This window comes from Polyodon spathula, chromosome 1, assembly GCF_017654505.1.
Source record: "Polyodon spathula isolate WHYD16114869_AA chromosome 1, ASM1765450v1, whole genome shotgun sequence".
Taxonomy (NCBI): Eukaryota; Metazoa; Chordata; class Actinopteri; order Acipenseriformes; family Polyodontidae; genus Polyodon; species Polyodon spathula.
Genome location: NC_054534.1, coordinates 63,341,687 through 63,485,865, shown reverse-complemented (window position 1 = coordinate 63,485,865; position 144,179 = coordinate 63,341,687). Strand labels below are relative to the sequence as shown.

At 36.9% G+C, this 144,179-nt stretch overlaps 1 protein-coding gene across 2 annotated transcripts; it reads right to left on the bottom strand.

Moving 5' to 3' along the window:
* Positions 1–50,484: 50,484 nt before the first annotated feature.
* On the bottom strand, positions 50,485–130,525 carry LOC121320749 (neuronal membrane glycoprotein M6-a). 2 transcript variants are annotated; one of them, XM_041259356.1, is made up of 7 exons: positions 130,371–130,525; positions 68,293–68,485; positions 65,893–66,049; positions 64,053–64,206; positions 60,242–60,318; positions 59,642–59,707; positions 50,485–52,713 (listed from the first exon to the last, which is right to left on the bottom strand). In XM_041259356.1, the coding sequence occupies exons 1-7, from the start codon at positions 130,372–130,374 to the stop codon at positions 52,561–52,563; spliced, it is 804 nt and encodes a 267-aa protein (XP_041115290.1). In that variant the 5' UTR covers positions 130,375–130,525; the 3' UTR covers positions 50,485–52,560. The 2 variants fall into 2 exon arrangements, with proteins under 2 accessions (XP_041115290.1, XP_041115280.1); XM_041259346.1 differs by lacking the exon at positions 130,371–130,525 and adding an exon at positions 91,770–92,263.
* Positions 130,526–144,179: the final 13,654 nt, after the last annotated feature.

Sequence of the window (144,179 nt, the reverse complement as noted above, 5' to 3'; positions counted from 1 at the left end):
ATTAGCAATTGAGTCTCGGTACAGGTGCATAAAAGCAGCATGTTTTCACTCACTCGGGGTTGTGTGTCCGGTGAGTGGAGAACGGGATTGGAGACGGAGATTATAATAATCAAAGTAAATAATAGTAGCTCACCGTGTTTGTCTGTGTAGTTTGTTTTTGTTTGTCTCTTTGTTTTGGCTGCCAGTGCCGTGTCCTGGGTTTTGTTTGTCTTTACAACCTTTTATTTTCTGTCTGTTCAATTATTAAATGCTGAGCAAAAGCAATCGCTCAGCTTCACCAAACTGCACCTCTTTGTTGTTTATATGTTTGTTCCTGGTTCTGCCTGACGTCACCCACTACAGCCGTTTTTGTGACAGGGTATAATAAGTGCAATTGTCAATAAAGGATAAATAAGATAGCAGAGATGGGATGAGCATGTTTAATCATGAAGTTCAAAAGGTATTGATTTTGTGCTTGAAAAGTCTTGATTCATACAGTAATTGGTTATTATTTATTTTTGTTGTTATGTTACTGTCCCCTTACCTGTTTTTGAAATGGTTCGTACTGCAATTAGTACATTTTGTGTGTGTGTGTGTGTGTGTGTGTGTGTGTGATTGTAGCTAACAAAATAAATACATACATTTTCCACAATTACAAATCCATTCACTATATAGGTCTCAAATCTGTAGTTTTGAAAGAAATCTATGTTTTGGCAAACATATATTTTCACTTAACCAGCAGAAGATGAGATTCAAGATTCTAGACAGTTCTAGAGAGACACGATACAGGCCTCCTGACAACAAGAGGGAGCACAGTGAACAACTTCACTGCCATTTTGGGAAAAACAAAAGTTCATATCTCAGTTGCTTAAAAACTGTTTACCTAGAATTATGAAATACTTTTGTGTCAGACCCGATGATTATTTGATAAAAATTCACAATCTAGTCAGCCCCAAACCAGCTTGGCCAAAATCAGCTTGTTCCCGAGATTCACAAGTCGGCCCTACTAAAATTAAACAGAGCAGCAACTTTTTTATTTCATTTTCTTGTGCCACATGGACGTGATGCTTTCTAATGGGCCTTTTTACAGTGTCTATAGACACTCTTTTGAAATGTATGTTTACATTAGAAGTGTTTTCAGTTTTATTAAAGTAAGTTTTTTCCCCCCAAAAATGGTTGCATTTATTTAGATTTTGATTTAGGATCCTATAGTAAATTATTAAATACTAAAGGGATACAATCTGCCTGAAGGCCTGTGTGTACTTAAATGCAATTATAGTCAATAATCTGTGAATTTAAACAATACCTCAAGGGTATAAAAATCAAATTTCTGTAGTTTCATTTTGGCTCAGGCAATATCAGATGTTAAAGCATTAATGGTTATTCTGCAAATCTAATCCAAAGAGAAAATGTGATATATTTGCTTTTTTTCAGTGTTATTGATGGGAATTTTTTATGTTTTATTTTATGTTGAAAAGATACTCGGGGGGATTTCTGGGGAGGGAATGCTTAGCGTGTGTTCACATTAACTTTTATTTTTTACAGAAGGTAGTCTGTGCCATTATGGTTCTCTAAAAAGTGTACATGAGCATTTCAAACAGATTTATAAAAGGTACTAAATATTTAGGGGTAGATGTAAGGATACATGCAAAGTGTTTTGCGAGTGCAAAACACCCATAATACGGCCATAAATCGTGTTTAGCAGCCACAAAGTCTGGTCTTAGTGACCGCTAAAAATGTGGCATATATAAAGAATGGTGTTCACTTTGCATTCTGCACCAACTATCAAATTTGCACTTTGCCATCATTTATCCATTAAAACTGTATTGAAATGCATTGAAATGAAGAAACGAGCATGGCATTTGGTGGGATCAGAATACTAAGAGGGCACAAGCATTATAATGTGATGTGAGGAGTTTGCTTTCCACTTAAACAATTGCTGACCCTCCAAAAACTTGACCCCTCTTCTTACAAGGTGCAAACCATTGTAGAAGCGAGCAATTAAGCTGTATAAAAGCACACAACAGCAGAGACCTGTCATGATGAGTGTCCTGGGTGTTGTGGGTAATAAAGTTGAACAGAGAATGGGAGAGAGATACAGAGAAGCAAACGGTAGATACAAAGTAAATCTGCAGGTAGGCACAGAGAGATATGGAGGAAGGTTTTGATGTTGGAGAGGAAATGGTGAGTACAGGGATTGATGAAAGTAAGGGGAAAAGGAAGAGTGGTGTTGATGGAACAAGTGAGGAAAGAACAGAAAGAATGGATAAAAATTAATTCAGCATAAACAGATAGGGCTGGAGGAAACAGAGAAGGGAGAAAAGAGGAAATATGAATACTTGTCAGATCAATATTAACAGACAGGGATTTTAGTATTTTAGTAACATTTAGTACACTGAAATTGCTGAATGGATAATGGAGGGAATAGGAAGTGTGAAAAAATAAACAGAGGAGGGTTGTACATAGGATGTAAGAGTAAAACACAGAATAAAAAAATCATGAAGTTGGAGAAATTAGGCACAATACTGATTGAAGGTTATCATCCATAGAACAGAGTAATAAGTAAAGGAGTAATATACCAGGTAATATTGGGCATAGAAATAAATTAAAGTGTACAGGAATTAAAAGAAACAAAGTAATTGAAGGTAAAAGAATAGGGAGGAGGAATGAAAAGGGGGAGATACAATCTACAACAGTAATATTAACATTTGAAAGAAAAGAGCTGCCAGAAAAAGTAATTCTTGGATTCCAGGCTTTCAGAATAAATCAATACATTCCACCTCCGCTAAGATGTTAGAAATGTCAAAAGTTTGGTCATAACGCTGCATATTGCAATGGGAAAAGAATGTGTTCAAAGTGTAGTGAAGATCACGATTATAAATCAATGTGGCGCAAATGTAACTAATGCAATAACTGTGGGGGGAGATCATAGTGCAGCATATAAAGGATGTGACGAAAATAGAGCAAAGGATATACAACAACTGAAAATTGATGGTAAATTGACTTACATGAAAACAGCGAGGCAATTTAAGGAAATTTAGAGAAAAGAAAGTGGGAGACAAGATGCAGAGGATTGAACAAACAGAAAAGTAAAAGGCAACAAAAGGAAATACAAAAAATGAGGAAATACTAGTGGTAACACTGTGCTGTGCAGTTTATCATGGTGGTGATAACCTGCACAGCACAAACAAAAAGCTGAACAGAAAAATATAAAATAATTCTGAAAGCAGGAGAAAAATATCCATAGAGGACAGGAATGAACATAAAACAGGTAAATGCAAATATTGTTAGTGGGAGTTGGTGGAGGGGGTTATATAATGGTGTGGCAGGAAGGCTGAGTGGTGATGTCTCCAGACCAGGAAGTTGACTCTCACACAAGTACTTAGGGTTAAGCACGCATTTATTCAAATTAAATAAACAGAAACACTTTTACAAAACAGAACAACTCAGACAGCCAAAATAAAAGGATATATTTTTTTTTAACCAAAACAAGTCGCAATTGTATTTTATGTTGTTTTTTCTCTCTCTCTCTCTCTCTCTCTCTCTCTCTCTCTCTCTCTCTCTCTCTCTCTCTCTCTCTCTCTCTCTCTCACTCTTAATCAATTCGGACATGTCTCAGGAGTGGGAAAGGAGAGGGGAATTTAACATTTATGGAAGTTAAGGTAGAAACAGAATTATAAGTTAATATAGTCGTAGTAAAGGTTGAAAAAGGAGAGGTGAAAATAAAACATTTCTATAATCCATGTAAAAAAAAAATCCTGAAGGAAATATATTAAAATTAATGAAAAGAGAGGCAAAAAATGTTGGTTTGTGGAGACTTTAATTGTCATAATACAAGATGGGGTAGTTTTACAGGTGGAAACAGAAAGATTAAAGAAGATGTAATTGAAGATAAGAACCTGTGTAAATTAAATAATACAAATAATATGTTGGATTTAACTTTGTATTGGCACAGTTAACTTATAAATGTAAATGAAACATATTGGATGGTAATGATGTGGGTAGTGATCATTATCCAGTTACCATTAGGATTAAGGTGTGGAAAGATTTAATTTTAGGAAAGTTAATTGGGTAAAATTTGATTCCATGGGCGTAATCAACATATCAAACTCATTTGAATAGTCTATGTGGTCCTCCATGAGTCACACATTAGATCAGTAGGTGATCATAAACAGCTACATAACATCTAGACAGGCTGCACCCTGTACAATTAAATTATACTTTAGTGGAAAGATAATTCTAGAAATGTGTTATACTCAATCCAGAGACAATTATTATTAAACTTCTCTTATATATTTTAGAGACTTTGAATTATATGCTTGATGTCAGGTTAAATGCAAGCCTTAGACCTTAATCTAAAATTAGGCTGCAATGTAAATAACCATGGGTAATTTTTTAGATGAGACTTAGCTATCCAACCATACCACGGTTGATGTGAATGCCCCAGAGGTTATTTAATTACAATGTTAAATACGAGCCTCCCCTCCTGTCCTATGGAATATGCTTTTTTGTTAAACCTGCTAAAAAACACAAGCGATTCAGTGTGGGGGTTGAATTAACACTCAAGAGTGGGCTTGTTTTTTAGATCAGACTCTTATCTATCCAACATACCTATGAATGCCCCAGATGTTATTTAATTCAAGGTTAAATACAAGCCTTGTCCACAAAATTGGACAGCTTTTCAATGTTTTTTTTTTTTTTTTTTCATAGAGTTTCACAATCAGGGGAATGGCTCACATTTTATCCCGTAGCATAAGAACCTGTGATCTCGTTAGATGTCCAAGACGAGTGCCTACGCCCCTCCATCTCCAAGTGGCAGGTGTTTTCCAAAAGTAGTTTGTGAAAAAGTTTATAATCCGATTTGCCATAGACATTTCTGGGTACTATAACTCGGGATCCATTGGCATGAGGGGTCCCCCTCGGCCCCCGGTTGATCCCTCAAAGTGACGTGTCCCCAGCTGGGAAGGACCCCAATTTTTTGCCAGCTTTGAACTGAAAAGCTATTGGAAAGCTACGATCACTGATACACTGATGGGGTGAAATTGTGTTCCCTGTAAAAGGTCCTCAGACATGACCCTGAGAAGTTGAATGGGGTTTCCAGGCCCCTGGGTCCTGGAGATATGACCCCGAGAAGGGTTGTTTTTTGGCATTTTTGACGGGGCTTATCTCAGGGCCTGTGGGGGTTAGGAACTTGAATTTATTTTGGATGGTGCCTCACCGGGTGTCCGTTTGTAAGCTTCTAGATGCTAGGATGGCTCGAGTTTTTGGGGTACCAAAGACTTTGAATGGAGCGTCTATGTCCCACAGTTCAACAGATATGTGCACGCAAAATGTTGATGGAAAAATATGTTTCAACACACCCAGGCTGCTACTCTGATCACAAAACACTTTGAATGGAGTGTCTAGGTGCTACGCTTCTAGAAATCTGGTCTAAAACTCTTCTGGCGCGTCTTTAGATAGCTGATGCATATGTGAATTTTCAACCATTTTGGATTAATCTGAAACTCGGTACACACTTCCAGACTGTTATCACAATCCTATAAAACTGAATGTCATCTCTATCCCTTACAGCTTCAGATAAATAAAAGCATTCATTTTTTTTACTGTGGATATTCTGTTATTTTTGGTGACCTGAGCAAAGAAAAAAAACAAAACAGCAAAGTACGTCAGCTTCAGGGTTTGCTATCTGCATGGCCCCCTGATGCTCTGCGGCAAGTGTCAACCTCCTGGGCCTTTCAGAGCCTGTTTGATAGCCTGCTACAGATGTTTTGATCTGCACAGTACAGTAAACACTTTTAGCATGTCTTTTTTAATTACATTATGAAACACACATCAGAACACCTTGAATGGAGTTTCTAGGTGCTTCTGTTCTAGAGATACACCACAAAAAGAGCTATTTTTATAACAGTTAACACTGTTTTCATCACTTTCAATAAACAAAAATGCCTGCAGTTCTTCATTGCACTGGCGTAGAGGCTGGAGCATAGCTCTCTGGATAGCCAAGATCCTTGGGCATCTAAAGAGACCCCCTTGCCCCAGGAGTTGCAGAGTTACGGGGTCAAATAACAGCCTACCACCCATCCCATTCATCTCTATGTCGCAAAAAAACACGTTTTCAGGTGAATCTCTGGAACTGTGGCATGTAGACTCTCTATTCAGAGTGTTCTGGGATTGGAATAACATCATCAGTGTACAAACCAAATGTCAGAGCAATCCTTTCAAAAACTGTTTTTGGGATGTAAATAAATACTTCTTTATGCCATCTAAATTCCCATTATTTTGACGTCAGCTACATTTATGCTAATAAGTTGAACAGCATTAAACAATAGATCATTTCATGTTAAGGGCATATATATATATATATATAGATATAGATATATAGCGGCAATATATATATATATATATATACATTATATATATATATCTCATTGAGAAAGCATATAAGAGTGAGGAAATAAAAAGAATGGAAAATACAGATGAAAAATTGATTCCAAAATAAATGTTTAAGAAACCAAAAAAAGGAATATGTTGAACATAAGGAAGAAATGTTACATATCTACAAAGATGGTTCACAATGCAATTAGAATGTTGCATCTACAATTATTTGGACAGCGCCTATACTTACATCTACCCCTTAATGAGAATTAATACATTTGAGATTTAATGGTTTTGACAAGATTTGTAAATGGTAGAAGCAATGCAAGTATGGTATTTTTGTGCATTCATTAAGAGTTTGACATGAAAAGACTGCTTACTGCTTTTCTGCTTACCTCTTCAGAAATTGATTACAAAAATGTATGGTTAACCAGGATGAACAGTAATTCAAAACTATAGAAACATGTATTTTAGGATACAGAGAAAGATAACCTTTGGACCTTTCTTCCTTGCACCCAATGGAGGTCAGTATGTAAGATTATGTTCCATTATGTTTGGCTAGAATGGTTCATGAAGTTTGGAGGCGTGCAGAACCAAACCATTATTAAGCTTTAGTTTAATTCTGTTCAATCAAACCTTGCCATGCATTTTAAACAGGGCAAGAATTCATGGGTTCTTAAGAATACCTTTATATGTCTATATATATATATGATAATATATATATATCTATATATATATATATATATATATATATATATATATATATATATATATATATTGGTAAGTTTTTTTCTTTGTGGTATCCATATAAAAAAGAATAGCATCCATATATTTTTTCTTCAGTTGCTTGAAAATTGCAACAAAACTTGATGAAAAGAATTGTGTTTTAACACGTTTAAATAAAACAAAGTCACATGTGTGGAATTATTTCCTAATATAAAAATCTAAAAAGGATGCCTGTATAGCATCAAACATTGCGGTATGTTGTTTATGCAAGGCTGAAGTAAAATATGCTGCTGGTACCACCAACCTTACATACAGCAGAGTAGTGTAGTCCTACACCTTAAAGTACCATAATTGAAATTACTGATTTTTCTAAAACCAGTATTGTTGTTCAAATATCAGTTATTGTATTGCCTGATGAATATCGCAATATATCGGTATTATCACGCACCCCTACTAAAATCCCTTTGTGTTCAGCTTCGGGCTGTCTTCCTATTGTCCACATTGTGATGAAGAAATTCCAGTTTTCCCAGAAGCAGCACATGGGTTCTGAAATACTATGTATACTTTAGGATTTAGTCATGCTGAAATTAAACATACACTGAAGTCCAAACAATAAATACAAGCACTGTAGTTAATTGTGTCATAAGTTGGTATAGATCTTGCTGTTAAAGTCGAACGCAGATGTAGTTGAAGAAGTTAAACTTTTCTGGACAATTTAAGACTGCGGTCAAGGCACTCAGCTGAGGTGGCACAAATTGCTGGCAGCTCAAATTGCTGGGTATATATAAAATTAATATATAAAATTAACAGGAGACTGATTTAAAGACCCTGCAGCACAGAAGAGGTTAATACAGCACTGTGGCAGGGCAGGGCCCTGTATGTAAATATTGTGCTGTGGTGATTTGGTGGTGGTTGGCAAGGATGGGGTTAATTTCCTATCCCTGCCAAAATACATGTGAGAATGTGGCTGGAGGTAATTGAATAATTGATAATTAGGCTCCAGCCACATGCTATAAAAAAGAGGGAAATTACTTTGTTTGGTGGAGGTGTTTTGGGGTGAGTGTTACTGTGTATGTTTGGTACGAAGTTCAGTGAAGGCTCTGCCCAGCCTGAACAGTTTTTTGCTTAATCCTTTTATTTTTGACTCTGCGAGCCGTGTTTGTTTGACTTTTTGATTTACTTTTTGTTGATTAAACAGTGCAGCAGTTCTTCACTGCAGTTTATTGTCTCCGAGTCTCTGTCCTCCCGGCTATCCTGTCACATCGTGGTGTCAGCAGTGGGATAGTGCCCCCTAGAGACTCGGAGTGGGACTGTAGTTTAAATAAATAAATAAATAAATAAATAAAATTTTTAATATGGAGCTGGCCCAGGAGGTTGAGGATGACAGCTTTGAATTTTTTTTGAAGAGCCTTGCGGCAGAGGTGTGCCCCGGCTGTGGGGCGTATGGGCACACGGTGGCTATCTGCCCCACACAGTATGAGAAGGAGGAGCTGCCGTCCCGAGAGCCAGAGAGGGAGGAGCTGCCGTCCCGAGAGCCAGAGAGGGAGGAGCTGCCGTCCGGAGAGCCGGAGAGGGAGGAGCTGCCGTCCCGAGAGCCAGAGAGGGAGGAGCTGCCGTCCGGAGAGCCGGAGAGGGAGGAGCTGCCGTCCCGAGAGCCAGAGAGGGAGGAGCTGCCGTCCCGAGAGCCAGAGAGGGAGGAGCTGCCGTCCCGAGAGCCAGAGAGGGAGGAGCTGCCGTCCCGAGAGCCAGAGAGGGAGGAGCTGCCGTCCCGAGAGCCAGAGAGGGAGGAGCCGCCGTCCCGAGAGCCAGAGAGGGAGGAGCCACGGCAGCTCGGTCCTTCAGCCTCTATGAATCTCGGGAGAGGGAAGGAGCTGCCTCTCCCAGAGTCCAGAGGGGAGGAGCCATGGACCAAGGAGCCAGAAGGGGAGAAGGCTTATGCTCTACAGCAGCCTCTACATATGCTGCTGAGAGGAGCCCAGCGGAGGCGCACCCGATCATTACGGCAGGTACCAGCCCTGCCTCAGAGGCCACTAGAATAGCCACAGCCCCCACCGCCAGTGATGTGGGGGCTGCAACCATTGCTTCCGGAGGAGCTGGAACTGCCTTCAAGGCCGACACTGAGGAGGAAGTATGGCCTCTGCCACCCTGGCCAGAGGTTCCTGCACTGTTGCCCACGCCTGCACCGCCCAAGGATGCCTGCCTTGCACCGTCCAGGGATGCCACGCCCGCTCCGCTCAGGGATGCCACATTTGGATCACCTGGGGTTGCCTGCTGCTCCGCATCTCCTGGGGCTGCTGGTGTCTCCTTTTTGTCTCATAGGGTTGATGAAGGTCCTGCTTTGCCTAGGGCTGCCAGCTGCTCTTGGGGTCTTGCTGCTCTTGCTTGGGGTCGCTGCCAACCCTTCATGGCAGCAGGGAATACTGTGGCCAGAGCTGCACAAAGGGGAGCTACCAGCTACCCCCCCCCCCCCCCCCCCCCCCCCTCCCCCCCCCCCCCCCCCCCCCCCCCCCCCCCCCCCCCCCCCCCCCGGGGGGGTGAGTAGACCACCTCCACCACAGCCCCGACCACCACCCCTGGAAACCAGTCCAGCGTCAGGTAGTGTGCTCCCATGCCCCAACGTCGCGGTTCCCCTGTCAGAATGCCCAGACCTCCCTTCGCTGGTCCTAACTCCCAGGTCGCAGCATTGTCAGGCACAGTTCATGACTGCTCCCCTACTCCGCGCCACCTGGAATTGCAGATGTCACAACGTGAGGATCGGACATCGCGTATGCTCCCCCTGTTCCTCACTTTGTTCCCGCTGAAGCTCCAGATGTTACTGAGCGGTTCCGCAGTCGCACACCTCTGCCTGCCACTGCTTGCTCCCAGTCTCCAGCCTGCACTCCAGTCACCCTTATCAAGCCGTCTGGGTCCCCCCTTATTGGTTCGCAGTCCCTTCCAGAGGACTTTAGAGGGACCGACCCATCTCCTAGCCCGCCCGCAGGAAGGGAAAAAGATTAAAGTTTGTGGACTTGAGGGAGGGTGGTTGGCTGTCAATAGGGGGGGGGGGGGGGGGGGGGGGGGGGGGGGGGCCCCGCCCCGCCCCCCCCCCTGCCTACCACCGGCACCTCCCATGTGGGGGGGGGGGGGGTGGGGGGGGGGGGGGGTGGGGGGGGTGGGCAGGGCAGGGCCCTGTCTGTAAATATTGTACTGTGGTGATTTGGTGGTGGTTGGCAGGGATGGGGTTAATTTCCTATACCTGCCAAAATACATGTGAGAATGTGGCTGGAGCTAATTGAATAATTGATAATTAGGCTCCAGCCACATGCTATAAAAAATGGGGAAATTACTTTGTTTGGTGGAGTGTTACTGTGTATGTTTGGTACAAAGTTCAGTGAAGGCTCTGCCCAGCCTGAACAGTTTTTTGTTTAATCCTTTTATTTTTGGCTCTGCGAGAAAATTACACCCAGAAAATTACAAAAGGAATATACAAGTGGACTAAAACCATTATATTAAAGAAATAAGATATTTAGACCAAGTTTTTTTTACAATTGGTACTGTATTTTGGTTTATGGTTTACTGTGACAGATATTAATTCATATTATTTAGTATGACATATAGCATAACAAAATATGTACCCATCTGTGACTAGTGTCCCATATATGAGAGGCACAACTTTTTTTTTTTTTTTTTTTAAGAGTAAAGACTAACTTAAAAAAGAAATGAAATGTTTGTAAGTCAGATCTGCACAGAAGTACAGCAAAGTAAACTGGTTAGTTGATGTGTGCATAAGGTATATACACTATATAGATATATGATATGGTACACCTAATCAAAATCAAGATTAACTTTTGTCATTTTAAATAAGCAAATAGTGCATAAGAAACGTTTGTATAAGATAAAATAGCTCTCATGAAGCATCTGGAAAAAGTTTTGCAGTATTTGTAGGCTTGATTCATTTTTTCACTGAAAATACAATGGAAGTAGGGTAAACTAATTAATACAGCACCTAGAAAATTACAAAAGGTCTTAAATTGCCCCTGATATATTACTCTATATAAAAGCGTACTACTAACATCTTATAAAAAGGAGTTGAGATATGTAGATTAATTGAATTATGTTTGCTACACTGGCAAGTGCAGGTGTTTGACTATCTTAGCTGTTAATTTCAATGCCCTAACTTAACCGATAAAGATTTTATGGGAGATTGCTATAAAGACCCTCCTTTACAATTGTAGAAATCTAGCTACTGGCAAATTTGGAGTATTGTGTACTCAGGACTGGATTAGGCAAACACTGATCAGGACTGCGACTTTCTTTGATATAGTACCCGCCCATTGTGCTCCCTGAGTGGCAGCCTTGTCCTGTCATTGTTTGTATAATGCTCCTTATTTTTAAGATATATTTTAGATAATGTTTTATAGTATTTTAGAATAATAGATTATAAAGAGCTTGAAGTTATTATTGCCACTGAGGGCGCTGTTTTTTAGTTTATTAAGTATTATTACGGATACCTGCTTGCGTCAGAAAGTGTTACTATTGTTTACATCTAACAGTTAAATACTGACTTTGAATTAGTGTGTTTGCCTGATAGGCTTATAGCAATGCATTAGTATTACATGTAGCAGGCTGTTCAGCATGCCAAAATATACAACTGTGGCCAAATGTTTTGCATCACCTTATAGAATTAACACATTTTTCTTTATAAAGTGGATGAATCCTGCTGAATAATGTTCCATTAACATATTAAATTGCATACGGCTTTGTAGTTTTCCATATACTTAACGAAAACTGACAAATTGAAAAGTATGACAATTCGAAATCTAATATGAAATACTGTTCAACTATTAGATGGCTTTCGGTAGACTTTTACAATATATATTTTTTTAGTTTCTCAGATTACATGATGTTAAAAGATTTAAATTATGTTCCTATAGTTTTGTTTTTGTTTTGTTTTGTTTTTTAATTGTGTCTCAATCCTAAAAATTTTTACAGACTTGCAGAACACAGCTGTACTTCTTGGCTATATACTCATGGATGATCACATTAATAAAGATATAAACATCATCCACGTATTCCAGATGTTACCTCCATGATTCTCACATCTGTTGTTCAGCAATAAAGGGAGCATTGACAGATCTGGTCATAATTTGAATTACCTGTATTAAAGAATCTTTAAATCTGTTTTTATAAATAAAGTCAAATATGAGATTTGTAAAACTGTTGGGGACTATTGGTGGTTTCACTAACAACAGTAAACTTCAGTTTCATAAATTACAAACTTTATTGTATTCTTAAAACAGGAGTCAAAGCTTTGTGAAGCCATATGCAACATAATATAATTTTAACCTATTACAGAAAGATTCATATGACACTGCAAAACATGTCCTCAGGGATGGTTCTTGTGAGAAACACAAAAGTAGTAAATGAGCCGAGGATGAAATAACCATCGGGATGAAGCTCCAAGTTCATTATACATCACATTACATCGTGCAATTTACCATAACTTTTTTTTTCTTCACATTTACTACAGTGGCTCACTGAAGACATGGGGGGGTGGTAAATAAATAAAACATTCGTTATTTCAAGATTGATTTGACACAACAAATTGTTACTGTCTGTTTAATATCAGTTTCTTTCTTGTTTTTTAAAAGTAGCTTTCTCCTAATGCTTACACTGCTGACACTAGGTTTTGCATGACAATATTGAAACAGGTGAAACTGACCATGACTGATATTTGTAAATATATTTAAACATTACTAAAAAGCAAACAACCACCATAACAAATCTGTTTTGCTCCTCAATTCAACAGCATCAGTCTACAAATAGAAACTTTCTGTTTCATTGAAGTCCAAAGGCAACATGCAAAAACACAAGCAACTCAAATTAGTCATGATTACCGTATTCCATCGAATTTAAGATGCCCTCAAATTTACAACCCTCAATTTGAGCAAAAAATAAAACATCAAATATATATATATATATATATATATATATATATATATATATATATATATATATATATATATATATATATATCCGTAAATGTTAGAAAGTTATACAACCTCAATTACGCTGTAGTATCGTACAAAACTCACCCAAAACAGTGTGTTGTAGATTACCCACGGAGCTAGTTTATTGTGCTGCGTACTATAGTACTTAAGATGGTGTGTAAGATGGTACACACACACCGCTCACTCACTAATGGCACCACTCATCCCAGCAACAGCAAGCACGACACAACACTCCACTACATCAGGCAACATGTAACCCAGCAACCACAACAGCATTGATTGCATTGCAAACACAACAGTTAGAACGGTATGAACAATACCAACAGAAAATAACATATTCATATGGAGATTAGACACCTGATTTTCTCTAAATTTGCGAACTGTGGTATTGCTTGGCATGTCGAAAAATACAGGGGTTTGATCAGCATTTCCGATCCATCCAAGCTGGTACTGTTTTTTAGAAACACTGAAAATGTAAAAAGCTTCTTTGAATTCCTCAGGAAGCTAATGACTCTTCTTTGAAAATGGCTGCCTGTATGTCATCTTTTCTCAGCAGTCAGTCATGTTGCTTTGTGTACTCAGGCAGTCATGACTTTTGTTGTTGATTTTAATACACGCGTCACTATACTGTACTCGAATTTAAGACACAGGCTATTTTTAAGAAGCAAAAGATGGTTCAAAAAGTGCGTCTTAAATTAGAAGGAATACTGTAATTGAGTGTGTAAAGTTTTTCCTAATACAAAATGCCAGCTGGGAGCCAGTAGTTTTTGCATAAGTAAATAAAGTACAATCAATGCATACCAGCTCTTTTTTATTATTATTACTCTCTCAGTAATTTGACACACCAAGGGGAATTCACATTGTGACTAATTGTCCATAGGTGGCTGTGACTGGGTAGCCGGGTGGTGACGTCAGGCCAGATGCAGGAAAAAAAAGAAAGGCAAGGTAACTGTGGTGCAAAAGGACACGGCGTTCTTGGTTTATTTAAACAACTAAAATAAATCAAATATTTAAGCAAAAACACTTTGCTCACAGAGCGAAATAAAAGATTTATACAAAAACAAAAGAATACAATCCTAGGTCAGGCTGGGCAGTTGCCGTCACTTTTTCCTAGAATTTTTGCTTTATTTGTTATTTCCTTTCTTTTCTCACTCGCCCGTACTCTCCTCTGTACTCCCAACCTGGACTTAACATTAATTGTAAATTGTAAACATGAACTGTAAGCATACCCTTTAATTACAGTAACCTTCACATTGGAAGAAATCTGTTACCTGTTACTGTTTGGAAGAAATCTGTTATCTGTTACTGTTTTTTCTCAATACAAACTATATTGCTAAAAATAGAAAACCAAGTGCTGAAAAGATCAGCCAGCTTGACTGGTGTGGGTGGAGGGGGCATCTCCATCTCTTCTTTGCCAAATTCATCACTGCCTATGACTGAATAGATCAATTTTAAACTAATGTCTAAGGGTTTATATTGCTATGCTAATACAGTACGCCCACAGTGACAGACAGGGTTTGTTATCTCTTGTCGGTGATGTCACACATACTACATGAGGCGTAAATCAACTTGTCCAATGGGAGACCCTTATTTTATGATGTGACACTGTAGCGTATAGCCACGCTGTATGCTCTTTTATTATTCTGTAGTGCTTATTTGTCTAGACGCCGCTGTCATGGGAGTTTTTCTTTAAATAATTAGAGTAGCTTAGAGTTACAATACAGTAGAATTAGGGCTTCTGATTTTCAGTTTTAACCGATAAAACACCCCCGATACAAAAAAAATGAAATCTGTGGATAGCCAACAAAAAACTGTGGAAATGGTTAATCAATTTACACTGACTTTACCCTTTTCCCATTAAAAAATAAAACCTTCTATAAAAATAATAATAATTACATTTCCAAGTGCTGCTGGGCAATGTCCCACCTTCCTATCACTGATTCGTTCTGAATACTTTAAACCCACCCCAACTACTGATTGACAGCACATTCCTACATTTCTATTGGAGACTCCACTTGCAAGATTTAAAACGAGATTACAATCAGGAATGGAGGCTTGTCAGTGGGATTTGAAGCTGTACTACAGTTAAGATACAGAGGATTTAAAACAGAATTGTGGCGAAATATACAAAAATGCCAACACACAAAAACCCCAGAAGAATGTGTCCGTGACCATAGGGATTTCATTGTGGAAGACAGCAAAGGAAAGAAGGTACAATGGAAGTGTGCAAGTACTGTCAAGTTACTACTATACATATTTTGACAGGAAAAAAAAACACTCAAGCATTTTGGAAAGTAACTGAAAACACTACTTTCATACAGTATATCAAAAATGAAAGCCCTGAAAAAAACTGATTGACATAAAACTCGAAAATAGCTCAAAATAAGCACCGAAAAATATCATTAATAAAAAACAAAAAACAGAAGCCCTAAGTGTAATGTACAGTAATACAAGGAGTCGAGATTATGAAAACACATACAGGATATGGGGAGGAAATGTTTTTGATTGACAAGTAGCTTGTCTTGGACATACCTGCCATCTTGTGGAAAACCTTGCTTCAGCGTTTGATTTTAACAGACAGAGAAATGTACTGTATAGCACCTGAAGAACCTACATATCATTTGGACTGAATTGGGATGAGTCTAGTGGCTATTTTAAGAGTCAACGACAACACTGTTCAGATTCCATGGACTGACTTAATGCCATTTTCCTTCAGACTGCTGATTGCCATACTATTACATGGACTGCATTAAAACCTTGAGCTCAGATATTGCATTCCCCTTTCTATTAAGTGTAATCAGGCTTGCAGGTAAAATACATTTGTAAGAGTTGTTGTGATCAGTAAAAAAATACAAGATAGATGTTTAAACTGTGTATGTCTAGTTCTTTTGTAACATTCCTTTAAGGTGACCCACATAGCTACAGGGTAATGGTAGAAATGTAAGAATGTATACCACTGGGCTGTGGCCCCCTTGACGAATTATTCAGTGGAAAATATATTGGAATTCATGGTAAATACTCACTAAATGTGTCAAATTACCAGGGTTTTTTGTTAAGATATTTTATAAAAAGTTCAAGGGGAATAAGGCGATAGTGAGATATTGTTGACAAGAAACCCATTCTTCTCAGTCTTATTTTAAACATGTACACAGCTGCATGGTGAACATAACTATAATATCACAATAACTATTGCTACCATCTCGAAAGCCAAAGCACTGCTTAACTTCATGATATACTGTAGGCTTCGGCATATGCAAGCTGTTACTGCAATCATACAGTACAGTATAAAAATTACTCAATGCAAGCTTTGCACTTCTGATATTCACATGCATATCATATATCAGACATATATATATCAGATATTCACATTCAGATGCAGGGCAAGGTAATCTCATAAGAAACGAAGGGGTTCAAATCCCACCGCTGCCACTGACCGACTCATTGTGTGATCCTAAACAAGTCACTTAACCTCCTTTTAGGCCAAAAAGTTCCATTTTATTTTCGTCAGATCACAAAACTTTTTGCAACATGGCTACAGAATCTCCTGCGTGTTTTTTTGCATACTTCAAACAGGATTCAAGGTGGGCTTCCTTCTTGCCACCCTACCATACAGGCCAGATTTGTGGAGTGCTTGGGATATTGTTGTCACATGCATACATTGACCAGTCTTGGCCATAAAAGCCTGTAGCCCTCTTGCAAAGTTGCCACTGGCCTCTTGGTAGCCTCTCTGATTAGTCTCCTTCTTGCTCAGTCATCCAGTTTGGAGTTACGGCCTGATCTAGGCAGAGCCTTGGCGGTTCGATACACTTCCACTTCTTAATAATTGTCTTGACTGTGCTCTAAGGGATATTCAAGGCCTTTGATATTTTTTATACCCATCCCCTGGTCTGTGCCTTTCAACAACTTTGTCCCAGAGTTCTTTTGAAACCGCCTTGGTGCTCATGGTTGAGTCTTTGCTTTGAAATGCACTACTCTGCAGAGGGAACCTGCAGGAACTGCTGAATTTATCCTGAAATCATGTAAATCATTACAATTTAACACAGGTGGAGGCCACTTAACTTGGTGTGTGATTTTGAAGGAGATTAGTTACAGCTAATTTAGGACTATTATTACAAGGGGGGTGGACACTTATCCAACCAAGCTATTTTAGTTTTTATTTTTAATAAATTTTCTAGCTGTTGCAACCTGTTGTAATGCATTTTAATGCCAGGCTATATGGCAACAAAAGGTGAAAGTGGGTGTAGACTTTTTATAGGCACTGGTGTGTGTGTGTGTGTGTGTGTGTGTGTGTGTGTGTGTGTGTGTGTGTGTGTGTGTGTGTGTGTATATATGTATATATATGTATATATATATATATATATATATATATATATATATATATATATATATATATATATATATATATATATGCGCCACTGACAGATTTTCCAAAAACAATACAAAAAATGCGCCCCCATTGGATGGCGCCCTAGGAAGCCGTATATGTTGCCTACCCCTAGTGCCGTCCCTGAATGAAACACACACAGAGGTCACGCCCCCCACTTGCTGCTACTGCAACTGGACAAGGTACACCACCTCTCCCACATGCTCTAGCACCTGGCAGGGCCCTGTCTGGTCACCCTAATCATAATTTTAATTATTTTAAATGTAGGTGATGGAGGTAAAAGAAGAGGCTTGTCCTTTAAGTCAAGCTTGAATATACACTATGTGTCTTACCTCCCATCTTTAATACTACATTATGCCAAAGGCTGAAAAACAATTGTGACTGACAGATTCCAGAATGCAGTCAAATGCTGGAAGAAACCAGGATTTTACAATGTAGTTAAGGATGAGATTAAATACATGAAAAAAGAAAATTGCAGTAAGTTCAGGAAAATAGTAATGTGTTTTTTTGTTTTTTTTTTCTGGTTACAGCTTGGGTAAGACACACCTATTGTAATCCTTTTATAGCCTTATTGTGATTGTAAATACATTGCATATTATTAATATGAGGGGAAATGCACTGTATGGTATAATTGTGAATATAGTGCAATGATGTTCCTTTAATTTCACTGTCCACAACCAACAGATTTTGTCATGATGCAACATAATTTGAAGAGTATTTGAATTTTGGAGTTGTTCTCTGAAGTGCAGTGTGCAAGTACAACATTTTGACATAAATTTAATCAACAATAAAATAGATTATAGCCCTGGGATATGCCCTGGAAATGAGACAATATATAGTAGTCTCATGATTCACTTGGATGTAAAAACAGCAGGCTTGCAGCAACCATTTACCATTAAATCACTATGTTGTTCTTGCACTGAACAACAGAAAAACAATTCATTATTTTCAGTGAATGCAAGGGGGGCGAGGCACATTGTTTTCTTCCAGCCACAGCCTCTCTGGTTCCAATCTGCAGTACTTATTCAATATTCAAGTAAAAGTATACATTGTTTTCAATATTTCATACAAGATAAACTTTTCTTTGACTTAAAAACACTTTAAAAAGGCTGAAAATCAAAGAAATAGTAATTGACCTTGGATTGGATATGAAGCAATTCATCCTCTCTACATTTATCTCTATGCCCCCGTTGAATTCTAATGTTACTGTATATCTCTAGCACTTCCTGGAACAAATGATTTCTGTTAAAGTAATTGGACCTTCTGCCTACTTAGTATTCCAGTTGCAGGCTCTCTTCTCACACAAGCAAGCTCTGTACGGAATGACATATTCTGTTTTAATATGCACCAGAGGAGAACTCTATTGAGGACAATAACATGCATTGTATTATTTATTACTTCACTCTACCCTCATATCGACTTGGTAAAGCAGATTAATACAGGAATCCTAAGTGAAGCTGAATGACATTGTGGATGTCACTGAATGCGATATATGACTCACATGCAGCTCATCTTCCAAAGAAATATGTTGCCTTTTTTCAGAAATGAAGACCTGTTATGCATTCCTGAAGGAGTTTAAAATGTATTTTGTTTTCATGAATCTTTTCTTTAGAAAATAAACAAACTCATACTCTGTGAAAAAAAAAGATAGACACAGTATAAAATAAATACATGGATTATTAAAGGGTACATCAGCACTACATGAAAACTAAAACAAAATATCCCACCTTGCTGTTCCAAATGAATTTGGACATTGTATCATATTCCATCTGCGTCCATACATTTACATAATGGTGCTCTGCCAATGTACAAAATCCTTCTTCTGGAGCATCTCTGCTGAGCCAAAAAACTTGACTTCCACGTGCACTGTCATATATACATGTATGGGACAAACATGGTCTAATTTTCCATAAGGAAGGAATGAACTTGGTTTTGTTTTGTGTAGTAGACATCTTTCACATTGTACATATTTCCTGCGTATGTTGTATTTTGATGCATTACTGTGATTAATGTTGCATTCAATTTAAAAAAACAAAACAAAACACATCTGTGCTGTGTAAGTGGTTGCGGGGAAAAGAAAACCCAAGACAGAGTTGTTCTCATTTCCAACTGATGAAGGGACCTACCCACAGCAGCACTGTGTTATTTCAATATACGTCCCCAAAGTCTTAGATATAGCTCCAGCTGATTCAGAATGTTTGCAGAATGGACATGTATCAAATAAAGTAGCAAGATTCGGAAACAAAGAGGTCTTTAAGGATGATGGTTTTCATTTGCATTTCCTGACACAACACATGCACAATTACCTATACACCATTGAGCGGGAAAGTCGAATTCGACCACAAATTCCATCTCGCTATCAGTTTCTGAACAAACTGATGTTGAAATATTGTCTGGCATTATTTTGGATGTTCCCTGTGTACAGCAACACTGTGTTACTGAGGAAAATTAGAACTGAAACTGTTAATGACAAAACTTCGATATTTAAATACGAACACGCACATAAGGGCACATAATTTATTATACGGCATACGGTTCCATTTTGGTATATGGGATATAAACGGGTCTGTGTAACACAAGTGTTTAAAATGTATATTTGTATTTAGGCACGTGGATTGCACAGCACTTCATGTGTAAGTAAAAAGTAATAATATATGAGCACGGGGAATTGCACTTTATTCATTCACATGCAGTTGTACCGCGACTCCAGTTGAATGATTGATTAGCAATCAAGTCTCGGTACAGCTGCATAAAAGCTGCATGTTTTCACTCACTCAGGGTAGTGTGTTTTGTGACTGGAGATCGGGATTGGAGACGGAGGTAATAATAAAATAATAACGTAAAGTAAATCATAAATTCAGCTCACCATGTTTGTCTGTGTAGTTCGTTTTTGTTTGTCTATTTGTTTTGGCTGCCAGTGCCATGTCCTGTGTGTTTGTCTTACAACCGTTTATTTTCTGTCTATCTGTGCACTATTAAATGCTGAGCAAGACCATTCGCTCAGCTTCACCAAACTCCACCTCTCTGTCGTTTATTTCCTGGTTCCTGTTTCTGGTCTGATTTCACTGTTGATAGTGCCTCACCGTTAATGTAGAACCTCTTATCCACTACTTTACCTTTAATTATAGAGATGCTCCTTGACTCAGTGGGCTTGAATTACATTCATGCCTTTTCAAAGTTATTGATTAGTTTTCCCAATAACTGATTATTACAGGCTACTGTTGTAGTCATGATTGTCACGTCATCCTGTGACAAAGTGGTTTGCAGAAGTGATGCGGTGATCAATAACAGACAGACAACGATAATCCAGAGACTGCCATTAATTTCTTTAATTCTTTAAATTTTGGCCAGTCTCGGCCTAGAATAACCAGGTGTAGTAACTTTTCTGACCCCTACTACTAGGTGACGTTGTATCAGTCCTACCGATAAGTATACTTTTAAAGTGGGGTATGCTGTTGTGTCTCCACGGATACAAAAGATAGCCACCTGACCTTGTGGCTGTCATGATACAACGTCCAGAAGAACTGTCCAAATTAAGGTCTGCTCACACCCTGTGTCCACTAATGCATGAGTTTTCACATTCCCTAAAACCACACCAACAATACAAGGCCCGTCCCGACCATTTTCCCCTCACTTACCCTCTTTTGATGCTCAAGATGGGCATGACCGGGCCTGGTGTCTTGGCTGGTGGTGTCTAAAACAGGTAGGGTGAAAGGAGGGGGCAAAGGTTAAATATATGTCCCATTGCTGGTATGGCAATGGGGCAGGGGTAGCAACTTTATCCCAGCTGGGGATCAACCTTGGCCTCCATGCAGGGGAGGCAAGGTTGCCCATTGGGGTTGGCGGTCTAGGAGTCTCTGACCCGGTCCCGGTGATGGTGGAACAGAGAGAGGAGGTGGTGCTCGGCTGCTCCACTGTGCTGGAGCGGTGAGTAGGCCGGCATTGGTGGAAAGCAGGGAGTTCTCAAAATCCTCGGCTAGTTGCACTACCTTTTCCAGTGTGTCAGGATTGTGGCGCCGTATCCATGCCTGGGTTTCGGTGCCGACCACGTGGTATAACTGCTCGTCCAAGATAGCCTCACCCATTTCCATGCTCGTTTTCTGGATGGGGTTGAGCCAATGTACCATGTGGTCACACAACTTCTGTGCGACAACCCTGGGGTATGTAACTGGGGATCTCTTGTATTCCCAGAGCCATACTGTGTGTTTCCCCCGTGATGTTGAGAAGAATGGCTTACTTTACCAGGTTGTAATGGACAGCTTCGGCGTCTGTCATGGCCTGGTAGGCTACCTGAGACTGGGAATTAATTGTCTGGCCATCCAGTCCAGGGTACTCTGTTCCCTTTACACAGCGCCCTCACAGGTCGCAAGAGAGATTTATCACCAATTCATCTGCATCTCCATCCATTTGCATTGTTTTCCATCTGATGATGTAGATATCTTTCTGTCTGGTGGTGATTGCTCAAGTGTAATGCTGGCTCAATGGATCAGCTCATTTTGCCTCTCCAGGTCATCAGCACACACGACGGCTGCGATGCTGGCTCTGGGGATCAACCCAGTGCGGTCTCCCCAGTGCATCAGCATGACAACCGCCTGGATTGAGCTAAGTAGGGTACATCTCTGGGGTCTTCAAGTGGGCACCTTCCATCCTCTGTGTTTCGTTGACTAACCCACGACACCTCAAGAGGGCTCAACATTGATTCTGGTGTCCCAGCATCACCCCCCTCCATCCCCCACTCAGCTCAGCCCAGCTTACTTACCTGTGCATCAGCGTTGCTTCCTTTCTATTGTGCTTGAGATCCCCATTCAGAATCTTTCTGTCTCAACCACAGCCAGTTGCTGCTCCTTTCTGCTGCTTCAGATAAGTTCTTCACTGTGCGACGCAACTCTTGGCCACTGAACCCGATATCTCTGAGAAACCGGGTTGTAGAGTGTGCCTCAAATCCTCGACAACCCACCTCCACTGGGTAAACTCAGACTCCCCATCCTCGCTGTTCCGCTTCAGCAGCTAGTTGAGCTAGTTTCTTCCTCTCATACGCCTCATCCACAGCATCTTCCCATGGCACTGTTAAGGCCTGCTGATCCAGACACAAGACAATGTCTGGTCAAAGGTTAGTGGTGGTAATCTCAGGTGGAAAAATAAGCCGTTGACCAACATCTGCCAGCACCTTCCAGTCTCTAGCAGCTTCCAGTTGTCCTGAGCGAGGCTTGGTTTTAACACCTTAATATGTAAAATATGTTTTATTTTGAGAGGAACTGTTTTCTAAAACAAAAGTTAATGTTTTCAATTGTCATATTTTATGGATGATAGACCTTAGGCATTGGTAGAAAATTATTATTGCAATGTATGATGCAAAATGATGTATGATGTAAGAATGCTCAGAGCATATAAGTCAACAAACCTAAATAATTATATTTACAGCAAATATTTAAAATAAACATGAGCAATCACATTTTAAAACAAGTATCAGATGCTAATAAGTCTAACCAATGATCTGCTGCAGACAATGCCTGCCTATTTAGATTAAACAAGAACAAAAAAATTTTCATTTAGCAACTTGAAAAGGAGTGCACTATGACAATTGCTTCAGAATGTACCTTCTTTTGTACTCTTCCTCTTGGTTAATATATGTATTGGATTTTAATATTGCTGTTACTCATATGGTATAAAACTTTGCCTAATCCAGTGATATTATGACATCATCTGACTTTGTTGTTGCAGCAGTGACTTAAACATATTGTACTCTCAACCCCACTTATATAGTAAGTTTCAAAAGTGTATACTCTGTGTGTTATGCATTCTTATATTTTGCCAGTGTCTGGTTTAATAACATTCCAGTAGTCATACAAGAACAAGATAGAACATAATAGGGCTGGATGTTTGTCAGCTTCATTGAAGCAAATGATAGCTTTAGGAAATACACACCTGGAATACATCAGGGAAAGAACAAAATAACCTAAAGGGTGGTACAATGCTGTAGGGATAAATAAATTATACATGTATTAATATATTTGTTAAAGGAAAAGCAGCTTAGCTGTTAAGAACAGCTTAGTATTCCACTCCACATTGCATATGTTATTTTATGACAGGGAGTTCTTTACGATTAGTACTGTTGCATGGTATGTCTTATTAATCCACAATTTAAATGTGTTATTTGCATGTTCAGCATTCACATAGATATATAACAATTGGGAATCCAGCTACCTGTAAAGGGGTAAGATAGAGGCAGTAGATCCCTTTTCAAGGTTGCCTGTGGTAAAATGGCACAGTAAATGCATTGAAAAAGCAGAGGAAAAATGTTAAATTGTGATAAACTGACATTAAAATAAACAAATAACACATGGTCAATGATGGTAAATAGCAGATGCATGGTAAACTTAAAAATCGCCATGATGATATACTGGTGTACATTTGCTAGGGGTTCATAATCTTTAGGGAGCCACATCAGCATTTAATCCCATAAAAATGTAATCCTACAAGAACACCTGAGCCATCACAGTAATGTACTGTTATTGTGCATGGTGGCATGCCAGAGAAAACAATAAATGATGATATTAAAGCCTGGTTCTATAAAAAAAAAAACAGTGCAACTTCACTATTTGCTGTACAAAGGAGGCATCGTGTCGCAAGCCTTTTGACTGCGCAAAACTGTCGTTCTTGCTTTAAATACAGACTGCATTCGCGACATTGGAAAAAAATTGACATTTTACGTGGGTTTGCGCCTCTATGTTTTATATGCCCCCCACGAAAATTAATCAGCTTGAAATGTTTTTTGGAGCTTTCCACCCTTCACTCCTATGTTTACTTCAAGGGTTTTCTTGCTCTTCACAAATTAATCACACAGTTTTTGCCAGTCCTTTTCTAGTTTCTTTCCAAAACACACTTACATTGTTTGAATTCTTTGGGCATCAATATATTCTTTATGTGTGGGGTTATATAAATGTAGGTGGTACAAATTTATTCTATTAAATGTTTCTATTAGTCTTACTTCATTTCCAGCATACCATGCAGACATATGAGAAAAGGCTTTACGGTTTTCCAAAAAAGAGGCACATCGCAAGAGTGTGGATGATGTTATTCTGACCTGTCGCACAGGGTCAGAGACTCCTGACTGACCACGAATTATGTCGGAGTCTGAAATATTAACCAGCCTGTGGAAGGGGTGTGGGTAATTCACTGACCAGGAGACAGACAGGTGTAATTGAAAACACCACACAGGTGCCCAGTTTTATTTCAGGGGCACGTTGGGTTTCTTTAGCCTGCAGAGGGCGCTGTTGGTCCGTGGTCTGCTTGCCAACTATGATAAACAGAACCACGGGAATACCAAGCAAGGGTAAACAGTTCAGGCGCACTCGCAGGTGCTTCAAAACAATACTACAAAAATCGAAGGCACAAAGAAACAGGGAAAATAAAACAGTAACAAAACTACAAAGAAAAGGTGCTGCACTCTACAGCAATATCCCGGTCGCCGCTGCCCATGCGACCAGGATCACCGTCCTACTCTGCCGGCTACCTAGCCTGCTCAGCTATCCTTATTCAGGGATCTGCCCAAGGGTTCCCCTCCCTCACTGTCTCGCTCTGAACCTCCGTTCCGTTCGGTCATGAACCAGCGTTTCCGCGCACTCTACGCGTTTAAAAGGGCAGATCTGAGGAAACAACAGAGCGTTAATTTATAGGGCTAACAATCTCCCAAGACGCGCCTCTCAGCCATTCAGAGAGGGGGAAAGTCCACACACCCACTTTCCCACCTCCCTGTGTCACTGCCATGACTCACAGGCGGTTGTTGGACGACTGCCGCCCTCTTCCTGCAGCCTGTGAACACGCCAGCAGAGTCAGCACAGATCTCTTCCTGTTACACAGCCCTAAGGCAGTTCTAGCAGATGTGGTTAGTTGACCATCTTAAAAACTGAGATTATGATGGTGTCTACTGAACCTTCTTATATGAACTGCAGTGACATAAAACACAGTACAGTATATAGTATATGTACAAATTAGAATTGGGTGCTGTAGATAATGTGAGACTATCAATGTAGTTTAACCACAACCAGATTGATATTAGGAAGCCCTAAAAAAAAAAAAAAACATTCTCATTAGGGCAGCACAACAAAGCCTAATTTAATGGGGCAGCAAGTTTACCTGCACTAGAACTAAAGTCGTCGTGGATCGTATAACACAAGTTTTGTAAAGTTGGACTGTGACAGGCTGGCGAGTGGATAGAGGCCCAGAGACAGACTGCAGTCCAAAAAAGTACTACTTTTATTTCTGCCAATTTCTCTGTGCTCTGCCACATGGACCTATTGTATTGAAATACCAGTAATAATATGCAATTAAAACTACATTTGCAGCATCTTCACTTTATAGTATTTATTATTTCTGTCTGGGAGGTGTCTCATGGAGCAGCATGCAAAGTTACATCTATGTGGTCCACACTAACATTGAGAGAAGCCTTAAGGTGAGTTTTGCTAATGACTGAGAAGTCCTAGAGGCAAATGGCTTTTACCACATTTCACTCTTTACTCTATGGATACTGACATTTGTGTAGGTATTTTAATAAATTCCAAAAGAGCAGAGCTGGTTTAAATTAATTGTGTGGTGTGCCATATAGGCTTTGCTTAGCTCAACACAAACCCAGCAGCCAACAGTCAAAATCCCTATTGTCAAGTGTGGTTGAAACACACTTGCTTTTGTAACTTTGTTATTGTTTAGTGTGATGGTTCACGTCCCATTCCTTATAAAATAACAATAACTTTTAAAAAGCTGACGTGTTTTAAAGGAATCGTGGAATAAAGCGGGACTGTTTTTTATTAACAACTGCAATGAAAACAATAATATTGTATACTGTGTTTATTTAAATGTACATGAATTGTTTTATATTTAACAGTTGCACAAAGAAGATACATAATGGAGTATTACACTTTACCTGTGGGGTTGAAGGAGGCCACGGGTGGATGCCAGAACAGGAAAAAAGGAAGACAAACAGAAAATCAGTATTAGATTGGTGCTGAATGCTCAGTGCGTGTTCCCCTGGCAAGGTGCACATTCGCAGGGAAGTATGTAGTTTGTTATTCAGTAACCTTAATTGTCCATACAAGTAAAACTAAATTAAAAAGAAGATTAGAAGCAAATAATTACTGGTTTGTTTGTAAATGGCGTTTGTTAGCATCAGTGTGGTGCATGGCTGGCACCATGTTTGTGCATGCCAAGCAGTACAATGAGGCACCATGTTTGTGAGGGGCAGACATCGTAAAGCCTGTTTGCAATGCGCAAGCCAAATTAATTGTTACCGGTGTGTAACTGAAGGGCAGACCATGCCGTTATTAAAGTAAAGGGGTGTTGTGATTTGTAAAAAAAAAAAAATGAAATTGCACATTTATTGAAAATGATTCTAGGTAGAACTGTAATATAAAACCTAGTGATTTATGTAACTTTGATATTTATATAATGGTTGCCAACTGTATGTAAATAGATTTTAAATAGATTTCTCCCAAGGGGAGGAGTGATTTCAGCCTGGGTATAAAAGGGAGGCTGTGACAGGAAAAAAGGGAGGAGAGTTGAGATGGGTGCTGCATGAGTGTCCTGGCTAGACATAGCAAAGTATAGATATACTTTTTACTGTTTCCATGCCAAAAAAAAAACAGTTTAATCATCCTGCACTTAGGATTTTTTGTGTTTTGTTTTGTTTTGTAAAAAGTTTTAGTTTTTCTTAAAATTGTTTTGTTATGATTTTGTTCTGTTCAGTTCCTGGAACTTAGAAAAATAAAAAGGGGAAAAAAAAGAGAATTTGCAAACGAAACTTCTGTTGTCCGTGTGCTTCCCTGCAATACCATCTTTGGCCACTTGGCACATCCTAACATTTAGAATCATTATATTTAAATTACATTCTGGTATTACCAGTGATATAAATGCAATGTATGATTAAAATATGCAGTCTTTAAAAAAGGAAAATTCCATGAGAGCATTATGCACATCTGTAAGCTCTAGCCATTTTACATTTAAATCATTTTTTGATTCAATCTTCTCACATATATATATTCCATGATTTTTTATTCCAAAATTCCATGATTTCTACAAGAGAAGCACATCAAAAATTGTGACAGTCTCACACCAGTCTGTCATGTCCAAAGATTATGGATGCCAAAATAGTATTCCCAGGAGACCAGACAATCTCATTTATGCAGGGAACCCAGTGGAGGATGGATGTGGATTTTACACTGACTGTTTCTTGACAGTCTGAGTGAGCACATTTTACTGCAAAAGGCTGACAAATTAAAAATTCTAAATTGAAATCCATAGGTAAGAGCTGCTTGAGTGGTAGAACTAGTAGTGGCCTCCACCAGAATTCAGAATCCAGGCCCTCCAGCTCCATCTGTGTCACCCAGACACTTTCACTTGTGTGGCACAATTAATCATTTTAAGTTGAAAGGCAGCTTTGAGTAGTATGTTGTTTTGGATAATGACTGGATAACAACTGTGATGAAGCCCCTCTTATCAGGATGGCCCAGGGCTCTATCAACTCTTTTGTATAGGTGCGCCAAGAAAGTCTCAGAATCAGGGTATATATTTTCGCATGTGTGAACAGGATGGCTGCAGAGGTGACGTCAGACCAGAAATAGAAACCACAACAACCAATGGCGGGGCAAACTGAGACGCTATGGTGCTCAGCTTTTTATAAAATAATAAAACAAAAGATTTAAACAAATCACAACACAACTACACAAATAAAAGGGCCCGATGGCCAAATAAACAAACAATAAATAGTCACAAGTAGATGCAGGTTGCAAAAGCAGCATACGTACCAATTGTTACTGTATTTCTTTCTACCTCTCTCTCCACCCGTTCTCCACTCATTAACACACTCTTCACTGCGAAGCCAAACTGCAGGTCTTTTTATATTTGTGACTGAAGGACTAAATAGTTATCAGTTATGATATTATCCCTCGGTCACATTCTGCACAGATTTACTACAGATAAGAACATAAGAACATAAGAACATAAGAAAGTTTACAAACGAGAGGAGGCCATTCGGCCCATCTTGCTCGTTTGGTTGTTAGTAGCTTATTGATCCCAAAATCTCATCAAGCAGCTTCTTGAAGGATCCCAGGGTGTCAGCTTCAACAACATTACTGGGGAGTTGATTCCAGACCCTCACAATTCTCTGTGTAAAAAAGTGTCTCCTATTTTCTGTTCTGAATGCCCCTTTTTCTAAACTCCATTTGTGACCCCTGGTCCTTGTTTCTTTTTTCAGGCTGAAAAAGTCCCTTGGGTCGACACTGTCAATACCTTTTAGAATTTTGAATGCTTGAATTAGGTCGCCACGTAGTCTTCTTTGTTCAAGACTGAACAGATTCAATTCTTTTAGCCTGTCTGCATATGACATGCCTTTTAAGCCCGGAATAATTCTGGTCGCTCTTCTTTGCACTCTTTCTAGAGCAGCAATATCTTTTTTATAGCGAGGTGACCAGAACTGAACACAATATTCAAGATGAGGTCTTACTAGTGCATTGTACAGTTTTAACATTACTTCCCTTGATTTAAATTCAACACTTTTCACAATGTATCCGAGCATCTTGTTAGCCTTTTTTATAGCTTCCCCACATTGTCTAGATGAAGACATTTCTGAGTCAACAAAAACTCCTAGGTCTTTTTCATAGATTCCTTCTCCAATTTCAATATCTCCCATATGATATTTATAATGTACATTTTTATTTCCTGCGTGCAGTACCTTACACTTTTCTCTATTAAATGTCATTTGCCATGTGTCTGCCCAGTTCTGAATCTTGTCTAGATCATTTTGAATGACCTTTGCTGCTGCAACAGTGTTTGCCACTCCTCCTATTTTTGTGTCGTCTGCAAATTTAACAAGTTTGCTTACTATACCAGAATCTAAATCATTAATGTAGATTAGGAATAGCAGAGGACCTAATACTGATCCCTGTGGTACACCGCTGGTTACCACACTCCATTCTGAGGTTTTTCCTCTAATCAGTACTTTCTGTTTTCTACATGTTAACCACTCCCTAATCCATGTACATGTGTTTCCTTGAATCCCAACTGCGTTCAGTTTGAGAATTAATCTTTTATGCGGGACTTTGTCAAAAGCTTTCTGGAAATCTAAATAAACCATGTCATATGCTTTGCAATTATCCATTATCGATGTTGCATCCTCAAAAAAATCAAGCAAGTTAGTTAGGCACGATCTCCCTTTCCTAAAACCATGTTGACTGTCTCCCAGTACCCTGTTACCATATAGGTAATTTTCCATTTTGGATCTTATTATAGTTTCCATAAGTTTGCATATAATAGAAGTCAGGCTTACTGGTCTGTAGTTACCTGGTTCAGTTTTGTTTCCCTTTTTGTGGATCGGTATTATGTTTGCAATTTTCCAGTCTGTCGGTACCACCCCTGTGTCAAGAGACTGCTGCGTGATCTTGGTTAGCGGTTTGTAAATTACTTCTTTCATTTCTTTGAGTACTACTGGGAGGATCTCATCCGGCCCAGGGGATTTGTTTATTTTAAGAGCTCCTAGTCCCTTTAACACTTCTGCCTCAGTTATGCTAAAGTTATTTAAAACTGGATAGGAACTGGATGACATGTGGGGCATGTTGTCAGTATCTTCCTTTGTAAAAACTTGTGAAAAGTAATCATTTAACATATTTGCTATTTTTTTTTTCTTCCTCTACGATTTTGCCATTTGTATCTCTTAAACATTTAATCTCCTCTTTGAATGTTCTCTTGCTGTTGTAATATTGGAAAAACATTTTGGAATTGGTTTTAGCTCCCTTAGCAATGTTCATTTCTATTTCTCTCTTGGCCTTTCTAACTTCCTTTTTGACTTGCGTTTGCAGTTCCGTGTACTCTTTCTGCGTACTTTCTTTTTGGTCCTTTTTTAATGCTCTGTAAAGTGTCTTTTTTCGCTGAATATTTTTTTTAATTGATCTATTAAACCATTTTGGCAATTTAGTTTTACATTTAGATTAGTCTACTTTAAGGATATAAATGTTTTGCACCTCTAGTACTACATTTTTGAAGAACAACCATCCTTCTTCTGTGGGTGTTTTCTCTATTTTACTCCAATCTACTTCTGTTAGTCTCTGTTTCATACCTTCATAGTTTGCTTTTCTAAAATTGTAAACCTTAGCTTTAGTCTTTACTTTTGGGGATTTAAAAAACACTTCAAATGAGACCATGTTGTGGTCTGAGTTTGCCAGTGGTTCTCTGACCTCTGTTTTAGTTATTCTATCTTCGTTATTTGAAAAGACTAAATCAAGGCATGCCTCCCCTCTAGTGGGTGCCTTCACAAATTGTGTTAGGAAGCAGTCATTTGTCATTTCCACCATTTCTATTTCATCCTTCCCGCTACCCATCGGGTTTTCCCATTTTATTTGGGGGAAGTTGAAATCCCCCATTAGTATAGCTTCTCCTTTGCTACACACATTTCTAATGTCATTGTATAACAGATTATTGTGCTCACCGTCTGAATCTGGCGGTCTATAGCATGCTCCTATTATTATGCCTTTTGAATTTTTGTCCGTTATTCTGACCCATATTGATTCGGTTTTATTTTCTTTGTCCAGGTTTAACACCTGGGCTTCAAGACTGTTTCTTATGTATAGCGCTACCCCTCCTCCTCTTCTGTCCTGCCTGTCTTTCCTATACAGTGTATACCCACAAATATTATATTCGTCCCCATCACTCTCAGATAACCAAGTTTCTGTAACACCTATCACATCATAGTTACCTGTTAGTGCAGTAGCTTCAAGTTCTAGAATTTTGTTTCTGATACTTCTAGCATTTAGATAAATACATTTAATGGTTGTCTTACCTGAGTTGTTGTTCTTGTTTTGATGCGGTCTCCCTTCTGTTTTTTTTGTTGATTTCTCCCCCCTTCCTTTCTAGTTTAAATGCTTCCGAACCTGCTCGAGGATCTTTTCTCCAAGTAGACTGGTTCCCTTGTTATTTAAATGCAGTCCATCCCGTCTATACAGATAGTCCTCGTTGTAGAATGTGGTCCAATGATCAAGATAGGTGAAGCCTTCCCGTGTGCATCACGTCTTCAGCCATTCGTTTTGATTAATTATTTCCAGCTGTCCATATGGTCCTTTGCAAGGTGCGGGTAGTATACCAGAAAATACCACAGTTTTGTTTTTCTCTTTTAATTTCCTTCCTAGCTCTCTGAATTTGTTTTGCAGGGATTTTGGTCTGTCTCTTCCAATGTTGTTTGTACCGATGTGGACGACTACTACCGGGTCGTCTCCTGTTCGTTCTAGGAGCCTGTCCACGTTCTCAGTGATGTGCTTGACCGAGGCTCCCGGAAGGCAGCACACTGTTGTAGTAAGGGGGTCCAAACTGCGAATTGAACTTGCTGTGTTTCTCAATATGGAGTCCCCAACAATCATGACCTCCCTTCTTTTTGCTGTCTGGTCACCACTGTCAATAGGGTCCTGGATGTTGTTCCTTTCATTCTTTTGTTGTTGGTTCTGCTCATCAAAATTCTGAAGTGACTCAAATCTGTTGGTTGTTTTGATTTCTGGTGGTTGTGTTTGACGAAGTTTCTTTTTTTCCCTGCTTCTGCCTACCTGAACCCAGCTGTTCTGACCTTCTATCTTCCTGGTGGCTTTCAGTCTGTTAGGGGTGATGCAGACTTCCATGAATTGTGGGTGACTGTCAGCTAATTATACATTATGCTATGTACATACATTCCCACAAGGTACGCATTCCCACGAGGTACGCTCAAACAAATAAGGTCAGCGGTATCTCGCTCGTCCGGCCAAACAGTACATAAATCATAATAATTCAATAATAAAGCATAAAAATAGTGCATAAATAGACACAGACATGGGGTTCCCCGTCACAGCGTGGTTTACACACTTTAATTATTTACACCAATAAATAAATAAATAAATAAATTCTAGCTCCCTTGGAGCACAACCTAACACTGTTTATCTTTTGACTCTAAACCACAAGCCAGGGAATGCTAACTCTTTTTAGCCTGTAAAAAATCTAACAGTAGATCTTTTAAAGAGTACCTTTCTTTGTTTTAAGTTTCTTTTCCTCAAACCACCCCATACATCCTTTTCCTGGTAGTGTCTACTCCCTTACACAACCTCTCCTATATGCTCTCCCATTGACCCTGGGCCTACTACCTTCACTGAAGCACCTTTCTAAACAAACATTCCATTTGTTTCCACACTATTCTATTTAACTAATAAAGCAATTTATGAATTAAATATTTCAACATGTGGCTGTGAAAAAGCGGTCATCTTGACCCCAGGCTGTTCCTCTACGCCTGAACCCAAGATGACTGCAAGCCTGTGGCAGAGTGGTTTGCAGTGCATAGGTGTAGAGGTGATACAGTGCTCAAGAGAATGACAACAACAATGTTACTGGTGAAATGATGGTTTATTTGTAATCCAAAGTCACTTGACAACAGTAAATAACAATGTTAACAGGCAATACACATTGCTCAGTAAAACCATAGGGCTCAGTCCCAAAACATATAAACACAGTATTTAATACACACACAATATACAAACACGGTCATAAATCCAAAGTGAGTGCTATAGTGCTCGTGGTGCAAATACAATTAATCGTGAAACAAGTGCAGTGTTGTTCGGGTTTTGTGCTCTGAATCATGTTAGCCATCTAATAACAACAAACAAGTATAATTTAGACATAACAAAACAAAAAATACGATTTACAGTACTGTTCTCCTTCTGGTTTAGCATTAACTATAACAAGAGAACAAATCACCTCGCTACGTCCCCTTAAGTACCATCAATCACATCCTGTTGGCTGCTCCTCCAATCCACGGCTGCCACATCACTTCCGTTGACTTGGTGTACCGTAGCTCCGCACCTTTTCTAGATGGTCTACTTCCACCTAACCTGGGAATGAATTGTCTGGCTATCCAGTCCAGGGCACTGTGTTCCTTTTACACAGCATCCTCACAGGTCAGGAGGGAGGTTTATCACCAAGAATCATTCTCTCTGTCATACAGCCACGAAACACACATTTTACTTGTGCAGGACCTCCACTCTGTCACACAATCTATTGACTGATGCATACCCATCTAATTTAATTTGATATTCCAAAGAAAGCAGCTGACATAGTAGTTAGTATTTTTCTGCTGACTAATAGTAAATGTTTTTTATAGAAGACAGATAAAAAAAAACCAAAAAAACATGATTAATATGAAATTCTTCTATTGCTATGAATGCAGACAAGCAGTGGGTTACATGACCTACAGATGAAGATACCAATGACATGCTGAAAGCAGTGTTATAAAATCAGAAATGAAGGTTTACTAAGCCAGACATGTTATTAGAGTGTGTGTTTGACTGACAGGCACAGTCACATCTGAATAGTCAGACCTGATTTATATGCTGTAGTGAACATAGGCCTACATGTTTCATTCCTGTAATCTAATAACTAATCTGGTGCTGCTGCAAATAGGACGCCAACATATCCTGTCCTATATATTAGAGGCATACAGCAAAATCCCCCATTTATTAAATATTTCGGTTATTGGCTAAATCTTCTGTACAGGGACAAGGCACTTTTTTAGATAAAAGATATTTGACCTTTCAGTAAATTGTTGGAATCAAGATTTTGAAAATTGTATTAATTATCATGATAATCATGATGCAAGAAGCTTTCTCTATCTACTTTCTACTGTAGCTACTTGTGAATGAGTCTGCTATTTATAGACTCAGAACAGATAAAGGTTTTACACGTATGTATTTTATTTATTTACTCCCAAGCTGTATTATTAGAAGAATTAAAAAATGAATACTTCAGAAACAGCAACACGGAAACTCAAATTTAGGAGATTCTGAAGACACAAGGAGCTGATATTGAGTTTAAGGTTGTTTATATTTCATAACGTAACAGCTTTCCAAAATCCCAACATGTGAAACCATTTTATAAATCATTATTAGTTTATTTTCATTGTCAAAATGTATTTATATAATACATAATGTCAATTAAAATTAGGTGTCTTTGAGGGGACCTCACTAATAAATAAATAAATAAATAAATAAATAAAAACTTACTTGTAGATGTGTCATCTATGCATCAAATTAAGTAACAGTGTGTGCATGCATGTACTTTACATGTGAATTGTGTATAGGCTGATGGATTGTGGGACAGGACAAACTTGCTGTGGATCAAAAATATTTATAGCTTTCAGAAACTTATGATATGTTTGAATAAGGCAAGGTTTGAGAATCAGGATTGGACAGTCACTAACAGATCAATACATTGCAATGAGACAGAGTTGTGTAAATTCACCATCACATTTTGGAACCTCTTTTGAATACCCAATTCCTTCTTCTAAAAAAGCCACAGTTGTGTTTTAAATGACTGAGGAGAAGTTGTATTTGTGGAGTAAGACACTAGCCTCAGATTGCACTTTTCAGATGCTCTTTAAAATTAATGTTCTTGCACATGTTCTTGCATTTATGACTGTATTCAAGTTTTTAACCTCAGGAAAATATTCGTCCAAATGCTTGCCTCCTAGTAAGGGCTAATATATTGGCTAATCCAAGTCACATTGTTAAAATCCATATGCAATTTTTTAAACAATGGTGTCAATTAACGGCAGATAAACTGATAAAACTTTAAGATTCTCATGCAGCGAGGTTTACTGTACCCCCTTTGTCAAATTTTCTTCATATGGAGTTGTATTTTTTTTTTTAAAGCCAATGTCATATTACTGCAAATATAGTTTTTCTCCTTCATTTTTTTAAGTCCCTGGGCGTCAGTTACTCTCCTCAGGAGGGCGATGTTTCTCTTCATGTGCTATTCTTTGGAACTTACTGCCAGTATTTGTTAAAAAAATGTAATCTACACTTAAAACACGCTTGTTTTCCTTGGATTTTGGTAATTAACTGTCTTTTAAATTTTTATTTAACTTATAATGGATGTTTCTAATGGATTTATATATTGTAATGGCTTTTAATGGTTTTTAAATGTTGTTTCAAATGTATCCTTTTAATGTGTCATCACTGCTCTGCCCCCATCCTCATCAGCTCTTCTCAACACTTAATAAGCTACTCCGTCCCGTCCCCCATCCCAATCTCCTTCCCTCACAACCCTCACTGCTATGATCTCTCTTACTATTTCACCACCTAAATCAGTACTCTCCCCCAGACTAGCCCCCACCCCCAGCTTCCAATTCCACATCTACTTGCTCCTAATGCCCTCTTTATTGCTTTCCCACCACATCCTTACCTGAACTCTCCTCCGTCATTGCCAAGGCCCACCCTACCTCTCCCCCCCTGGACCCTGTACCTGTTTCCCTCATATCCCCACTCCTCCCTCTTATCCTCCCTTACCTAGTCTCCCTCCTTTCTCTTCACTGCTATCTTTCCTGACATCTTCAAATCATGCCTCTGTTAAAAAAACCCTCTCTAGACTCTGCCTGCCATACTAATTACCGCCCAATCTCTCTTTTTCCATATTGCTCTATGCTCTTTGAGCGTCTTGTCCACTCACGCCTATCACACTACATATCCGTCAATTCCCTCTACCCTTGATTTCAATCTGGCTTTCGTCCCTCCCATTTCACTGAGACTGCCCTCCTCACTGTTCAGAATCATCTGGCCACCTTCTCCAATGCTGGCAGCTCCTCAATTCTCATTCTCCTTGATCTTTCCTCTGCCTTTAACACAGTTGCTCCCCCCATCCTCTTCTCCACTCTTTCTAAACTAGGTACCTCTGGGACACCCCTTGGCTGGCTGCAGTGATACTAACAGCCCCCCCCCACCCCGCCACCCCCCCTTTTACCCCTGACCTTGCCCGTATATCAGCTTGCTTGATTGCTATCCAATCTTGGATGGTGTGCCGATACCTCCTCGTCAACCCATCAAACACTGAAATCCTTTTCTTCCCTTCCCCCTTGTGGCAGAGCAAAGCTCTGCTCTTTAAATTGGCAGGGATGGGGTTAACTTCCCCTACCTGCCTGGGTTTATTATGTTCAGGTGGCTGGGGTTGATTAGTTGATTAGGTTGATTAACAATCAATCAGCGCCCAGCCACCTGATATAAAAGGAGGCCTCTGCTTCTCATTTGGGAGAGAGGGATCTGAGGAAGCAGGTTGGTGTTTGTTTTGTGGTTTTTGAATTTTCTAAATCCAGTGAAGGCATTGCCCAGCCTGGAAACTTTATTTTTGTGAGTTTTGTTTTTGCTTTATTTGTGTTTGAGTATCTGTTATTTTGCCCTTGTGCACTTTATTTTTGTTTATTTATAATAAAATAGTTATTTTTTTGAACTGCAGTCTGTCTCTGGGCCTCTATCCACTCGCCAGCCTGCCACACCCCTCTTTTCCCCCACCCTGCCCTACCACCTCATTCCCTCCCTTATCCCTCATTCCATCCCTCTCTGTAATAATAACAGTAATAATAAAAAGGCCTACGTATATAAATAAGTCTTCAATCTTGACTTAAAAACAACAAGACTCATAGCTTCTCTGACAAAAAAACGCAGAACGTTCCATAATGTAGGAGCCTTATAAGAAAAGTCCTTTCCTCCCATACTATTAGTATTTACCCTTGGAATAACCAAGAGCCATGCATCCTGATATCTAAGATTTCGCTTTGGAATGTATGGGATCAACAGCTCTGGTAAATAACTAGGTGCTAATCCATTAAGGGCTTTATAAGTTAAAAATAAAATCTTAAAATCAATTTGAAACTGCGCAGGAAGCCAGTGTACGGAGTAATATGATCACCTTTTCTGGTTTTAGTTAGAATTATTGCAACAGCATTCTGAATAAGCTGCTAGCAAGACACCAAATATTTTGGAATCCCAGAAAAAAGTGCACTACAATACTCAATTCTCGATGGAACAAAGGCATGCATTAGCCTCTCAGCATCAGATACAAAAACAGATTCAAGTTTAGCTATATTTCTGAAATGATGAAAAGATGCTTTAGTAATTGTCCTAATATGGGACTCAAATGATAGAAAAGGATAAAAAATGACCCTCAAATTTCTTGCTTCAAGTTTTAGTTCTGAGGAAAGGCTGCTAAGATCTATTTTATATAAATCAACTTTTTTTAATTGGTGCTATGATCCCACAAGCATGACCGCCATTTTATCAGAATTCAACAACAGAAAATTCTGTGACATCCAACACTTTATGTCCGCAAAGCAAGCAGCTAATAGCATCTCAGTAGAGTGATTGTCTGGATTGAAAGACAGCTTAGTATCAATGGAAATTCACTCCATGCCTGCAGATAATATCAGCTAATGGCTACATACATTATGAAAACAACGGGGGACCTAAAATAGAACCTTGAGGAACACCACAGACAACCTCTGACAAATCAGACTTCATCTCCCCGACAAAAACACTGAAACCTACAGGAAAGATAAGACCTAATCCAAGAACGGACACCACCTGCCAAACCCACTAAACTCCCAAGCCGATTTAATAGAATGGAATGGTCCATGATATGAAAGGCAGCACTAAGCTCAAGAAGATGTAAAATTGAAGGGATGCTAGAGTCAGTTTATCAAAAGATCATTTACTACCCTATAACTCAGACACTGCTGATGTGGAAAAAAAAAAAAAAAAAAAAAAAAAAAACAGGAACTGCAAGTATACTTTTACTGTGAAAAAGTCAAAGGAAATATACATGTAGTAATATTGTTATATCATGTTTTATAATGAAAATAGATATTTTTTAACAAGATCTGTAGAATTGTTCTGTTAGCTACAGTAACTTTAAAATCCTTTTCACATAAGCTCACAGGCTGTGATGAAGCAGCTGTGCTCCACAATTACTATTTAATGTGTCACAACATAAAAATATTATATGATAGCAGTCCCAACATGTTGTTTCTCATATTAATTATTTGTACAAAAAAATAACTGCATTACTCCCAAAGAATTATTATTATTATTATTATTATTATTATTATTATTATATTTTGACAGATTTGATACTTAAACAATCACTGCGTCTATCTGATTCAAAATTAGCAATTGGAAATATCTGAATAGCTTTGTCATTTTGTTGGCTCATTTAGAAACCTCCTGTCAGAGTATCTTAGCAATATATTTAGCATGCAGTAGTAATTTAAAATAAACCCTTAGGGAAAATTTTAAAAGTTTTAGCTTATTTAATTACTCTTATTTAATTAGTTTCAAATTGTCAGGTTGATTATAAAAATGTTTTCCCTATTGGAAAGAATAGCTTTCTATATATAAAATATTTTTGACCAGATTCGTAGATTGGCTTTGACAATAGTTAGACAGTTCCTAAATAATTTTTTTGGAACAGTAAGTATTTTTTTTTTTTTTTTTTTTCCATGTAAAAAGGAATCCACTTTAAATCTTTATAGCCTTCAAGAAAATAAGCTCTGGTCGGCAAGACTATGAGCTCTGGTTGTAGTTGAAACCTATGTATATTTAATTTAAACACTGAACTGCCCATATTCAATTTGATCCAATTTAACTGGCATTGTGAGCGTGTATTTGTTTACATAGAGAGCTATATTTGTTGGGGGCTGGACAGAATCTGTAATGGCAGTGTATCACACAACACTGCCTGTCACAATCTTTCCTCCTTCAACCTTGACTGCAGCCAATCTATGAGATTGGGGTCACAGCACCAATGTAACAGCCGAGATTGGGCACGAATCAGCGATCCTGTGCACAGCAAGCATAATGCAAAAGAGCCAGGGGACAAAATCTGTAACAGCAGTATATCACACAGCACTGCCCATTACATTAGGATCTGTTGGTGTAGAGACAAGGGACATTATTCTTGTGCATTCTACTCACATATAGCAGGAAGCTGGCCAGTAAACACACCAAGAGTTTAACTAAGACAGACATTCTGATACAGTGTGTGAGTAAAACACAAAAATTGCCATCATGCAGCCAAAGTAAGGATATTGAGGAATTATCTTTCACCTTCTTTCAATTGTCTGGTGCCAGATTTAACACCACCCTCTTGGACAAATTAAGACACACAAAAATAATTTCAACAATTTTGAGCTTGGGGTTGGTGAATTATAAATTTGTTATCCAGGGGAAATGACAGTGAAAACAAGAAACACAGAGTTTGTGGTTATGCTCAGTTGTATTAAAAAAAAAGTATTGATATTTAGGTGAATGAAAAATAAACACTCAAAGTATTTTTAATATGTGTATTAAATGTTTTACCACAAACTGTATGTATTTTCCTAAAAAATATAGTAATGTATTAAGAAAAAGCATTAAACACATGGAGGCAATCATTGAGTAATACTTTGACAATGTAGGTCTCACATCATTAAGTTGAGAGTGCAGCTGATAAGAGCTATCAGATATAAAAATAGATGCAGTTGCTTATGGTAGAAAGAGTCCCTTGTGGAGCTGTTAGTTGTACAGTGACCACCTGTAAGATAAGAGCCATCTGGAGATTCAGTGAAGCACAAGACCCCCTTTGATTGACTATCCTTTGCAGGAGCTGTCTTCTGTTACTGCAGCACTAGTACAAGTCAATTATTTGCAGAACCATGGCAGTAGTGCAGAAAAAAGGATACAGATATTAGTACAAGTTTAAATCGAGCTTATTTTCCTCTTTAAAAAAATGTGTGTGACATGAACACTGTATTCTGGTGTATCTATTAGTTAGCCACATGTTTTGAACAATATATGTAGCTCATTACTGTTATATTTCTTTACAAACATATTCAGTTTATCATCACAATCCTTTGTCTTCCTTCTTTTGGTCTGAAATCTGTCATCCTTATATAAAACTTTTATTATTTCATCAATTTGTAGTTGCTGTTTTTTAATGCTTTTATTACACTGACAGCTCCCTAAAATGGTTCAAATATCAATAAAGAAACCAAAACATCTGTGAGTCAGTTATATTGAATGTGTACAGACATCCCATTGCGACTGACTTTTAAATTGTAATTCTCTAGTTAGTTCTGTAGTGCCATCATATGTTCATCTAAAGTAACACATGTACATTTACACTGAGGTGCTGGTCTTTTTGCTGTAAAAGTGCCTTACTTAGTTTTGCTTATGATTTGAGAATTACCACGAAAAACATACTACATTTTAAACCTTTAAAATATTATTAACGGGTATGAAAAGAAGCCCTTATAGAAAATGATTCATGTTAGTATTATATATTCAACAGTACTGTGTAGGGCGGTTTTGGTAGCATTTAAGCAGTGCATAGTTGTAACCAGTATTAATAGCAGACTACAGTATGAAGTACTGAATTGATTTTACTGAAGGCCCATGGGTATTCTAGTAATAAACTATTAGTACAGGGCTAACTCTCTATGACGCGTGATGTAAATAGTGTTTATTTTGTTGTGTATAAATAGCTTTTTTTTATTTTGCATTGGTACTTATTTTTCCTAATGTGTATGTTTATTCCATCAACTTCGTCCCACAACAGCAACATCTTTCCAGTTCAAATGTTTACTTAAACCCCTGTGTTATGTTTTAGTTGCGGTATGGGAGAAATGGTATATGTGGTCATGTGACCAGTTTAAAACAAGGACAATGGCTTGAATGTATTTGTTTCTGTTGCGATTTAATCATTATTTGAAAATTTACTATTTACTTGTTTGTGAATAGAAAGGGTATGGTCTCCACAAATGTAAAAATACTTTAAAGGTGTTTTATTTAAAAATCACTTTCTGTTTGGGCCCTCCTAGTCATGTGACTTGACGTGTGTGTATAAAAGCTGGTGAGGAGGCACTAACCCATATGATTAGTGACTTTTACTATTGATATTGTTAGTTTGATTCTCTTTTGGTTCGATTCATAGAAAGGGTGTATTACTTTTGTAGACGTAATATTTGTCTTACAAATGTCTACCAGGATAATTAAACATTACACATTGTTTGAGGAATGTACACTGTCAGGCCAAAAATATTAAACTGGTTTATCCCTCAATGCAGTTACTGTTTTGCTCAGTCACTGTGTTACAGAAGTATTCACTGAATTTTATAGTAGAAAATGCTCATTGGAGGTTAGCCTTTTCATAAAGAGTAAATTTGTTAAATACTTTTACACTAGAAACCAAAAGTCTGTATTTTTTTTTTTTTTTTAATAAAATCTACTCGAAGAATGTGAATGACAAATCACAACTGCACATTATGCATTTTTATTTAATAATTTTTTTATTTATTTTTTAGTTCATTTTGCCTTGATAGGTATTATACATCCATTGTACAGTATTTGAATATTCTTGTGGCTGGACAGCTTTGTGGTGAAATCCCCAGACCAGGAAGTTGACACACAAACACAGGTAGTGCAAGCTGAAGCGCTGGTGCGTGTTTTTGTTTAAAAAGTCAGAGAAAACACTGCTCACAGAGCAAAATAAAAATGTTTCACAAAAAGAAATCTCAAAACTCAAAACAATACTTATGTCAAGCTGGACATTCACCTTCACTGATCCATAAATACTATCATGCTGGTCCTTCCACCATAAGTAGCAATATTGTTTTATTTTTACTTTGTTTCGTTCTCCCGTACCTCCTCGCTGTACAATCTCCCCTGCAGCAAACACTGTGGGTTTTTATAGGTGTGGTCGTCTCCAGATTAGTAATACATGAATCAATCAGACCACATTCTGCATGAGAATTCTATATTTGCGTGGTCGGCAGCCAATCTGTTAATAATTAATTCGCTGCTGACCACGCAATCTCACGAGATGTCGGCAGAGACAAGCTGCTAGCATCGCCTTTGCCAGACCACATTTAACTGACACAATACAACACTTTTAAACACACACACACAAATAATACATTTAAGTCACCAATAAATTCACCTGTTCTAAAACCAAAACATTGCATTTTTAGCAGGGCTTTGCCTGGCCCCCTGTTTATACACTGAACCCTGAACCCTGTACCATATTATATATGTTTTGGCCCACAAATTTCTCTACTCAAAAATTTGAAACCACCATTCTGAAAAGCAGGACATTTCCATAGCAAGAAATAGGAAGCACAACCATTAACTGTACTGTGAGACACAGATGGCAGATACTTTGCATATTCTACTGGTGGTTATAAAATATGGATCAAATCTGGACTTTTTTTTTTACTTTTACTTTTTTTATATATATATATATATATATATATATATATATATATATATATATTATATATATATAATATATAAATATATATTTTTAAAACTACCCTTTCTCTTCCTCTAATCTATGGTAACTTTATGTTATAGACCTTAAAAGCTTTTGTTACACAAGCAACTTGATTTGGCAGCCAAAAAAACAGACATTTGTTGCTTGCGTAACAAGGGTATTTTAAGTTGAATATCTGAACACTAATCTACAGGGAAACAGTTCAGGACATTAGTTGTAGGCAGCATAGTTTAATGATGTATTAATAGTTACCAGCCTATTGTTCTAAATTCCAGGTCTGGTTTTCATTATGACCCCGTAGCTAGCTGGAGGGCGCGATATCTCACTTATAGAATGTTCCTGTACTGTGTTATTATTATGAAAAGCCCTGTAAAACATCCCTCCTGATGTGTTTTATTTGCAGGAGGAGAAAATAAAGTGCCATTGATTTGACCATAGCGATATGAGTAGGTGGAGCCAGGGCCAGGGCCACTGCATGACTGACAGTCTTTATAGGAAGTAGCCCCAATCCTGGATGACGGTAGATTGGAGGACAAGGGGAGTAGAATAGTCCCATTTTGCTACAACTTATCTAGCCCATAGGTTACTATATAACTCAGCCAGCTATGTGATCAACCCCAAAAAAGGTTTACAGTGGCTTGTGAAAGTATTGACCCCCCTTGGCATCTTTCCTATTTTGTTGCCTTACAACCTGGAATTAAAATGGATTTTCTGGGGGTTTGTATCATTTGATTTACACAACATGCCTACCACTTTGAAGAAGCAAAATATTTTTTATTGTGAAACAAACAAGAAATAAGACAAAAAAACAGAAAACTTGAGCGTGCATAAGTATTTACCCCCCCCCCCAAAGTCAATACTTTGTAGAGCCACCTTTTGCAGCAATTACAGCTGCAAGTCTCTTGGGGTATGTATCGTGGCACATCTAGCCACTGGGATTTTTGCCCATTCTTCAAGGCAAAACTGCTCCAGCTCCTTCAAGTTGGATGGGTTCCGCTGGTGTACAGCAATCTTTAAGTCATACCACAGATTCTCAATTGGATTGAGGTCTGGGCTTTGACTAGGCCATTTCAAGACATTTAAACCACTCGAGTGTTGCTTTAGCAGTATGCTTAAGCTCATTATCCTGCTGGAAGGTAAACCTCCGTCCCAGTCTCAAATCATAGTGCCAGACATAATGTTTTCCTTGATGGCCAAAAAGCTCAATTTTAGTCTCATCTGACCAGAGTACCTTCTTCCATGTGTTTGGGGAGTATCCCACATGCCTTTTGGCGAACACCAGACGTGTTTGCTTATTTTTTTCTTTAAGCAATGGCTTTTTTCTGGCCACTCTTCCATAAAGCCCAGCTCTGTGGAGTGTATGGCTTAAAGTAGTCCTATGGACAGATACTCCAATCTCCGCTGTGGAGCTTTGCAGCTCCTTCAGGGTTATCTTTGGTCTCTTTATTGCCTCTCTGATTAATGCCCTCCTTGCCTGGTCCGTGAGTTTTGGTGGGCTGCCCTCTCTTGCCAGGTTTGTTGTGGTGCCATATTCTTTCCATTTTTTAATAATGGCTTTAATGGTGCTCTGTGGGATGTTCAAAGTTTCAGATATTTTTTTATAACCCAACCCTGATCTGTACTTCTCCACAACTTTGTCCCTGACCTGTTTGGAGAGCTCCTTGGTCTTCATGGTGCTGCCCCTTGCTTAGTGGTGTTACAGACTCTGGGGCCTTTCAGAACAGGTGTATATATACTGAGATCATGTGACACTTAAATTGCACACAGATGGACTTTATTTAACTAATTATGTGACTTCTGAAGGTAATTGGTTGCACCAGATCTTATTTAGAGGCTTAATAGTAAAGGGGGTGAATACATATGCACGCACCACTTTTCCGTTATTTATTTTTTACAATTTTTTTAAACAAATTATTTTTTTCATTTCACTTCACCAATTTGGACTATTTTGTGTATGTCCATTACATGAAATCCGAATAAAAATCCATTTTAATTCCAGGTTGTAAGGCAACAAAATAGGAAAAATGCCAAGGGGGGTCAATACTTTCGCAAGCCACTATAAGTACTTCAGTTAGCCCTGGTTGTTGATTTAGTCCCATGTTAATGAGTAGTGGTTAGAAAGCTAGCAAGTAGGGGTTACACCTGCATGCTGCCTTGTAAATGTGAAATTCACAGGAGAGAAAAGACCATTGTTAACATGTTGGCAGCACTCATACTTGGCAATGAAGTACGATAATACAAGCATTGTCAAAGCGAAGGAAGGCTGCTGACATTATACTGACAATTTTAGATGAAGAAGAGGAGAACAAAATGCCAGTTTTAGGTTCATCTGTGGATTATGAGACATGAAGAGTGAGGTTCCTAATTTCCTATAAACATAAAATGTAGGAGCTTCAATGACCAAATAGTCCCACACCTACACATGATATAAAATACCCATTAAAGGGAACATAAGGACCTTTTTATTTTACTGTGTTACATGTTCCCATGTGTTGCTACAACTATTTACGTACAGTGTGTGTGTATTGTTTTTTTGGTTTTTTTTTACATTTTGACCACTTTTTTAAACTTTTAAATTACATTCCCTGCATCAAAATGGCTTTGCATGTACCCGCTTGGACCTCTCAGAACTACATTTCCCATCATTCTCCTGCTCACATATGTAACTGAGATGGATTTACCAGTGAGCCCTTTACACTTGAACTAAATTTAGATTTTGTTTACCAAAGAACAGCTCCCCCAGTTCCTTGCATAAGAAGGGTAGCTTATTTTGTTTCTATTTTGAAATAGTCTTTTCTAAAAATGTCTTTTCTAAAAAGACATTTTTAGCAAAAAGAAAATCAAGTAGTTCACATCACCATTTTTATTATCATTGTGCCTTTACTATATTGAGATGGTTGCTGTTGTATTGCCAGCAAAATGGAGCATAGTCCTAAACTGGGCTACATGTTGCTGGCTTGTTGTTAGCATGTTGACCACCATGGTCACACAAGGGCAACAGAATTCTCTCTCTTGTTGCCATCAGCAAAAGGTGCTGGGGGGGGGGGGGGCTTTTATATAAAAAAAGTTTCCAAAAACATTATAGAAATATTTATTTTTTGCGAACTATATGTATTACTTCCTAGCATAGCAGCTGCCAAAGGCAGGAATAGCATGTTATTAAGCCAGCACCGTTAAATAAAGCTGATAACACAGTCACTGACTTTGCGTATTACTTTCGTTGTTGTATTTGTTAACAGTACTGTAATAAATTGCTGTTGTTTTTTACACTCCTCTTTTTCAAGGCTTCTCAGTGTCTTCTGGTTTTTGTTCCAAATGAGCTCTGAGTTACTTACCTAACCCCTTAATTGAATAAATAGTTTGGCCTTTTTAATACGTTTTTAACACTTACACAGTCGGAGATTTCAAGTGAGCTATAAAATCTGCAAAATTTTAGGAGCAGAAAAAAACAATTGAATTAAAATGAGTTCAATTAATGTTTTAGTTAAATAATTGAGAGCTCAGTTGGAATGAAAACCAGAAGACACTCCTAGAAAAATCCTTTTCGACCTGGATAATCATCATTTAATATGTTTAAACTGCAAAATATACTATATTGCATACAGACATGTACTACAGCTCCTACAGTATGAGGCAGAGTCAGTTTTCACCACACATGCTCCCTCTAAAACTCAGACTAAATGTTTGTTAATAGTTTTTAATTTAAATAATCTCAACAGCGTCACAGATGCCTGTTAGGTTGTTGTTAGATTAACACTTTATATACCATAGTATGTATACCAACATCTAAACATGTCTCTTTATTTATAAATGTGTCTGTATCTAAACATCTAGGGAGGTCCCTATTTTAATTATTTATCTGGCAGTGCCATTTTAGCCAATGAACTGCAATCATCCTTAAATTGTTAAAATGTACCTTTTGGTTTCTTGTTACCTGTATGTTTTCATCTTGCAAAGAAGATTTTCATAGAAACATAAGACATAAGTGTTTGTGTAAACTAAAAAGAAACAAACAAACAAAAAAAAGGTTTGTGTAACAAGATAAATACATATCCCAGGGGGCGGCGCACAATTGGCCAAGCGCTGCCCAGGTGGTGTAGAGGTTAGGTCGACGGGGGAGTCCTTGGGTCACCATGCACCAGCGACCCCTGTGGCTGGCCGGGCACCTGCAGGTCGGCCTGTGCGCAGTTCAGAACTGCGCGGTCCTCCGATGCTGTAAGTTCTGGATATGGCTGCATGGAGGGCTTGCAGAGTGAAGAAAAACAGACAGTTGACGACACCCATTTCAGAGGACATGAGTGCGAGTGCTCGTTAGTGCGAGTGCTGAGTTAGTTTGGGAAGTGCAGCGGTGAGCCAGGTTGAATAATAATAGGTCATTCCAAAAATTGGGAGAAAATTGGAAAATGAATAAAAATAATTGTTCAAAAAACTAAAAAGATAAATACATATACCTCTCAAAATTAATTAATAACAAGTACACAAGAGTATTTTATTTACGCAAGCAATTTGTTCCTACAGTTCAAAAAAAGCAACCGTCAAGCTGTTGGCACATTTATGTACAAATATGGTTAATTTTACAGCCAGCTACAAAGCACTGTTTGTGGAAGTACAAAATAATTATACAAGGTTACGCCAAAAGCATCGTCAGGTTAATATTGAATACTTAACATCATTACAGTTATCAATATAAGACATGGTTTAAAAATTATCACAAACTATAAAGAAACCAAATTAAACACTACAACCTAACAATACCAGAAAGAGATTTAGCATAATACTGTTAGCGAAGGAACTGTAATACTGCACATTTCATACAACAGTTGACTCAGCAAGACAGTCTCTAAGTGTAAATAAAAAAGCTTTGAAATCAGTAAACTACTACCATTTAATGCATAACCATGCCACAAATAACAACTATATTCACAGTCTTTACCTAATACAAGATTTGTTAAAAAAAACTATGCTGCATGACTAGTAACAGTACAGAGTTTAACACTGTTTTTTATAGAAATGCACTAACACTGATAAAGAGCTCACAATGGTTCAATAAGTGCACAAAACTAGCTTTTGAAACACTGACAAAACAAGAATTGTCAGGCAACAAAATTATGAGACACTGTACTGCAAAACCAAGAGCAATATAAATAGGCAACACAGATCCAAAACACCAAGTTTGGTCCAGAATTAAGGATAATATTTGATTTGTGACTGGCAGGGTGAAAGCCTAAAATGTACATAATGTGTGTCTCTCTCTCTCTCTCTCTCTCTCTCTCTCTCTCTATTATATATATATTATATATAATATATATATATATATAGTCTGAACTTGTATCAGTGTCATCAGGGGCCAAGTCTAAGTCACTATGATTCGAGTCCGTCCGAGTCACGAGTCCTTGACTTCGAGCCTTGAGTTCGAGTCCTTGAAACAAACTCCAATCAATTTTTATTCAACTAGTGGTAGTAGTGGGGGGCAGTTTACCTAGTGAACGTTGTCTGATATACCTCTGAAAAAATGCACAAATATTAAAAAATTAAAGCTTTATTTTTTCTAGCTAGATTTTTAGTTGCGTGCCTATTTCAACTTGTCTGTTACTATGTTATTTTCTTTTTGGAACTGGAACGCTGTTTGAATGTACCTGAAGCTTATAGATAAGCTTTAAGCTCAAGTTTGTGGATGTTTTTTTTTTAAACTTTGCTAAAAGTCGTGATCTGGACTATAGAGCCGGTGTAGTGTTAGAAAGAGGTATATTGTCAGATTTCAAGTGGTGCAATGTTAGATTTTGGTACAGGTGCAATCAATTGTGATCTGATGGGTGTTTTCCTATTGTCAAAAAGAGGTACATTTACCGTTAATTATACTTTTTTTTTTTTTTTTTTGCACACTTGAACTGGAAACAGACACTTAATTTTGTCTGTGAATTATTCTCCTATATATATATATATATATATATATATATATATATATATATATATATATATATATATATATATATATATACACAGGTAAAAAAAAAATGTACAAGTGTATTGCATATGATAAATATTTGCATGCTATTTTCTTAACAGTGAAAAAATATGAAAAATTTGATTAAAAAAGATGTAAAAGACCTAAAACAGCGTAACGCACCAGATTTGAATGGGCACTTCCTTGCTTTCTTAGAGAAGTTGTTTACATGCATGAGCAAGCGAAGTGTGCTGAGTACCACTTTTCCTGAAAATAACACTACACTGGTAAGAAATTAAAGTTACTTTCACCTCTGACTATAGCATCTGCTTTGACTTCAATTCGGGGAAAATCTATCAATCTGATTTAGACATTGCCGGAACTCTATACATACTCGTCACGTTAATCACGTTTATATCTCCGGTCCCAAGCCTGATTGTGTTTGAGGTCCGAGTTACACGAGGTCGAGTCCGAGTCTTTGCGGCGGGCCGTGACTCAATCCTGAACTCCGGATGTTCAGCCATATTAATAAATATATATATATATATATATATATATATATATATATTATATATATATATATATATATATATATATATATAGGGTTGGCAGGGAGAGGGTTCAAATCCTCCCTGCCAGAGTACATGGAACATAATGGGAGAGGGTTGTTCGGGAGAGGATTTAGGTGAGTCCAGCTGCGTGCTGTGTGCAGTGTGCTGTGCATTTTTGTTTTGGTCTGTGAAGGCGAATGCCCAGCCAGACATAAGTATTGTTTTGTGTGAACCTTTTATTTTGGCACCTGTGCCAGTTGCTTTGTTCCTGTGTTTGCTTTGTTTATTTTGTTAATAAACGTGCAACAACAGCACTTTAATAGCTGCAGTTTCTAACCTCTGAGTCTAATATTTGACGGTATCCTGCTAGAGTGACATTTAATGTCTTCTGTTAAACAGTTTAACAAACAACTTTATACCCCATAGATATTCTTAAACAGAGAAATCAGAAGTTCTATTCAGTGTAGACCTTTTACTCGGTATTAAGATTTAGAACTTGAACTAAACTTCTGCTACACCATTCATTCTCTGCTACCAGTAAAGTTCATAAAATTGCAGTCAAATTAACAAATACCACTACGGACAACTGGTACAGTACATAAAACAAAAAATGTTAGGTAAGGACATATTTTTGGGGCATACCATTGTAAAACGCAATCTCTTAGGATGCAGTAGTTTAGACTACCCTGTCTTGCCAATTAAAACCCTTGTCTCAGCCTGAGATGTAAATTAACAAGACAATAGGTCAAAATAATTTATTCTCTTTGAAACAGGTTTTTTCCCCTGTTTAAGTGGGATATTCACATATTCTATTTGTTTGGTTTAATATATATTATTAAACTGAGATTAATGTTTTTGCAGGCATCACTTTAACATCATGAATTGGAATAAACATGTTTTCTGTAGTAAGCTCCTATGAAGTTACCAAAAATAAAACTACTCCACATGACTAACTGCATTTAAAAATACTGGCTTAAGATAGAAAAAAATATATATATCAAAAAGGTGATTTGCATGTGTAATTATGGCTTTCAATTAACTAAAACAAATGAATCATCATCGACAAAGTCTGTTCAAAAAGTTAATCCATTAAAACATACCCAAAATGTCACTGTTGCAGGTATCATCTTTGTGATGGGTTAGTCCCTTATAGCAATGTTGAAATCTGTTACACTTTGCACAGTCAGCTTAAATAACCAGTCCTTCAAACATTTTGGTTAAGCTATGACATTTTGTGAAATTATATTCAGGTTATGTTGGCTGGAGGAAAAACTACATATTCTTCATACTGTACTGTGGTACAGCACTTTTATTGTCAAAAACTGACACTAGTTGATACAAATCTATGCATATCTGGTAAATGTTGGGCTGTCTGGTAATTTAAAACAAACAAGCCATTTTTATCTGAAGCCCTGTAAAATTAGTATAGAAGTCAAAACGTGGAAATAAGCGATAGTCCTTCCTCCCTCCCTGTACAGTGACATTGAATATTAATTGGTAAAGCAATGCAAATTCATACACAGAATTAAGATAGGAACTTACTAAGTTAAAAACTAAAATGATCTCAATTTAAATTACAAATAAAAAATAACCCCCAAAGGGATATCCTCAAGAATGTAGTTAGTGTCATGTCCCCCAGACCATGTTTATGTGGCAAAACCATTACAGTAGTTCAGAAAAGTTAACTGAGAAGAAAGAAAAAGCAGGAACTTAAAGTCCATATCTCACATAGAAATTTTTTTTTGGCTTTGGGGTTGTACTTAGTTTACTTTCACAATGAGCAATAAATGCAATCTCCATGGTCAATTTTAGAGCACTGAGAGATGTAAAACTATCAATATTTCAGGAAAATGCCAACCACCCACCGATGATGCATGAAGTAGGCATGACGTCACTAGGGGGGAACACATACCAGGAACAGAGGAGAGATATACATGGCTTCAGACTGTGAAAGCGATCATTACGAATTTCTCTGACGTTTTGAGGAGTCTGTATTACAATAAGGGCAGCGGAAGTGTGGTGTGTAAAGAAATTAATTGTGAGGAGGAAGAACACATGGTTGAGGCCCGATTCAGAACTGTTTTGAACCTCCAGCAGGAGAAAATAACCACTGGGAGGAGGAATGCGAGTGACACGCCCCCTTGTCTGCAGGTCGGCAATTCTGAATGTTGTTCTTGTATACTGTTAACCCCGGCTAGTAGTTCATTTATGGCAATTAAAAAAAAAAAAAAAAAAAAAGTATTTCTAGATTTGGTTTCTTGTACCATTTATATGTTGCAAATAGTGTTTACCGTTTCCAATCCACTTAACAAAAAATGCATTGTTGATATTACAGGGCCGAGATGACTTGCATGGTCACGTATAGCTCCTCAGCTTCATTCACGAAATAAACACTTATGCTTTCCCCGATTTAGTGAAATAGGCCAAACCTCCTTGTGAACTGCACGAAATTATTATTTCTTGGCAGATGCCCTTAATGTGCATATGACCATTACCTTAAAGATACAATTGAACATCAAAAGTTTACCTAAAAAAGCTGGATGATACATTCATTTGATTTCTGCATCAGAAAACTTGAGCACGCAATGTGTTTGTGGTGGTTTATAGTACTCTGACGTTATTGTTTTTGTTAAGTCAGCAATGTGAAAGCCGTGCTCATGTTTATGTAGTTTTGGGCCACAGAGTTTATTTGATAACGGCATATTGTATAACAACAACAACAACAACAACAACAACAATCATAATATCTGACGTCTGAAAAAACAAATGCAACACTTGCAGAGAACTGATTTTGCGCAGTGGATATCCTAGTAATATTGAGCACTAGTATACAGGGTAAGAAAAAACAAATATGGTAATCATTTTTATATCTTTATGAAGTGTCTTATAGATGCAGCTATTTAAAAATGTATTTTTGATAAACAGTAAACAATATGGAATTGTTTAATTAAAGCTGGTAAAAAAAAAGTAAAAAAACTTGTGCACCAGTGTCTTACAAGAGAAAAAAAAAATTGCACCTGTCAAAAACCAACAAACGCTTTAGTTACTGTGTTGCACGACGTGATCTTTGCATTGTGCACTGACGAACTCGTTGATTTTACTTTCACGCAATATAGTACTTTTTCATGCAATGCATTCATTTCCTTGCGCCTATCTGAGGTGAAATGTATATTTGACACAGTTTAACCATCGCGAAATAGGCCCGTGCTTATGATAGTTTTTTTTTTTTTTTTTTGCCATAGGCATATGCATGCCTGATTATGGTTTATGGTTCGTGTTTTCCCCTAGTGACGTCACAGATGTCAAGATTCGAAATCAGGGCTTTTTGGCGGAAACACTCAAAACAAGCTTTACGATTGTAAACAGTTACAGCGCAAAAGTATAAATGATATATATGTATATATTTTTAGAACACTATTATAGTGTAGTTTAATATCAGATTGTAATGTGAAATAGGTGACATATGGACTTTAAGAACAAGTGTGTATTTTATGTGTATGCATTGAGTCGCTCTTTTGAGCGAGTGGAGTGGATGTCATGAAGCTCTTGTTCTTCCTTCGATTTGATATCCTCATATTTTTGCATTCTGCAGGCATCTTTCACGTAAGCCCAGTTGGCTGAGAGGACCATTAGGTAGTGGATCTGAAAGAAACAAGCAGTAGTGATTTAGTAAAGAGCTGGTTATAGTGTAATAATATTGTTAGGGCGTTATATATGATAAACAAGACAAATACACAGGAAGCTAAACACAATGAACTTGTCGATTATATTCAGAAGCAAATCATTATCCAACCAGTGATATTATAAACAAAGAATAAGAAGCTATTAGTCGTTATGTGGCATAATGGATAACTGCCCAAGGTATCTGCATTCTACAACTGAAGATCAATTATGTGAGACTGAAAGTAACAGAAAAGCTTTGCAGTCAATGCTACTAAAGCCTTTGAGTTAACATAATCATGTCTTTATGACAGCGTTTACAAGAGCATAGCACTTCCATATTCCTTAAGGGTAAATAGTGAAAGCCTGTGCAAATCTTCTTGGCAGCTCCTGCTCTTGAACTGTCTGATGTTTCTTGGATACATTTTCTTTAAAACTTTGTGCAGTATTTCCCCAGACTGTGATACTTCACTGCAACAAAGTTACGCATCAGAAGTGAAACACTCATAACCTGTTGTAACAGTGAGAGATAACAACAGAAGACAAAAGCGAATCATTAACACTCCTAGGCGGCATTCATATCTCAGCAACAAATTGCTCCCTTTTGACATAAAGCAAAAGAAAATAATACCACAGTTATCAATTATCAAATACTTTCAGTCCATCACTGCAAAATTGATTAGCAGCAGCAAAGATCCAAAAACCATTCTATGTTAACATGAACAAAACTTTTAATACCACATTTTACCACTAGGAGGAGTGTTACTACAGTAATATGTAGCATACCTAGTGTTCTGCAATTCCAGTTTATTCCCAATTTTACTGAAAAATTACTGTTTTTTTTTTTTTTTTTTTTTAGCTGTACGTCGTTTTTTTTTTATTTATACCCAATTTATTTTTGTTTACTATTCAATATTTTCACTGTACCATTTTCTAGGAAATACACATTTTTTTGATAAAAATGCTGTTTTATTTTAACTCCTGACATTGTAATAAGCAGCCCTACACTGTATCCTAGGATACAGAAGGTACGTTTAGACGTCAGAAGACCAAATGGCGTTCAAATGTGGTTCTGTTCACAAACACATTATCACCTGATTCTGTTGGCAAATCAGTCTGAGTATTGTGACAAGTGCTGGGCGTAGTAACTAGCTCGATCAAAAACTAAATTGAAATACTTACACAAAAATATAATATTATTAGTGGATGGGGAATGGGAATGTTTCGAAGTATACAAAAAGCAAAAATTGCAGTGGGTCAGATGAGACAGGGCGCATAGCATTGCAAATACTGCTGCATTGATGTACATGTTTGTGTGATAGAATAAAAGAACATACTGCAAAATAAGCGACACAAACTAAAACAAGAAACTGAACTGGGACAAGCAATCAGTTTATGCTGCTTTTACAGGCACTTTAATAAAAGACAGCCGAATGACTGTTAATGAGTTTGCCAGAGCTCTGTGCTTTGCTGAACAGCCAGTGTTTATTGCAAATAGGTGTGTATTGGTGACTTAGTGCGACAGTACTGTCTGTCCATCAGCTAAAACACTCCCTAATACCAACAATCTTAATCGTAAATATTTGACAGAAAATGGTGATGATTTAGTTGGTAAACTTATGGAACGCATTGATGGAAATGTAAAGTGTGATTTTTGACATGTCTCCCGATGGCTTGGACCCTCCAGTTCTGTAAATTTTCTTTACTTTTGATGAATTTAAGATGAATAACATGGCTTGTTTTGTGCTGATGTCATGTTCATACCTTCTGTAGATACTGTAGCAATCGCAGTTCCCTTAGGCAGGCACATCACACAGGGCGAGGCAATCCACATACAGGCGGAGCCGGGACCTCTCACATTAAAACATAGCACCATTACCACTGTACAAAAGAGCCGGCTCCTTTGCAAGGAGCGTATATCGGGCTTATGTCTTAGTATGTGATTACGACACATACCATCGCTGCTGTTGCCTCCCACATGCACGCTACAATACTATTTCCGTCAGCACAGCAATTGCCCAAACATTCTCAAAGTACCAGCTAACTTTGGAAAATGGGGTCTCCATTTGCAGATTCTGCTTTATCATACATGCCAGGGCCATTAAACTTAATCAGAAACCAGAACAGCTACGCATCATGTAAAGTGTGTACAGCAAGATTTTCCCCCACAATTTTTACCGATGTTTCAACTAAAAACTATATAAACTTCGAAAAAAATCCTGAGAAATGCGGAACACTAAACATACTGTACTTTTTACACTAGAACAGATGGCTTTACAGAATTTCTTTACAAAACACAGAATTCAGCAAGTACTTGTTTTCCAATTATTATAAAAACATTGTTTAATTATTTTTATTTCCATACATTTGTTTAAAGGTATTATTTTACTCAACAGAAAGACACAGCGCCATTATCTTGTATCCCCTGATCTTCAGAATGCACTAAAAAAAGGTATAGAAGTATAGTATAGAAGGAAGTCACTCATCTATCTCAATTGTGTATCTTTAGCAGTAAACTTCAAAAACGGTTTTGTCACTGTATTGTGGTCCAGCGTTGTAGTTTAATTTATACAACTAGAAACAAAGGGCCAAGTACTTTAATGAATTGGCATCTCAGCCCATTGAATTGAATGGAAAAGCAAGGGCTGGATACGAACCACAAACCATACAGTTCAAAGACACATGTCTTTCCATTCAACAAAACAGCAAGTACATGTCTTATACTGATGTCAGTATTATTAACTAATTAGCCACTAGGAGGAGACCTATTACATATTGTGCAAATAAAACTGATATTACATTTGTATTCAATAATTTCTCTTTACGAATATTTCCTCAAACTTTACTGAAGAATAATCTGGACTCAAAAGATCATCCTTGTCTTAATTTAACCATATCTTTTATTGAGCCGAGCCCATAGTTGCTGCTCATCAGAATGAGTGATTTAATTTTTTCAGCTACACAGAGGTGAACTACAACTTTGACTGATCAGAAAAATGATTGCTACATTGGAGGTTGGTTAAGAAATATAACAGTGTATTGGTTCTTGTCCTGATGCACAGGGTTTGGGTTTTGTGCTCTTTGGTAATTGCAGAAGGTGTCAGTCTTGTGTTAAATGCTAGGACAGGGCTATGCATTCTGGTATGTAGTCATTGAACCTGTCTTGACAAACTGATTGCCTTTCCACCCTCGTTACTCAGGCACTATAATGTAGCTTTAATATTTTCTCTCCTCAGGGGCTCTCATGAATTTAGTTTTCACTGTAGGTTGTCCTGCTGGCAATAGAAAATCTCCTTTTTATATCAGGTTCCTTTCAGGGACTAAAACCTTGTTATCATTCTAACATAACAGCGGATTTAATTGTGATATTGACTAACAGTACTAGGTGCACATAATACTATATAATTCTAAATATGGATGTGTTTCCAGTTTCATTGCCTTCCAGTTGGAAATGTACCATTTGAGTTGTCACGTTTTACCAAATTAAGTATATGAGCAATTGTGCTTTTAAAAGAATTTTAATTTTCAAACAATTACTGTAATCCAAAGGGAATTTAGTAAAATACTGTATTAATGGTTGAATCTAGTAATCAGTGGACAAGCCTAACATTCAGGGTGCTCTTGGGATAGGGAACTACTCTTAGAAAGAATGTATGTTTGCCCACATTACACAGTAGAGGCAGTACAATTTTTTTCTATTCATAGTCTCAGATTCTTCAGACTTCAGTTTTTGGCTATTGGGGGATTTATATTTGGTTTTGTGTACAACTGCATGCAAGATCTACATTTTTTTTTTTTTTTTTCTAGTCAGTCAAGGGTCACCCTTTCACTCGCTTTACAAGCCATTATCACAAAAGGCCAAATTGTGTGGCACAAGTCAACATGTCTATCGCATTTCATCTTCCTCTCTGTCTGTTATGTGTGCATAAATTAGCATCTGTTTTGCACTGTATAAACCAAGCATATTAGATATTTTCAGAAGTAACCCTTAAACCTGTCTTAATCTTTGTGAAAAAAAAAAACCCTTATTGTTATGTAAATGATCATTAACAAAAAATATATTCAGTAATATTTAGAAGTTAATGTATGTATGGTTTGTCTTGAATGTTTCCAGTGATTAAGAATTATGAACTGTATTCAAGCCATTTGAAAGTACTTTACAGAGATTATTTATATATTTTAGAAATTACTGTTAAATGGTAGAATCTAGTGGAACATAAATAGAACCACCAATTACATGTTAAATAAGCAATCAATCTTATCCACCAACTGCATTTTCCTTCTTGGAACAAGATTCCTCAGGATCACTACATGCTGTTATGAAAAAGCCTGTGCCCTTTCTTCATTCAGTTTCTATAGCAACCATGTGCAGTGCAAATTTAAAGCAGAGTGTCTCTATGGAATCAAAAGCATTATATTATATTTTTCAGTGCGCCTACATATTTAAACCAATTCTTATTTAAAATAGTAAGACTAACACTAAGGGTTTGTTACACATTACATCATTTTTGGGATACACATTTCTTTATTTTTCAGGATAAATCATGAACAGCAATTAGCAGGGTAAGGGTCAACCTTCTGGGGGAAAAAGGCTTTTGTAAGATTTGGCTTTGTACTTCACATTCCTTTAAAATGTTCTAAGTAATGGGGGGGGGGTTTGCATAATCACTTTTCCACCATTCTTTTTTGTAACAATTTGCTTGAAGGATCAAAACACACATAATACTTCAAATTTAAGGAGTGCAGGTTTGATTACTAATAAGTATTAGAACATTTAAATTCAGCTCTGAATATATATAAAATAACACAATCATAATATTATGATTTATTGTAACTGCAGTAATTAATTTTCCTAATTTTAATTACTTTTCTCTATAGATTTTTATTGCACTCACAACCAAAAGCATAATGTGTCTTTACTGATTCACAACATACGCGGTGCGTTTAAGAGGCTAGCGGCGTGTATAAGAGGCTTTCCCCGCAAGCGTGCAAAACAGGTCTAACAAACATATTTCTCCTTTTGCTACTCCACAACCACCAGACCAATAGGGCAGCTGGTATGCCAAATCAACACTGTAGTACAGATACAGGATTTAGTTGGCATTTTAATGCCATTTGAGGAGACAATGCTTGGCTGGTTCAACATCGATTCTTCCTCCCGATCTGAGCTCCGTAAACCTCTGCAGGAGGCAGCTGATGAAAATCCTTTTCGCTCATTCCCTTGCCTGGAACATCCTTTTCACAATGTCTACATTTATTTGAATTTATGTTATCTATACAAACAGCTTGCTCTGAATCTGATTTTACAGAACTTGTGGCAAAATATTTTCATAGCATACTGTCTGTTTTCACGCACCACTGTGAGAATTTGATAACTGACGCTGCAGTCAGAGCCTACCTCCTTTGACTCTTTGAACAAATGTCACCTTTTATGGTGCCAGGTTATGAATTTTTTGGAAGTTTTTTCTTTAGATTTTTCTAGTCCTTTACTTCAGTGAAAGCAGGGTCTTTTGAACTTCTGAGAAAGTGTCTGCAAGGAAAGCAGAAAACCACATCTGCCTGCTTACTGCACTCTAAATATGAAAACATATTTTAATATTCTGATGAAAATTTTTGCTTACCAAAGAGTTTTCAGATACACAGGTAAACAAGGCTGTGACGGTCCTGATTTAGTTGCATTTCAATGTCACTCGAGGAGACAATGCTTGGCTGGTTTAACGTCCATTCTTCCTGCTGATCTGAGCCTCATATGGATATTCGAAAGTTTATGGCAAGAGTGCAGTTATGTTTTTTTTTTGCAAATATACCTTATAAAATATGTTGAATGCCCTTGATTATAAGTATGATAGTAAGTGCTTATTTAGAAGCTTAACAGTCGGTATTAATAATCACTGATTTAAATTGGTGTGAAGTGATGGAAATGGTGTTGAAATTGGTGTAGGTTCTGCAGAGCAGGTCAACGGATTTAAAGGTTTTAAAAAACACCGCAGCTTGTTATCCTTACTGTTTTTCTAATTTATTTAAATAGGCATAACATGTTTTAAAGTGCAAGCTAGTGCTATGTTATACTTGATTTATTTGGCTGCCTTATGTTGGAAAAAAAATATATATATATATATATATATATATATATATATATATATATATATATATATATATATATATAGCATCTTGAGCTGCTTTCGAGGTCTCTTTGTGCTATAAATTATTATACAGTACAAGTTCTCAAAAAGACGCAGGAGAATTAATCCAGTTTACAGCTTTTATTTGTGTCCATCAGTCTGACTATTTTTCAAACTCAACACAATGATACTCAATTTATACTGCATTTATATATATATATATATATATATATATATATATATATATATATATATATATATATATATATATATGCTGTGTGTGTGTGTGTGTGTTTGTGTTTACGAAATTGGTACTTTTTCCATCATAGCAATGTTATCAATTGTATTAAAGGGCGAAAAAAAGGTTTGGTAGGTATGGCTATTTTTTCTATTTGTAAAAGCAGCCATTAACTGAGCTTCCTGCAAGTGCAAGCTCAGCCTCTTGCATCAAGTAGCCTATTACATCCTAGGCTGATATATCAACACCTGTAAAACCATTTATCTGTTCCAGGCCTTTTTTTACACTTTAAACCCAAATATCTTGTACTTTTTTTTCTAATAATTGTCATGCTTAAAATGTAATTAGTCCAGCAAAGCTCTAATTTCATTTCAATATATGCATAATTTTCCTGAGGGGGTGGGGTGGTTCATATCAACTCCACCCCCTACATCCTCACCACCGGATCTTGGCCCCCCCACTATTAGAAAGGCTCAGGCACCGTTGTCACGAACACAGTTTAAACCTGACCAATGTCCTGAGATAACAAGGATAGATTTTCAGTGCTCACCATGGCAATGACCGCTGCTCCAGCTCCAGCAAGTGCAACAATAAACAAATGGAATGTCAGGTCGAGCTGTGAAGAAGAGAAGTATTATATGTCATATTAATCCACAAAACAAACAGGATGGGAAAAGTTAAAACACGTAGGCAAGCATGTATTTTAGAACTGAATTAGGCATGCTATGATATATATATTGTAAATGCAGTTTGTTGTAAGGAACTGCTGGGTCCTCTAATATATATGGTTGTGGTGATTCGGTCTACTGGTACACTATACCAGTATTATCCAAAATGTTTAATGGTCAATCGTACTAAAGCCACATTTAATATGTGGAAGAAGACATATATATTTTTATTATAGTGTTTTAAAACTTAGCATTCAGTCTATTGCACCAATACACACAGATATTGTAGTTATTAACAAAAGCAAAGAGTTCACAATTGTTAGTCAAAGTAGTCTTTCATTTTTCACTGCCCTGTTCCTAAACCTGGGTCCAATTATGTCTAATGAACGGTGAATACTTTACCACTTCTGACTCATTATAGCACTGCATCTTGGCACAAAATTTGTAGAAAGATATCTAAAAGAAAGTTAACAAAGACTGACCTCATTTGATTCACACATCTTGAAGAAATTCTCAGAACCTGTGCATATCTTTTTTTCCTCTCCAATAGTTACAATTCCTTAAACATAAACAAAAGGAAATAAATACAAAAATCCAAGTTTCAAATAAGTTCAGTTATTTTTCAATTACATTTTCTGTTATGAACAAAATCAAAGCATCAAAGGGAGCATAATGTAAGAGGAAAAGACAGCACTTTATTGGAACTTGACTGAAACAGCTGTGCTGTAACACAGCTCAATGTTTTATCTCCTGCTTTTCCCTTTCTTCTTTTTCACAACTAACTCTAAAGCCAGAAAAAAAGTATACTGTCTCTAAACTGCAGTAAATATAACAGCAGTCTGTGACAGGACAGGATACAAATCCCTCCTTGAGGGAAGTACCTGTGAGAAAGTGGTCAAGCTAAATTGATTAGCAATTTAACCTGGCCAATGTATTAAAGAGATCAGTGTTCCCTGTTCTGGGCATCGTGATGGACTTACTGATTGGGGGTCAGTTAAAACTATTCACCTTGCCTTAAAGGGCCAGTTCTTTGATTTATAGTTTTGTTTTTACTTGTTTATTTAGTTTAACACAATTGTGCAAACCTGCGCTGAAAAAAATGTGAAATGTGAGAATAAATTATGCTACCCTGTCACACAGCCATATTACATCATGCACACAAGCAAATTAAAAATGCAAGTTTTATATAAACATATCAATCTGAAGTCAGAACCTCAAACTGAGATATCACACTTTGGCAAACAGGTTTATTTTTTATTGTATGATACCTTCTATTAAATCTGACCACAATACGTCAGCCATCTTACATCACAGGCCTGAGGAGTTTCCATAACCTTGAAAATATGAAGTTGGCATCTCATCTCATCTCATCTCAGTGTATGAGATATTAGCAGTTTGAATCTGAAGTGGTGGCAGAATCACATTTACTGTATAGCAGGGGTCTCAAACTCAATTTACATACGGGCCAATGTCAACCTTGAAATCCTAATGTAGGGCCAGTGACATCATGGAAGATGGTATTGATTTAAAAAAAAAAAAAAAAAAAAACTACTCTCATGAAGTATTACACTGAACTGTCATAGAACTTTTTTACAATTTGGGTTTGCCAAAGATTTTTTAGTGTTTGCCAGACACCTGGCAACGCTTCAGTTCTGTGAGTCTGTTGATGTTTGGCCTCAGTGACTGAGCAGTTGAAACCTTCAGGATTGCAGCAAGGTGTTTATCAGATCATTTTATTCTGTATTTTGACTTGTTTATATTCATAGTGTAAAAAAGTTTCTCATAAATGTATGTGCTGCCGAACAGAGCCATGTTTTTTCTGAAGCTTTTGCAAAGCTGTTTGAAAGATGGTGGTAGCTGCCTGAAGAACTGTGTGACATCTCCTCAGGCTTCCTTGCATTAATTCTTCAGAAGGGTGTTGCACTGAAGATCAATGAGCTCCAACTGTAAATCACTTGGTGCTGTTTCCACATCAACTGAAAATGGATCAGCCAACAACTGGAAGCTTACTCTTTGCTTTCTGAAATCTGCAAACCACTGATCAAATTCTTCCAAAAAGCAGGTCAAGTTTAGCAGTGTATTCAGCACCACTGAACTGCATTTCAGTGTCCAGCTCTTCCAGAAGTGATTTGCATGATAGAAAATGAGTGTGATTACTCTGAGAAATCTGATTTTTCCACAGTTTCAGTTTAGTTGTGAATACTTTCACATCATCAAACACTGTTGTCATAAGTTGACCAGGACCTTGTAGCTTCAGGTTTAGGTTATTCAACTCTTGGGTGATATCAACAAGGAAAGCAAGAGCCATCATCCATTTTGTGTCTTCAAACTCTGACTGAGGCATATTAATCTCCTCCATGAACCTTTTCACCTCTGTTTTTAACTCAAAGAATCTCTTTAAAACAGGGCCCCTGCTTAGCCAACGCACCTCTGTGAAGTACAGCAAGTCACCATATTTGGAATAAATTTCCTCCAAGAAAGCACGCAACTGTCTGTGCTGCAAGCCCCTCGAGCAAATGTAGTTCACACATTTCACAACGACGGGCATAACGTTGTCGAGCTTCAAAGATTTACTGCACAGTGCCTGCTGGTGAATGATGCAGTGTAATGCTACTGGTTGCTCTGCGTTTTGTTGTTCCATCTTTTTTTGCACAAGCGCTACTAACCTGTTCTTTTTCCCAATTATTGCTGTGGCTCCATCTGTTGTTATGCCTGCTAAAGAATGCCACTGCAGACCAGCGTGTTCTAGTGAGTCTTTAAGGTTTTGAAAGATCTCACTTGCTGTTGTTCTACTGCGCATTGTAGACAAGCTTAGCAGTTCTTCCATGACTTGAAAGTTATCATCAACACCTCTTACAAATATCGCCAGCTGTGCACTATCAACTAAATCGGTGCTTTCATCAAGCACGACAGAGCATGCACTAAATGGTTTGCCTTTCTCGCAGAGCTGCTCCTCAAGATCTTTAGAAAGCTCAACAACACGCTTTGCTACTATATTTGCAGACAGGCTAATATTGCTAAAAACATTTCTCCTCAGGACATACGACCTCAGACACTTTGATTATACAGTCTTTAATAAATTTACCATCAGTGAACGGCTTCCCAGACTTAGCAATCATTTCACTCACCACATAACCTGCCAAAGCTGCTGCCTCTGACTCTTTTTTCACTTTCTGAAAAAGCTGTTGCTGCAACACTAATCCTTTCCTTAACTGCAAAGCTGTCTTCTCTCTCTCTCCTCCCAGATATTTCAATCTGCTCTGCATGCTTTGTTGTATCGTGCCGTTTAATATTGTACTCTTTTAAAACGGCAACTCTTTCTTTGCAAATTAAACATGTCGCACTCTGTTTGTACGTCACAAAAAAATAATCAACCGTCCACTTTTCTTGAAATTGCCTGTGTTCGTGGTCAATTTTTCTTTTAGACGGGGACATTTCTTTGCTCATGTACGTTTGTTGGATCCTTGTACGATATATTTTTGAGTGACTACTACGATGAGTAGTTCATATAGTCTCAGTGCCACTCATATTTTTTGTATTGATGCTGACTCAACGGAGGAAAAAAAAGTTTAGATCTGATCAGTTATCTTTTGTCAATTGTTATGGCATAAAATGTTGGACTTTCACTGTCACAGAACTGTCAGTTCAGTTGCTCCTCCCAAACACATGTCGGTCTGTATGGTTTCTTATCTCTCTGTAAACCAGGATTGTGTCAATTTACGGTAGCTAATGCGACAGTTCTTAAAGTGGTAGCAACGTATTACAACAGAACTAACCATAAACAATGCACAACATCACCTACACACGTTTTACAACTGTTTACTCGCCAGTTTTACATATGCAGCTCCATGCAGGCCAGATTAAATTACTTTTGTGTAACTATTGAGAAGGCCGGATTGCAGCGCTGTGCGGGCTGCATGTGGCCCGCGGGCCGCGAGTTTGAGACTGCTGCTGTATAGGGATGCTTAATATTGTTTCTGCATAGTTCACAGTGTCATACATTTTGTATTTATACCAATGCATAAACTTTATAAAAATGTGTAAGCTAGTAATATTTTAATTCTATATAGACAGATTTATTAGAAAAAAAACATATAATTACAATACCTATTTAGCTTTTCTCAGCAGTTACAAACACTATCTATGCTAAATAGCGTGCTCCGTTTTTGTCTGTGTCAACTGGTGCAGGCGCTGGACACAGTTTTAAATCCTGGAATGTTTTCTGTTGAAATTGGCAAGCTGGGAAGGAAATTTCTGACTCATCGCCTTATGATGCACTTTGTATTTACATACCAAACTGACGGAGATCCAAGCACAGGTTGGCACCTTCAACAACAGTGGTATTCTGGCAGATTGTCCAGATATTGAAGTACATGAAGACTGGTAGAGAGGTGAAAGCTGTGACACCAAGCCAGGCCAGCATAAAGATGTATGTCAGCATGATGAACTGTAATTAGCAATAGAAAGACAGGCGTAGTGTTTCTAAACAAGTGTAAGCACCTAATTAATACACAGCAAATTCCATATTGACTTTCCTGCATTAAAACTGGTGTGCACACCTATTAATGTATTATTTAACTGTTGCTTCTAATATATTAAGTCTCATACTAAGACTAATATCAGTAGTTGCAGTCATAGTAGTGTCTGTGAATGACAGCGTTTACCTAGTAGGTAATAGTGGCTACCAAGGTTCTAAATAGGAAGTACATTTGTATGAATTTTCATTTAATTACATTTTTGCTCACACCCACCTGTGTAATTTTTATATTTGTTGATGAATCTGCTTTCTACAATTCTCAAAAGCAATTTATTTGCTATTGCCTTTATGGCTATCACTGCCAAGATTTCTATGACTATATCCTGAGAATTTTTTTGCCAATAACCAAGTAGGGAGTTTTGAGGCTTGTGTTACTAAAGTGCAACAACTCTTTTAAGGAAACAGACTAAGGGACATATTCCCAGTGCATACAATTCTTGACAGAAAGCAGAAATGTTCTTCCTATGGAAATGAAACTGCACATATATGCTGTTATATATTTATATTTTCAAACATCAACTGTTTAGTAAAAAATGATTGTGCAAACTTTGCATCTGAACAAAAACAGATATCCTGGGGCTCAATGTCATGTTAGGCATGTACGAGGTCAGGAACAGAATATATGATAGAATTAGTGTCTCTATATAAAGCTGATCACACTACTTGATCGTATTACCTATCGTATTCCACTGACATCTATGTATCTAAGTGAAACATGGCTGCTCTAATTCATGCTGTGTATGACTTTTTTATAATTTTTTTTTTGCTGGTTGGGCAGGTGCCATCCATATTTTCCTGTCTACTTTGTCTCCTAATACAACTCAACATTTCCCTTTGTAGTCAGGCTCATTATCTGTCATGTGTTTAACTGTGTCAAACATATTCTAACTGATTTAATAACTCTTTAGTTAAATACCTCGCTGTTGTTGTTGAAAGAACTATCGTTTATAACTGCAATATAGAAACAAGACCCTATTACTTGCTGTATTTTTTTTTTTGTTTGTTTGTCAATCTCAATGAAATGTAAACAACAGTTGCATTGATGCCTGTATTTTGTGGCACAAAACTAGAACTCCAAACATGTGTTAATTTATTTGTCTAAACCAGAGAAAATATCAAGTATGGAACTACAATGTAGTTTATATTTTTCCAGCATATAAGAATCCTGAACAACTAGAAAGAAGTACAGTGTCATGGATTTTATGGATTTGTTAAATTTAACATCACTTTTATACCTGCATACATCTCCTGTACAGTACAAACTAATTTAATTATTCTAAATGTAATATATAGGTCAGAGGTAATACAATTTAAATGTTAAGTTATGCAAAAAAAAAAAAAAAAAAAAAAAAAAAAAACATTGGGGTGAAAGAGAAATTGCAAAAAACAAAACAAAACAAACAAAAAAGCAATTTCCCATTACCCTATATTGCATTTTTTCATTAAACATCCTTTAAGAAGATGTTAATATGGTATCTTAAAAAAAAAAAAAATCTGAAGATTAAATCTTCTGTATCTATAAATTGATCAAAAATAAACAAGCCTGTATTCATTATCACATTTTCCAAGCATGCTGCGTCTACATATTACACTTACCCAGGCGCTAACACATCTGCCACATGTGGTAATTTTGAAATCTCCATAGAGATCTTTAATGGCACCTGTTGTGAAGAATCCCTCCACCATCAGCAGAATCCCATAAACAAAGAAAGCTGCTGCCACACCATAGATGACATACTTGAAGATATCAATCCTACAGAATAAGAATATAGTGATATTAATATGGTAATAATAAAAAGCAGTCACAATGCCAGCAAGGTGAGGCATCCGACTATATTGCTCTTACCCTCTATCCTAAAATCAAATACAATGCTGCTATAACTGGAAATATTTTTTGTAGTATTTATTAAGTATTTAGTTATATTTTATTCTCTATACTATTGAAACCAAAACAAAGAAAGAGTCCAGTCATACATAAATAAATATTTGATATACAGATCACAGTAGGGGATACCTCCCTTCCAAAGCAGAAAGGAATAATTCATCAAAGGAATGGCACCCTCTTATTTTTACCATTTACAGTACTCTGTGTAGCACATGATGCAAGACAGCTTCTTTAAAGATCTGTCCACCATTCTATCGTACATCCTCCAACCCGTGTTAAAAGGCACTGGACTACAGTAATGGAAAAAGTACAAACAGTAAAAGAAAAACAGGTCAGAGTGGATGCGAAAGGACCAACTGGTAAAATCAAGTTACATTCTATTTTTAAGTAACAGAATGGTATTATTGTGTTGTAAGGCATTTTCGTTATGATACCTTATAACACACTTTATAAAATGTTACCACATAAAATGTTACCGAATAGATATATCCAGGAGTGTATATAATATATCAAGAGACACATTTGTTTTGTAGACAAATATACATCTAAAATATACATTCAATGTCCAGAGATGTCGTGTATGAAGTCAAACAGTTACAATTCTCTACAATTCACAACACAAAAACCAAATTACATTTAGAAAACACTGTACAATAGCAATGGATAATTTGAATACATACACACATATATGAATGCATACATAAATTCATACAAATGCATACAATTAAATATTAAACCAATACCACTAAGTTAAGACAGCTACACATTAAAAGATTACAGATAATATATTTATATGGCAAAGAAATACATTTTCAGTCAAGACCTGAATGCCGTGAACAACCATACGGATTATTTTTTAAAACTCAGTACGTGTACAGAGTAAAGAATAAGCACTGAATCATGGAAAAAGATATAGAAATTCTAGCTTCAGTAGTTATTCAGCCATTACAACATGAATTGCAAAATATTTTGTAACACTGTTAATATGGATCGGAGGGTATTCTCTTTATATAGAATAAAACATGTTGATATGAGGTACAGTTTATGACTAATAAATTACATCATCTTATTTAAAATCAGAGGTCGTGGAGACCGTTTGTGGATTTGGCATTGAATTGCCCCTTGGGTTCTTGAGTATTGTAAATATTTGTCTCCCACAGTAACTGGAGATTAGTAGGAAACACATTTAAACAATTTCAACACTGAGAAAGTCTGTTTCATGACTTTGGGACTCTTGGATTTACAGATTGACAGGCATAATACTTATTGGCAAATATCCCACAAATCTTTAAATACAATGCCAGAAATATCTGAAATGTTTAACTGTTTTTATAAAGGGCAGGAAAAAGGAAATCGAAACTGCTGATTCCCACTGTATGAAAGCTGTGTCTCCAATTAAGCCCCTTTCTCAAAGCAGTAACGTTAAGAAAAATATCTGTCGAGTAGCCCCAATCCACTAGATAAACACAGAAATCTAAATCTTTTAATGACTTCCATCTTATTATACTGTTTGTTTTGTACATTTTTGTTTCAGTACAGATATATCTATCTTCTACCTGATAATAGTGAGTATTTACTTTGATAGGCTAAGCTACCTTTCAGCCATTCCTAGGTGCCCAAAATGGTGTCCAATAAGCACAAATAGAAGCTAAATCAGCAGTATATATTACTCACACAACATGTATGCCGGAGGCAGCACTTGGGTTATAGTCAATCTTAAGGAAAATGCGTGCACAAAGCTATCTAACAGCCAGTGGTGTTCTCTTCCACAAGACCAGTTGCAGTCCTTTAGCCACCTGCGTGGTTGTCTGATTGGCTATTGGTCAACCAATCAGTACCCAGAACTACCCACCATGTGACGGGAGGAACATTCACTCTGTTACAAACCTCTCTCAGTTCAGCCCTATTTTGAAACAAGTACAGAGGAATCAAACCGTGACTTTAGCTTTATAAAACTAGCAACAACAAAACAAATTAGCTGCAAAGAACGGCAAGTACTATATTGTTTTTCCAGTTTGCCATAACACAAAATTTGTGTGTGTGATGGGGTGGGTAAGCATATCTCATCCGTTTTAACAAATACAGTATACATGAGATACATGATTACTCACATTGTAAAGACATCTAAGGTGTCCCCAGCAGATCGTGCCACCTCAAAGTAGTTGTGCAGAATGGTGACCGTTCCAGAGAGTGCTTCATGTCCGCAGCCACAGAAGAGTGCCACCCCAGCATAAAGCAAGATGGTAGCAATCAGGGATGCATAAGGAATGCCACCAAGGCATTTAATGCAGCACTCAAAACACCCTGAAAAGCAGAGAACACTTTTTAGTTAAACATTTGCAAAAGCCATGCATACAGAACAAGAAGGTTAGATATAAACCATCACACTTAAATCTCAGCTGTCACATTTATAAATTCCTTATAACTAAACGGTGTTCTATTTGAAAATAAGCTGTAAAAAGATGGGAGAGCTGTTTACACAGTAGCAACTAAGGTGGAGTCCATTGACCAGATAACCAATAACTCCTGTACATTTTTCCAGAATATGTGTGAATACAATGTTTTTGTTTTTTTGTTTTTTTAATCTTATTTTTTTAATTTCCTGGCATCTCATTGGCTAGTACCCTTGGCAGGGGGTACATTAACTTTCAATGGATGACCAGGAAATAAAAAGTGCCATCATAAGTGCTTTTTCATCTGGAAAAATATCCTTGAGCCATGTACTCATCATGATTAAAAATAAATAAAACACAAAAATATATTTTTTTGTAACAGTTGCCCATTTTCTAAGCACAATAAGACCCTCTGGGGTGGGCGGTATTGGGAAATATCAGACCTTCCAAGGGCTCATTCCACCCTTGGGCAGTCTGGTATTGCCCAATACTGCCCACCGTGTCGGGTTTATTGCTTACATGGACACTTCAAGTTTCCATTGAATTGCACGCTTTATAATTTTAAACAGTATAAAAAGGCTTATTTTATGATTTTTAAAGTGCTGCTGATACTTATATGGCACACACATACAATTAAAGCAATAAGAGATTTGTCATGAAAATCTTTTACAAATTATTTGAACACGAGGAGATTATACATTCAGAAGTAATAAGACATTTAGCATTATTTTGACAATTATAGACAACTATTTGTAGCATTTGCAGAACACTATTAAGTCATATATTATTTTATTACAATGCATTTTCATTTTACTAAACTAATTTGTGGATAGCAGCTATTTCTTATCATTCTTTTTTTTTTAATTAATGAAGCCTTATTTATAAAGTTTTAACTAATTAACATTATTAAAGTCTGTTATAAATAAAATAAAACCAGGTTTGATAGTCATGAAACTGTTAAGGAAGCCAATAACAGTCTAGAACAATTGGTTTGGCCTGCTTGTTAGGATTGTAGGTATTGTCGTTTTTTTTTTTTTTTCTATAAACTGTCTAGGCACCTTTGGGAAAGTGGATGCTATTTTCCCATCTCATGTCTTTGGATCAGACTTCAGTAGATGTTCCTACTGTACAATACATCATGCAAGTCTGGACCACCTGTCACTTGGATCAAGGACTCAGGCAGCAAGCAGTATAATTCATGCAGCAACACATTTCATCCCAGAACTACTTTTAGGGATTTGCCAGATGAAGAAATCAGCTCTTTGTGCACCTGCATGTGACAGCCTTCCCTTTGTAAAGAAGAAAGCTTCCATTCTGTTAATCTGCAGATTGGTTGTGGTGCCAAGTATCTGATCAATAAGATGCCTGCCAAGTAACCAGGATCCTGCCAATATTCAGTCCTGCTAGAGCTGTGTGCACTGTATGAATGACCAGTTTTAGTTTTGTATTGACCACATTTGAAGGGATTCATTCATATTTTTCTTTTCTTCGGAATGTGTGAAAACCAGGGTTTTGTTCTTTTTTTTTGTACAGGATTGTTATACTTTGGTACAAAAATAATACACAAATGTATAGTTGCAAAAGCCCTTGCAAACTGTTAACCACATTTAATTAAATCCTGCGATTTAATTTGTTATATTTTATTTCAATGTGTGCTTTAGAAAAATACTATGTAATCAAATAAGGAAGTGGCGATTTTGGTTACGATTAAATATTTTAGTAGCTCCAAAAATAGATTTTCTTATCCCATAATTTATTATGCCACATATAAAAAAAATAAAATAAAATAAAAAAACAGACACATATTCATAAAATATCTCATAAACGGAATCAACCGGTTGCTTGTTTGGAAGTGGACAAACACTGATGGGTCAAACCGTCTCCTCTTTTAAAGTTTCTTATCTTTCTTACACAGTACTTATCATCCTTCAGGTAATAGAAGTTATTGTTAACGTAACTATGAAGTACTGTAGTTGATTTAATCCCTGTATAGCATTATACCGGAACCATATAAATAACAAGGAGCAAATTTAAGCTGCACTGCAATAAATGGATGATAATACTCTAAAAGCAGACTCTGCTGTCTTAATTGCCGTTACACCCTGGTGATGTTGTTATTAATACAATGCAGATGGTTTCCAGCACAATTACATTATTAGGGGCTGTTAATAATATCAGTTTTATAGTACAGTACTGCATCAGGAGTATTGTACAACCAAGCACAATGAGATTAAGAAAATATAATCATAATCTGGTAACCAAATTTAAACAAAGATTTCCATAAGCCTATTCTTTTCTCAGAACACTATACTGTAGGTCATACATGAGAAATCAGCTAAGAAATGTAAGCACTATCTTAAATTTGATGTGTCACAAAGTTACTGTATGGCATCAGGTTATGCCAAATTATTACAGTAGTTCTCAGTTACTACTTTTGGACAGCAGCTGTTATTAGGGTATTAAAGCTAGTTCCATATGAAACACGTAACTAAATCATATTTCTTGCCTTGATCGTTTCATTCAGTGGAGGGTAAACAGCCTGAGAAAATTTTATACAAAGATATTGTTCACCTCACATGACTTGAATGGCTATTGTGCAACACTATTTTCCACATAAGCCTCCAGAAGTAAAGATATACTAACATACTACACCAAATACAGTAGCCTTGTTGACAGTTTTGATGCTGCTAAAATGTCATGCAACACTTTATGCATTTGGTTAAGCATGTTCATGGAACCAAGCAGTAACTAAACAACAGATCGAAGGCCATCCATTCAATTATCAAGGGATATGAGAAAGTCTACTCAGCACAATCTGATATATCTGTATTTCATGTGTACTCCAGATGTGAACACAAATGAGTTGGAGGGTGACCCACATTTTAGACTAAAACATAGTAACAAAGAGTAAAGACTTTTTTCTAACCCTCATACGTTTCAGATAAATGCTGATTTACCAACTACAAATTGATTTATGTGTAGCTTTAATTATAATGTTTTTTTGTTTGTTTTTTTAACGTAACGTTTACACTCTTAGGATTCTGTTAATTTTGCTGTTCCCAGGGTTCAAACACATATGGGAGAATTATCGTTTGCATATCAACTTCCGAAGACATGAAGGGTATTTTTGTCTCGTTTTTTATGATATCATCTTTGTGTTAAAAAAAAAAAAAATCATCTTTCCAATGGAGAAATGTGACACCCACTTATTTGGACTGATGATTAAATTCAGCGAACGAAGGTCCTGCAACCATTCACAGCTCCTGTGCTGTTATAATCTGACAAGCTACACTTCTGCTGCCAGCAAGAACATGACTAGAATATCAAGTAGTTCAGTGCTTAGTATACTGTATGTGCCCTTTCCATTCCCGAATCTAGTTTTCTCAGCAGGAATTCAGAAGTATGGTATATTTGCAGAGTCAAACATAACCACTGTCTAATACTAGTCAATGTGAAGCTATGTAGAGGCAGTATCTGAAAGCAGGCATTATGGTATGTATACAATATTCAGTGTAAATGTATGATAGCTACATTTGTTTTGTATTGTGTAATTTGAATACAGTGGTATTAACATTTACAGCTAAACAGATTCTTCCTTTTTTACATCTGTCAACAATCTATTTATTTTGTACAGTAGGTATACACAAGGAACATTTTAGAATGCTTAAACTAAGGTTAATATAACTGCGATTATAAAATAGCTTGGATAAAATAAGTGCTGTGATTGGCTGAACAAGATCACATGCCCATGCAGTAATAATTGTCTTACCCCACGGCTATGACATCATAAACCAACTTACTTACGCGATCTATTAATATTAATAGATAACAAGCCTTAAGTAGGATCACTTCCTACAAAAAAATAAAATAAATAAACACTCAGAAGCTCCTCCCTCAAGTGCCAATGCAGTGCAGTGTTGTGTTTGGCTGTTCCTTGAATCCTCCCTCAGATGTGCGAAATCAGTCTTCAATTCACAAATGTCATTTAATCTCGAAAAGTTACTATAAATGGCAATGTTCAATGTAATGTCTATGGCAATTTTTTTTTTAAAAAGTACAAAATATATGTTACAATCAAACAGTCTCCGGGGACTATTTTTTCTTAGTGGAAGGATACATAATATAGTTCTTATTTTTTTCCGTAAAAAAGCCAGTTTGTGTAATTATTAAAAAAAATAAAATAAAAATGTAGCCATGTTATAAGCGAAATAACCCACCTAGGGTGTGCGGTAAGAATTGTCTTATCGCACACCCTGTCGTGGGTTATTTCCTACATATCCTGTATCGAAGTAACGCATCAGATTGTTTTGTGTGTGTAACAGATATACAGCAACTAAAGCAATCTCTATTCTGATTAGCTTGTATTGCTGTACATTCAGATATGTCATCTTTGTTAAAGGCCACTAAAGTAATGATTTATGTCAAATAGATGGTTGCAATGTTAAATAGATTTAAGGTCTATAGTACTCCCCTATCTCATTTATAAATTGTCCTTGCTATTGCATGAATAGAAAGCTGTAGCTTTTTTTATTATATTATTATTATTATATAAGTATACATGATATTAAAAAAAAAAAAAAAAAAAAACATCAGGAGATTTACAATTGTCAGTTTTCTTTATACTCTTTTTGGTTTTTGTCTTCCAAACCTCCACCTCCCTTTAGTAGTAGCAAAACAGAATCTGGTTTAGTCAAGACATAAAGGTAAAAACAAGTGACATTGTTTTGTAATTAACAGCTATTTTTTAATTAGGAAACAGAATCAGATCAAAATAAGTTTAAAGAGACATCATGTGATCAAAAATAAAACCTGAAAACTTCAAACCCTAATTATTACCCATCATACTTTGTGTTATGCACAATAAGGGGAAGCAATCATTACCCATTTCATGTGGAATGGTGGTCAGTTCTGTTTACAATGATAACATGATCCCTCTTGCATTAAGCAGCTACTACCTTTCATTTAAAGTAGCAATAACAATGCCTGAACGGTATCAATTTGGACTTAAGTTTCTGAATGTTTCCCCAGAGATATATTATAGCTTTATTTAGTAGTATTAGATTATTACAGCTAGGTCATTGAAGATGGCAGTCAGTCAAATGTCAACTCAGTCTGTATTGTTTACATTCCTAGCTGAGGGGAATAAATTAACACACACAGAAAGGTGAAGCTGGACTAGGTCTAAGCGTCATGGCGGTGGTGAGAGTCATTGGCCCTCCAAGGCAATACATTATTGCCGAGATGGTGAGACAGACAAAGGAACAAAGACAAAAGCTAATATCCCAGGTTTTAAATATCTGGGAGCTAACTGATTTTGACACATATGTCTATGCTTTTCAACAACTGCTATAAAACAATACAGTGTAGTCAAGGGCATACGCAGGTAAACAGCGTATTGGGTAATATAGCATTTACCCGCTTCTCATATAATGGATACAGAGTTTATTCATTTCTACTCTCCCATGATATACAAATCCTGCGTTAAAGACAAGATATTTTAAAGGTGAGAGTCTGTGTTGCGTTGCTGCGTGTGAGACTGACAGCTGAGAGTTCTCAGTCAGAACTGTGGCATGAGCAGGGGGGCGTGGCCATTGGACTGAGTTTACCCACTTTTTTATTTACCACTACACCATTGCTTACAGGAATGTTATCTTTAATGTCATGATCATTACAATGCCTTTAATGGTTTTACAGAGAATAAACAAAAGCAAAAGTCAAGCTCATTAGTTCCTTTTCTTTATACGTCTTTTGATATGCATTAAGGGTATGCATCTATACATATTTTTTTCTGTTAAATGGGCTATAATATATGTATTCATTTTACAATCCATTCATATAACATTCTCATACACATTTTTATTGGAAGAAGAGATTCACTCAAGTCTTAATATGTTCCCTGGTACAGTGGTCATTTGGGTAAAAAATATGGACGATAACAGCATAGATGAAAAATGACATAATCTGCTTTAAACACTCCTACAGATATAAAGCAATGTGACTGTTACCTTGGTAGCCATTACTGTAGATTAGATTGTCAAAATTGTTTAGGGAAACATAGCTTAATATTAAAAAAAAAAAAAAACCCTTAAGAAAGCTTCTCAAAATGACTTTAAATTGACTAAGAGAACCTAAACTCCAATACATACCTACACACACATCACAGTGTCTGTCAGGAGATTCCATCAAACATATTCATTTTATTAATGAAACATAGCAAATACAATCAGAACAAATGGCTTTAGCAATTTGAATGATAATACCGTTGTATGACAATTTACAAGATTTAAAATTGGTTGATATTAGCAATATTTGAAAGCTGCCTAATTTGGCTCTGCATTTCTTACATTCCTAACAGCGGATGTGTTATCCACGGTAAAGCAAACTCTGCATTGCGTTAAGACATTCTGCCTGGAGGCTAACTTTAAACTCTCTGTTTTAAATTATTTATGTTGCAACTACACAGAAGGGGGAAACGCAAAAAATTAACATGAAAGGATGAATACATTCCAAAAATCAGCAGGACAACAGACACAGATGTCATTAGTTTTGCTTTGAGGTTAAATTATAACCAGTTATTCATATAATATATACCCCTGACTTCCCATGCTTACTGCTTTGTTGGATTTCCTTGGTTTTCCCACATAGAAATATTACTGGATTGAATGTATCCTCTTATCCTTGTATCTTCCCCCAGCTTTTAATAATATTTGTAAAAATATTACATTTTTATAAAAATTACCAAAATTATAATGTATGGTTTACAAGAGACCTAGTTTGAAACAAATGTATCTTCATTACCGTAATAAAGAACTAAAAACCTCACAATTTCCAACATAAATGCTTCATTTTTCTCCCTTTGATTTATTACTTTCCCATTAAGTTTATATAAATTAATTTTGTCATTGGTCAGTTCACAAATTTAAATCGATAGCTAGTTATCAATTCATTTAGATCCAAGGGGGGGGGGGGGGGGGGGGGGGAGCATTTCGTGAGACCACCATATTCATATAGAAAAAATGTTAAGAACTTTTATGGAAAACTTGGGGCAAGTTCCATGGAATAAGAAAAATAAGTCAAATTTTTCTCACTCTATTTTGGTAGTACTTTTGGGAGTTGTCCTTTTTCAAAAGAAAAATCGGTGTCTTAATGACTAGGTTTACCTAATTATTTGTATTAATTATCTATTTTATGATTAAATACTATATAAATATTTGTTTTCTGAGACTCAAAGTTAAACTATAACGCACTGAATGACAGCTTTAGTATGTCGAAAGTTTTCCCCAAGGGGTTTCAAAAATCGGACTCATTTGGCCCCCATAACCACCCCCCCCCCCCCCCCCCCCCCCCCCCCCCAAAAGAAAAAAAAAAAAAAAACATCAAAAAACAGACGTTTCACAAATAAGAATACAAAAACAACATTCCATTAGAAAGTGCTGTGTACGATCCTTGTACTATTTGCTAAACATTTTTTGACTGCATGTATATTTATTATAAACCTATTATCCACATACATATTATGATATGTACACATTTTAATACAGAACCGTAACTTCAGCTATTCTGATCAAATGGAGCTAAAATACCAGCATTGAGGTTAATTATATATAAATGATCCAGTCAAAATGTTTAGTATAGTACATTTTTTAAACATCTGTAGTATATCTACAATAGGCTACCCTACTTGCCTACATTTCCCACTTATAAAAACAACATTATAATAATAATAATAATAATAATAATAATAATAATAATAATAATAATAATAATAATAATAATAAATACATGAATCCAAATTCCAGCGACAATGTAAGGCTTTTCACCAGTAGTTGTCTTTTTTAAGAAATTCATGGAAGTTTTTTTTTTTCTTTTTTATGTTTCGTACTTTTAAAATAAATCTTGCGCAACGAATTAGCCTGATGTCATCGGTAGCCTGCATCAATTTAATACGTATTTGTTCATTTAATATGTATTTTGGTACCGACGTCACTTTTTACCCCCATTGATAGATGATGCTTGAGGCTAGTGTACAATAGATTGTATCTTATTGCTAAGGGGCAGAAAATTCTAGTCTAAAGCAATCAGCTATCCGACGACAAATCACAAAGATAACAAAAGAGTTAAGTGCAACTACGGCAGCTCCAGGGCGTACACACGTACATCAAATGAAAGAGTACCTGCAGTTCTGTTCTGTTTGCAATCTGATCTGTTTGTATACATGCCTGTCAGGAGGTGAGTGGTGAGGGTGACAAAGTGAATGTCCAAACAGTCTTATAATTACCAAAATAGTCTGTTTTTAATTAATAATCACTGTACTGTGTTACTATTGTGTGAAAGCTTTTTGGTTGGGACTGAAAAACTGCCCCCACACCATTGCTGATATAGGTGTAAAATGGTGGGTTTTCAGTCCCAAACAAAAATGTTTCACAAAATAACAACACAGTACAGTAATCCACATGTGCATGGGAAAGTGCTCCGGTTGAAGAATAATGGTGGTCTGTTGTGCTGGGTTGTGCTCTGCAGTGCTAGTCGTGCTGGTTCTGTGGCTGCAGCTCCTGACTCGCTAGTCCTCTGCTACTCAAATAAACAAACAAAACCACAGCGCACCAGCTGCGTCCCCTTTGTACTGAGATTTGCATATCTGCCATAATGCCCTAAGGTAGTGTTAGTAATGTGATATGAGTTTGGAAGTCAGGAACTTTCAGGGGTAAAAACACCAATTGCAATAATTTCAAATGGTTCAAATTATATTCATTTTTGCATCTGGCGTTGAAGAGGGTAAGGGCTTACACTAATTGTTTTTATTTTATTTATAGTAGCTATGCAGCAGTCTTTATGAGTCAAATGTCAATAATCTGAAACATTTAATAAATGTTGTCATATTGAAAAAAAACAAAAACAAAACACTAAGCCCCTCGTACTGTATGCTTTTTTTTTTTTTTTTTCCCTATTTGGTCAAAGAAGCTTGCCAATAGGATTGCTTGGTACGGCCTTCAGTTACAGCAGAAAGTTGTGTGAGGTAATGTCACAAATGCGATTTTCACTGTTTTGGTCAACCGAATGGCTTTTAAGTGTGAAAAGACGATTTACCCTCCCTTTGAAGTTGTACCATGTTTTAGACGCACAATTCCTATAACGTGTGGCATGTGCATATTATGTACGTACTACATCACATAAATAATGACTGTGAAGAGAGTGACAGCTTTCTAAGATGCGTGGAAACCCGACTATTAATATGGCCAGTGACTGAAACAAGTAATGGAACTTGACTGATGGAAAGAATGTGATCTGCATCAATGATATGGCTAATGTTAAAATAATGTAACATTGAAAAGGTTCATTTTAAAGCTCTGTACCAAATATTTACACAATAACAAAACTGATTCTAACAGCAAAAACCAAAACTGTTCCCTCACAATGTCAGCCATATTAGGTCAGAGGTCAATGCTGTGGACAGCAAAACATTTAGCATGCAGTGTATATAATCCTGCCAATATGAAGTCAGTTCCTCATGTGGTCTCTGAGATTATGATTTGACAGTGGAGGCACCAGATGATGGACAAGATTCAACTAGTCTAGTTCTAATACTAGTCTGACAAACGATATACAACATTGTGGCAGGGCTGAGGAAACCTGGTCACCTGCCTTTTAAAAGAGTCTGGAGAGCCAGCCCTTTGTTCTTGGTTTCTTCTTTTGTGTTGTGCTGTGTTTATGAACTGAAAGCTTCACGGCTGTGTGTCGAAACCAGGGTGAGTGAACCAAAGATATGACCAGTGAATACAGACTGCATGTATATCAGGGTTCTTTGTTTGCAGATTATGATCGTGTGTTTAACCGGGATAACTGCAACATTTAAATATGGATTAATCTGGTGGATTTTAATCCTACCAAAGTATATTTAGTTTTATGTTAGAAAGAAGGTTCCTGGTGCAGGAGCTCCCTGTGTGTAGAGGGAGTAGCGCATGACCCGAGCTTGGCCACCTTTTATTTTCTAGTTGTTTTTGTAGTGTTTGCTTTGTATTTTTGTATATATTCATGTACCTCTATGTACATATCCTTCCGCACCAGGGCTACCATTGCTGGTACAGCCACCAATCACTGCAACTGCCTGCAAACCCTTGTAAAATAATAAAACCTGGACAACTGAGCAGCATTTTCAAATAGAAACTCTCTCTGTCTCTCTTGTCTCCCAGCAGATACCCACACAGAATACCCCTGTTACAAATCAACTTTCTAGTTGTCAAAAGCTGGTTCCACAAAACTAAATTTGTAACCTTTTAAAATGCCTGGGCTTTTCAGTCAAAAGCAGACTGTTTTGCAGAGCATGAGGCAGACTTTTGCATACATCCACCTGCCACTGGGTTGAAAGTGTGTTCATTTCCATTGGCAGAAATCAGGACTGGCAAGCTGGCAGAACTCTCTAACTTACCCTGACGGAGGAACATACCTAATGATAATCCAATAGTACAGTAAGCAAAGTATACTAAAGGCAGGTGTTAAACCACAAACTAAAAAATAAAAACACTGAAAAACAGAGCTGTCAATTAGTGTACTATCAGGGAAATAGTGGATGTAGGTCTATGGATATTTATACATCAATGTGATTTATACTGAATTAGAAATACTTGATCTTGTATCCCCTGGTTGAAGATTAAGATAGGAACAGCAGATGGAATCGATAGCAGCCTCTGTTTGATACTGGAATGAGGTGAGAGTTTTACAAACTGGTGTCATGGTGCAGTTGGAAATGTGCCATTACTTGTGCCCAGTTCTAAGATCTGAACCTTAATTAACAGAGAAGACACTGTGACAAAATGTTATAATAAACTGCTGAATAACTTCACTATTTTAAGACTTTGGATGCATTTCAAGACTTGTGTGTATATAATCTATTTATAGCAGAATTGTATTTGGTTTTACAGGCAATGATTAGCACTAATCTTGGACTACTAAATTATACCTTAGTCCACGATTAGCGCTACTCAGGGTGTGTGAAACCAGACATTAATGAAGTAAAAACACATGTAAATTAAAAGAAAAACCTGGTTCTGAGAGATGGGGATAAAAACAACTATGAATACATTGACAAATGCATAAATGAAACAATACACTAAAGACTGGTAAAGCATCAGGGTTTGCCTTTTTCATTTATGGATATTTATCTCTCGAGATGCTTGGAATTACTGCTGAAATAAACCGACAGAGTAAAATCAGCTGAAAATGAATGTTTGGAAAAGATATGAGGCAGCAGAACAGATAAGTCTATAAAAATCAGACCGTCTTTACTATAACTGTGTTCCACATAAAACAGGTTATTTTGTAACAATTCAAAGCATAATATTCTTAAGATTCAGTAATATCAAGCTACTAATAAGACCACATCTATCTATTTACACTTTGAAAAATATATATTTTTTTAATACGGTTTTTAATAATAATAAAAAATGTGCAAAGTATGTACAGTAATTTACTTTGTTGCTGATTTCACATACTGCACCTTGATTAGAGCATATTTTTTACAATCTAATGTTATTTTAGGAACAGTAGTCCAAGATTTGTGATAATCTGGGTTTCTGAAACCAGCTGCACATTTGGGGGGGGGGGGGGGGGGGGGGGTATATTTATCCTGTTCAAGAAGCATGATTCAGTAGGAGTTAGAATACTGCATTTATAGAAACATTGTACTGCAAAACTGCTTTTTTGATAACAGATAGAAATGAAAGGTAGGCAGCTAGAAATGCTTACACTTTTAAAAAATGCATTAATATTAAAAAATAATATGTTTACCAAATAAACATATTTGATCTTAAATAATAATGAGGTTTGTGTTCTAATGTAAGCAACATATCTTATAAAAAAAGACAAAAGGACTCCTTTCAGATGACAAAGGGATAACCCCACCTCACCCCACCCCACCCCACCCAATCTCTTTTCCATCTGTCAGCTAGATGTGAAACAGGCAGAAGGATTAGTCGTTCCCTTGTCTATTTCAGGTCAGAGGTCATAATTATCTAATGGTTAGCTAATCTGGAAAGAAAAGCGGCCGTGACCTATAGCTGGTGTTTTATAGAAAGCAAATTTTCAACACATAGCAATCCAGTCACAGCTTTCTTAAGTTTTGATTAGGTGATGTGAAGATAAAAGCTACAAGCTAAAAACAGGAATCACACACTGGTTTTACTTCATGGTAGATGTTTACTGTAAATAAGAATTTGTTAAATTTAGGGAGTTTCTGAATATTTAAAACAAGGATAACAGTATAATGAAAATGAGTAATGTAACAGGAAGTATTTTGTACATTATGTTATTATACCAACAGTTAGCTTCTCGTACTCAACGAAGCAGCTTTTATACCACAGGCTTCTGACTCCTCTGCACATGTTTAATCGACCAATGTGGTTTCCATGCCAACAAGCACTGCAAATTCTGAGAATAGAATAGTACTTCAGTGAAGTGACCCAATTACTGTCTGTCAACAAATTCACTGGGCCAATAGTGAACCAGACCCATTACAAAGATTAAGCTCTAGGGGAACTAAAGTGAGGGCCAGACTAAAAGCTCAGACACAGATTTTACCAGGGGTTAAAAACGGAAAGCTTCTTCGTAACATACAGTACATGTTTACAACCATCTTTGCAGTGCATTTGGACTCTATTTAAAGCAGCCAAGAAACATTAGTAATGCTGATGATATCATCAAAAACAGGCAGATTTTCGTTCTTGAACGTCTGTATACCCATTAATAAAGTGCTTTGCGACAGTCGCCCGCTTGCTCAGATCATTTTATGAATAGCAATATGGACGACTTTCATTAGTTTTAAATGAAATTCATTTTATTACGGCAATCGGCAAGTACTTTAATGAATAGGGCCCTACATGTGTTGAAATCACTGCAAAATAACACATTGTAAAAACAATATTCTAAATAATTTAAATCGATCTTAGATATCAACTTTACTCTTATTGACCTGTAGCATTGCACCTTCAGTGAGATTTAAAAAAAAAAAAAAAAACAACTGCCCTCCATAAACAGGCTTGGTGAGAAAACTGAACAATAAGACATTCATATACTATAGTTGGTAAATGAGGAGAAAGCAGAGACAAAACATTGTTATGTATATTCCATTGACTGCCTGTGTTTCAGTTACTCTATTTCTCTATGCTGCACTATGTTGTTGGGCATTAGGTTTGAAACTGGTAAATCATGAGCATGATAGAAAAGAAAGAAACTCTGAACTCAGTTCAATACAGATGAAAATCATCCATAGAATAGCTGGCAGCATTTTGTGCATCGTGAAATACAATGGAGGAAACATGATCAACTCATTAAATTAAATGAAGATTATAGACATACTATACACCTTTTTGAACCTCAAATCTATTTAGATGTGGAAGATTAATGACATCTATATTTTAGCACTGCTTGTGGCAGACCTGCCATCCACTAAAAGCAAATGTATCTCACAACAATGAAGGGGATAATATGATATTAACTCGCAGCTCCCTTGCGGAGAAGAAAGATGGTCAGGACAGTAGGAAATGTGCTGGGAGCAGATAGAACACAGATGGCACAGATACTGTGCACAGCAGTTCAAGTTAAAAACATTCTTAATGCCTCCATCACCCTCACCCACTCTTTCAATGTTTAATGAGGTGTGCCAGATGGAAAAATCTATCTGACCCATTAACAAATGCCCAGCTGACCTAAATGGTCTGTTCAAAATAAAACATCATCGCATTTGTTGAAATGTTTACCATTTGTTGACAACTGGACTTTTGGTATTGTTTTAAACAAGCATTTTATAATGCGAATCTGTGACCTAGTTTTAGATTACATTTGCAGACATGCAATGAGATTTTAAAAGCATATGGAGTGACAACATAACAGTGGTACTGTATTTATTCTGGATAAACTGCAGATAGGAACCCTTTTGAGGACTTATAGAAAATGCCACAGTTTTAAATCCAGCTAGCAAATGTATCACCTTGTTGATTTAAAGGTTCAGCCATATATTGCCATTGTTATCCACAACCACTCACTGGTTTTGACTATGGATAACACATTCATTTTGCAAAGCTGCCAATCACCCATCTCTCTTATGACACCCTCTGCCGCTCTGCCTAACAGCCTGAAACTCACAACAACATGCAAAAATGAAATGAAAATGGCATCCTGAAAATCCTGTGCAAAAATAAATGAAGGCATAGTTTTGATCCTATTTTAATTTAAAAGCTAAGGTTTAGTATGTTCAGATAACATTTTTAAGAACTGGTGTGGCTTTAAAAAAAACAAAAAAAACAAGATAAAAAGTCTTTTGTAAAATTCCATAAGATTATGTGACGAATACATTCTCAAAAGTATAAGGAAACTGATATACTAATGATGGTACTTACAAGATTCCAGGACACTGCCAATACAATATTTACTGTATCTAAAACTTCAAGGATGGAGAGATCATTTGTAAAATAATATGTGAAAATTATTCATACACTGGGTCTCATTTATGAAAGGGAACTAAGCTTTATGCTGCACCATAATTGCCATTAGTGTGCACATTAATGATTTTGGAATTTATCACACACTATCGTGTGTGACACTGGTCATATTATGGTACGCACTAAATGTAGTGCTTCACACTATGGTAATCAGAATGAATATGCGATTTTTATGGCAATACATGCTGGTGTATTTAAATGAGCATCCAGCTCAGAATAATGATGAGCTATATTCACATGGTATTTACTAAAGGACGTTAATTTTAGTGCACACATTAAAGTATCGTTTATTAGTGCCTATGGGAACCAGGTTTTAACCACTGATAGGCGCCCTATTTAAACCTGCTTTTCTGGCCTGAAAACTAATACTGTGCAGTTTGATTCTATTTACTGACTCGATTAGTTTGAATTAATTCTGTTTTGTGAATCAAGTCAGCAGATTTGTTTGGTTGATTCACTGATTCACTAATGTGAAATAAATACATCATGCTGAATTACTTGGTTATAAAAATGTGTTTAACGAATAAAGTCCAGAAATGATAGATAATTGATTGTAGTTGTCATTACACATGGTATACAGTTAAAATAAAAATACTACATTTTAATAAAAATCCATGAGGAGAAAAGTACTATTAACTATTTCTTTAAACTATGCAATTCAGCTTTAACTGCAACCTATTTAATAATCTGCAATTTACACACACAAAAAGTAACAGCTATAGAGCCACATTAGTTTATAAAATTATAATATAACACACATATTCAACATGTGCAGTCTGCATTGTATGAGTGGCATTCCCATTAAGCCAATCATAGCTCACAGAGGTAGCAAAATAGCCAATCAAATAGCAGACATGATCCGTTTCCTCACACACACATAATTTTGATTAGGACAGCAAAGCAAAGGCTTGTTTAAACTATTTATTTTACTTTGTGTAGATGTCACAGAAGCGAAAGATGGAGGCGGAACACAGAAAATTTCAAAATCGTTAGCCAGATGATTATTTTTTCACTGAATAATTGTGGTGGCAAAGTAATATGTCTGATTTGCAGTGCAACAGTTGAAGTTATGAAACGTCACTAAGATATGCTGCACATAGCAACGTATTTTTTGTTTACTGGAAATTAAAGAATCTATGGAGTCTCAATTAAACGAAAGGTCTTTAACTTCAAGTTGCCATGGAAAGTGCAGAATTACCTTGGAATAAACTACTGGTGGGATTACAACAGAGGGTACACCATGACTGAGCAAAGAGTGGATTGGCCAGCAGAGAGCTGGAAAAAATTAAAGAAAGAAATGCAGAAGTAACAGTTTTCTAACACTGGATTCTGCATTAACATGGATTATGTGAAAAAGCTGCAGAATTAGAACATGTAATGAGCGTTATTGTCAAGTGTCTTGATAGAAGTCATAAAAAGGTATATTTCAAAAGTGGTACTGTTTAGTACTTCGCATTTTCAGTTTGTCAATATCTTTTTTCAGTGCTGTTAAAAACATTATATTTTGGAATATAAATTAAATATTGAGACTTAGCATTATATACTCTGACATCTTCTTTTTTTTTTTTACTGTTCGAGATTTCCATTGAATACTCTTCTATTTTCTCCATTATATTACATTGTGATATTGAGTTTTTTGTCAGTGTTCTAGGAAAGGTGCTTCTACCGAGTGAACAGTCTTAACTTAAATGGCCCTTGCTGACAGATTTTTTCCATTCAAACAATTTTTCATAATTCAGCAAGATATATTTATTTTGCATTAGTGAATCAGTGAATCAAACAAACAGATTTGTTGAATTGATTCACAAACTTAATGAAACAAACAAATCAAGTCAGTAAAGGACTCAAACTGCACAGCACCAGTTTTCAGGCCAGAAAAAGGTGTCCAAAAGACCTAATTATCGCTCGCTTTAATGTGCACAATACAATTATCGCCCTTAAGTAAATACGGTTTGAATGAATCTCATCTCATTATTGAGCAGGTTGCCTCATTTAAATACATTATCTTGCATTACCATACAAATCTCATATTCATTCTGATTACCATAGTATGGCACAATAAAATGAGTGTGCACCATAATATGCCCACTGTTTTGTGCGATAATGAATAAAATTGCTAAAGTAAATACGGAAATCATTAACGTGCACAGTAATTGCAATTATCGCGCACCACAAAGTTTAGCACCCTTTCGTAAATGACGCCCGTAGTGTATGAAATTAGGAAGTATAATAATAGTTGATTTCTTACTTTCTTTTTTATACAGGATTTTACAGAGAGGATTGCACATATAGCAATAATATGTGTTATTTACTCTGCCATTCACAATTAAGTATGTAAAGGTCTTTTTGTATCTGTCGCGGGAGCAAGCAAGACTTCTAGGGTTCCCATACATTTCTAACTACCTTACGTTAATATTGTAACATCGGGGCAGCAGCAACACAAGTGACAGACAAAAATATGGACTTAATAATGGACTAGGGACGGGGTTGGGAATTTGTTGTACTGGGGTGATATTTGTGTGCTGTTGTGTCGCTCTCCCTATTTCCTTGAGCAGCCTGCCTGACTGTCAGTTTATGTGTGTGTGTCTGTGTGTGTGAATGCGATGGGGTGGAGTCAGTGTCCATCAAAAGGAGTGCTTCACTCCAATTAAGGAAAGTTGAGTTGGGAGTATAGTATGAGAGAGCAAGAGAGAAAATGATAAGAAAAAGAGCGCAAAAAGATCCATTGAGAGGGGGCTACTGTGTTGAGCATCCGGTAAAGGCGCACAGCGTGGAGTGCAGGATGCTCCCTATAGCCTGGATGTCACCAGTTCGAGTCCAGGCTATTCCACTGCTGACCATGGATAGGAGCTCCCAGGGGGCGGTGCACAATTGGCCAAGCGCCACCCGGTGGGGGAGGCTTAGGTCGGCCAGGGTGTCCTTGGCTCACCATGCACCAGCGACCCCTGTAATCTGGCCGGTCGCCTGCGGGATCACCTATAAACTGCCCAGAGCTTCGTTGTCCTCCGACGCTGTAGCTCTGGGTTGGCTGCATGGCATGCCTGCAGAATGAAAAGAAGTGGTTAGCGTCAGAGGACAGCGTGTCTTCGTCTTTGCCATTCCAGAGTCAACACAGGGGTGGGAGTGGTGAGCTGAGCCTAAAATAGAATTGGACATTTCAAATTGGTAGAAAAACGGGATAAAATCAATTGGCAATTTACTAAGTAAAATAAAAAAAAAGATCAATTGACACAAATGAAGTTAAATAAAAATAGCAATTTTCACTGCTTTAATTGCACAACTCTATTTAGTTGGATTCAGATGCTCACTGCCATTAAAAGATGTAACTACTCATGTGGATAATAAAACATGCCCTGTTAAAGCTCATAGGGAATTATATTAAATTTACACAACATGAAAGTGGGCTTCTGCAAGGTTACTGGCTTCCCCAATGTGATGGGTGCTATTGATTGTACTTGCATAGCACTGGCACCCGATCCATGGAGTCTGGAAAGAAGAGAATTCAGGCTACATCTTATCAATCAATATTTCTCAAGTAAGCAGAACAAAAAGAAAAATATGCCATTGCACACGTGACTTTTATTGTATATGACACTAAAATTAAAAGGTAAACAGTGCAGTTTCAATTTACGTTGCCTCTGCCTGTCCCCTGCTAAGCGCTGTGTCTGTTGATAGCTCTTTTTCAGTCAGTGTAAGCCACCTCCACCGTCACAATAAGCTACTGACCAAAATATTCGTCTGGACTGCTGGGGCTTTTGATATCATGGTGGTCACAGGTAAGTCTCTAACATTGTCGTGCACATTAAATTATCACTCACAATACATGCAGTGTGCAAGGTATGGTATGCAAAGTACCCAAATACCTTGCACATAAATGAATGCATTCTCTTAGTAAATGGGACCTGCACATTAGGCTCACTATTTTACGTGCATTCTAACTCCAAATTTCTTCTTCTTTGATGGTTTAATAGAGTGCTATCACAACATGTCCATCAGTTTAACAAAAGGTATATTTTAAATCCAGAGTATGCACTGTACAATACAATGCAGGAGACAGCTGATGCTCTACAGTAAGTACTGTACAAAACAAAATGGTCCTCAGAGTGACAAGTGAGGTCCAGGAAATAAAAAAAAAAAAGAAATCCCTTTAATAGTTTAATTTGTGTTCAACCTTTCAAAAACAGATATTTTATATTAGAAATGCTGTATACGTTTACATATGGACTCCCTTACTATAGTTTATAGCAACATTTATCGGAAGGATAGGCAATACATTTGTTTTTAACAGATACCAATACTGTATATGGCTATTTATGAAAAAAAAAAAAAAAAACAGTATCTCAATGTGCAGTTGCTACCATAAAGAATTAAGTCGGATCAGCAAAAAAGCATTTATGCTTTTAGTGAACATGCAGCTTGGTATATTTCTTTAAAAAAAAAAAAAAAAAAAAAAAAACATTTAGTGTGTCCAATTATTATTTCCCCCTCAATTTGTAAATGCCCAATCGCTTTTCCCCTCACCATAGCAATTCCCCACATGGCTCAGGTGACCCGAAGGTTCAGTAGGCGTCCGCCGATCCCATGACCAAGTCAGCTTTCTTTTTCACCGAGGAACTCGAGAGCAGATGTCAATGAGCTACCAACTTCTGGAGAACAAAGGCCAGCCATGAAGGTGTCTGCCCTTGAGCTCCCCGGAGCTGTAGCACAATGTGGAAAAACAGTCCCTGCCGTTTTTACCTCCTTAACCCATGGGAGTACGAGAGGCAATGTGACACTCCCTTCGGAGTCCCCAGCAAAGACCGACTTACTTTGCACAGCCAGGACGTGAACCTGCATTGTATAAATTACCCTGTACATCACACAGCTACACTTTTACCCGGTGAACCACTCGGGGACCTTAGTTTTGTATATTTTTAAGCTGAATAAAAAAAAAAATGAAATAATTTACTTAAAGAAACTGTAAATCAGTTTGGACCTAAATACTCATGGACACTGTACCTGGAGGAAGGACAATGACTAATATAGCAAACAAATAACAAAAAAGTTATTTACAGAGTACTGTAATTTATACTGAAAGAAAACAATTTAGACGGCTGTGTTTTCTGATGTTACAGAATAATTGCAACCTGGCTTTACCATTGTATCCTCTTATATTATTATGGCAGATAAAAAAAAAAAAGTCAAACCAGTTTCAAGAAACTAAATAATGTAATGGAAATTATCACGTCAAAAACAAAGAATGGTAATGGTTAATTAACAAATTATAAACTATTAAATTATAATATTAGCATTTCTCTGCACATCCAATCCCAATGTAGAGAGAAAACTGTAGAATATGAGATTCTTTAAGGTACATTATTACCTTAATATTGTTTTTTTTGTGTTTATGCTGTTGTTGTGCCATTGCAATCAATTTCACCACATTCAGCTGAATATTCTACAAATGCACTATTCATTTTGTTTTTTAAAGAGAAATGTGTAAAATGGCCACCTAAACACACTGTGCATGTTCTAAAAAGTATCCTTAAATTAGTATTTAAGTATCTTAAATTTGGATGGATGTAACTAGTCACAATTCGTTTTGGTTTCCAGAAGAGTTTGTGTATGACATTTCATTGTAATAAATTTAGAGATTGGTCAGATGGGGAACTTTTGATGTCTATGTTCTGAAATTGGTCTACAATCTGAAATGAACGAAAAAAACAAAAAACAAAACAATGATTATTGAACTGATTCAAATCTCAAACAAAGCTTTAACTAGTACCCAAAGAGCTCATTATTTCTGTCTCAAAAGGTGTGCTTAAAGTTGTCAATAACTATGCTATGTTGTAGAAAAACTGTATGTACAGTTTAATATTGTGACATCTAATTCACAGACAAAGATTTGTTTGACTGCTAAGTTTATGGTTCATAATGTGCAAAGATATACAGAACCATCGTAGGAATGTCCATATCATCATGGGAAAACCATAAAATTCAGTGACATTGTTGCAGTTAATAGCGCTTATGGGTTGCAAGAAAATAAATTATGTTCTGTGCCATCACTGTGAAATCTATTCTGCAGCAACATGATATTAAAGAAAAGCAAATGCCAAAAACAGAGCAAAACCTTTTTCATGCCAGATTGAAGAAAAGTTGATACATTTAGTATCCCTAACTACAGTATAGAATCATAACTTTTTCATAATGCAAAGAAGGTTTCACTTAGGCTTTTAATTTCAGGCTTTTTGCATTTAACAAATATATTGAACTTGTTTAATTAGTATTGAACTACTCATGTAAAAACTGTATAGTGTTATCGTGATTAGCGTTTGAAATTCAGACTCCCCAATGATCTCTTTGTTTGTAACGGTCCCTGAAATGGCTGCAACAATGACTCCATCAGTCTGTTGATCCACTTAAGACCATTAAAGAAGAAAATTAATCTCAAGCACTCTACCAGCTGTTAATGGTTGATGTTTTATTTATGTTTCATTAGATTTGACAGCTGATGTGACAGCAAACTCTATCTTGGGAGAAAAACCTCAAAGGCACTGGCTTAATATTGTGTTTTCTTTTAAATAAGTATTCACGATCATTACAGTCAATATCCCACCACAAACATTTTACCTCCTGACATACACTATCGCTGGTGTTTTTTTTTTTTTTTTTTTTTTTTATCAATTCACCGTTTTTGTGGTCCTCAGACAATATTTATTGTGTGGTTTTATTTAGGAATTAAAAGCTAGAGAACAGTTTTTTTTTGTTTGTTTGTTTTTTCCAAAAGCTCCATTTTATTAATCCAATTTTCTTCGTCAGCCTAGTTTTTTTTTTTTTTGGCCAATCAAGCATGTCGTCATGAATTGCCAAAACAAATACATAGGACGTGTTATCATTTCATCTGAGTTGCATTTATGATATTCATTACATTTAAATGTGCATAATGTGGAGTCAGTAAAAAAAACAAAAAAAACCAAACATTAAAATCTCATTGAGGAAATCTGATGCTCTATTGCTGCAACATTTTAGTTGTTCTTGACGGTGTCTGTCTGGGTTAGAACTAGACCTAATGCACATTTATATTGATGGTTATTGTAATGAGAGTAAAATGTATAAATATTGTAGCTGGAGTGAAGCTTAATGTTTTGTATGTAAAACTAACATTTGTTGCCCAACAGACCACTAAATCAACAACAGAAAAAAAAAAAAAACACGGGACATAAAACCCAAAGAATAATTTTCACTGTTAAAATAATTTGTTTTACCACATGAACTCTGCTGACATATGGTGAGCAGACAGCTGTATTCTTCTCTTACCATCCTGCAGATCAGGATGAAGAAAATAATGTGTGCTATTTTTCATAAGTGGGCCAGTTCTAATGAGCAAGTGTACTATGTACTTAAAGAACAGTAGAGAATGGTTGAAGACACAATAATTACAACTGAACGTGTCCCTAGTGATGATGAAGATTCCTATATTCACATATTCTTTCAGCCTAGAGTTTTGCAAGAAAGAAAAGCAGAATGATGCGTGAATAAATATTCTAGAAGTACAGTCATACTGGTGCAGAGGAGGAGTTGGTACATTTCTAGAATTAGCCAGACACTGCAGCTAATTAAATGTTAGATTTTACACAAAATAATACAACAAAACAATATTAAACTTTCATGCCACAATCCTTCTCTGTGACACTAGTGTTTAAAACCTCACAATCTATTAATGGATGTGTTTTGTTTTTGTTTCTCACTGAATTAATAGTGATATTTGTTGTTGCTTTTAGTGTTATTTAACAGTGAGATCAATGAGAAACAAAGTATGTGGCCTGACACCAAGGGAACAGGAGATGGGAGACTTAAGCCTTGTAATATATATTAAGCCTTGTGATTAACATTCAACATGACTCTTCAACATTTTAATCTCATTTTAATCAATGAAATTCAAATGTTGGGTGAATTAATGTTACTGGAAATGTATTGAATATTTAAAAACATATCCAACATCATAAAAAGCAGTGATCTGTATTTACAGGTACAAAAGTGTTGCATGTGCTGTAAAAATATTAAACTCTTTATATTCCACCACCAGATCTTTCCAAAATTCAGAGGCAGTTAGTACTCCACATGAATATTTGTCTTTTAAAAAACAAATAATGGTCTGAAATTAATTTAAAAGAGTACATTTCCAAAAAGCAAAAATAATATCAAAATAATGTCAAATTTAACTTAAAACAGATTGCAAATACAGACTCTAGAAACCTGTTTCATTGCAGTTTCATTCCAAAGCCACTGCTTAGAAATATCCAGGGAGAAGCACTCCCCACTTCACAGTACTTGAGACTCCTTTGACCCATCCAGACAAGCGTGAAAGCATGAGAAATAAATGAAGGCAAACAAAGACAATTCTCACGGACCATTCATACAGGAGGCTACTGAAAAGAATCTCACTCTGCACATCATTGTGCTTAAATATAAAAATGTTGAGGGAGTTTTTGCATGGGCAAACAGAATACATGCAAAAATTAGCATGCACAATTTATTTCATTTGATCAATTTTAACATTATACCCTTCTACAGGTAGCAGGATCAAGTCAATCCAAGTCATTTTACAAAATGCAACACACACACACACACACACACACAAACAAGATAACCATACTCTGCTTCTAAGTAAAAAAAAAAAAAAAAAAAAAAAAAAAAAAAAAAACATCCAATTTTTCACAATACCTTTTTGTGTCTGCCCTTCTTCCATATTCTCTTCCATTGTTGCGTGTCTTGATTTGAAGCTGCTACACAAAATTCAACAAAGCCCTTAGTAAAATATTTAAAACCCTGGAAGCTCCAACAGCAGTGGCTTAGGCAAGCCCTCAGAGCTTAGCTTACAGACTCCCTCACTCCTTAGTTTGCTTTGAGATTGCTTGTCAACTGTAATTTCATTCAAATTACTCTTCCGTGAAGATTATCAATTTTTCTTCTCAGTGCTGTCCATTGTAAGCCACTGTACGCATGTATTTAGGCTACTGAATTTGGGGGTAAAATTAGGCAGTATGCAAGGGACAAGTGAAATGCTTCCTGCAGCTTTTATTTTGTAATTGGCACTGGTTATAAAATGAATTTGAGGTTTGTGGTGAAATTTATCTTTAGCATTAAAAACAGCCCTTTTCACCGAGAACAGATGGAGGGGTGTCCCTTTGCAACAGAGGCAGACTACCAACCAATATCCCCCCTATTTCTTCAAATGGGAAAACCTGACAGCCTGTGGGCTCTTATGCTGCATTAACAGATTCTCACCAACTGAAAACCTTTATTATTATTATTATTATTATTATTATTATTATTATTATTATTATTACAAACTAAAACCATGTTTTTCTGTTTTTTTCCATTAACAAAGATGAAATGTTGTAGAATGGAAAAATCTGAAAAACTATTTACAGTATGCATGGTGTAGCTTGTGAATCGATAGAAATAAACACAAATTAAAAGTACTGTAAGGGATTCCACAGTGTTTCCCTGATCTGTATCTTTTACATTTTAACTGCTGGTTATGCAGTCAACCATTTTATCCAGTTATTTGTAATTCAGAAAATAAGGATTCAGTATAAAAAGTATGCATACAATTCAATAATGTGTTGGTAGAAACATAACAAAACAAAAGCTCTGAGAGTAATTTACGTTACAGTCCTTCACTAAAAATGCACATAGCAGTTTCCACAGCCCAGCTACATAACAGGGGTGGGATGCTGAAAAAAAAAAAAAAAACATTTCATTTCCTCCATGAAATCTAATTTGTTGGTTACAAGTTGAAACATTAACAGTTTAATGTAAACCACTTATATACGGTACTTCCATTTCATACCCTGACATCTTTTTTGTTTTTATTCTTTGCTCTTGGAATTTCTATATGCAATCTAAGAAGCCATCCCTGGGGGGCATAATGTAAGGGCAATGGCCTCTCCTAATGAATGGTCTGTAATCAGGAAGTCAAATTGTTATGTGGAAAAGTGTGTGATCCGAGTTATTGATATGGACACTAGTAATCAAACTGAAAAGAGAGAATCACAGAATACAGCTGTGAACCAAATCTGAAGACATGGTCAGGTCAATTAAACCATAATTAGCAGACCTTTTGGAAGAGTAACCAGGTACTGCTCTTTTCTTGGAGCAGTCCACTTGCATGCCCATGCTCATTCCCATCATGTATAAAGATCACCTATCCTGCATCCAATACGCAGAGTCCCTTTTACCTCCCACATGCAGAAAACCCATTACCCGTCACCTAACATTTGGCAGCAAGTCAACTATGCCACCCTGCATTCTCCTGATTGTTTCTTCCAGCTTGGAGGGGTGACATGTTAATCAGTGGCACAGGGGCTGGTGTCCCAGTAGTCCAATGATTCTGAAAACTGACTGATTGACTCAGAGGGGGAGCCACATGGAGATGCTACTCTTCCATAACTATTCATCTCTATTAATTTACTCTGATTTCCACTCTAACTTTTTTCCTTCTCATCAAGTTTACACTTGATCTGCAAAACAATAAGGTGTCTGTGTGGTGGAAGAAAATATGCGGGAATGTGGCTGGAGCCGTAAATTTAATAAGTGATGAATGATTAATTGGGCTCCAATCACAGGTGTATAAAAAGGGTGATCATGGGTGTTAATATGAAAATTAATGTTGGTGAAGGTGAAGATGGGTTGCTGTGTTATGTCTGTAAGTTTTTTGTAGACCTTTTGTTTTGGCCCCAATGCCTTTTATTTGTTTTTTGTCTGTGTTTAGCGCTAAACTGCAGCTTTTTGTCTCTCTCCCTGTCAGTAACAGCTTGGCTGTGATGCTACCCTGTCAGTTGGATAGCACCCTGTAGATACTCAGAGGCAGAACTGCAGGTTTATTTAAAAAAAAAAAAAGAAGTAAGAAACAGAAGAGAGAAAAATGGAGCAGGAAGCGCATCCATGGTGCCTTGCCTGTGCAGAGCCCGGGCACTACATAAGGTCTTGCCCCTTTCAGGGTGAAGGTGAGTTTCCACCTGCCCCAAACAGGAAGAAGGGGACGAGTGGCTGGTCCCGGAAGCAAGCGAGGGAGCTGCTGCTGACCCAAGGGCCCAAGAATGGCGAGTCGTCTCCAGCTACACGTCAGGAGGCTAGCTGGGACGCCTACCTCAGCGCTCTCGAGGCCTCGAGTTCGCACCCCACCGGCGGGAAGTGGGGGCACTTTGTGGTCAACTGCCAGCATTGCCGCTGCAAGAGTACCCTGCACCACAGACAGCATAACCACAGACCTTTTTTGTTTTTGTCCCTGTGCCTTTTATTTGGTTTTTGTCTGTGCTGTCTTTGTAATACATGTGCGCATTAGTGCTAAACTGCAGCTTTTTGTGTCTGAGTCTCTCTCCCTGCCAGCAACAGCTTGGCCATCATGCTAGTGTATTACAAGTGGTTGTACATTTATTATTTTAGTTTCATTTTAAAAACAAAATAATATACTAAGTTCAAAGCCAATTAATTTCTGATGAATTCAGTACCTTTCCATTCCGAATAATAATGCATATTATAAAACATGTTTTTTTGTGTAGTCTGAAAAAATCATAACTTTTGTTCTATCAGAGATATTTTAAGATTTGTCATCAAGCACCATCTGTAAGTTTTTGCATGCACATTCTGAATGTTGCTTGCCATGCTTGAGCACATAAATGCATGGAAATTGATCTTGTATTTATCTGTCTATTTATCTATCATAGTTGTTAATTCATTAAGACTGCTGTAACACACTAGATAGAATTGTTTCCATTCCATAAAAACTCTCAGTGTGCTTCATGTATTCTTTTAACGTTACATATGTTTACATGCACAAGAGTATTTATTTCATAATAAGTATTTGGAATGATCTGTTTACATGCAAGTGGAATTTCATATTCCACTATTATTCCAAATGTCATGCAGACAGAAATATCCAGAATATTACACATATTAGGTATATGCTATGACATAATTACAAAGCAAGACTGGTTTAACTGGAGTATTTTGATGTTGTGTTCTAAATTCATTAATTCTGAAAAGTAAACCCTATAGGCCATCCCAGCGTCATTGCAATTTTATTCCATCCAATAAACTGCCAACTGCTTCCTAACCACACACTGTGGAAGTAGCTGCAGTAGATCAAAATACAAAGCAAGACAAACTTCAAACATTCATAACAGTTACAAGGAAGTTATATTAGTTTTCTCCACTAATCCTTGTAATAGTGCTACTGTATATTTTTGTTTTGTACTGCCTCATCAACCTTCCAGGTCCCAAAACACATGCTGTTTATAATAAATTAACAGCATTACATCCAACAAACGTTTCTTTTGAACTGCCAACTATAGCCTAAAATTAATGAAAAAACATCATACCTAATAGCTGCTATAACCAAGCTGAAATTCATTTAATTACGCTAAGTTTTAAACTTCACGACTGGGTATGTATTTATGTATTTATACAATACATGTTTTCCCTGCTAGCAGTGACACACAAATGCAGTGTAGCCCAGATGTAGTATTATTTGTGGGGCAACTTGGTCCCTAACAGAACAGAGCCAGATAAATAAAGTGACAATCACATGTTTTCTAAATCCCCAACTACAGAAATGATGGTGCATTCCCCATTGTACCAACCCCTTCATTTTTCAACTATGCGCTATTGTGACAGGGAGACCCCGTCACTGGTTCTTGGGTGCATGGGGGCCTTTATGGAGGCAGCTGGGATGTGCAACAGGAGACGCGTTGCTAAGGAAGTAATTGAGCAGGTAGGCTTGCCCGCTGCTGAGCTCATCGGGAGGTTGGGATTGGCTGGGGAGACTGCCTGGGGAGGTGGAGCTTGAGGCTATTGCACAGCCATAGCCATACAGACGGGCGCTGAACAAAAGACTGCAGACTCGTATCAACCCAGGAGCTGAAGCTATGGATCCAACATCTACCGCTGCACACAACTACAACCCAGGACAGCGTGCGCTCCGCAGTAGGGTTGGACAATAATGACATTTTCATTTATCGATTATCGGCTGTAAATTATCACGATAATCATGATTATCGGCTGAATAAATTAAATATGTAACATTTCTTGGAATTTATCATATTTAAAGCTATCTATACTTGAGCAACATGAAAGTGACTTGTAGAAGCAGTTGAGTGTAGAAGAAATAAAACTAGACAGTTTTCAAAGACAAGCACTTTTAATAAAGGTTATGAAACAATGGTTGGTTTCAAGAAAGCACAAATAATACAATCAAATGGATTTGTTTGGTAGCTTTTCAAACTATAAGCTACTCATTAAACAGTGTTTAAAAAATGCTTTCCAGTTTACAAATTCCAAATTGTGATAAAAAAATGTAATTTGTTGAACACGCTGAGCACAGAATCGATTACGTTGTGGGGTCACTATCAACCCACATCCACTGAACAGCCTTAAATTTCATATGAAACGATACTTGCAAGCTAAGTGTTTCTACCTATGATAGTGATCTAATTGAGATATACGACTAGAAGATAAAAACAAATTTAGACTGAGTTTAAAGTAATTTATAAAAAAAAATATGCTACAGTATTTGTAGTACTCATGTCTGTTTAAAATAAAGAAAGGCAAATTAATTTTAGGCTAATATTAAACGTTTGCCATAAGGTTTTTTTTTTGTTTTTTTGTGTTTTTTTTTTTTTTTGCTAATCTGCTAATCTAAACTTTGTTGCCTTTCACTGCAGGTCACTTCTCTGCACAGCGCTCCCAAGATATTATCAATTATTTTTCATGATTCTTCTTATCATTCAGCTTTTCTATTCGGCCCCAGGATCTCCAACGTTAGTTTTTCCTGCTCCATCCTGTCCCAGCAATGGACGTCCCAGCAACAGCGCCATCCAAACTGCAGCTTCATTTCACTTGTCTGCATCTTTATCAGAAAGGTTGGCCCTCCGCTAAAACTTTCAAAGCTCCTTCGACAAGACACCGACATTCCCGTCGTCAGTGAATGCCTTGCCATAGCTCCTCTAATTAAATGCACCACAAAGCTCTGTCAGCTGAATCTTTCTTTACTCCTCGCTTGCAATCAAGCGCACCTCCCCTGCTCCCACAGAGCCAGCACAGTTTACCATTCCATCAGAAGATCCTGCCCTGGATTTCAGTCAGCAACGTTCAGTGTTTTAAAAGACTTATCCAGCACATTACAAACTTCATCTCAGCCTGTGGCGCCTCTTGATCTTGACTGGTTGTTCTACACAGACAAGGATTTTTATTACAAAAACCATATATACTTTACCCTGCTTCACTCAATCATTGGTTTAATTCCAATCATAACATCTAGATGGCAGTATAACACCACACGTTCTACATACAGCCTTTAAGCTGGTTTGCTATCACTGTGAAGCTCGCACACTCCAACTTTTCTCTCCATTCCTGCAGTTCGTTGTCACTCCGAGCGATTCTCAAGAGTTCTGCTCCTGCCTCAACCTTTTGCCTACCTATATCCACTCACATTCTTCAATTTCAACTTTTCCCCTCTTCGAGGACCTGGTCATGAAGCAACGCGCTCAGCTGCATTTTGAGATGCTGGGAATCTATCATCACTGTAACTTCCAGCTTCCCTGCATCAGGAATCCATTCCTGTGACATATTCCTGTTCCCTGATTCATGTTTCCTCATATGACTCCGCTCCTCCAAACCGACCAACTTCAACAAGGCACTTTATTCAACTTTCAAAGTCATCATTTCATCAACACGAGCCGCCAGTCAGACACGGAACCGTGTTCTATGATTATCAACATTCCAGCCAGTGTCCTCCTACCCCCAATAGACAATACACTCATAGACTGCTCCCGACCAAATCATTAGGTTTTGCAGCAGCCTCAGAACAACACATTCTTCATCCTCTCGGGTTCTGCAGCGGCCTCAGATTTCTGCATTCTTCATTTCTGCCCCAAAGCAGCCCCATCTCTGGCTGCATCTAAATCTGCCTTAATACTTAAAGACCAATATCCACTGCATTCTGCAGATCCCTGCTCTCTACAGCAGTCCACTGCACCCTACCGATGGCAGCCCCCTGTTCACTATTACAGATCACTGCTTCAGCAGATCTCTGCTCTCTACAGCAGGCCTCTGTACACTACTGACAGCACTCCATCGTTTACTTCCTCAGACTTCTGCACTGTTCAGCAGATCTACTGTTATTCGCACCTCACTATAGCAGATCTCCCGCCTGTCTATATCAACGGACATTCTCCATTTGCTAACTTCCACTCTTCGGAAAGGACGCTTCTCTCCCTACAAGGATCTACCTATGGAGATCATCTGCCTCTCCACCAGCTTCAATGCTTACTTCATCATTTGGCTGCATACCTCCAAGACGGATCAATTTCAGTGTGGTCAGTTCATTCAGCCGTCAAGTACCAAGTCCCCTATTATTTTCAACGTCAAGGTAGGAAAACTCCCTACCCCCCCCCCCCCCCCCCCCCCCCCCCCCCCCCCCCCCCCCCCCCCCCCCCCCCCCCCCCCCCCCCCCACCCCACCCCCCCCCCCCCCCCCCCCCCCCCCCCCCCCCCCCCCCACCCCCCCCCCAACCCTGTGGTTCATTGATTCCTCTCGCTCCTATCATCACTTGTCACTGGTTCTCAACCCACCCTTGCCTCCAGAGTAGGCCTCACTCCTTCGACTCTGGTGAAATCGTCGCCCTCAGTCAGCAACTGTGTTTCTATCCTGTTTCGGTTGCTGGGTCCTCTGCCCCTGGGATGTGTTGGCATTGTCGCCCTCAGTAAATTTTTTCAGCCAGTTCAGGACTTTCTGCAGCTGCCATCGCCACTGGCTTCAAACAGTCACCTTACTCAGTAAGTCTTACTGCACATCAACAATTTCCCACTACGAAGTGCGCACAGATCACATCTTGTGCGTCATGCAGACAGTTGAGTGCAGCTTTCTGTTTCAATGCAGAGTTACTATTACACACAAGTGTATCATATTGGGTAGTGGACGATAATAACATTTTTCAAAGCAATAAAATTATCGATGCAAAAACATTAGATAGTATCACGACAATCGATTAACTACTACAGAACCCTTCAACTGCAAGACAGTGCTCATGAAGGTATTGTCCAGCCGAGGTTGTGTGAAGAGGCAGGAGTTGCCATGAGGATGCCGGGACTCCGGGAGCCCAGAAGTAGGTTAATTTATGGGAGGTTGATCCCAAACAGTGTATAGAGAGGGTTTGCATAGAGTAGTAGGTTCTTGGAGCGGGATGTCCCTTTTAGTGGGACTACTGCTCACCATTTGTGTGACAAACTTTTATTTTTAGATTTGTTTTGTTTTCTTTACTAAATGTGCCACTAGGACTACCATTGCTGGTACCCTAGTGTCAGCACTTGTGTTGATTAAATCTGCACGCCTGTGCGGCATGTCAACACCCAATACTCTGTCTGCTTCAGTATTGTTCAGTGACAGATCACACAAGTGTTTTAATGTAGAACACTTAAATTATGTGGACTGAAGACTTTATTCTTTCCATGAGAGGATATTTCACACGCAGCCCAGTTTAAAGAGATACTGACACCTCTTGCAGAATGCATCTTCAAATCGGAAATGTTCTTATTGAACACCTAAGTTTGCCGTCTGAAGCAAACAGCCAATTGTTTTTTCTTTTGAACTCAACTTGCACTTTTGACCACACAGCATGGTATTGTTGAGTTGCAATAGTAGGCTTAGCCACCAATTCAGCAGTCTCCTTTGTCTCCTCTCTGGGCTTTGGCTCACTTGATGTCGACGAAGGTAAAACAATAGCAGGGTTTTCGTTCAGACAATTTTCTGTCTTTAGTTCTTGTTAGTTTTTTTGATTGGCATTCCCCTACTTCCTCACTTTTACATTAAAAAAAAAAAAAAACAGTTAAGGCCTGTTGAACTTCAACTTTCTTTGGCAGTATTTTTTGTTCAAATATTTTAACAAACTGCCTCTCTTCGTTGTAAATTGTGCACAAAGTGACTGACTTGACAAGAAACAAAGGCATTTGCCATGGCAACATTCTAAATCATAAGAACATAAGAAAGTTTACAAACGAGAGGAGGCCATTCGGCCCATCTTGCTCGTTTGGTTGTTAGTAGCTTATTGATCCCAAAATCTCATCAAGCAGCTTCTTGAAGAATCCCAGGGTGTCAGCTTCAACAACATTACTGGGGAGTTGATTCCAGACCCTCACAATTCTGTGTAAAAAAGTGTCTCCTATTTTCTGTTCTGAATGCCCCTTTTTCTAATCTCCATTTGTGACCCCTGGTCCTTGTTTCTTTTTTCAGGCTGAAAAAGTCCCTTGGGTCGACACTGTCAATACCTTTTAGAATTTTGAATGCTTGAATTAGGTCGCCACGTAGTCTTCTTTGTTCAAGACTGAACAGATTCAATTCTTTTAGCCTGTCTGCATATGACATGCCTTTTAAGCCCGGAATAATTCTGGTCGCTCTTCTTTGCACTCTTTCTAGAGCAGCAATATCTTTTTTTATAGCGAGGTGACCAGAACTGCACACAATATTCAAGATGAGGTCTTACTAGTGCATTGTACAGTTTTAACATTACTTCCCTTGATTTAAATTCAGCACTTTTCACAATGTATCCGAGCTTCTTGTTAGCCTTTTTTATAGCTTCCCCACATTATCTAGATGAAGACATTTCTGAGTCAACAAAAACTCCTAGGTCTTTTTCATAGATTCCTTCTCCAATTTCAGTATCTCCCATATGATATTTATAATGTACATTTTTATTTCCTGCGTGCAGTACCTTACACTTTTCTCTATTAAATGTCATTTGCCATGTGTCTGCCCAGTTCTGAATCTTGTCTAGATAATTTTGAATGACCTTTGCTGCTACAACTGTGTTTGCCATCATGTGAACATGTGTCCCACCTGACTAGGAGTGGAGCCTGAAAGCAGCGTGTTTTGTTTTTTTTATTTTTAAATGTACAATAAATTAAAACATTTTGATTTGTTCAAATATAATATATATATAATTCCTGTTATTACTAGTATTAAATCCATTTACCTATGCATCAATATATTACATCCTTAACCTTAATAACACAATGTTTTGTCGGCAGCATACTGCATATTGGCAGTGAAATTATTACCTTTACGCCAATGATTCAATTAATTCCTTGTAATTCTCTGATCTGTCATATTGAAAGAGTGTCATTGTGAGGGTGAGACCCTCACTGTAAGATTGAATTGCCTGTTATTGTAATTATTATTCTACTGGAGAGAGAGCTGTGGTTTATTATGTATTGTGCATGCTGTTGATCAGTGTGTTTATACCACGGTGTATTGCTATATTTAGATAGGGCGCTTCCCTTAATGAAGTTGCTATAGTTATACATGTTGAACAAGGGTTTTGTTATTGCCATATGTTTGGTAATCTTCCAATAGAAAGGGCAATTATAATTTTCAGTCTTTACTGGTAATAGTTTTACGGACTAAAGAATATTAATGACAATGATAAATATGAGTAAACAACATAGTTAGGGCTCCTAGGTTTCAGGTTTTATTTTTACTCACGTGATGTCCCTTTAAAAATATTTTTGAGCTGCTTCGCTTTCTTAATAAAACACTAATTACCAAAGGAAATTGTTTCTTTTTACCCTCACATCTTGATTGAGTTAACAAACTACATGCATTGATCTCACCTGATTCTATTTGAATCTGCATTTCGTTCTGGCCTAATCGCCGTATTCCGCTTATTAATTTCCACTGCATTAGTTTCTAGTAGTGCGTCGCTAATTTAAACAATCTGGTATTCAGTTCAGGCTTAACAATTATTAATTTAAAGGGAGAGAGAAGAAAAAAAAAATTGAAAACTAGAAGCTCTACATATAGTATAACGATTGTGTTTGTAAACAAAGACGGTATTCATGCGGGTTAAACAAATACAAATAAAAGAGAAGAAACATGTTTTATGTAAAATCTGAATGTTTTATTGTAAATAATATTGTTAAATAAGAATATGAGTATCCAGTGCTAAAATCTATAATTATACCTGCACGCTCCCAAGTGACTGTTTCGTGAGCCCTAAAGACCTCTGAATCCTGAGAGAATAATGTGACTGTGGGTGGGGGTAAACTTGGCACTTCACCCTGTTACAGTCATCTCCAAATTTTGTGTGTGGATGCAACTGCAATTTTAAATTGTAAGGGACAACTATTCAAAGGTTTTGCGAATGTATGCAACTTTTCCACAACTGTGCATGCATTGGGATATCTTGCATCTATTCGCAAAATCTGTAAAATTCAAGAGATGTGGGGTAATTGCAAATGTACAATTTTTTTCCATTCACATTGTTATTTGCGGAAAACATGTATTTTTTTCTTCAGTTTCGCACTTGTAGGTGAACTCGCATAATTATTCACAACTCATCCTCCAGTTTAGGAAAAAACATGAGCAGCAGTTTTTTTTTTTTTTTTTTTTTTTTTTTCCCTGCAACGCCCGTTTTAAATTTCACTTGCAGGCACAATGATTTTCTCAAGGCAAAACTGAGGAGAAAAAAAATCTGTGCAACTTTCCTTGTGAAATTTGCATCTCTTTTGCACATCTGTCCCTAAGTATAGGTCATAGAAAGGATAATTACTGGTAAATTTAAGGCGCGAGCAAATTGAAAATATAAACAATCAAATATCTCTTGCTGTGAAGTTTGAAATTTAAATAATTAAAAAAATGCTACAGTCATAATTAAGCTTTTATTTTGGAGAATATGAGAAACAGAAAATAAGTAATGGGCAACAGTAAGTGTTGAAAACAAATAGCAGGAAAAACACAGATGGCAATTCTCTTTACATGAACACAGTTTTAGGTACACAAGAACCACTTTAAGCATTCAAATATTAAAATGCATCTATGGTCTGGAATCAAGAAATATGTTTTGAATGAATACCTGAATTATAAATATTATGTTTCTTTAATAAACTACATGAAAAAAAAATGTGTTTACTACATTTACAACTCTGCCATTTTCAATAGCAGCAGGGACAATTACATGAGTTCCTTTTCTTTTACATCCAAAGCATCTTGAAAACAAATGTGTTTGTTACCATAGTAACCACCTGGAAATCAGAAACATGCCTTGCTTAGCACTGCTTTCTTCCATTCAGTGATGTGTGAACTAATCCACAGCACAGCAGCTACCCAAATCATGTGACTCCTACTCTTTGTGCAAGCATAGGTTTCATAAAATGATCCCTTGAGCTGCTTACAGAATGCAATTAGCTGAATAGCACAAGGAAGCATCTAAAATAGAAGCTTGTCTGAAATCCTAAGAGAAATTATATTCTGTTTACACAAATCATTATCCAAGGTATACCTATATGTTTAAAACAACATGTCAAGGCAGTACTTTTTGTACTTTACACTGGCATTCCAAATAGATGTCTGGTAAATAAGCCAAGTGAACTGGCAGCAATTGCTAAAACAGATCCAAAATGAGAATTTGGGAGTTGCATACACAAAATGTGTCATCTCCTGTAGTATTTTGTAACATGAATCATAATCGCTGCATACACAATAATGTCTGTCTTTAATTAAAAAGAAAAAAATCCAATAGATGTTGCTAATAAAGATCGGAGGGACCAGTGGGCAACGTACATGCCTGCCATGACGTCAAGCCATAACGGGTGAACAGGCTGCAGGTGCAGTTAGGTAGGCAATTATGGTTTGATCATAGTATAATATCGTTAGCCTTAATTGACCCACACCTGTAGCCTGTATCAACCAAATTCCTGGTTAATGAGGGGCTGGTAAAAGAGAGCCTGCACAGCTAGTCAGGCATCTCTTTTCGACCTAAGCTGGGTTAATCTATGCTGGAAACAGGAGCCTTAGAATTAAGAATACCTGTTGTGAAAAGCTGTCAATTGCTTGTGTCTGCAAATCCCTGTTTGCTACAGGGGCTGTGGGGATCTGCCTATTCGGATCCAGGATTAATCAGCAGAGACCTACCTGCAGGGCTGGGGTCTGAACTGCACGACTTGTAAAAAAAAAAACACCCAGAGTGGCGCTCCAACCGGGGGTTCGGAGACCAAGTGCGTCGGTTTTAGAGAACAACGGGACAGAAACGGGAACTCCCGCACTGATGGTCGGGACAGTTATAGGCCAGGCACTGCCGGGCGAAAGCACTCTCCAACTCAGGGGGGTGGAGACTTATCCAATTATGATCTTTCAGTTTTGTATTTTTAATATATAATTTTTGTTCTCAATAAAATCTTTTTTCCCCCTTAACAGTGTGGAGTATGGTGTGTAGATAAATGGAAGAAAATCCTCATTTAAATAAATGAAACTCTGAGGCACTAACACAACAAAATGTGAAAAAAGTTCAAGGGGGTGTGGACTTTCGATAGACACTGTACACACCCCATTTATGCAGCTTTATTCAATGGGTACAGTTACCTCAATCAATGGTTATCCATTTAATATCTACCTATCTATGGATCTTAACTCCACAATTGTGTATTTTTGTATTTTTTTTTACCTTTAGCATATCTAAAAACTGTACCTGGGTGTCGGATTTAAACCAACAGGTTAATTAGCCACAACTGAGCAAGCAAATTTCAGCACCTAGAACAGCAACAGTACACAATGCTTTTATGAAATCTCTGACATTGCTTCTTGCTGCCTGTAGCATACTTACAAAAAAGGAAATATAAGTTTTTCTTACCTTTTTAAATGGTCACATTTGCCCAAGCAGTCAAATTTGCTTAGCATAGTTTGCACCATTTAAGCATGTAATGCCCAAATATTCTTGTATGGTGACCAATACACAAAATTCAAATCTTGCCTGCAACCTGGATCATGAATTCAGTATCCTGGAGTTTAAATTAATTTTAGATTTCTGTCATCAGGGGTCTCATAGCTGTTTTTTCCTTCTGCTTCTGAATATCTGACTAAATTAGAGATAATAATAATAATAATAATAATAATAATAATAATAATAATAATAATAATAATAGACATGCTCTTTGTGGGATACAATGTGTTTGTAAGTTTTCCCAGTTCCCAAAATAGTGTGGACAGCTAAGGCATGCTTATCAGTATTTGGTGAAGTATGGAAGTTTCCCAACTGTTGGAAGACATAGATGGGAATCATATTGTCATATACCTAGTGTCAGAAATTTCATGGTAGGCCAAATGACCTGCAGGCAGCCGCGGGCAGCAGGCCACTTACCCCCCCCCCCCCCCCCCCCCCCCCCCCCCCCCCCCCCCCCCCCCACAGCTTTACAAATGTGTTGCCCTAGCCTATGGCGCATGGCATAGAGAACACATACTGAACAATTTCAATGTATTTCGACCTATCATTCATATTCCATTTTAATAACCTGTGTGTGGCTGCTGCTGTATTTTTGCACATACACTAAGATGTGCCTGCATGCACCCTGGACCATATTATCTTTAACTGCATTCCCAGAGGCAATGCTGCATCAATAACCTTTACCTGCATTTACAACCCAATGTATCGATATCTGTTCCATCAACCGGCTCATCAATAAAAAAAAATTATAAAGCTGCTGCCGGTTGAAAACAATTCAAAAAGGAATAAAGTAACAATTGTGATAGTGTGTCCTTATAAACTCCAAATACACGTTGCATCTATTAAGAGACAAATTAGTTTACTTTAACATTCCAATATGTTGAAAGTGAAAACAATAATTCAAAATGTCAGCTGTCCAGCCGGTGCCCCCCACATTTGCCAAGTGGTTTTGAGTGACATATTGTGCGGTTTGGTATTTCAACAAAATAATGAGGTCCGTGTACATTTTTGGAGGACTGCCTATAATTGCTGTTAAGCCTGCCACACTGACACCTAAATAAATAAATAAATAAATAAATAAAATAATTATTCCGAGTTTCTGCGTATGCGGGTTCCAGCACCACAGCGAGGCATAAATGTAATGCAGTGAAGCGTTTAAAATAGAAACGTGTGCTACTTTTGAATGTACTTTTTTATGTTTTTGTGTATTCGTGTGTATGGGGGTTCCAGTACTGTTGTGAGATTTAAATATAATACAATGTGTCATTGTATGCAAAACCTGATATACAAATGTATTGTTTATCCCACAATCAGCAAGCACTTTGGAATCAATATTGCAAAAAATTTCATTTTCTGCTTAGTGGCAAGAAATATATTGTAGAGGCCGGCTATGTGAGGGTTTTGACGGTCAATGAAGAGCCAGACAACAGGGTGCAGCTTAAGCAGTAAAACTGCTTTTTTATTTTTATCAAATCGTTTTTGTGCTGTTTTATTCAAAGGGCTTCTGTCTCTCTCTCTCGCTTTCACGTTCCCTGCTCTACTCAATTCCCTCAACTGGCACGCAGCATGCCCTTTTATGGACACTGACTCCGTCTACTCATCACCCATTGGCCCGTTGATATCCAACCGCATTCATACACACTCACACGCAGAACTGACATATGTCAGGCTGCTAAGAAGAGATATTAGCCGGCCAAACACTCACATCACACACCCACTCACATCAGCAGACAACACAGGAAACACTATATGTACAGTATACAGTTCTTTGTGTTTGCCCCACTCTCTACTGTATATAAAGATCACATCGGGAATCCCCAATGACACCCCCCCTTGCGGCAATATGAGAATGAAGTTCCACTCTAGCTCCGCCCCCTTAATACAGCCCCCTTGATTTGCCGACCACTGTCATATTGTAGACTGCATATAATGCTGGCACAACCGTTTTTTGTTATAAAGGTAGACACAGTGCTGTTGTTGGTGCAATACATATTTTCACTATGGCTGAGTTTGAGTATCCAGAAAGACAAAGCTACCCTTTTCCAGAAACATTGTGCAGATGAGAACTGACTCATAAGTAGACTTTTCCCCATGATCTTAATAATCTGACTCATCTGTAGTAGCAGTTGAACTAACTGCAGGGGCAGATTGACAATTGCACAGAAGGTCCTCCACCTGTGGGTTTGGCAGATTTTTGAATTTGAATGTTGTTTAACTCACATTTCAAACCACAATACCTTTTTTAATATCAACCATATCACATTGAACAGTTAAAACAGCATTTCATTATCTGGGGAGTCTGTAAAAACTAGATTAGACAAAACTGCCCAGACGTGGCTCTAAAATATTGTAAAATGTCATGAAAATTATACCACATGATTATTCAGTATCTATGTATAATTGTATGAGTTCATACGTCTTTACTCGTGTAGCATAATTAGACATTTCTCATTAATTTAGTGCCCTGTCCAGCAGGTTTGTCATGTTCCAGGAGTATTTTGATTGATTAAAAAATACAGGACAACGTTGCATATCCAACTCACTGAGGACTGGGGTATAGGCGGATATGTGAAAATGGCAGATTTGCGAACATCTATAGAAAATGACATTAGCACATGCACAAATAGGTTACGGGACCAAAATAAAGCGCTTTCTGCTTTAAACACAGTGAAATGCTTTACTTTAAAAGTAAGCAAACATAAACAAGAATAAGAATACATTGCTATGTGGTTTACAATATAAAACTTTTTAAAAACAGGGTGTGCGGTAAGATATATCGTTGTGATATTTATAGATATTCAAGGTTATTTTTTTTAAAGTGCAAACTAAAACTAGAACTGCTTTTTTTGTGTTTTATACACTTTAGTAAGTAAAGTTGACATTTGAAATCACTGTTTCACAAGAAAAATAATTGTGGTCTCCTCTAAACACGCTGCCTGCGTCTCTTCTTAACACTAGTTTAGCTTATCTAACCAAATCCAGCAGATGAAATGGCTAAAGAAATTCGCCCAGTATCCTGTTCTATCCTACCAACACTGCAACTTTTTGACTCCGCACAACACCGACCTTCCACATCAGCCGCTGCAATGGTACAGTACTTGATCATGCTGCTACTGTATCCAGTATTCTGACCGCTACAGAAACCTTCCTTGTCACGCATTTCCAGAGCGTTTTTTTAAAGACTGACACATTCACAGAATCCTGAAAGCTCTGTTCGTAAAGGTATTTTCTTTTCTGTTGCAATCCAGTACTCAAGCAGCAGCAGTGCCTCTCCCCCAGCTGTTCAAGCCACCGATATTTTACTCTCAGACTACATTACAAGATCCAGTAGTGCAGATTATCTTTCTGCCCTTTTATATATCTAAAGACAGCAAGCTTTTATTCAACTCTCAACGACGCTCTTTGGAGCACAATCACCTGGAATCACTCAATATCAGGAATATCAATTACATTTACTTTCTCGCCATTACTGACGCTATTACAGTCTCATCCCTCCACACCCATATCGGCGGATAGTGGATCTGTCAATCATCACATTTCCATACAATATCCTGGCTGCAGCGATCCATCACTACTTTCTTTCAGTAACTAAGACACAAAATCATAATGGGTAGGACATTAATTTGATTCAATTCTCAGTCAACATGGGATCCCCAAGCTGTTTTGAAAAAATGTTACTCGTGGTGAAATTGTCCTGGTTTCGTGTTTTGCAACATATTACCCTCTCGGTTCATGAAGTGGATTCATGCATGTTTAATCGTAACCACTAGAGGGTAGTATGACACCACAAGTTGTGTGTTTAATATATCATTGTGTAAGAAAGCCCAGTATTTTCTAATCAGATAATTTCATTATCTGCAGCTTGGTTTGAAATGTTTACTTTAAGAGTCTAATAATGTGTGGAACAGCCAACAGACATTGAAGAACTTTTAATATAATTTAAAGCAGCCTGTTACGTCACGATGGATAATGCATTCATAGACTGTTCCCGATCAGTTCAACAGGTTTTGCAGCAAATCTACGTCTTGCAGCAACCTCAGAGCAAACGCCTGCAGGGATACGATCCACCGCACACTTTATATCAATCTGCCCTAAAACAGACTCAACATCTGCAGAATATATCTCTCTTCAGCCCTTTTGACTGGTTCTCTAATATGGATTTCAGTTTCCAATTTATTTTTCATGACACCACTTTCCCAGCACTCACAATGACACAGCCGATGCGTTAGCTCAGACACAGATATCCAGATTACATCATAAAGACTGCAGCTCATCCAATGCCTCTGAAGCTCCGCAATCAAATCATATATTCAACTAAATCTCACTTTAGTAATCTCCTCATCCTACACCACTGGCTGGAGTAGTTTTCTCAACAGGTGCTGAACTAAAATGGATTTCCTCAATCCTTTTCAATCAAGAACGGATTCTCGCTTTTTATTGTTCATACCAAGGACTCTCACATCAAAGACTACTTATCCAGGATCCAACATCAGTATTATGTGATACAATAACACTACACTCCATTCCAGCTGTTTGTCTTCACCTGTGTGGGATCTTTAAGAGCCATCACCTAGCTCTCCTTGTTTGCCATTTTTACCGTTCTCAGATACCTTAATCTCTCAAGATCTATTGATGGAAACGATCTGTTTAGCCTCTGTAATTTCTAGGAATCATACTTGCAATGGATTCTTTAAAGCAATCCCTCTGTATCTGAACTCGACTATATTTGTTCCCCTATTCAGAACTTTCAGATCAAGAAACAAGCACCGCTCTCTTTGCAGGACCATTTGTAATTTGCATTTTCCCCAAGGTCGGACATATTATATCTCGATTTACTTGCTCTTTCATCAACATGGTTTTCTAGTACTTGGTCACTAGAAATCGAAAACCTATCACCGCATCTAAAATCCACAGCTCTTCTTCAGATATACCCAACAGTCGCAGCAGCACATATATGGGGTCATCTTTGATCAAAGAAATTAATACTTTTCTTGTGCGAAAACAAATCATATTATTATGCAATTACTGTGGCAGTTAATATGGATTTCAGTATCAAATTATTTTCTAATCCAAGCACGCCATCTACCAGCCATTTATAAAAATGCAGCTGTCGCTCTTTTCCGTTTACAGACTTCATGATATTAGTCTGGTCTCTACAGCTCTGTCAACTCCAGCAGTGACATCCCGGTTCAGCCAGCTAATTTTCAACTGAACCTAACTATCAGCAGACTTCAATAAAGAGCAAGCATACATGGCTGTAGCACTCCTACTTTCATCACCCCTATTATTTCACCGGCATGACCACCTACTGATTTTCTGTTCCCAAAGTAGGATTAACCCTTTGTGGTCCTATGTCAAACCAGGTCTGACATTACAGGATTTTCCCTTTCTAGTCCGATGTCGGAAAATACAGTGAACAGGGGGTGGGGCTTGGCTGGAGCTGCAGTACTGATGTCCTTTGGCTAGATATTCAACAATATTTTAAACAGCGTGTTTAAATAAATTGGACCTGACGTGCCTGACAAGCGCTGAATAAATGGACCGGGTTAATCCTACTCCATTTATCCAGAAATGGACCATGGCTTTCATAGTTCATGCAAAGAACTCTCTACATCTGGCACCAGCTACTATCAAATCCTATTTGTCAGGAATTCAACACTAATTTCTCTTGATGTCCACCTCTGCCTCAACTATACTATCAATCCCAGCTGTCCATCTCCTCCTGTGAGGAATTTCCAAGAGCTCTCTGTCTCCATCTCCTGCTCGCCTGCCTATCTATATAGACATTCATGGCAACTTGACTACTATTCTCTGCCAAGGCTGCTTTTCTTCATTTGACGATTTAACTATGGAAACCATATGCCTAACAGCATTTTTGGTGTTTTTGAGATCCTCTGAATATAAAGTTCCTTCTATTTCCAGCTTTCCTACTCTAGGTATCTGCTGCAGAGACCTGAACCTCATTCAAGATTCCCATTTCATCCTATTCCTTTGGATTTCAAAAACGAATCAGCTGTGGCAAAGGAAAATGTATTCATCTTTCAAAAATCAACTCTCCTCTGTGTCCCTACACTTCCATGCTGAAATCCATTGCACAACGCAAGGCCATTTCATCCTCTGACCCTTTGTTCATCAATTCAAGCCAGTCCATTGTATCAAGGCATTGGTTTTCTGCACATCTCTCCACTGTGGTGTCCAGAGGAGGTCTTCCCTCACAATTCCACACTCCTCATTCATTCAGAATAGAGGCAGCTACATCAGCAGCAAAAGTAAACATCATCTAATCAAAAAATATGAGGTGCTGGACCTCATCAGCAGTTGAAGATTATATTCGTTCTTCATCATCAGAAATATCCTCTGCTCATCAGTCCATTGCTAGTACCAGAGTGGGGACAACCTTTCCGCCAGGGCCACCAAAGATTTCCTCCTAAAAAGAAAGTTTTTTTCTTTCCACCGTGTGGAGGGTCTTCACAGTCACTATGGTACAGTTTACTAAGCCATTTGTCAAAGTGTTTTCTTTTCTTTTGGGTTGAATGTTTTCTCTTTTCTTTTCTAAATGCATTGGTTCTTCTTTTTCTTCTCATAGGTGTCTTCAGCGGGGATCCAGGGGTCCATCCTTCGGGGGATTAGTGATTCCACCTTCTTCAACAATTTGTTAAGCATCACTTCATATACCACAGAGAGGAGGGTTCTCCATGAGTCAGAGGGGACCCCCGGCCAAACCCCTCCTTTAGCATGCATGATGCCTTGTCTTCTTCTCTTTCAGGTTTTGATGCCTCTTTTTAAGTGAAGGCCCCAAGCGGTGGAACCCCTCTTGCTTGTCGGGTCTCCTCAGTGATGTAAACCCCCTTCTATATGTTGGGTCTTGAAGAGGCGGAGCCCCTCTCTCTACATATTTTATATGTTACTAACCCCATGTCTTAAACACTTCATCAGATGGCCTGGCTCCACCCCGTGAATTAGTGGTTAACATAGCAGCTAGGAACTACTGCCTTTATTTTTATTGTAGATACTATTAATTTCTAATTTACAGATATTTTAAATTGTAATTGTTTTCCTTACTACTGTATAGCTTTTTTTTTTTTTTAAAAAAGAGATTCTTCCAGAATGTTCAGTGGTCATCTCTCAAGTGGTAGTGCCCTGTAATAGAGTTCTCTAATTAAGCAGACTGCTGCAGAGGATAATAACATTTCTTTTGTGAATTGTACTTGATTGCATAAGGTAGATTGGAACTTCTGTGCCCACATCACACCCCTTTCCATGTTATGTATGTATCAATTTACATACAGAGTCAACAGATTATTGCCAGTATTTGAATAGTACTTGCTTATACAGCAAAGAAAGGATATATCCACAGACTTGTAACAGAATGTTCCCACACTGACATGTCAAGAAGATGAGTGGCTTGTCCATTTTCTATGCTTCTGTAATCCCTGGCCTTTCTGAGATAACCTGCTGATAAATTTGGTACTATTAGTTGTTTTCATGTATGCCTGTCCATTTGAGATGGACAAAAAAAAAAAAAATTCACATAGGTCAACAAAAATAAAAAAAAAAGTTCAATATTGGCGGAGTTTGAACAAGGCTTCATATTTAGAAATATTGGCCAGGTTTACATGTGACATGAAAATCAATTATCTCCTGATATTAACACTTTGATGAATTGATCAAGACAAGACATTTACATATATATATATATATATATATATATATATATATATATATATATTAGATATATTATATATATATATATATTTATAAAAAATCACCGTTGCCAAAGGAAGGGGTAGGAAAACGTATTGCTCTTGAAACAAATGTGTTACAGTGTAGTTAGAATGTAGCTTAGTTGTGTCTTTAGAAAAGATATATAATAATCATTAAAATACCATATAAAATATCCTTGGTTATCCACTACATTTGTGAAAAATCGCTCGAAGAAGCACCAGGTGGCGCGTGTTTGTTTAGAACTGTAAAAAGATGCCCTGGCTGGACACCAGAGGGTGTCATTTCAAATGATTTAGCAATAACTACATTAAGTGAAGATAAGTTTTCAAAACGTTAATTCCTTTACGACATTGAACTTTGATGCAAGTCAGTTCCAGATAATTAAATGTTAAATCCTTTGATGTTAAGCAAATAGGGCGTGCGCTAGGGCACAGACACTTCTAAAAGTATTCACAACATTTTTATAAACTATATGGGGCTGTAGAACTTAACTGGAGATTAAATATATTTAATTGCGCATGGATCGCTTGCACACGCTTGCAAGAATAGACAACAGTTGAACCCGCTGAACTGTCCAGCTTGATAGAAATATTTCAGAAAAATATGGTAACATTGCCAATTGCTGACCCACAGAAAAAGTTTTTCAGCTGACATATACTGAAGGAAGGAATTTTCACACCTTAAAAAAAAAAAAATTCCATGAACAACATCTAACTAAATAGCTTATGTATGGTCACAACATTTTTTTTTTTTTTTTTTTTTTTTTTTTTTTTTTTTTTAATATAGTTTTTTCTTTTTTTTCTTTTGTAGTTTAATGGTCAAACATCAAATTATTCATAAAATCATTAAATTCATAAAAGCTCTCTGGCGCACTATGCTAGAAAAACAACAGATGCTGGAGATCTCCATCTCATCTTGAGTGCAATTGTTGAGAAATAGTTTAATGGATCCCTTCTGAGCAATTTACTGTATACAGTGATCATAAACAGTACATTTTCAACAACAGGTGGACAGGTGCGTCACGTGCAAGTTTATGAATGGTATATACCTAAATAGTTAATAAGTTTGACTAACAATTGTATCCTGCAACTTCTGTAATGCAGCATATCAATGATCTTATCAGCATCTCTTGAAAACACAGGTTTTCACTGTAATTTCAATTTCCTCAGAACTGACCAAGGGGCAGATGCTGTCATAGAAACACAGAACAGGACTGAATATGAATGAACAGTAAAACAAATACACATGAATACAGAATACAGCTTCACGTTTTTAATCCAAGGCAGGTTTGCTTGTCTGTACTGCATTTAAGGTCTTGAAGCCAATAAATTAAATTATGCATTTTGAAAATGCTCAGGAAAGGGTATCCAAGTAGAAATGTTCTGGATCAGATTTTGTTTTGATCCTTTTTAGTTTAATCCTCCAGTCCCCACTACACTAAACGAGGAATGTGAAGAGAAAAATTATTTTCCATTTAAAAGTTTGTCTCTGGTCCAAATGTCCCATGAGACAATCATGTCCAGCATCCACCTTTATCAATAATAACAAGCAATTAAATGTGTTATCTTATTATTAAATTATCACATCTAGAGATGGAAGTTAGAGGCACTTACTATGCCACACAATGACATTGTAACTCACGTTAGCCATTCTAAAAGAGACTGGCACCGTTGTTTCGAAAGAGCTACGCTGCTGAAGTTCAGTCTCAGCAGTATGGCCCTGAAGTGTTACTTAATAGATTGTGATGTTGAATGTCAGGGATGTCATTAGATTTTAAGTTACTTAGCAACCAGTGGAGCTACATCTATAGAAATCTTAAAGAAACAGGACACAGAAGATGGAAGACCTTAAAAGCTGGGAGGATTCTTTCAGCCAAGCAGCTTTGTGCTGTTGCACGCACTATTGTTTTTTGTGGTCCTTTATTACATTTCAAACCTAAACATACATTTTTGGATATATAGTTTGATATTGTAGTAGGATTGTTTGATGTTGGAAGATGATGGTAGTTGTTCAAAAGGTTACTAAATGTGATCTCTAGAGGGAAAAAATGGATGCTGATATAAGTGGTATTTTAATCTTGACATGACATGTGAACACCTTGCCCATCCTCATCGCTGAATTGCAACCGCAAAAATGGAGGAGTGAACAAATCATTATACAGTCTCCATAAATCTGCACTTACACAGTACAGTGTAAGTCCATATGCATATAGCAATACTACTCTTAAGTCTTCAAATATAGATTTAGTCAGACCTCATTGCGAATCTACATTTAAAAGATTTAGAACTCAATATGTCCATTCTACACCACAGAGTACTGAATTGTGCAGAAGCTATAATTATGCACAATTAGAAAATGTGACAACCCCTGTGCTTAGGCACAGTTCATTATTATCTCCTGGAACATTAATGTTGTCTCCAGACTGCTCAATCAGTTAATTAATACAATACCTTAGAGGCATCGTAATGTACACTGCTGTGCAAAAGTCTTAGACATGTTGCAGTTTTCTACTCTGATGCATTATGAGCATCAACAATTTACTCAAAGCCTCCACTAGTGTTTTCTACTATTATAACAACCTTAACTTGCATAAAGAAGGAAATACATTTAGTGAAATAGCTTGCATCACTTGATTTTCAAGGTGTGGTATCCAAAGCATAATCAACAAGTACAAAGAAACATCATCTATACTTGACAAACTCAGGACTGGAAGACACAAAAAGCTGTCTAAAAAGGATGAGCAATACTTGAAGATAATATCCTTAAGGAATAGAAAGACAAGCGTTGAATTGACAATAGAACTGGCAGAAGGCACAGGTGTCATTGATATGCTTCGGGGTACCACACCTTGCAAATCGAGTGATGCAAGCTATTTCACTCAATGTTTTTCATTCTTCATGCAAGGTTGTTATAAATGAGTAAATTGCTGATGCTCATAATGCATCAGAGTAGGAAAATGCAACCTGTCTAAGACTTTTGCACAGCAGTGTACATTAATAGAAGCCAAGGAAATACCATTCACTCATCTGAAGATTCCAAAACAATACCTTCATTCAGAGAGATGCTGTACAAACCCTTGTTTATGTGACAAAGATGCCAAAAAAACAACAGGCTTTGGACTAGAAGGGTTTACATGCTGGCTTCACAGCATGGCTGGGGTTGGAGGATGAAATAATCTTTCACATTTCCTCAAAAAAGATTGTTGATTTCATCTCATATTCATCTGCGTGGGTGCTACTGGACTATAAAAGACAAGAATGCCATTTCTGTATGCTTCCTGCCCACAGAATGATCTGATTGTCAGAACTGTTTTAAACATTTGGCAAAGAGACCGTGCCAAAAATGTTCACTACAGTTTCCAATACCTTCCTGCACAGATTAGTATGCTTAGGAAATTTGCAACTAAAGAGACAAAAAGAGAACATTTCCTGAACAGATTTTTTTGAAAATTTGACAATAACAATTTCATCAAATGAGGAGTATAGTTCCTGCTCTGTTTGGAAACACAATTAGAGCTGAAAGCATCAGGCAAGCTTTGAAAATACACTTTTAAATATCCCTGAATAAAATCATTCAAAAACAACTGCACTTTAAAGGGATTATTTATTATTTAACACTTTTATTAAAGCCACACTGTTTCCAAAACCATGTTCAATCATGTAATATATACATGCATGTGAGCATTTAGGAATACTTCGTTATCAAAAATCACACAACTTTGTTGAAAGTGGCCGGGTTTCCACACAGCTTAGAAAGTCATCTCTCTCGTTTGTTGTTTTTTATTTTTTGCATGGAAACATGTGCGAGAGTCATACTTATGTTTATGAGACTTCAGCGGTGCAAAAATCCCGTTTGTGACATAACCTCACGCAACTTTCTACTAAAACTGAAAGCCATGCCAAGCAATCCTTTATTGCAAGCTTCTTTGACCAAATAGGGAAAAAAGCATACAGTACGAGGCATTTAAAGACCTCTTCATTCAGTATTTGTGTTTTTTATATATATATATATATATATATATATATATATATATATATATATATATATATATATATATATATATATATATATATATATTACTTGACACCATTTATTCAACGTTTCAGATTATTGCCATTTGATAATAATAGTTAATTTGTTTTATATGCAAGTGTGACGGCAGCCCGTCACTGTTTAAAACAACCAAAAAGCTTACCCTGATGTATTTTTGCTACTGTTGTAATTGTTATTAAGAATGTATTTTTCTATAAAATATACAATAGTACATAGGTAGAGTGTTTATATGAAATGTTACAGGTAAACTATCTGTGTGTTAGTGGGCGGAGGATTATCACAATTATAAGCGCAGTGGTTTAGTGGGGGTGAGAGAGAGGTGCTCAGTTTGTTTGCTCGTCAGCAGTGACTTATGTACATAAGAACATAAGGAATTCTAGAACAAGAAAAGGCAAGTATAGTCCGTGATCACTCTAGTTCAAACTTCTTAACTAGTAGGATCATTTAGAGAACTTACATATTCAGAAGTCTGTGTGACACAGTAAATAAGTGGCGGCAATTTGCAGGCTTTTCCACTTCTTCACAGTAAGGCTATAAAAATATTAACACTACTACAAAAAAAATAAAACCCTTTGCAATAAATACATAAATAAATAATGATGCCCTTTCTTACACTTACTTTTGTTATCTTCGTCATTGGTCATCGGATGGCTTATTGCTTTAGCCTAGATTGTTCAGTCCCCCTTAGCAATAAGATGCAATTCATTGTATACTAGCTTAAGTACCATCTATCATGGGTATTTGAAAAGTCACGTTTGTACCTAATTATGTATTAAATGGAAAAAAACAAAACTTGGTTACACGAATTTGTTAAAAAAGACAAATCTAGTACAAATATAAGTCCCAGTGAGAAATGTGTTGAACTCATAAGAACTCATAAAAACATAAGAAACGATAAAAGGTCTGCTTTCTAAACCTGTGGTTCCCGTAGACACACCCATTGGTGTGTTTCATTACAACCCCCCTCAGAAACAACCTTGTCAACTTAGAAAATTTATCACTAAATCTAGCGACTTTAAGGGCTGACTTGGTGACAATTTCTGTCAAAAGCAACTTGCTACAAATCTTGCGATTTCCAGGACAGTTATCGGAGAATTGCTTTAAACAAACCTGCAACATGGCGTTGCCAGTGGTAAAGTTGGCTTGAAGTTCGATATTCATTTAATATTTGCAAACATATCGCCTAGACGCATCAAACCAACTTTAAGTGTGAAGCCAAGAGGTTAACCTGTCCTTTAACTGTAAATCCTATAAATAATTTGTGAAAATCTTGCAATGTAATACTTTGAAGACGATTCTTTCATTAGTTTTATATTCTGTAAATATCAGGCGACCATTTTTATTTCTTTTTTGTACACGAGACATGGAATGACTTCTTTAAGAAGGCTAAAATATTGTTGTTTGTTGTTGTCAGTCATGTTAAGACTATAAATACATGCTTCATTTTCTTTATGTAGATGTGATATTGCACAAACTTATCTGTGTTTCTGCTGTATAGATTTTTATTGTAACTCCTTAACAAAGACATTTTTAGCTGGAAATATTGAGTGTGCGGTTGTTTTAATTTTGAAATTTTGTTTTTGCAGTTACAGATGAGATCTTGCTCAAGTTCTTTAGGGTTTGGCAGTGCAGCCATTTTATTGTGATAATTCTGTATTTCAAAATGCATTTTACATTTTACATTGATATATCAACACCAGTGAAACCATTGTTCTGTTTCAGGCTTTTTTTATATTTTAAACCCAAATATCTTCTTGTACTTTTATTTATTTTATTTTTTTTTTTAACAATAGGCTTGCTTAAAATATAATTCGGCCTGCAAAGCTAAATATTTATTTTCAATGTATGAAATTTAGTCTTGACCATTTCCGCGTGACTCCGACACACTCCCTCTCTACCCTGGTTGCAATTGTTGAGTGACCACATGTATAAAATCCTTTGTTTGTTGGAGGGAGTTTAGTGACATGTGACCGGAAGTAAGTTGCTCGTAACTTTACATTGAAAAATAGGATTAGGTGTAGCCTGTAAACATATCTGCTTATTTTCCTGAGCTATACAAAAGCCAGGAGATTTTGTTCATGAATTCCTACACTTACTGAATAGTAGCAGGCAAATGCCTATTTGAGAAGTATTAGTCGCACAGGGACAAAGAGGCTTGGTAGGAAGCTGATCCCAACAGCTAGTTTAGGAGAACAGACAAACTGTAAACAAACTGTTTTTTTTTTTTTTTTTTTTTTTTTTTTACAAGCAACTTATCTCCTTTAATAATAAACAATACTTTTAAACCATACGGGAAGCTGCACCTTGGACATCATCATGTTGAATATTTAAGTTCAAGATTTCTTTATTCTCACTCTTAGAAAAATGATTCTGCCACCACATAATCACAGATATCATGGAAACCAATTTGTGGATTTGTGGAAGAAGGCATAGAAACCTTACTGTATCCCCAGCAATGTTCATTGTTAGACGTCCCAGGTTTACGTATTGATACAGGCAAGCCCAGGTTCAGATCTCATCTGTAGTGGCCATAATTAATTACTGTCTTGTACTTCCTGGACATGTCATCCTTTAATTATGGAACCCAAGCTGTGTTCTTATTTATAGCTGTCTGTGTCTGACCATATTAATCATTTCCTGTCATCTGCCTGACTGAAGACTACAGCATCTTTGTATCTACCGGATACTTAGATCTTTAAATAATTAGGATTCTGAAATAATTAAAGAAATTCAGAATTTCAGAGTCTATTTTCTCTATTTTACTATATATATATAATATATATATATATATATATATATATATATATATATATATATATATATATATATTTTTTTTTTTTTTTAATCAAAGGTAAAACCTAATATTCTTGCTAAAGGATTTAAAACTTCTACTGCTGATTAAAAAGTCCTTGTGTTTTGGTGGATTATTCATGTCATTTGCATTGCTTTTACAAGATAACAGAAAAGGAAACTTGAGCATGTACTGTACCTTTGAAATAGGGACTAACAAGCATAACTATAATCCTTCCAAACTGTGTACTTACTGTCTTAAAACTACGTCCTTTCTAATCCACATACAGTAGTTCCACAGTATAGATGTCATTCATTTAGTTTTTTTACTTTTTTTTTATTTTTTAAAGATGCTTTATATGGCTACCGGTTTCAAGTGTAATCTACTAGCCCTCAGCTTTCATGTTCGATTTGATTTGCAGAGTCAACACAAGTTATTGTACCTGGAATGAACTGTAACCAACTATAATCAGTCAGGCAAGCTTAGAGATCAGCTTCAGGCAAACAAACAGTGGCATAAAATCTGAAATGCAAGGTAAAAGGTTCTGTAACAGGACAGAGAGCATTCACACATCAAGCAGGATTAGTTAAAGTTGAACTATATTGACACAAGTAAGTACATTTCCAGCAACTCATGAACATTTGCTTCAGACTCACAGTTCTGCACACAAGCATATTTTTTTGTTAATGTAAGTTTAATGCCTTTTTTTATAAAAAGTTCCTTACTTGCCACCATTCTGAGTGGTTCTAGGTTCTGTTGCTCCAATATTGAATACTGTTATGGGCGAAACCAGGCGGTCTGGCGAGTCTAGTTTTGCCCGGGCCAATCTAGTTTCGCCAAGGGCTTCTGGGCGAATCCCAAAATTACCATTTTTTTCCCGGCACTAATCAAATCTAGATTGGCCCAGAACTTGAAAAAGACAATTGGGAAAAACCTGTTTTTTCAACAGTTTTCACTTTATTTTGGGGCTAGTCTGGACGAGTCTAGTTTTGTCCAACTCTTCAAAATCGATGCTGGGCGAATCTGGTTTGTCCATGGCATTAATCTGGGTGAGTCCAGTTTCATCCAACATCGATGCTTGGCCAATCTAGTTTTGCCTAAGTCAATTATCTGGGCAAGTCCAGTTTTGTATTTCTACACTCTCCCCTTCCAAGTGCGTGCCGGAGTACCTGTCTCGCCTCCATTTCTGACAACAATGTAGCGACTGTGTTCTGGGTTTCCAGTGGCGGTGCAGAAAAGGCAGGACACCAGGGCTGGTTTTAATAGCGGTTATAACAACTCTTTTTATTAGCTCTCTCTCCCAAAAAGTTAAAAGTCAAGAAGTCTTGCTCCTCCATATGCAAAGTTATTGAGTAGTCTGCATACTTTAATGTAAACTTCTTCACGTTCATAGCTAGGCAGCATTCAGAGTTGATTCAATTTAAGCCAGAGAAATATTGTTATCTTGTGTAAGTCACTTAGTTCCACTTTTTTTTTTACGATAGATAATACAATAGTGCAGTTAACTGCGCCTTGAAAACAGTGTCCAACAAGCAAGAGAACAGGTGCGTCAATCTCCAGTATAACACAAATCACAAGCCTCACACAGATCCGCACACTGAAGAAAAGAAAATGCTCCAACACCAAAGTCGAGTGAAAATCTTAGTAACACTGCCCTCGCTATAGTCCCACGTCAGTTTTCTGGCTCGAGCTGGTTTCGACCCCTCTTCAGGGATTTGCGAGTGGCCATTACTCTCACTACATGAGGCTTTGTGTAGCTGATACACCGTGTGAGAGCTGTTGTGGTGCTGTAAGGAGACCTTGTGGGCTCGCGGCGTCATCCTCTGCGCCGATTTAATCGGTCAGCGAACTGAAAAAAAAAAACAGCTCGGGCCTTACACCCCTCTCAAGCCTCGGGCTATCCTAGCGCGGCTGCGCTTGCCCTCGGCGACCACAGCGATTCAATCGGCGGCTTACCTCCGCACCGACCGCGGTTTCCCGCCGACTTGCGAGGCTAAGAGAAACAGCACCTACCCGGCCCTGGTTGACCCAGAGCCGGCGTGAACATCTTCGGAGCCGCCTACAGCTCGGCCCCGACCGTGCCTACCATCAGCACCAGCCTTGCAACAGGTCCACCCGCACTGACTTTTCGGCACCGACAGCGCGTTCTCTCGATGCCGATCCCGACACCGATTGATTCGGCACCTGGGAATAGCTTTGAGGCCATCTACAGCCCAGCACCGACCGTGCTACACGTTGTCATTGACCTTGGCGCCGATCGGTTCGGCACCGACCTCGCGCATCTTGACGCCGACCTCAGCACCGATATCGCTCGCCTCGATGCCGATCCCAGCACAGACTAATTCGGCACATTTGAATCGTTTAAAAAATAAAAAAAAAATGCGTCTGCAGGATGCTCATTGAACACAGCAGTTTGGAAAAACAACAACAACTGCAAACATGTCGGTGCAGTCAACTGGATCAGCGGGCTTCCACCAGTGTGACTGGTGCTCAGCCAAGCTGCCCAGGCAGGATGAACACAGATCCTGCGCCAGGTGCCTCGGGCCAGAACATGTGGCCAAGGCACTGGCAGGTGAGCTGGACTGCTCTACCTGTCAGAAGTTCTCAAGGAGAACAAAGCGACGGAGAGCAGCCCTATCCCCAGCAGAGTCTCTCTCGTCAAGCCATGGGAGAATGAGATCGGTGGTCCAAGAGCCTCCGCAGAGGTCGTCCAGGACCCCCCACTCTACAGTGACCAAGGAACTGTCCCGCACAACCGGGTCACCCTCCCCTTCTCCACCACTGGTACAGAGGAGCAGGCACCTCTCAGGGGAGGCGAGATGGTCACCGCCGAGGCAGTACCACTCAAGGGGACGCTCACCAGGGGACAGACAGTCGCCGCACAGGTACCACTCTCCTTCCCCAGGGGACAGGAGGTCGCCACGCAGGCACCACTCCCTTTCCCCACGCAGACGCAGATGTTCTCCATCGTTGTCGCCTCGGAGGTGCCGGGCCAAGCCGTGCTTCGCTGAGCTGGCGGAGACTGTGAGGGCTCAGCAAACTATGCTGGAGACCCTATTAAAATCCCAGAGCAGGCTGCCCCCTACCACAGGGCAGCCCCAGCCCCCACAGTATCGTTCCCCTTGCTGAAAGAAGTGGAACTCTGTTATGTTGTTGGCTGCCATACCCCATTCGTGTCAAGCTATGACGAGTTGTGTATTCTTTTATGGGTCTTTCGGCACCAATGTTGTACTGGACAGTCAGTTGACTAACTGTAGCCCGTCTGTTGCTCTGCACAATTCATGTCAGTCTCCTTTGGCCTCTTTCATCAATGAGCCGTTTTCTACCACTGGCCTGCCGTTGGCTGGATGTCTTTTGGGTGGTGGACTATCCTTGATACACACGGGAAACTGCTGAGTGTGAAAAACCCGTTGCAGTTCTTGACACACTCAAGCCGGCATGAGTCAAGAACCATACCCCGTTCAAAGGCACTTAAATCTTTTGTCTTGAATGGCACACATACACAATCCATGTCTCAACTGTGTCACGGCTTAAAAATCCTTCTTTAACCTGCCTCCCCTTCATCTACACTGATTGAAGTGGATTTAACAGGTTACATCAATAAGGGATCATAGCTTTCTCCTGGATTCACCTTGTCAGTCCATTTCATGGAAACAGCAGGTGTTCCTAATGTTTTGTACGCTCAGTGTATAAATAAAAACTATTTCTTTACTTACTGATGTAATTAACAAATTATATCACACAGTATGTTCTTGTAGTGACAGTTATACACTATCGTACTTCTGATAGCCACAAGGGGGAGACAAAGTCAAAATAAAACTCATACAAAGATGCATTATATTAGAAGTGTGCTCATTTAAAATATATTACATATACTTGAAGATGGTATCACTATTTATTAAGAGACACTACAATATTTAGTATGCAAGACATCTGAACGGGCTAAAACATGAAACAAATGTCCCTCTACTTCCTAATCACCACAGTGTCAAGTGGCTCATTAGTATGCAACCCGTGCTATACACTTATATATCTATGCACGGTCATGTGATGCTGTTTAACCAGTCAGAGGTTGTTATTTTTCCAAGCCGTGTTTTATATATATATACAGGGCTCGCAAATTACTAGCCCGACGTTCCGGGACAACCAAAAAAATCTGTCGGACAACGTGTTTTTTTTGGCTGCTTGCCCGATGGGCATTCCGATTTTTTACTCTAACAACACAACTTTCTGTGCTTTAATCAAACAGCGCTTTCTCAATCGAGATTCCGCTCACAGATCATCTCAGTAAAACCGTTTAGAGAGATCAGTGTTTTTCACTGGTAATACTTGAGTGTGTAACCAAATCCCACGAGGACTGTCCGTGTAACACCCCTGACAACTCAAGCAATCCTGTCTAGTCAGCTTACTGGTGTCACATGACTGTGTCTGCTCGAAGTGTAAATGGACACTGCGACAGCCAAAGTATATACTTTTATATTGAAGGCTATGATTTTTTTAAACAAAGTTACAGACTGGAATTACAAGCTACAGTACTCTGCTCACCAAGATTCACATTTTTTTTTTTATATTGTCGTTACATTTATTAAATCGTTAACGTTATTTCCCAACCCTGGAAACAAAAAAAATCGAATACGATCGTTATTATCACCGAGTCAGATTTAGCACATAGCATGTTGACATCGCTTTTTTTTTTCATTTCTTTAATGTGATATATATATATATATATATATATATATATATATATATATATATATATATATATATATATATATATATATATATATATATATATATATATATATATATATATATATATATTTTTTTTATAAGGAACCCAGATTCCAGAGGGGGGGGGGGGGGGGGGGGGGTTTGAACTGTGTTCTTCAATGAATAGGACATAGCCAGGATACTGGGTGCAGCATGCCACAAATTGGGTACTGTACTTGTAATTCTACATTTATTCACAATCTCATTGCTATTATTATTATTAGTGCTAGTAGTGACAAATACTGTAATAATAAAGAAAATCAATGAATAAAACAGTACTAATATTAATAGTTTAGCGAATGCCTTTATCCAAGGTGACTTCCTTAACTTACTCCAGCATTTTATATTGTTCATTTTGGATTGTCCTTTTACTATAGCGAACAAAAGGCTATGGACCCAAACAGGGTTGTTATAGCGAGGGTGTACTGTATTAAGTATTTAACTTACATGCTTAATATACAACACTTGCACATTTTAATTTATAATGGGTGCATGTTTGTTATTTCATTTTTGTTATTTTTCACCTCCCAGTGTTCAACATTTAACAGAAGGTATAAAGAAGTTTAGACCAGAATCCAATATCATCCCTTACAAAAAAGTAACATTCTGCGAGTATACTTGTGCCAAAATTGTAAAGTTTTAGTATATTATTGGTACCATTATACTATTCTATTTTGACACAAGTATACATGCTGTATACAACTTTGTATATTCTTTTTGTAAATAATGCAATGTAGTTCTCAAATATTGGATATCTTACTTCTCTTTTGCATACCTGCATTGTCTCTTGCTAGATATGAACCTCCAGATTCTGACAAACACTTTTAGAAAACCAGGCGCAACTTCTGCTCTGGATCAAAAAGCTAATGTTCTGCGGCTGCCCGCCTATGTGGATAACTATCAAAAACTAGTAGAAACTAACTAAAACACAAGTCTGGGAATAACAAATGGAAATCTGGAAAAAAGTATGGAATTTTGATGTTGAAAAAGTGTGTGAACCCGGAGATACTGTACCTATATTGAGTACAGTGTACTTTGTACAAATCACAGTCCATAGGTCAATTATGGGCAAGTTGACATTTTTTTGGACAACCAAATGTCTACAATGGACTGCCCGAAGGGCAAGTACCACTACCAAAATTTTGCAGATATATATATATATATATATATATATATATATATATATATATATATATATATATATATATATATATATATATAGTACTGTGTAAAAGTTTTAGGCAGGTGTGAAAAAATGCTGTAAAGTAAGAATGCTTTCAAAAATAGACATGTTAATAGTTTATATTTATCAATTAACAAAATGCAAAGTGAGTGAACAGAAGAAAAATCTACATCAAATCAATATTTGGTGTGACCACCCTTTGCCTTCAAAACAGCATCAATTCTTCTAGGTACACTTGCACACAGTTTTTGAAGGAACTTGGCAGGTAGGTTGGCCCAAACATCTTGGAGAACTAACCACAGCTCTTCTGTGGATTTAGGCAGCCTCAGTTGCTTCTCTCTCTTCATGTAATCCCAGACAGACTCGATGATGTTGAGATCAGGGCTCTGTGGGGGCCATACCATCACTTCCAGGACTCCTTGTTCTTCTTTACGCTGAAGATAGTTCTTAATGACTTTTGCTGTATGTTTGGGGTCGTTGTCATGCTGCAGAATAAATTTGGGGCCAATCAGATGCCTCCCTGATGGTATTGCATGATGGATAAGTATCTGCCTGTACTTCTCAGCATTGAGGAGGCCATTCATTCTGACCAAATCCCCAACTCCATTTGCAGAAATGCAGCCCCAAACTTGCAAGGAACTTCCACCATGCTTCACTGTTGCCTGCAGACATTCATTTGTGTACCGCTCTCCAGCCCTTCGGCGAACAAACTGCCTTCTGCTACAGCCAAATATTTCAAATTTTGACTCATCAGTCCAGAGCACCTGCTGCCATTTTTCTGCACCCCAGTTCCTGTGTTTTCGTGCATAGTTGAGTCGCTTGGCCTTGTTTCCATGTCGGAGGTATGGCTTTTTGGCCGCAAGTCTTCCATGAAGGCCACTTCTGACCAGACTTCTCCGGACAGTAAATGGGTGTACCAGGGTCCCAATGTTTTCTGCCAATTCTGAGCTGATGGCATTGCTGGACATCTTCCGATTGCGAAGGGAAGTAAGCATGATGTGTCTTTCATCTGCTGCAGTAAGTTTTCTTGGCCGACCACTGCGTCTACGGTCCTCAACGTTGCCCGTTTCTTTGTGCTTCTTCAAAAGAGCTTGGACAGCACATCTGGAAACCCCTTCTGCCTTGAAATTTCTGCCCTGGAGAGACCTTGGTGATGCAGTATAACTACCTTGTGTCTTGTTGCTGTGCTCAGTCTTGCCATGGTGTATGACTTTTGACAGTTAACTGTCTTCAGCAACCTCACCTTGTTAGCTGAGTTTGGCTGTTCCTCACCCAGTTTTATTCCTCCTACACAGCTGTTTCTGTTTCAGTTAATGATTGTGTTTCAACCTACATATTGAATTGATGATCATTAGCACCTGTTTGGTATAATTGTTTAATCATACACCTGACTATATGCCTACAAAATCCCTGACTTTGTGCAAGTGTACCTAGAAGAATTGATGCTGTTTTGAAGGCAAAGGGTGGTCACACCAAATATGGATTTGATTTGATTTTTTTTTCTGTTCACTCACTTTGCATTTTGTTAATTGATAAATATAAACTATTAACATGTCTATTTTTGAAAGCATTCTTACTTTACAGCATTTTTTCACACCTGCCTAAAACTTTTACACAGTACTGTGTATGTGTGTGTATATATATATATATATATATATATATATATATATATATATATATATATAAAACAATCATTATAATACTCATGTTACTAAGAAGTGTTACAAAAAGGGAACAGGGCAGCATTCTGTACTGTCAACCAAAGCTGTCCGGTGTCTGAAATTAAGTTATGCATTTTCAGCAAAACATTCTTACATAAAACAGCACAATACTTGTTGATTATCTAAAATGCTCTATGCAAGCATAGAATAAGAAGGGGCACATGTACATAATGCAATCCTTCATTTCTCATGAGACTGAAACATAACCTATGAAACACTGCAAAAACACAATCATTAAGGCATACTGAAAGGAACGGAAGGAAAACAATATATCCATCTTTGACTGTTTCCTGTTTGCAAGCCTGTTGAGTGACAAAAACCACATCCATTTTGGCTACGACTTTATTTATTAAAATGAGTCACAAATTCTGATTAACATTTTGCTCTGTCTTAGTTTAGCCATATAATGCTTCAGTATGTTTACTTATTGAGTTTGGTAGAGCACGCCCATATCAGACCAGTATTATTGTTTTTCATTTTATTATATCTGCTCCACTCCATAACAGAAATGTGTACATCTGAATAAGAGAGTTGTCCATTTGAATGCACATTGTGCCATATTATCAGAGTATTTTAAAGTGAAACTGGTCCCACAAGGTCTTCAATTTTTTTTTTATTGGATTAAATTACTTTCAATTTTGTCAAAGATGGTGCCAGCTGGTGTTGAACAAATCTATTAATATGTATTACAATTTATTACTTTTGGCCACTGAACAAGGATGAAAATAGATTCCAAATTTTACCAAAAAAAAAATTAGAAAACTGAACCGGAAATTCAGAATAAACTGAATTTAAAGGAGTTGCAAAAAATCAAAAATGAAATTGTGGACATGATTACACTCAATGTAAACTGCATACATTCGAGAAGGATCACAACGATTACACAGAAAGAAAGGTTTATACTTAATATCTAACAGGATATTTAACGGACTAAACGATTTAAAAAAAAAAAAACATTCCCTTCAAAATATCCTAAAAAGAACTCAAGTTATCTGAAAAACAGTGACAATGTGGATCTAGAAGAATACCGAGATGAGGAGGGAAGAGGAAAAATCCCTCTGGAGGACACTACGACCCAGGGACAACATGAAGACATTAGTGATCAACATTTCAGAAAAGGTATTTTCTGACCTGAAACTGCCTGTTTAAACCTTGGTCGTGTTTGTACTCACTGGTGTAACAAAGGTGAGGTTATACAAGATGTGAAAAAAGCACTTGTATTAAACAGAGATGAATAAAACAACTGAAATAGCACGTGTTACACCTATAATAAAATATTTATATTATTTCTAAAATTATTTTAAAAAAATGTGCATTTAATTGCTGAAAATGAAAAGTTAGAAAAGATTTTCTTTGAACCACCTTTTCTTTGTATCACTCAAGGGACAACATGGTTATTCGAAGTGGTCAAGGTTCTGCTAGGCTTTGGAAAAGAAGCTATAATTATGAAAAAGCCGCTCTGTTGATATGTTTTGTTTTTTCCCCCATCTTGCACAAGTTATTTATATATGGTTTCTTGTTTACAAATCATGCACAAAGACACCCTCTCTTGCCACATCACATTTCATTTTGAATTTACCAACTTTCCTGGATGAAAACTAGTCCATGTCTGGGAGGTTCCTCTGCTATTGATCAACTCTGAGGACATCTGATTTTTTGTCCCGTGGGAATCACACTTAAACACATTTCCTATCCGATAACAGCTATTAGGGGAATAAACCACTGCACAGTGTAACAATATGATTAGAGGTAAGATCTTCCACCATCCATATTCTGGAAGAAAATATTACATATTACATGTGTCTCTGATTTATGAAGTTCATTTCATAAAATGCCAGAGCGCACTTGTATATGTTGGTGGAACTTCAAAACCTGTTAATATTCACATTTCCGAGCATAATAGAGCTATTTGGAAGGATTTAAATTCCTCAGTAGCAAAATATTTTTAGGGAGCTAAACATATGGCATCTATGTTAAAATGTATGGTGATAGAAAGAAATAGGATGCCCACTATATTAGGCAATACAAATGACTATGCCAGGAAGTTTTCAGGATTTTTGCATTGGGTAGTCTGAGTCCTAAGGGACTCAAATAAGAATAAGACTTAAGATGCTTTCTCACTGATAAATATTGGATAGTTATACTTAGGATAATTAAGTTTATTAATTGATACTATCTATCTATCTATCTATCTATCTATATATATATTATATATATATATATATATATATATATATATATATATATATATATATATATATATATATAACTTTTTTAGGTATGTGTGCAGCCATGAATAATTTTGAATATTTTTTAAAATAGAATCAAATAAATTTTAAGTAAGGTAATATTGAAATGTGTGATTATAAAGCATAAGAAAATATACGTATGCATGTTTTCAAATTATAACGAATATTTAAATTGCTATTTTTCAATGATGGTATCATTAATCAACTAATTGAGGTCAGGCGTTCATGTATTTCATGGCTGAAACGTTGATTAATATTTAATTTAGTTATTTTTAATCAATAAATCATAAAGAATGGAAATGTGATCTACGACCTGTTGCTATGGTGGTGCATCTCTGTTTTCATCAGTTGTGATCAATGTTGGGATATTTGGGAAACCGAACCCGGAGGTAGCCCCCGGTAGTATTAAAAATACATCATAGTCGGTGTGCGATATTGGCTACATGATCTAAACTAAATGGAGCAAATAGGCTACCATACTAAAGACCGGCTGACAATATAAACTGAGATTGGAGTACCGCATAATCTGATTATCTTTAGAAGTTTAAACTCAGTGGGGGGAAAACATCTCCGACTAACGAGAGCAGTTTATTTTAAAAACAATTACCCCAAAAATTCGAATATGATAACCGATTAGGCAAAAAAATCAATAACGTGTTCAAATAATTTTATAACAAATATTTTACTATCAATGTTTATAGAATATTGTACCGTGAACATATAGAATTTAGTGAACGTCGGTAAAGTTGTGCCAATACATCTAAAACATGAAGTTGTTCCGTTTTACAATTACATTATTCAATCTGCTACATTATACAGTACACCCCTTTCAAAGAGATCCTCAGTTTACCCCAAAAGAATGTCCCAACTGGAAAGTTTACACATCAGTCAGAGTGCACAAGTGTACATAAAGCTTAACAGCACCGACATACCGTACCATTTCAAAGTTAACCACAGCAAGTTACTAAAGCATCACACGGACCCGTTATTCATAACTTTACAGTATTAGTCTTCGACAACCACTCAATTCTAACACAATAAAAAGATAACACGCTGCTTACCCATACTAGGGCTTAATCCCCGACGTCTCTAAACCACTTCTGCTGCTAAAAGGAGCGTTATTTGTTTTGTATTTTGTTGATGAATTGTAACTTTCTTCTATAGTTTTCAGCTTCTGCTGGGCTGCAGTTTATTAGCATATGCAGACGGTGGGAACCGACGACGTCACCTCTTTTTAGAGGCGGGCAAACCTCTCCGTTGCTAAGAGGGTGGTTTTGTGGAGTAAATCAGTTGTAAAATAAATAAATAAGGAGTGAAAGAAAGATGTCCGAGTCATGATTATCTGGCCCATATCAAGCAAATGATAGATCACAGCAAGACGTGTAAGAAGCCAAACTAGAGAGTGTATTTGTAAAGCAAATGAGCTGTATTCCTTTATTATGCACTTGTAAATTGTTCTGCAATGCACGGTTAACTTACACTTTTATAGATTGTTAGAGATACGTGGTAGGAATACTTTAGGAAGTGAGGGAGAAGCATATTAGTGCACTAATATTTCATATGATTCAGGCACATATTTCAGTGCAGTAATATGCCTAAATGATATACCTAAATGATGGTAGGAATTGCAATTCCTACTAGGTAGTCTATGATTAGTTTCTATAAGAGCTACCCCCCCCACCCCGACTTTAATTCAAATTATATTCATAACACTCAACCATTTTAAATGAGTTGAACATTCAAATTTACTTTAGTTGTTCAAACATAAATGGTTTCAGAAGAATCAGGGGACTAGATTCACATCAGTCCTTGCAGGACTTGTACAGTTTATATTTGGAATTGTTTGTTGTTTATTGTGTTGTTGTTTTGTGTATGTGCAGTTGTACAAGTTTGTTGTGTTTGCTTTTGTCTGGTGCCCCCGCCTGCTCCCTTACATGTTTTCTCCTTGTGCTGTGTGTGGCTACCCCTGTTCCGTGGTCAGTCTGTGGATGTGACCTCCCTCCCTTCTCGAGCTAACTCTTCCTCTGCAATTGCCTGGTTGCAGCACTTGTAAATGCTGCCATAAGTGAATAAGCAGAAGTGCTGCACTGGGTGCTAATAAAACAGCCTGTTGATTGCACATTCTGCTGCCTCAGCTAAGCTAACTTTTTATTGTTTAAATAAAATAAAAATGTTCAAACTAACTTGACCATTAAAAAGGAAATCTAACTCAAATGGATTAAGTTACATAACTATACATGTTATGAGTTTAGTCAGCCCTAGAGAAAGTTGTCCTAACAAAAACTAAATGAGTAGCTAAACTTAATTATATTAAGCTAATGAGTTTATTCTTTTTTTTAGTAAACTTGACTTATTTTGAGTTTCGTTTCTATACTGTATATTATCGCTAGTTAAAGTCACCTTATAGTGTTTGCCACTTAGTCTGTCATGACCCAAAATAAGACTAAGATAAGATACTTACTTTGCACCAATGCATACTTAAATGAAAATTGGTTGCGTACTAAAAAACAGAATTGCACAGAATTGACTAGAGTCTGGAAATCTAGGACAAACCAATGAAGTTCTAAGTCCTCAATCAAAGTCAAATTATAATTGGTGAGAGAATAAACTTTAAGTATTGAGACAATTTTTGAGAACCAGTATAATAAAACTGCTTCAGAATGATGCGATTTCCGAATAGAAATGTGCACTTATGGGGAAATGCACTTATTCACACATTCATATACTGCATTCTATGTAAATTGATTCAACCATTATCGGTCCAAAAAATTATACAACACACCTAAAGTTAAATAAAGATTTAAATAAAAATTAATCACATTTTACTGCTTACACAATCAACAATTAACAATGCAAATGCATATTCCCCTGACCTAAATATCCAGATTGGACCCTTTTAACAGTTAAAGAAATAAATGTTCATTTTGGAACAGACAGTTTTTTGCTTCAGCAGGGGGCTTGGCATAATATCTGTGGCCTCCAGTTTAACTACCCCATGCTCTCTCTTGCTCTTGTCTCAGACTTTGTTTGCTGACCTTGTGCTGCATCTTGAAAAAAAAAAAAAAAACACTACAGAAACTGAATAGGACTTCCTAGTGTCTCTGCTATCCATCTTGTTTTCTTCTCGTTCTGATTTATTTTACAAAACAATAGGTTGAAGAAATGGAATGTCATTTTGCATGTGTTAAAGGGGCAGTAAAGTCAGGGTTCAGGCACAATTCATTATTAAAGAGTAAGCAACTTCTTTTGTTCCTGTCCTATTACCATTTTATGATGTTTAAAATCATTCTTACTGGTTCTTATTACTATGTTTTGGGGTTATTTTTGTTTTGTTTTTGTTACAGTTATGTGTTTTGTTTTTTTGATAAGTCTGTGTTCAAAATTCAGAACCTGCTCTTGAGTCCTAGTTGCCTACCATAGATAAAATGTAACTAGGCTAGCCATCTAATGATCTGCCACTTTGAATCAAGTGCTTGTTTTGCTGGTTTTACACTGCTGTGTACTCGATGCTTTTGCTGCTCTAGCCTACAACATGTATCGTTATGACCGGAAAACTGCTGTAGTGCTGAAGAGCAGATCCTAAACCCATAGTAAAAGTACCTTAAGACAGACTTATTAAAATGTAATAAACAACACTGTATTTAAGAAAGTGCAATAAAAACCCACCTAAGATTGATTGTAAACACCATAAAAAGATAAGGGAACAGTACCAAAAAAAAAAGAAACCAAAGAAAATATAATTTGAAGCAACACAGGGAATTTCTGCAAATGCTGTGGGTGAGATTGTGAAAATTAATTTCAGTACATTCGTGGCATATAAACAGAGTAAAGCTGTCATATAGTGTACGGAATGTTACGATAGAATGTTGCTTGAGGTGTGAATTCATATGTCACTGAAACTTAGAATATCCTACGTTGCTAACTATTGTTATGTGGGCAGTGCTTATGATCTGTAAACAGAAAAAATGAAAGTTGAAGCATTTTTCATTACATTTTGCATTACATTCTACCCAGTCAACTAAGCAGTGTAGCTTGTAACTTGCTAGGTCTTAATAGAAATTATAATGCTGCAGCCAAGAGTGTCATAAAGTATATATTGGACTGAATTACAGTATATCAAACTACAGGGCCATACATTAACCATATGTTTTTTTGCAATAGCTTGGCAATAAAAAACTCAGATTTTCTCAGGTGTACAAGAACAAATAGGTAGGATATACAGTATGTTTCTTTGATCTAGCATGCACCTGCTGATATACATGTTTGAAATGATTACCTGCAGCTATGGCCAAAAGGTTTGCTTCACTCTAGAATTAACTCATTTTGCTTTATAAAGTCGAATGAAATCTGCTGAATAACGTTACATTAACATAGTGAATTGCACACTGCTTTGAAGTTTTCCATATACTTAATGAAAATTGAAAAATGTGACATTTTGAAATCTAACATGAAACTGTACTACTATTATGGCTTCTGGTAGACCTTTGCGATATCCTTGTGTAGTTTTCTTTTCTTTTTTTTTATTACATGATGTTTAATAAAATATCTAAATTATGTTCATATAGTTTTTTATATGTCTCAGTCCTAAAATTGAAGCTGATGCAAAACTTTTGGCCATAGCTGTAGTTTGTCTAAAAGAGCAGAAATAACAGGTCTTTCAAAGGTTAGAAAAACTCCTTTTGGTTTTGAAAGTCAAACCTGAATTACGTGGAATGCCAGATGCAGTTCTGCCGGAAATGGTAGTGGTATATGATATCTCTTCATAGCTTGTTCAGTCACCAGTTATCAATTTAATTAATATCATAAGGGAAGATCTTGATCTTAAATAATGTACAAGGATCAAGCAAACCTCTTTTAAGCCATATATTTATTTTGATTTTCAAATGAAAAATGTAGGCCAAGGTCCCTTGTGAGCTCTGTAGAGCCTCAACACTGAAGTACTTAACTGCATCAAATTACTTACACTTAGTGATAATAAACATAAAAGGCTAAATTGGGTATCTAAGAAAAAAAGAAAGAGCTGAAGTAAAGGTTTGGATTACAGTTATTTTCAATCGCCATCAACATGAAGTCTCTTTTTGTACTTTGGGTTATTTTTTTCCCTCTTATTTGTCACTCGTTGTTGCATGCTTTAACCCTGCTTTAACCCTCAAGGTCCCACCTTATTTTAAAATATGCCTTCGGAAATCACTTTGGAACCTCACGAGTCTCCTAGGTCCCAGTCTGAGGGAGTGCATAAATATATGTAGTGATGTATATATTGTTTGGCTTGTTCTCATGTTTACTCAAATAAGAAGTTTATTTGTTAGCTCGACAAAAATAATTCAGGATCTAAAGGGTTAACCAGACTAATTGTGATTTGACGTTGAAGTCACAGTATGCTACCACATCTTCAACTCTCCAGAAATTCTGTTTTGAGTTTTACATACAGTAACATCCACTGTAATTGAAATGTTAATAAACATGTTCTCTGCTCATGCAGTTTCCATCATATTTTCAGCTACTAACCTCAATCAAAAATGACAGTGAAAAGTCTTTCTTAGTGAATTATAATTATATTAACTAATATTATGCACAATACACTGCAGTAACTCAAACATATCCCTACCTTCTGAGGTAAAACTTTAAGAAACAAATGCTTCAGATTCCTACGCCAGTGTTAATGGGTTACTTGTAATAGCTTATGTTTAAAAGCTGAATATCCTAATATAAGGTTTCTCTATAACTTCTTGTTGCTGCTAATCATAACTTTCATACCAATGTAGAGTACACATCAGATGTCATTTACATTAGCAACATAATTAAATAGGATGTAAGGCATAGGGTAATAATTATTAAAAAAAAAAAAAAAAAAAAAAAAAAAAAAAAAATCAATATACTCCCTCTGAAGAAAAAAAAAATCTCATTATATAGCAGTAGCAATTAATCTGACACAAGATGTAAATTAAACAAGACTCTTAAATTGGAACTTGTGATGATGGTCCAGTTAAACTTGATTTATGAGTAAGTATTGAGGATGCCAAGTTATCCCCAGTTACACTGTAAAGTGTGTTACACACTTATACTGCTGACTCCTTTTCATTTGGCATATTTTTTGACAGGTACATCCCTTATTAATACCAGTCTGATAGGTATATAATTCATTTATGGAGAACATTTTAAAACGGTATGCGAAAATTCACAAATGTACACAACAGTAAGCTACATAAAGCAATCTTTTACTAAAAGCTTGTTTGCACTGCCGCGTTTGAACAGTGACATTTACCGTGTACCACATTACACTGACAGGTACATCACCTATATGTTGTGTCTAGGTCTGACTCAGAACAGTTTATGAGGTTCAGTACAGCATTCCGTTTACAACTGAAACTGCAAGACAAAACAAAACATGAACGTCACGTTGAGTTCTTCATAAATGGTAACGTGATATTATTATATATATATATATATATATATATATATATATATATATATATTATATATATATATATATATATATATATATATATATTTATATTTTGATAAAAGGTATTTGCTTTAATCTATAAACAAATACAAAACCTCTGCCTTAGCTAATGTAGTTGGCGCGTTTCTATGGCGACAAGCCTGCACCGCCTTTGGGTCAGGTCAACAACGAAACATCCTGAAAAAAAGCACGTTTTGTATGATTGATGTTGCAAGTCGCCAATTGTGTATTGCTCGGCCAAACGCAGCTGCAGAAAGGATCTTGAAGTGTCCAATCGCTGCATATACTTACCAGGTGTCTGATATTCGTCACGTCTGATTTCAGTACCACTCCGCTGTCCAGTATCAAACGTTCGGCGAAGGTAAGTTTAGTCTTGTCCATTGACTGCGTTAAAATGCGTTGTTTGTTGCTTTGAATTAGTTTAATTCAATGCCTTAATATTTACAATTGTGAGTCAATTATTATTTGTATGAATGTACAGCTGTAGCCTATCAATGAGTACTGTGTGTCGCCAGGAAGTTTCTTGTCATTTTGCAATATTATTTGTGTTTTTGGTAATTACAATTCTAAATAAAGTTAAAGAACAACAACAACAACAACAACAACAATAATAATAATAATAATAATAATAATAATAATAATTCAAAAAAAAATAAAATAAAAAAAATAAAATAAAAAAAAAATAAGGTGATTATTTAGTTTTATTTCTGGTAGTTAAATAAACTTTGTAACCAAAGCAATGGTACGTATTCATATATTCTAGTTATGACCTTTATCTTAGCAGCTTATATAGTATTATACAAAGCTGTTGCTACATAAAACATGAAATAACAAAGGTCTTTGTAAGGCACAGATCGATGCATTTTTTTATGTAAGGAGCGCCCTTAGCTCGCCCATTTATTTATTTATTAATTGGCTTAATTTATTTAAAATGATTGTTCTTGAGTCAACGTAATATGGACATAGGTACCCCTGACCTTAGGCTAGCCACAGTTAAATGACTGAAGGATTGAACGGGTCACAAAAAAATTAACAACAAAGAATAAAACAGCAACATTCTGTGCCTACAAAGAGAACCTATTTATGATCACGTCAGTAGGATGCAAGGCTACTGTTATCTGACACAGGTGCTGATAAGCTGGTAACATGTACATTATAATAATTCATGTTGTCCAAAATGCCTGTGCTGACCACTGACTTTTTAAAATGGTGATTGTATTTGGTATGGTGTATTTGTTATGTGATTGCAGAATTTGTTTTCTTTCATATGAATTAATTTGCCAGCAGTAACTCAGAAACCACAGTAAAAGTTTACTAAATTGATATATAGCATACAGTATACTGTAGTTAACATGCAGTTGGTAAGTCAGTTCTTGCCAGTTGTTGACCTTGCTAACTCAGAAAATAAATTAGGTATTTTCTGTTTAATAAATGTTTCTTATTTCTTACCATAATATTCTCTGTGTTGGTTCAATATTAAATGTTGCCATGCATGTATGTATGAATGTAATTACTAATGTAATAATAATGACAAATTTGACAGCCAACCCTGTGGAGAATATGGTATTAAAGTAAAATGGCTTAAAAAGCTATATTAATATGTTTGGCTTTTAAATTTGCCAAGTAGAAATGGGGAACTATGTCCTCAGAATACACTGTATTTATCTTTCCTGATATTTTCTTATTCTTTGCGAGAGCAGATTATTTAAAAGTTACATTAGAAAGCAATAGGGTACAGTTATTAAATAGAACCCCCCATGAACCAATTTAAAATCACTTTTGCAAACCTGTGCCTCTTCTGTGCATATATGTCCACAAACTTGATAAGATGCATAACACTACAGCATTGCTGTTCTGTGGATCTTCATGCCTGCAGTAATCACTTATTGATCCCCTTGCATTCGAGTAAACAGTGTATGGGAACATATGCATTAGTGTTAGGTCTTTGTAAACTCCTGTGTTACAGTATGCATAAATTCAAAACATGTATGCTTCTAAGGGACATATTTATTTCCTGGTTGCTCATATGCTTATTTGGATTTTAACACAATGGAATTTGATCATTCTGTCACATCTCAGTAATAAATGTCCCAGATGCACTCATTAATTTGATTGGCATTAACCAAAAGACACAAGTCACTATAGAATTTAAAGTAACACTTCCAGGCCTTTAACTTGTAATCATGTGTGTCAACAATTAAATTCCATTCTCGCAGACACCAACCATTATAAGTAGACCAATAGAGGGTAGCTTGAGTGATTGTACTACTTATGAATATAATAATGAACAGCAAAGCGCAATCAAGTTCCCATTTTCTAGCACAGTATAAACCACTGTAAGTAAACCACAGCATACCACATTATGTGCACATACAGTACAGAAGCTGTGCAATACACATACACACACACACACACACACACACACACACGCACACATATGTGTATAATTTTTTATTTTATTTTATTGTATTTTATTTTGGGGATGTGCCCAATGAATGATGTGAATTATACAGAAACAAATAATCTAAACACATACAAAGGGTCCTCACAGTCTGAGACTAAATGAACAAGTATGTTAAAAATGTGCTTTAAATCCACATTTTATCAGATTATACCCAAATGCAACCTTAAAAGATTAGAAGACAGACACAATCAGTCCACATACTGTATGAGGCTCCTAAAAAGCATTTTTTTGCAGACATAATCCAGATCTCTTGTCAATGGTACATTGGAAACCATTATAAAATATGTGTAGATATATTGTTTTTGAATAATTTACATGTTAAACCTGATCATAAACATTCACTGTTAAATGTAATTTTTTTAGTTTGTGGTGTACCCAGACTTTTATTTCGTCTCCTCAAAAGGAGCAAAAGCAGACAGTATTTTCTTTTCATGACTAGCTACAGTTGTATGTGATTTTTTTATGTACTTGTGTCATTTGCTTCGTTCCCGGTGTGCATAGCCTTTAAGTGTAGGTCAGTGGCGTAGCTGTCAGCCATGTGCAAACATGTCGTCCCCCCACCCCTCCCCCACCCCCCCCTAAAACAAATTCTAGTGGTCTAGGTTAAGGTTTTCCACCAAAACCAAGGTTTTTCAGCAGGGGTTTCACTGGTATGAACACTTAGCGGTTCACATTTCTGTAAATGCAATGCATTCCTGTGAATTTACTGGCATGTTAGTGCTTCATGAACATGGCCCTTAGTGTAGAATTGTAAGCAAAAAATTAAGGGTTTGACCTGTGAATTTCAGCTGTGGCTTTTTACCCACAACATGTACTGTAAAGCCACATTTCCTTCTACAGAGCGAAACCTGTGTAAAGCCAATGTCTCATCACAATGCAACATTAAACTGGTGCTATCACCCATTCTAATCTACAATGTAACCTGCATTCACACATTAACAAGCGGTCAAAGTTGCATACATGTGTCATGTTTATTCCCATTTACCTACATCTAACATTTTCTTGAGAGCATTTTTTCTTGAAATTATTTACCACTGTAAATAATGAAAAATATTAAAGTAAAACAAAGTACAAGATTACCAGGAGAATACAAAACTGACTCTTAATATTTGTATTACATTGGTGTACAAATACACTTGCTTTCATAACAGGTAAAACACCCATGAATAGAATTTTTACAGATTTTACAGATTTTACATATGGCCAGAAATATAATGCAAAACTGTTTGAGTAATTACCAGGAGGCCATAATTAATAGTATGATGAAAAGTAAGAATAAATACTTGACTAAATCCAATATCACAATATCTTCAATTTAGCATCACTATGTATATGCCTATATATTTAGACAAATAACAAATATTTAAATTCAATGTACTGTATATAGTATGTAAATGACTTCTGTATTATTATACTAAATACTTTAAGCAACAACAGATTAGCTTTTTCTTTTTAAAGATAATGTAGATCACACCAAAACCAACAGTTCAGCTCACACCAGAAACAAAAGCTTACCATAAATGCATGAAGCCACCTACAACAAGGACAATACCGCACACACAAATGAAACCATTGTAACTTAGAGCAACCCTATGATGGCTGTATGATGATGACCCCAGACCAGAAAACTGATAGAGAGGCAGACAGTTACTTGCGGTGAAAAGCACTGGTGCACGTATGTATACTAAACTAAAAAAAGTAAATAGGTTGTACAAAAAAAAGTAATAATAAAAAAAAAAAACACTGCTCACAGAGTAAAATTAAAATTTGCACAAAAACAAAACCACACCAAATAAACAAATACCATGCTTCCTGCATGTGTAGCAATTGTTATTTTTCTTAAATCGTCTTGCTCACTTGCTCGCTCACTCACTCTTGCTCACTCATTCACTCACTCTCATTCACTCACTCACTCACTCTCACTCTCACTCACTCACTCAACAAAGGATTTCTCCTTATACCCCATGTGGCTGGAACCTACTTAATAATCAATTATTCAATAAAGGCTCCAGTCACATTCTCACATGTTTTTGGCATGGATATGAATTAATCCCATCCCTGCCAACCACCACCAACACACAAACCAAACATATACATTTAAATATAACAATTCATATTAAACATCCCAAAATAATTAATTTAAAAGTAGCGCTTTTCTGCCCATTCACAACTCTAATAAACTATGAATGGCGCAATAATAGAGGGCCAACCAATTATTCTGAAGGATCATGAATTGGACAAACAAGTATATATTTGAAGTGTTGTTGGTGTTTGTCTAATATGAAAGGTTACTAGTGAAACACCAAAGAATGTTGACAATGAATTAATAACCAGAACCAATTAATATGAGAACTTTTTTTTTTTTTTTACAAACTATATAAACATGTTTTTTACGCAGCAGTGTTTACAACTCTCAAGCTTTACTTTCCTCTTTTCCGTACCTGCCTAGTCTAGCCATTGATTATCAGGGGAGAATATGAAGTAGGGTGGTAGTGTGTTTTTTTCCGATTCCGTAATGTGATTTAATTGAGTGAACTAGAATAGTAGTCTGCATAGCCTGTGTAAATAATAAATAGATCTAGCTGTTTACTGTTGTATACAATGTTTACACTACTGTCCCAATAAGAAGAGGGATAAGTAAAATCTGTTGTAGCTTTCTTTCACTTTCAATCACTGTTATCCTATTTTGTTTTTAAGGGACAGGAGTCTGTAAGACCATCATATTTCACATATAGATTAACAGCATCTGTTTACATTTTCAGCCTACTGGTGCAACACACCCTGTTTGAAACTGTAATAATTAGCAGCTGCATTTGTGGCAGTGAAACAAAGCACAGGTAAGGGACAGAGATTCTACTGACACCACATTGTATTTGTTAATAATTGACATTAAATGCTGCTGATTTTGATTGTTGATCTTTTTACTTATTATTTCTGTAATAAAAAATGTGGTAATGCTTTGAGTATGATAAATATGTATTTATTTCATATGCAATTAACCATTTGCTGAAGTTTACTTAGATAATAACAATAATATATTTATAACACCTTTTGTAGTGGACCATCATCACAAAGCGCTTTATCAATGGGACATTGATTTAACATCTCAGTTGTGGGATGGAGCACAAGGAGGTTAAGTGACTGGCCTAGGGTCTCTCAGCAAGTCTGTCAGTGGCAGTGGTGGGATTTGAACTGGTGACCTTATGGTTATAAGCCCCTGGACTTTAACCACTGGACCAAACTGCCTCCAGCTATTGTTGAGAATTGATAGTTTCTTGCTCCAGTAAAAAAAAAAAAAAAAATCCACGCTAACTAAACAATGTGCATTTAAACCACGTGACTGCCATTCACAGTCATGTTTTCAAGTTGTGAAGATTGAATTAATAGGGTATTAGTAGCTTTATATTCCAGTCTTTCTATGTATTTCTTCACTGGAGCAGGAAACTACCAAGTCTCAAAAACATACTCAACATACAGTGCATGTGAACTATGAGCTCAAATGGCATTCGGACAGACACACACATGCATGATGTATGTATTGACTGTTTATTAACATGTAATTAAACTTCATCAAATGGTTAATGGCATATTAATTAAATACTTATTTATGAGACTCAAAATAAAGCATTACCAGCTTTTGTATAGCCAGTATTAACCAATTACAAAAACTGCCACACCCACTGTCTTTGTTTAATAAGTGTTATTCTTTTTTTGTAAGTTTGTTTCTTAACAATTAAATGTGAACTTCAGCATGTTTTTATTATAGTGACTTTTTTGGTCAGGGGCAGGTGGAGAAAAGGAAAACTACATGTATTATTACTAAGAATCAGAGTAGATACTTCTCTTGGCTTTTTTAGAGGGTGAGAGTCTCTGATTTCTAATAGCCATCAGCTTTCACTGCTTAACATCCCACAGAGGGCATGTGGCTGAGGTACTTGAGAGTATTTGCATTATTCTTCTCTTCCACAAATTTTTCCTAGTCTTTGACAGATAAAACTTTAAATGATGCATGCCATTGTCGTTTGTATTGGTATTGACAGTGTTTTGTTGTTGTGCTCATGTACTGATGGCAGTGTTTGATTTAAAAATTGAGGTTAGAAGTTATATCATCAACCTTATCACTCCACTATTCTCTTATTATACAAGTGTTGTACCACCACCATGTATAGTAAGACTGTAAATTATTATTATTATTATTATTATTATTATTATTATTATTATTATTATTGTTGTTGTTGTTGTTAATAATACTAAACTATGTCATTATGTCACTAATTACTCAAATTATTATATTAGTAGCCTACCCTGGTTAGTATATTTTTATATAGAGTGCAAATTTTAGATGGCAAGGCATAGAAAATTGTTGCTACTGTATGTGTACCTATTTACTAACTTTCACATATGTGAATGTTGCAAGATCAGTCAATCACAGTCAGCACTAGATGTACTAAAGTGTTGTGCCTGTCGCAATAGTCGCAAACTAGTTGAAAACGAGTTGCAAACATGCACAATGCTGTTAGCGACTGCAGCAGCAGTTTTTCTTTGTGGTTCAACCTAGATGAATATGTAATTATGAGCGTTCCTGCATACATTTGCAAAAAGGTGTCGGGGTTCTCAAATATTGTAATGAGATGTACTAAAGCTGCCAACAATTGCAACACAATTGCATCAAATTGTTAAGAACTTTTGAAAGCATGTTTTAAAGTCACAGTTGTTTCTGGCATTTCCCAGTATGCTTTTTCTCATGTGTTGGCAGTTATGCTGAATTAATTTGTGAGACGAACACCCAAGTACCTAATCTTTACTAAAGTCAGGGTGTACTTACAAGCCTTGAAAACAAATTTCTATGAATTTCTGCTTTCTCTAACATGTTGGGAGCAATAGACTGCACATATGTGCCACTAACCCCTTCAGCTCATTCTGAGCATCTGTATAGGACCATGATCTATTGTGTGTTAATTGCCTATGCTACTAAGTAGGCCAAGTTAAAAATAATAATTAAAAAAATGAAAAATGCAAAAATCAATTAGTTTCAATTTAAAATAAGCTTTTATTTGCATTAATGTGTACAACGTAGCAGCATGATTTATTTTGTGTTACCGGTAGGGTAAAGTAAAAAGAAAGTGTGCCAGGTGTTCATTTGATTTTACTACTGTACTGTATACTGTATAGGCGTACTGCACAGATTCATATTTTTACATGTTGTAATATGTAGCCTACCCAAAACGCATTAGTGTTATTTCAGCACAATGATTTATACATCTAAAATACATTGAACACTATACGTGTGTGTGTGTGTGTGTGTGTGTGTGTGTGTGTGTGTGTGTGCAATTTTATTGTATTGTTTTTAAACCAGACACCTCCTTATGTCGGACAAACATGTCTGGTTTAGCGAAGGGCTACTGTATGATTATGAAAAACTTTTTGGAAATGAAGGTGGGGGCCCCACTATAGAATCTAATGGGATTAAACTGCCTTCATTTATATATATATATATATATATATATATATATATATATATATATATATATATATATATATATATATATACTATAAGATATATATATCTAATATCTGTAAAATTTCTGCCTTTAAGACGGAACAGAATGCCTTTGTTGTAAGTATTAAACTGCCTTTCATTTATATATATATATATATATATATATATATATATATATATATATATATATATATATATATATATATATATAACAGTACTAAAATAGGTAAAATGAAGACGGAACAGAATGCATTGTACAGATGACGATTACATTGAACAAAAACAATGTTCTTTTGATTCTTGCACCCTTGCATGCAGCAAACCACAACTCAACTCCCACTGTTTATTTGAACAATGTTGCACGACTCTCGCAACAGAGATCTTGCTGAGAAGACGCAACAAATATTTCAATTAATATTTGCAGCTCTCTTCATTAACAT

Bases quoted from the DNA above. Each gene is read 5' to 3' on its own strand.
- LOC121320749 (XM_041259346.1), bottom strand. From the start codon at position 91,806: ATGGAAGAGAATATGGAAGAAGGGCAGACACAAAAAG. The intron at 68,486-91,769 runs GTATTGTGAAAA...TCTGCTTTTCAG, and splicing joins AGAAGGGCAGACACAAAAAG to GGTGTTTTGAGTGCTGCATT. The intron at 60,319-64,052 runs GTATGTAAATAC...TTTATGTTTAAG, and splicing joins CTTGGATCTCCGTCAGTTTG to GAATTGTAACTATTGGAGAG.